This window comes from Chenopodium album, chromosome 20 (assembly GCF_948465745.1).
Source record: "Chenopodium album chromosome 20, dcCheAlbu1.1, whole genome shotgun sequence".
NCBI classification, from domain to species: domain Eukaryota; kingdom Viridiplantae; phylum Streptophyta; class Magnoliopsida; order Caryophyllales; family Amaranthaceae; genus Chenopodium; species Chenopodium album.
The window spans coordinates 5,758,056-5,901,243 of record NC_137853.1 but is presented as its reverse complement, the minus strand read 5'-3'; the positions used below and the strand labels follow the sequence as shown (position 1 = coordinate 5,901,243).

Here is a 143,188-nt window from a genome sequence, read left to right as displayed (position 1 = left end):
TACCTATGTTTTTATTTTTCTATGATTTTGATTTGATTAACCCCTCTTTTGTCTCTTGGATCTCTCAGTGAGTTAAAGGCATGATTTAGGTTAGTCAAAATGAATAACCATACAATCAAATGACTCTTGAATAATAGACTAAATGTAATTTGCTGATTTAATTTTCTTTAGGAAGGGAATGAGATAATAAGCTCGATTGTGAGTGTATTCAATGCTAATCCCAATGCTAATCTCACTATCAGTTCTGATCATCACAAACTTGAACTAAAGTATCTAACATTTCAAAATTAAACCAAGTCCAAATCAAACACATACAACGGTTAGTAAATCCGCTCAAAAGGTAAATATAGCACAAGCCGTCAATGACAATGTTAATTAAATATACTAAACAATATGCCTTAAAAACTATACAGTAGTCAGTTTCTAAATTTTTTCAAAGGTTATTACTTGGAAAAAAAGGTAAAAAGGTAATTATCAACGAGGCCACTTGTCTAAGAAGTGTTGTGCAACTAGTTATGCTCCATTCATTCAAAACTCAAAAGGGTGATTTTAAGTTGAGTATTAGTAAGGACCATTGAATAGCAAAGCAAGAGTGAGTTTGTGCATGAGCTGGATTTGGCATCAACTAAAAACTAAAGCACTCTATGTTGTAGTCATGCAATTTAGCAAATATCAATGTATGTATCCCTATCTACCAGCGAGAGGCCATTTTGTTAGGGGTGGTGGGAACCATCCCTCAAGCTTGGTTGAGGTTGTATTTCAAGTCATTTTCTATAAGATCCTTATATTGTGATTCTGATAAGGGCACCCTACGACCCATAAATAACCCATATCATCTTGAAATACACTTATCTTAATAATATAGTTAATCTAAATATTGTACGTTAACATGAGAGGATATTTTCACGCTAAATACATGTGAAATTAAAGAAAACAATTCTATAAACAATTCAACTTTTTTATTATACAGTACTGTACAATATAACCTTTTGTCAAGTATATACCTTGTAGTCTTGTACTTGAGTAAAATATTTATGGTACAATTACTAAATCATAAGAACATTTCAATAATTACTAAACATATATAAGAACATTTCACCTTTGTTACTCAGAAGAGTACTAAAACCCTAATCAAATCTAACTACATAGCAATCATTCTCGAATATTTCATCTAATTAAATTAGCTGCTTAATTGATTAAGTAACTATATACTTTATACTGAGTAAAATCTTCATATTCTCGTACAATTTATAAATTAGATAGATACGTATATATACAATAAGTTATTGTAAACCCGCTGTCTTGTACTCTGAGTATACCTAGACAAGAGGAAGACAACGGAAATGAGAAGTAGGACCACTAGTAATGTGTGATGACTCTAGAGAGGGCCCCCCCCTGCAGAACACATGCAGCAGCAAGGGCCTGCAAAATGGTTCTGCAACAGCAACACCACCACCTTGGTATGAGTTTGGAGTACGTAGTACAGCCCACAATATAGAGCTGCACCCAAGCCACCACCTGTTTGCTTCTCGACAAACTTCTCACGTCATTTTCTCCCTTGATAGTTGATATCCTAAATTTTAGTTTGCCTTCTTAATTTTCATAAGCTTTTTTTAAAATTGATTTCAAATTCCAAAATTATTTAAAAGTTAGTTATATTCAAAGGGTAGGTAGTAGTCAAATATTTTTCTGTCTAATTTTTGTTAGAGTACATGCAAATCTAACGTATCTATTTCATGACTTCATTCGAGCCAGCTAAGTGCAAGCTTGGCTAGCATATAAAATACTTGTAGTAAAACTACTCTTGAAGTAGGTAGGTGAGTCGAAAATTCGAAATCATTGATACAATCTTTGTACAATGGATTATATTGAATATTCCGTAGATGTTACTTCGTATTAGACACATGTAGTACTTATAACTGTCATTTATTTGCAGATTGTAGTTATGTATGTTGATTATAGATTTTAATTGACAAAAGTTAAGATAAAATTATAAGAAATATGATTGGTTTAAAGTTTTTTACACCTCAATTACTTTGTAATGACACTTATTAATAATGAAAAATAATTTAACCAATTTGAAAACACGTTTCGAAATAATCCAATTCATCCAAACAACAAAAATTCAAATAACGAACCCTAATAAAAGTATAGTTTAATGAGATCAATATCCTAGTTCTTACTTCAACGGAAGCACTTTTAATCCTCTCTTTTACGGGTTTAATTCAATAAATTCTCTGTTAAATACTGTTCTTGTCTTATAAAATAATAACAAATTCTTGTTGGTACATATAGTCCTTCAATTGTTATAATATTGTACCAACAGTTCTTTTATTATTCCAACACAAGATTTAAAAAATATCTGAAAGAATTTGTTCTTGTCCACAATTATTGATTTATAAGCCCTCGTTTAAATCACCTCTTGTATCAATGATTTCTCACATATTATCCAAAGGATGCTTTAGGCCCATTTTAAGCTTTGTCCTTGCTTAGGAAGTGAGCACGTGGCAAACGGGGATTGAAGAGTACTAGGTGGGTTGAAAAGGGAAAGGCTAGTAGAATCATAGAATGGACATAATGGTTCTTGCTAGATTGGATATGTAAATGTAAGGTTTAAAACTTTAAATTGTACCAATTCAGATCAATTTCGGCAAATTTTGGTTTATTGCACACTCAATTTTATTTTGTGAGTAGGATAAAATTTCAAATGAGACAATTATAAACAATAAAGAAAGTATTAATTCAATAAATAAAACTTCTTATTATATTTCTTTGCCATAATGCTTTCGATTTGCAACCCTAATAAGATGAGGAATATGTAAGTTTAAACAATAAGTGTTAGGACGGGGCTCACAAATGTGAATTCAACGATATAATTATGTGGTAATAATAGACTAGAAATAACAAAGAAGAATATTAAAGAGTACACGAAGAATTTACGTAAACCGAGAACTTTGCACTAGGAGTCTAGAACTTTGATCAATGTCATGATACAAGCTAAGGCTCTCAAGATCTTTCAACCTAAGCCTAAACATGAATATTCTCTAACCTCTCTTATATGAGAACCTCATTGAGCTATCTATTCCAAACAGCTTTATATGCTATTTATGTTAGGGTACTAACCGCGTGTTTTTGGAGATATAGCTACGCGACCATGTATAGCGCACTGCACGGTCATATATTGTAGTCACTTGTGACTTGTTGCAACAAAAGGGGTACATTGTCGTGTAACATAGCCTACACGATCTAATAGCCCGCTTCCAACCTTTGATAAGCTTCTGGCGCCTCAAACAATCATGTTATCTACAAATCCCACAATCGTTCATTCCATTTTCCAAATACATCCACGGTTAATGGTCAGTCTACCACACGATTATTAAACATATACGGTAACTTACAAGAACATATAACTATTTTGAAATCAACCGATGATTTCATATTGGTTTCCACTAAATGATGGTTGATTATTTGGAAAAGGCTAACAATGAACCAAAAAGGAAATGAATTGGAGTCCGTTTAAAGAAAATTACCAAATTACCGTTCATATCACAGTTTATCAGTAAACTAGTTATTCCCGAATATTTGAATATTAAATGAAGTGAAGTCTGATGATTAAATGAAATCACCTAGTAGCCCTTTTCTCTCACATATTATGAGTGAACTAGTTCTCCATTTAACCCGATTTGTTCCGTATGCCACTAGAAGTACTCAAAATTGAGTACACTCCGTAGCTAGGTACCCAAAACAATCAAGACATAAATCACATAACATAAGAGTGCAAGTGTAGGGCATAAATGGGAGCAAGCAAGCAAGGTCCCACAAATAAAGGGGTCATTTTCAGTTTACCTACCGACAACGATATTACGGGGTAATATGGAGGAAGTTATATGAGATTTTTCAATCTATCTATCCATTTTATTACAAGTATATATTTGTGCTTCAATTAAATAGTGTCCCCATTATTATTCTTATGATTTGATATCATATAATCTCATGCATCTTGCCTGGCATATTTACATACTCACATACATTTTGTGATTGTTCTTCATATCATATCTTCCTTCCTGCCCTCTAAAAGTACTACCCCAATTCAATTGACTACCTTAGCTTCCTACCGAATAATATCTCTTTCATTATTCTTGTAGGCCTACCTATTTTAGTGACATGAAATCAATCATAATGTTACATTTATTTTATTGGACATGCATGTTTGTTACTTGTCACTTTTAGTTACTAATTAAATTAAGTAATGAGTTTAAACACGATTTCAGGCCATTTCAGACATCATAAAACTAACATAGCTCAATCGGAGAAGATGTGCATCTTTTGAAATAACCCAACCCTCACATTGAATTACAATAATGTCTATAAGTTCAGGTAAGTTCGAATAAGTGAAAGTCAAATGAATATAACACACCATTAGGAGTTAAGAGAGATTCAAACAATGTGACGACTTATTGTTGACGAAGAGTGAATGATGATGGTCACTGATCACTGGTGAATATAAGGCGGCAAAGAAGACATGATCATGTTCCCCTCTCTATGGGATGAACTATGAACAAATTATTAGAGGTGCAAATATCCTTTATTTTTCCTCCTTGAATTCCTATCAATAATTATAGTGCAATTTAAATTACCAATTTCGGGAGGAAATCTATTATTAAAAAAAAAAATTAAAAAAAAAGTTGCTGAGATGAGGCTAAATAATTAAGGCAAAGGAAAAGCACGTTGTATTTCTCAGATTATCTGCAGGTGGAAATGTGACAGAAACCATTAAACATTCACTCAATTTGGAATTTGATTTTGAGTTATGTTCGTTGGAAATTGATAATATCAGAAAACCAACATTTTTTTGTTGGATTTTAATTTTGTAGTTATAATAATAATTATAATAAGTATGGAATAGTCCGTAATAATAATTGATATGAAAACATGATATGCAAGGAGCAAACATAAGAAGAAGAACCATGCTCGGACCATGCCTCTTTTGGTCCACTACTGTACACCTTTCTATCATTTTAACCATTTTCTACACAAATCTCTTATCTATATGTAAATAAAAATGATTATCTGTTTTGTTAATTGATAGTCCTATATATATTATGTTCAAGACTTTGGCTTGTCCACAATGTCTCAAGTGATGATTCCCTTAAGGGATCAGAGTATCAGACAAAGATTCATTACAACTTGACATTCTTTATACGTATATAGTACTCGTATACTAGCTAGTTTAATTGGTAAAATATTACTAAAATTCAAAAGAATAGGGTGAAAACCTAACCAACTTGAGTACTTCTGTGGCTCTCTTATATCCGATCCATACATCTTAAGGTATAGAAAAATAAGTTGTTGATACGTGATACATTTATAGTCTTGTCTCCAAATCTTGTAATCTATTAAAAGACGTTCCTAATCAAGGATACACGCCACGTGTCACCTCTCTCTTCCACCAAGAGCATGCCACATCACCCAATTAGAAATGTGAATGCCACGTGTCATTTGAAAAAAGTGTTTTGTCAAGAATCGAACTTGAGTCCATTGGAAAATAAATAAGAAGTCATACCAACTTAGCTATCTAATAATATGATTAACTTATTCTTCTTAAATATATTTAATGTAGACCATGAGAGTGTTTTTATTTGTACTTTTACATGTCAAAATTTTTGTAGACTAAATCTAAAATAAAAATATTTAACACTATTATGTACATACAGAATATTAAAAGTAAAGTTTTATCTACATAAAATATAATATGTAAAAACTATAATATATTAATTTTTAACGTATCGACCCGGGGCATCGCCCGGGCTACACACTAGTTTAAAGTTAAAACCATCTTATCATTAGAAGTTTAAGAAAAACTTTTAAATTGAGAGATATTCCCATTTCTCAATAAGCTCAAAAAGAAATGATTGTTCACAAGATCACCAGTTGGGTAAGTGACAAAAAAGTACAAAATGAGGAAGGGATACAAATTAAGCTTTGTAGTGCAATTTGGGAGTGAATGGACCAGACCAGCCCAGCCCAGCCCAGCCCACATTCACACAATAAGGCTAAGCCCTCAAGCCAATAAGTCTATTATAGACCCTGGTCCATCTAAAATAGGTGGACAATACAATACAAAACTCATTTTACGCGGCCCCAAACTTTCTATTTTTTCTCTTTCCGCTCTAACAAAACTGACAGAAGATTCAATTATGAACCTTTACTTTTACAATTGCTGAAAAACTTTTCTCTCCTCTGCAAATTTGAGAATTGCCATGGAATAAAAGCAAGAAACACATGTAGAAAGGTAAATAAAATTTCTGAACCTAAAATTTCTTTAAATTTCTTTGAATTTGCAATTAACCGTTAATTAAATTTCTTCATTAGTTAAATTTTTGCAATTTTTATATAATTTAAAAACAATTTTTCACATTTTTTTAGTACAAGTAGAGATGAAGATGAATTGTTGAAGCTAATCCGATCGATTTCAAGGCGTGCAGTGGTACATTGCGATTGTTCAGATATTTTTACTAAATGTTCAAAATTTGCGATGTTTAGATTTTTGTAAAAAAAGTTCAAATTTTAAAAATGTTCAGATTTTTTTACTAAATGTTCAAAAGTAAAGGCGTGATATATTGAGATTGTTCATTAATTTTTAATAATTGTTCAAAATTTTCGGTGTTTAGTTTGGATTTTTTTACTAAATGTTCAAAATTTGCAATCGTTTACCAAATTTTCAAAAGTATAGGCGTGGTGCATTGTAATGTTTTAGACATTTTTACTAGATGTTCAAAAATTTTGATGTTCAGTTCGGATTTTTTTTTTTACTAAATGTTCAATATTTGCAATCGTTCAGATTTTTTTACTAAATGTTCAAAAGTATAGGCGTGGTACATTGCGATTGTTCAGATACTTTATTAAATGTTCAAAATTTTTGATGTTCAATTCGGATTTTTTTACTAAATGTTTAAAATTTGCAATCGTTTAGATTTTTTTTTACTAAATGTTCAAAAGTATAAGCGTGGTACATTGCGATTGTTCATATATTTTTACTAAATGTTCAAAATTTTCAATGTTCAGTTCAGATATTTATTATTTTTTTTATTTATTTTATTTTTGGTACTAAATGTTCAAAATTTGCAATCGTTCAGTTTTTTTTTTACTAAATGTTCAAAAGTATAGACGTGGTACATGCGATTGTTCAGATATTTTTACTAAATGTTCAAAATTTTCGATGTTTAGTTCGGATTTTTTTACTAAATGTTCAAAATTTGCAGTTGTTCAGATTTTTTTTTACTAAATGATCAAAATGTGCGATGTCCAACTTTTTTTTTTTACTAAATTAATCGATCACATTAATGACACTAATAAAAAAATATCAATTAATAGATCATAATGGATTACGATTGAAATCGATCAGATTAGTTGCAACAAATTCAATTGATATTAAACAATTATTTCATCCACAAATTCATTACAAAATATAAAAATTAATTAATAAAATTCATAATAACTAACCTGGATAGACCAATTCAGGAATATCGATAATTTCCATCACGTTAAATGCAGAAAATAAGAACTAAAGAACAGAGTTGAGAGAAAATAGGAATTTGAAAAAAAAAGGGAATGAATTAAAATCGAGAAAGAAATAAAAAGAGATCAAATTTTGAACAAAAAGAGAGAGAGAGAGAGAGAGAGAGAGAGAGAGAGAGATTCTGTATAGAAGGAACAAAAAATTAAATTAACAAAAAAAAAAAAGGAAGAAGAATGTGTAGAGTTGAGTTGTGTTTTATTTGTATAGGAGTGTGTTTTAGGAGGTGATCCATCTAGAATAAATGGACCTGGGTTCACACAAGAATTTGTACCCTCAGGCTCTATTGTTGTGAATTTGTGATAGGCCTCAATCAAGTTCCATTTTTTTGGGTTTACATTGCACCACTATCCCAACATTTACATTCATGAATATGACACAATGCTTACTATGATAATGCAACTATTATGATATTATGATGTGCATTATGATCACAAATTCACAACCAAAGACGGAATCATATTATATAATTTTTTTATTTGAGATTTACAAATGGTCAAAAATAATATTTTATTTGAGATTTACCGATGGCCAAAAATCAAATTTGGACCATTGTATTTGTACGTTTGTACATATGTAACAAATAAGCATCGCATATTGTGATATTAGTATGACTTAACATCTACAAATCTATTATTATGTGACCGAAAGAGTACAATATAACAGATTGACATCAAGATTACTCATCTTCCCAAATCCCAGTTATCTATAGCAAAAAATTAACTTGTGTCAAAACCAAAATTACAATTCTCTGACCACTTGCAATAAAATTACACCAAATTAGTCTACTACACAATTGATGAACTCATTCATGTACGTACCAACATAAACAAATGTGACTGAATTTACAAAAGAAAATTAATAATTTAAAAAAACCCAAGTATTTCATTTTTTTTTAAAGTTTCTAATGTGATCATATGAGAAGCACAAGCAGCAAGAAAGAAGAGAGCAAGCCCAAGAAAGAAACAAAAGTGGTGCTAGGGGCAGAGTTGGAAGCATGATCAGGAGAAGAGGGAGCAAGAGCACGGTTAAAAACTTCGAGGAAGTGGCGGCCACGACCGGAGTAACCCTTGCCAGGGACGACGTGAACGTGTAGCTTCTGGCCGAGCTCGCAGTGAGTCCCAACGCTGCTGTAGAAGTAGTAGTCGCCGGTGACGTTGAGCTGGATCACGGTTGGACCTTTGTAAAACATGTTTATTACATTGTCATGCCCACAATTGTCATAGTCTGCCTTTGATACTTGTAGAACATTGTGTGCTCCCATTCTGTATGGAAATACTGCAATTTTCCCAAGGTCATTTCAATTTGGCTAACTATATATGAAGCTAAAAAAAAAAAGATTATGCATTAATTACACCAATCTATGCGTGTTTTACACAAGACATTATTATATAACATGTATTAAATGTATATATGCAATTCTTATGCATAAAAAACACATAGAGACAAATATAAAGTATCTCACATATTACACTATAAAATGTATCCACAATTATTTTTGACTAAAACCAAAGTTAAACATCCAATTAAGGTAGGAACGTAAAACAAATAGATGTGTAATGTGTTAATTAAGGAATATATCAATGAAAAAATTTAGGTCAACTTCCTTCCGCAAATTTACACCTTTTGTGAAGTTTTCCATACACATATTCACATTATATACCACTTATTATATTGAAAGGGATTGAGAGGCTAATAAAACCATACAATAGCAAGAAAAATCAATATCATAGGCATGTTTAAGAGGATTATAATTTATCATGATTATTGATAAAATAATATGATTAGTTCATTTGAATTTCGAAAGTAATTTAATTTATTAAAAGCGGTAACCTTAATTAATAATTTAATAAAGGCATAGAATTATGGACGAGATTTTTTTAATTCGGCATGTATTATATTGATCCGACCCAAACTCAACAAACACAAACGATTTGAAACTTTAAAAACTCACCTAATTTGTCACCAACCCCAAAGGTTCTAGGCTTAGCCCAATCTGCAAAGAAAGTTACATTAGGGGGTATTTCCCAACCATCAGTTCCTCCAACAACATGAATCAATGCGCTAGTAGATTGTAGCAAAACGCAGCACATTACAACCACCAACGGCAATGCGATGCGTATCATTGCCATCTTTTCTATCACCAAAATTTTAATCTCAACCTGTTCAAAAGCCTTTAACAGGTTGAACTTTTATACCAAATTTAAAAAATAAAATGGGTTTTAATTTGGAAGGTGAAGTTTTTGTTAAAATTGGGGTGGTTGTTATTCTATATAATTAACAAAAAATTAGGATTAAAAGGCATACATTTGATGTTATCTTAAATAAGCTTTTTACTAATATTAGTATAAACGCCTAATATAACTATATTTTAAAGTGTTAAAATCTAACAATATATAATTAAAGTGGAGTGATTAATTTGATGTTTTAATGCACTTGCAATGCATGCATGCACTCTAATTATAGAATGGTAATGAACCACCCCACATGAAATAGAAATTTCTTTAGCCATTATTTGGTAAGTTTTGTTAGTGGCTGGGATCATATTATGTCAATTTGCCAATTTGAATGTAAACATAGGTTTCCCAACGAAAAAAACCCAAACTTATTTAGTTACAAATAACATTACACTGCACCATGCACGCACACAATTAATAATTAAATAAATATGTTTATAAAGGTATTTCGTATGTCACATTTAGGCCATGTTCTCTTCACCTTAAAAAAATAATATTAAGTAAAAATAATTTCAGTTCAGTAAAAATAAGTTCAATTCAGTAAAATTAATTTCAGTTCAGTAAAAATAATTTCAGTTCAGTAAAATTCAGTTTTCTTAAAGAAGAATTATAATAGAAAATCAATAAAAATAATTTAAGTTCAGTAAAAATAATTTAAGTTCAGTAAAAATAATTTCAGTTCAGTAAAATTAAGTTCAGTTCAGTAAATATAAGTTCAATTCAGTAAAAATAATTTCATTTCAGCAAAATTAAGGTGAATCAAACAGGGCCTTAGTTTGAAACATCTAAAAATGGAAGTGATTGATAACTAGAGGGATCAATAAAGGATCATAAACCTAGATGCAATATTGTAATCTGCAATGAAAATTCCCAATATAGGAATAATAGTGTTTAACATAATCATTTTTAAATTATGAATAATTTTCCCGCACAATTTGGTTAGTATACAAGGAATAATTTCCTTCTCGAAAATTAATTATGTGGATAACGCGGATGAGATAATAAAATTCATCAATTATAGGAGTAATGTTTACTCTATAAGGGATTTAAGTTGGGAATTGTATGGATGAAGATATGTTAGATATCCCATGGATGAAGATATCCCTCTTGATATTCACAAATTTAAGTACGTACCATATTTGTTAATTCACATACAAACTTAATACATAATTACGGAGTACACATACACTTTACCATCTAAACGAATATCTAGAGCTATCAATTCGGGTATTCAAGTCGGGTTTAGGTCGGGTCAAATTAGGTCTCGGGTTAAATCAGGATCAGGTTATGTCGGGTCAATTTAGCTTCAGATCAGATTCAGGTCCGGTCAATTTCAGTTCAAGTTGTAACGGTTTGTTCACCTTTTCGGATATAAGTCGGGTTCAATTCGAGTTAAAATCAAACCGGGTTCAATTTCAGGTTCGCGTTGTGTTGCGTCGGGATTGAATGGGTTAACAAGATGGTACATTCGGGTTCGGGTTAGTGTTGAGTCGGGTTCTGGTTCAAGTTCAATTCTAATAAATATCAATGTGGCCAAGTGGAACTATATAATTACGCCTTCCATAATTTGATCAAGTATCATCAAGATTTTATTAAACCTATATATGAGTAATAGAGAACAAAAATTATATAAGTTAAACAAAATATTTTATTAAATCGAATTGAAGGTTTACAGAATTATAACAGTGTATAAGTTGAATAAAAGGTATATAAAATTTTATTAAACCTTCCATGACTCGGGATATGTTTTAATTGAGTCGGGTACTAGTTCAGGTTTGGATTGTTTTCGGGTCGAATTAAATCGGTTGACGGTTACTATCAGGTTTATGCAGGTTCGGGTTCAAGTCATAAAATATTGGATCAAATGGGTTTTCGGTTAAGATCAGGTCAAGTTCAAGTCATGTTACAAGTCACTAGTTTCACCCCATTTTTCGAGTACAGGCTGGGCTTAAATCTTTGTCCGTTAAGCTCGAGTTCTCGGGTCGGGTCAGTTTTTGACAGCTCTAGCTATAATCCACACTTTTTGAGGAAATTTAGATGTTTCGGGCCCCGGTGGCATGATGGGATGAAGAACGGTAGGTCATTGGGCTACCACCCCACCCAATCAAACAAAATTTGTAACTCAACAAACCCCTATTAAGTGTAGTGGTAAGTCAAGGTCGAACCCAAAGGAATGGAGGTCGAGTGTATATTGCCTAGGTCAAGCTATTCCGAAGTCAAATAAAGGGGTTTATGAAGGAAAAACTAGAGCTAGAGCTAAATGATGCAAGAATTTGTATGAAATCAATCTAAAAGACACCAGGACAATGGATCCACATGTTATTGTAATGGATAATGGTAATTTGGGAGGTCAAACCGATTAAGTCAAGTGATATGAAGGAAGATCAATCATGTATCCAAAAGAGCATACCAAGATAGTTCTCCTAGAGGTCTAACTAGCGTCAACTACGCTAAACACTACCTAGGAAACGTCACAAGGCACCTCAATCGTGAAATTGCGAGTTACTAATCAATGGTCCGTATCATAGCAAGCTCACAATGCAATCTAGTGCAATAATCAAAGATGGCCAAACTTCAATCAATCATACACATGCACATGAATTATCAACCAAATTTAATCATATCATCAACTCCATCAATTATCCCCAAATTACTCTAATCCATCACTCAAACATGCTTCACCATTTCCCTAGCTAGAAAACTACTCACTAGCCATGGAAATCAAGATCAAAACTACACTAATCATCAATTTCATCATCAACATATTTGAAATCAAAGATCAAATAAACAATCAATCAAAAATCAATAAAACTTCAATCAAACATCAAACAAACTTCAATCAATCAACAATAACATGGAAAACAAATGAAATCAACTAAAATCAAACTTGTATTGAAATCAAGAAGAAGATCCTTACAAAACTTTGATCTAAAGATCAATTACAATGAAGAATTCTTGAACAATCAACCAAAAACCATGAGTTTTTCTCTCTTCAATCCTTGAGTTTCTCTCTCTAAAATTCTAATAAAAAACTAACTATATGAATTCTAATGTAAAAACTTATCCAAAAATAGAAAGAAATAACTATATATACAAAGAGGAGGTCGGTATTGACGCCCAAAAATAGACCCATGTCGGTGCGGGCGCTTGGAGGAGAAAGAGTGGCGCGCACGGGAACACACCCTAAGTGCGCCCGCACATAGCTGGGTATAACTTCCTCTTCTCTTCGTCCTAGCTCAAGTGGTGCACACATCCTAGATGATGATGATGAAGGACAAGGTAGGCAGAAACTTTCTTGGAAATCTTGAAGAATATGAGCCATGAGAAAGGCATATACAAGGCCTTGAAGCATGCTCCTTGGATCCCCCTTTGACTTGAAACTTCTTGCACAAGCTTTAGGCATGAAAACAATGAAAGATCATGGAGAGGAAGCTCGGGAATTCTTGGACAATCAATCACAACCTACAAACAAATGATAAAAAGCAAGTAAAAGAGAAAAATAACAAGTAAACTAGAAAATGCATAAAATAGAGAAACTAACTACAAAAAGCATAAAATGAAGAAAACAAGAATAAAACTAAGGAAAACTAAAGAAAAGAGTAATAAAATGAAATAAAATTCATCCAAAAAGGGACCAAATGAGTGCTATAAATGTCACTCATCATGGCAAAAATTGTTGTGACCCTAGCTAGGGGATATATCTCGGGTCATATAATGCCGTTTGAAACCATATATGATCATAATATGTGGTCATAAACGTCCGTGGTAGGCTTGAGATTACGAAATCGGTGCAAGTTGCAAACGGGTAAATGACCGTTTCTAGACATATTGGACGGTTCCACAACTCCCGGAGGATATTAGGGACCATGGTGAACATCTCGGCAATTTTAATTTCCAGGCGAAAAAAGGTCATAAAATTACAAAATCGAAGGCTATAATCCATGCTTTTTGAGGAACTTTTGAGGTTTCGGGCCAGTGGCAAAAAGTGTTGAGACCCTAGGGGATATATCTCGGTGTCATATAATGCCGTTTGAAACCATATATAATCATTATATGTTGACATAAACGTCTGTGGTAGGCTTGAGTTTACGAAATCACTACAAGTTGTGAACGAGTAAAATGACCGTTTAAGGGCATATTGGATGGTTCCACCGACCCAATTGGACTCCCGGAAGTAATTGAAGACCATGGTAAACATCTCGGCAATTTTTTTTTCCGGGCCAAAAAAGGTAAAAAAATTACAAAATTGAAGGCTATAATCCACGCTTTTTGATGAAATTTTGAGGTTTCGGGGCCCGGTGGCGAAAAGCTTTGAAACCCTAAGGGTACATCTCGAGGTCATACAATTTTGTTTGAAACCATATATGATCATCATAGGTTGTCATAAACGTCCGTGGTAGGCTTGACTTTACGAAATCACTTCAAATTGTGAACGGGTAAAATGACCGTTTAGGGGCATATAAGACGGTTCCACAGACCCAATTGGACTCCTGAAGGGTATTAGTGACCATGGTAAACATCTCGACAATTTGTATTTCCTAACGAAAAATGAACAAAAAATTACAAAATTGAAGGCTATAATGATCCACGCTTTTTAAGGAAATTTTGAGGTTTTGAGGCCTGGTGGTGAAAAGTATTAAGACCCTAGGGTATATATCTCGGGGTCAAACAATGCTGTTTGAAACCATATATGATCATTAAATGTTGTCATAAACGTATGTGGTAGGCTTGAGTTTACGAAATCACTTCAAGTTGTGAACTGGTTAAATGACCGTTTAAGGGCATATTGGATGGTTACTGTAGACACCCATTTGTGTCTCCCCAAAACCAAACCCAGTGATGAATGCCTTTCACGTCGAACCATTATCGAATGAGGTAAAAGTGGTTGAAAGTTAAGTGTTGCGGTTTAGTTTTAATTAAAATTCTCTTCTCTCTGTTTTTGAAAATAACTCTATTTATTTGAAAATAGCCAAACCAGTTTAGTTTGGTCCATAATTAAAGTCCAATAATAGTGTAGTTGGATGGGGCTCGAAAAGACCTTTTCAACGATATATTATAAGCCCGATTCCGATGAATATTGAGGAAGTTATGGCCAAAATACTAAACTGGGCCTGGTTAATTATTTAAATACGGCCCAATGATCTAGAGGAGGGCCTAATGTTAATTATTATTCCTAAAATTGTTAGGATTAATTATAATTTTTTGGAAGTTTCTAGAAGATTCTTTTTAATTCTAATAATATTAGATTTAATAATTAATTATTTTAAATAGACTTTTATTTGGAGTAAAATATTATTTTATCTTAAAAATACGTATTTTATCTTCTGTACGGATTCCGTAGATCAAGTTGATTAAAGATCGGATTCCGCGTGAAGAAAACGCGCTAATACAGGTTGTCGCCAAACGACAAGTCTGTCGCCGCGCGACAGACCCTGTCGCGTCGCGACAGAGTCGATTCCTGGCGATAGCATGTAGTTTTATTCCTTATCAAATTCTATGATTTTCCGGACTATTTTCATTATAAATAGGGTCCTCGACCTCTGTTTTTCATCATCAATTCTCATCATCTCTCATCAATTCTTACTATCAATTCTCTCTATCAACTCTCATCAAGAATTACTTAATTCTTTCTTATTCTTTCTCTCTCTTTCTAAACCAACCTTTTTACAAAATACAATATTCTGCATTCACAAGACTTAGAATCTCTTAGCCAAGTTCGAAGTTGCCTTCGCCCTAGACGTGAATGGTTGATAATTTCTGAGGAAAGAGGTACGAGGCTTCAAAGTAAGTAGAATAGCTTACTCTCTATTTTATTAACAATGTAGAAAACATGCTTATTATTGTTTATGATTCCTAGTATCATGTTAGGATGTTATTTTATGCTTTCTAGAATCATGTTTAGGATGCCTTTGCTCTTTTCTAATATCATGTTATCATGTTAGTACCATGTTAGGTTTAAAGCTTTGATCTTTATCGTTTAGTGACATGCTAGGATTTGTTATTAATCTTGTTAGTATCATGCCTAGGATCTTGCTATTATTTTCAAGCTTTATTATGCCTTATCATGCTATTATCATCATTATTGTTTATGATTTATTATTATGTTGCTTGATATATTTTATTGTTATTGCTTGATCACACCTTTTATGCTTGTTAAAGGGAACTTGTACTTGAAATCACTCTTAATAAGATAATTATTAATTTGGTTTAGGCTAATGTGATTTTAATTCAAGTGATCGCCAATAATAGTTTTATTTGTGCATTAATATTCAACCAACATAGATAAACAGGGTAGGTTTAATATAATGTTTGTATGTTATTCGAAAAGCGCACATGAATACGAGCAGAACAAAGTAGAGGCCTATTTTATAGGGCGGGTCCTTTCTTTTGTAGATTGGATTCGTACCCTCATCCCCGGACCCTGTTTGGTTCAAGACCTTATGGAGTAGTTGATGGTCCTTTTGGATTGTGTTTTGGGTTTACAAGTTCCTAAAACTTGTTGGCGACTCTTTTTGCTCTTTTTCTTTCCCTTTGGAACGCCACCGTACTTTAGTGTATGATCACAGTGGGGTTCAAGTTTGGGGTTATCATAATGCTTGAAATATTCCCTACAGTTTTTGGCGACTCCACTGGGGAGGATTTCTATTTATATTCCTGAAATTTATTTAATTTTGGCAATTATTTAGAATGAGCGGATGAGACTCGAAAAATTCTAAGTATTTCATGTGCGTGATTTGATTAACATTATTGTCATATGCATTAAAAGGTCCTCATGGGAGCACCCCATGAGTCAATCCATAGGAATTTTACACGTAGGAAATTTGAGAAATATCTTTCATGACTAGAATCGAAAAGATGATGCGAAATCTGGAAAATTCGAAGAACACAAAAACTTGCCAAGGCATGTAGGAACTAGCGTCTAGAAAACAGGGCTTGTCTCCTGTAAAAAGTTTCTGTCGCTTGGCGACAGAAGCTTTTTTGTGGCGACAGTCCCTGTAGTCTGGCGCCAAGTTCTTCCAATACCGAGCCAGGGGTCTGCCTTCTTGCTTTGACCATTTCTAGCATTGTTGGCTTGATTTTGCTTATTGATTGAGTCCTTTTCTCACTTTTCTGAACCCATATATGTTCTACATATGGAAATAACCCTCTGGGGGTTCCTACTTCACATGCCCAATGGAATATCCCACTATCATGTGCAAAGTTCAGATTTGGGTACGTGCAAAGTTTGTGAATCCACCAAACCATGGAGTCGAGTTCGATTTCACCACGAACTCGCGGAATCCTGTCCATTCGCTCCAACCCTCCCGGTAGGCTTGTGTGCAATGCATATGGATTCATAACCATGGACCTTTTTTACTTAACCCATATCCTCGAACTTTAGAGAACTAGAGCCATGGTTAGGTTGCAAACTCATCATATTGTGACTATGTGAACTACTTGTGCACCCTTGCTTGTATATATTATATGTGTGTTAACCGTTTGTTTGACTTGTGTTAAAGACTAAGTAATTGACTAATGACTAAAAGGACTTTGTCTAATTAATTAATTTTGAATTAATTAAAAGCTAATAAATTAATCAATTCGACTTAATACGACTTTAGGCATGTCCATTTAGAGTAAAATTACTGGAAACAGTCCAGATTAATGTTCCAGCAATGGCACAGAAATTTGGACTGTGGCGCTGCAGTTTAGTGTCTGTCGCCTGGCGACAGGCTTTAAACAGTGGCGACAGTCCTGTTGTTTTAGCGACAGTCCAGTTCCCTTGCTCGAGTCATCACGACGAGTCTAATTCACAGTCTACTAATCGGTTTATCAATTTATTAATGGTTCAAATCACGTTTAAGTCTTTAATTGAGTTTAGGCACTTAAAGTCCAATGGTCATACACTAAGAGTCAAAGCATGTCACTCACACACACATAAAGCACACACATAACATGTTTGTCACATAATGACCATGTCTAGAGAATCTTGAATACGCGTTTTCCGTCATTTTTTTAGGAGGGTAAGTCGGATATTAATCCTCCAATTTTTTTTTAAAAAAAAAAAACAAAAAAAAACTTCATTAAAATTTCCCTTAAAATATATACCCCATTTTCGCCTATTCTTTTTAATTTTAAAACTTCATTAATATTTCCCTTAAAATATATACCCCATTTTTGCCTATTCTTTTTTTTTTTTTTTTAATTTTTAAACCATAAAGTCAAGTCAATTAGAGTCAAGTATTAAAACAAATATGGCTTAACTTACAGAGCGTGGACAAGAAAGGAAGGGAGTTTAATCAAGGACAACACTTTTGTTCAAGTCTTACTTTTTGACAAACCAATCGGTAGGAAAAGGAAAGCTAAGAAGGCAATGGCTAGTCAAGAAGAACTTAATGAGGTCAAGGGACAGGTAGCCAACTTGGCTGAGATGTTACAAAACCTATCGCTGCAAATAAGTAATCCTGAAAAACGGAAACAAATGGACCTAATCCAGGAAAGCTTGGGCAAGCTGTCCAACGACTTTAGATTCCAAGAGATTAGCTCCCAAGGGGTCTCGGTGGATAAGGACCTTCTCCCACAGAAGTTCAACCCTAATGACATCCCTAAATTTAAGGCTATGGATAACCCTTATTTTCATTTAAGAGCTTTTGAAACTGTAATGAACATTAAGGGGATAGATAGAAAAGCATTTCACTCTGTATTTTCATTATCTTTAGAAGCTGTATGTCAACAGTGGTACTTTTCACTTGATAAAGAAAAAACCTCTAGTTGGGAATCTATTGTAAGTGCTTTCATTGAAAGGTATAAATGCAATATACAAATTGAAACCGATCATAGAGAGCTAGAAATGCTAAAGCAAAAAGAAAATGAAGGTTTCACCTCCTTCTTTAATAAATGGAGGGAAACTACTGCAAAAATGGTTGAAGTACCTAGTGAGAAAGAATTTGTCAGGATGTTCATTAAGAACCTCCAAGAAAAATATTCTAAACACCTTAGGTACCAAAGCAATCTAAACACCTTTAAGGCTGTCTATGATATTGGAATTAATATTGAGGATGACCTCGCTAAACAAAAAGCTGTTAATAATAACTCAAATAGTGGCTGGAAAAATAAGAAGAACGACAATCCTTCTTCATCCAAATCCACCCACTCAAACAATGTTAGCACCTTTAATCTAAATGAAGTTTTGGCAATGAATAACAATCAAGGGCAAAAGAAACCATTTAGGAAGAATTATACTCCTATTGGTATGAGTTATGACACCGCATTTGACCGCTTACATGCAAAAGGTCTTATAACTCCCATTGGACCATTTGGGGACCCACCTGTCGAAAGGAGAACGGCTAGCTGGAACCCAAATGCACATTGCAAATATCATCAAGGTAGGGGTCATCTTACGGAAAATTGTTGGAGGCTAAAAGAAGCTATTCAAGACTTGATCGATAGTAACAAGCTCCCATTGCCCCCTGCAAGCAAGAAGCCAAGCATCAACACCGCACCGCTGTCAGATTCTTTGGCTATTTCCGACGAAGAAAATCAAGTGGACCCATCTAGCCTCATAGAGCCTATCGAGACCATTGAAGAAGAAATCTTCGAAGATGCTCTCGAATTCCATGGCCAAGAACCTGCAACTAAGCAAGAAGTTTTGGCGTTGACATCAATATTGTCAGAAATGTACAAGTTGCTATCACAAACCTTTGAGGCTATAAGAGAAAAAAATGAGTTACTTAAAAATAGACCTCCACCCAAGCAAAAGAAACCTTTTTCTCTCCAAGTGATTGACACTCCCAGGAGAAATAATAAAAGTTATACTCCAATTGGGACGTCGTACGCGTTCAAAATGCTCTCCGAGAATGGCAAAATTCAACCTCTCGAACCGAGACCATTTGAGTCATTAAAAAGGATGGACAAATACTATTGTTCATATCATCAATCAGGGGGACATACAATAGAGCACTGCTTCAAGTTCAAAGACTTGGTTCAACGTTTGATTGATGAAAAGAAATTGGTCCAACTTCCACAAGATGCCACAATTAATGGAGTATGGGACAGTGATGATGAGGACGTTTACCTTAAGGACATTGAAGAGACTCATCTATCAATAATATACCCAGTAAGTGACATTTGGGACGAGGAAGATTCGCCCATAGATGTCCTCACCAGGTCCGGGAGAGTACAACCTCCCATTTCAACACAACCTATACCTACTATCCAGCAAATTCCCGTGCCTATAATAGAAGACAACGATGTTGTCAAACAATTAAAAAAGACTAAGGTTGAAATGAATGTATGGAAGCTCTTAGCTACATCCCGGGAGCATAGGGTTGCAGTCATGGATGCTTTGGCTAAAGTAGGCATAGATTCGGACACCACTCCTAAGGGACTTGCTAACTTCCTCACGAGTGATCTCCCAAGTCCAATCAACTTGGTCACCTTTTCGGATAAGGATTTACCACCGGAAGGTGACAAACACAACAAAGCTCTAAATCTCACAGTGATATGCAAAAGGATGAACGTTCCTATGACTCTTGTGGATAATGGTTCAGCAATTAATGTGTGTCCACTTAGAACAGCAAGAATTTTAGGAATAAGAGATGAGGATTTATCCCCATCAACTCAAGGCATAAGAGCTTATTATAACTCACGCCGTCAAGCACTAGGGACAATTACCATGAATATAACGGCGGGTGCAATTGAGCATGCCACCACATTTCAAGTAGTGGATATCAAGGCATCCTTTAACTTGCTATTGGGACGCCCTTGGCTTCATGATTTAAAGGCCGTCCCTTCATCTCTTCATCAACAAGTAAAGGCCATAGTTGGAGGAATTCCAATTACCATTGATGCTTCATCCATGAGGATCAAAACGGTGGAAAATCCACTAATTAATGTGGAACATGATGAAAATGATGAAGATTTGTGGGGCTTTAGAGAAGAGGTCTCCTTAATAGAGGAAGACGAAAGGACCTCTCTTCATTACGACCTTCACTCAAACATGACAACTAATGCTATTCTAAGAAAGCAAGGACATTTTCCTGGAATGACTCTAGGAAAGAAGAAAAGAATAGCTAAACATATGGGACTACCTGGCCTCCCTAAATTGGATACTTTCGGACTTGGTTTTGAACCAACTCGCGAAGACCTTAAGTGGGCCCAGGAAAAATCAAGAGCACGAAGGAATGCTCGTGCACAAAAGAGGGAGATACCCATGAATCAATATCCTCTCACATTAAATGGACAATTTATAAGAGAAGGAGAGGATTATCCTTGTCATGAATTTCCTGAACCTTTCGTTGTAAATGGCATAAGACAACCCGGGTTCGAGATCTTTTTGGATTGTTGCTTCCTAGACGAGATCCCAACTCCAATTTATAAGGAGAAGACACCTCCTTGCTTTGACTTTAATGTCATGGGACTCCTCTTTGGAAGAGAAAGGAATGAGCCAAGATACGCGGAAGATGATTCTTCACTCATCCAAACGATTCTCCAAAGTGAAGGCTTTGATCCCTCGGAATTTATCACTCCAATAGAAGATCAAGAGCATGGGTGGCGCAAGACGGTGAAGATAATCACTACAAATGGAAGGAAGATTTCAGTTACTACAGGACAAGGACCAATATTCGAAGAATCGTCTGAGTCAGAGTCTGAGTTAGAGTCTTCCCCTATCGAGTCTTCCAAACCTTTAGTTGTAGCACCCTCGCCTTCTATTTCTACTCCTAGGATAGTTAACAATCAAGTCCCAACGGACATTTCCTTATTTGATGTAATGATTTCTGAATTCAATAATATGTCTTCTTCCCCGTATTCCTCTTGTTTTTCTTTATCTAAAGATGACGAGCATTGCTTAACTAATGATGAAAATGACAAAGAAATAATTAAAGCAATGGAAACACTTGAAAACAAGACACCAATAATTGAGGATACAGAAACGATTGATATCTCAAAAGATCCAACCATTAAAAGAGAAGTTAAAATCGGACTAACACTAAGTAAAGACGAAAGAACCGATTTAATTAATCTACTTAAAGAATTTATTGATGTATTCGCTTGGTCATACGAAGATATGCCAGGCATTAATAGAGAGATAGCTCAACACACAATACCATTAATTCCAGGAATGAAACCTGTAAAACAAAAGTTACGTCGAATGAAACCCGACGTAGCTCTTAAAATAAAAGAAGAAGTGCAAAAACAAATAACTGCAGGTTTTATCAGGGTATCTAAATACCCCGAATGGAACGCCAATGTCGTCCCGGTTCCGAAAAAAGATGGTAGAGTTCGAATGTGTGTCGACTATCGAGATTTAAATAAGGCAAGTCCAAAGGACGACTTCCCTTTACCACACATCGATATTCTGGTAGATAATACAGCAAATCATGCGCTTCTTTAGTTTATGGATGGGTGCGCAGGATACAATCAAATCCTCATGGCCGAAGAAGACATGGAAAAGACAACGTTCATAACACCTTGGGGTACTTATTGCTACACGGTAATGCCATTCGGGTTGAAAAACGCGGGTGCTACTTACCAACGAGCAGCAACCGCCCTACTCCATGACATGATGCATAAAGAAGTGGAGGTTTATGTGGATGACATGATCGTAAAATCAAAAGACCGCCAAGGACACCCAATAGCCTTAAAAAAGTTCTTTGAAAGGCTAAGAAAATACAACATGAGATTGAATCCCTCCAAATGTGCTTTCGGAGTTACCTCAGGAAAACTCTTGGGATATGTCATAAGCTCTAGAGGAATAGAGATAGACCCCACCAAAATCAAAGCAATCATGTCCATGCCACCGCCCAAAACCGAAAAGCAAATTCGAGGATTCATGGGCCGGTTGCAATACATAAGTAGGTTCATATCCAAGCTAACCACAATATGCGAACCAATATTCAAGAAGCTTAAGAAGAATGTACCAATTATATGGGACGATGAGTGTCAAAAAGTCTTTGAAAAGATCAAAGCCTATCTCTCGAATCCTCCCGTATTAGCTCCAGCACTCCCTGGAATACCTCTAAGGTTGTACTTAACCGTCACAAAGGAAACAATGGGAGCCATGCTTGCACAAGAGGTAGAAAGCAAAGAAAATGCTATTTACTACCTAAGTAAGAAAATGCTCGAGTATGAGACACGCTATACACCATTGGAAAAGTTGTGCCTCGCATTGGTATGGGCCACAACCAAATTAAGACATTACATGCTCGTGCATACCGTTTACGTAGTCTCACGAATGGACCCCCTTAAATATCTATTCGAAAGATCTATACTTAACGGGCGTATCTCAAGGTGGATAGTGAATTTGGCCCAATTCGATATAAGGTTTATGCCTCAAAAGGCAATTAAAGGATCAGTGGTCTCGGATTTTCTAGCAGATTTCCCAATAGAGGATTCGACACCCTTGGAAGAGAATGAATTCCCAGATGAGTCAAGAGAGCTACGTTTGGCCTGATTCCTTAAACAAAGGATACGTAGGCAACCCAGGCAGGGTGCGGCCACATTAATTTTTTCAAATTCTGTATCCCCGAGGTAAAAAATACATGTCTGCAAAATTTCAAGACTGGCGCCAAAAGATAGCCTCTGTCGCCAGACGACAATTTTGTCGCCAGGCGACAGAGCCAAATTGACAGCGACAGTAAATTAGATAATAGCGCCAGGTTTCTGCGAGTGTCTGGGCAAGTTTCGTATATTCTGGAAATTTATTCGACTTCCGTACTCGAATTAATTCTCCGAAAAATAAATATTGTAATTGTTTTCATTGCTTTAATTGAAGAGTTAATTAAAATAAACACTGAAATTTTATTAATTAATAAAAAAATTTCATTATTGATGAAATAAAAGCTGAAAAATTAACTAAAACAAATTAACTTTGTCTAATAAATCAAAGGAAAAACAATGCTCTATTCTTTTTTCTCTTTCTTGATTCTCTTCCAAATTTTTGTCTTCATTCTTTTCCTCTTGATCCATAACCTTTGCTAGGAGACATCCATTAGAAGATCTACATTCTATTTTAGTATAGATGGTTTCCCCCTCCGCTAAAACCCCATGTTTCTTCTCCACCCAAACTTTCTTTTTAGTAGAGTCAACCTTCCTTTTTCCTTTGTCTTTCTTAGAACTTTCCTTCCTCGGCATAATAGGAGTTTTGAATTCACTCCTTTCCCCTAGGCGTTCCTTAGCAGGGACCTTTTTGTCACCTAGACTTGAGATTTCTGGAATCTTCCATCAAGCCATTGTTTCACTTTGTTTGACAAACAAGGTGGATCCTTGTGGGTAACCACCTCCCATAAGGGCCTACCACTCCAATATTTGTCAAAGCGCTCAACATCTTGTGATACAGGAAATTCATAAAGACGGCGAAGATCTCCTGTAGGTATGGTTTGTGCGAGACCATATTGTCTCATAACTCTACAAGGAAAATAGAAGGTCAATCTCGACAAGCTCGGGAGACGACAGTATGCTTGGTTATTACAACCAACCATCGCCTCAATCTTCCACCAAGGGACGATCCAGCTTATGGTAAAATCACCGGCAGCAAACACCTTGCTCCATTCACGGCGACCTATCTTCAAAAATCGTTTCTTTCGCCGGACTATGCAATTTGGAATATATGTGTGTATATCATCAGGAAGATTAATAAGTTTTAACCTCTCCATGAGCCATATCTGTAAAATACACATTTGATTAGTATTACAGTGTAAAAATATTTTTTTCTTTGAAATTAAGAATAGTATTATTTTATACCTGTAATAAAATTGGAGAACGTCGAAAAGGTGCTCTTGGATTCTTTCTTAATGCATCCAACCATAGCATGGTCTCTCCAACAATTAGCGGCATTGGATTCCTCCCGGACTCAACTTGTTCTATAACAGATATAATCATTGTTTGGCCTTCATTATCCCTACCACTAACTAAAAGTAATTGGTTAAACATGCAAAAGAAGAAAGCCCTTCTCTAATGGACACGAAAATCAGGATTAGGATTGTCATAAAAATTATGTGCAAATTTTGTCAAATCAACTACATTGCCATGCACTATATTTTTTAAGGCCGTACCCCTTAGATCAAAAAAGCATTCAAAATCTTTATAATAATATTCGCTAACTCTAGGCATTACCGCAAGATCTGTGGAATAATAGCCTATAATGGCTCCAAATTCTTCCGGTAAAGGGCATATTTCATCATGGAAAAATCTAAAACAGTGAGTATTAATGTCCCAATAGTCTATGGCAGAGTAAATAAAATCCATGTCTAGACTCACCCCCTTTATTCCAAACATACCCCCCATGCGAAAAGTATCTAATGCTTTTTTCTCTTTAGAAGTTAAAAGACGACACCACTCATTCATGTATCCACAAAAAGTTCTTTTAGCTAAAGGCATGATTACTAGTTAATTAATTAATTAATAAACTGGTTAAATTATGCAGTAAACGGAGGATTCGGGGGCTATTTATAAGCTTTTTTCACGACAGAATCCAATTTCTGTAAGAAATAGGAAAGTGAGTCTGTCGCCAAGCGACAAAACTGTCGCGTGGCGACAAAGGCTATCGCGTGGCGACAGGTTTAATTACGTGGCGCCAGTATATTTCTTCGCGGCGACACATATTACGCGTAGGAAACCGTGTTTTTACTTGCTTGATTCGACTTTGACTTGACTTATTATTTTCCTTTCCCATCCATACACCCCTATTATTATTATTATTATTATTATTATTATTATTATTATTATTATTATTATTATTATTATTATTATTATTATTATTATTATTATTATTATTATTATTATTATTATTATTATTATTATTATATTAAGCTTAATTATTTTTAGGTTTATTTTTGGTAATTATACTTTTTTTTCCTTCATTTTTTCATTTCTTTTTTTTTGGGGAGAGAGTCGGTACCCTCCACTAATATTAAAAATGACGAAAATTTTGCGCAAAAATTACACTTTCTCACACACTCACATGCACAATACAAAACTAATAAATAATAAGTCATGTAAATAAAATGTTAATAAATAATAAGTGCATATATATACAAGTATCTAGTACATAAATCATGTGAATAAAATAGACAAAGTCCTACAAAAGTCAAAATAAATAAAACACAGGTACAACTACGGTGCCGGAGGTCGCAAGTCGCGAGGGACGCCAAATGTATCAAAGAATGTCCTACTCCGTGGAGTATGTCCATCATCGTCCCCTGAGCCACCAGGCGGCGCAAACTGCAACTCAGGGCCAGGCCACCTAACCTCACCCTGAAACCCGACAGAAAGAGGCTGGGGCTGCAAAGGCTGCTGCGACGACGAGCCAAACTCGTACGTCCCACCACCCATCCCACCTCGAATGGTCGGCCCAGTCGGAGCCTCCTCAGGTGATGACACCGAGTCCTCTACAGCAGCGGCCTCAGAACGACCACCTCGACCACCGGAAGTAGTCCGACGACGCCTTGAGTCGGACCTAGTAGTCTCTCTCCTAGGCTCGGGTCTCGACCGAGTGCGTGGAGAAGGAATAGGCTGCCCCTGCAAAAGTAAATCAAAGTTAGCAAGTGCAAATGAAAAAAAGAAGTCAAAAATGGTAAATGCAAAAATAATACCTCCTCAGCGTCGTTGCTACGACAGGTAGCACGGTTCCGCAAACTCACAAGCTGGCTGCAAAAGGCGTCTATGCACCTAGCCATAGCTGTCACCACCTCGCGAGAAAACTGCCAAAGTAATCAAGTCAGTAACAATTATTGAAGCAAACATAAAGATGATATATGAGAAGTTACTTACCCGAGTCTGGTGACGAGGAATAGACCGCTCCACAAACTGCTCTCCCTCTGGAGCCGGCGGAATAAGCTCCTCGATCGGCCCATACATGCCCTGGTAGCGTATGGACATCCTCGGAGGAATGAACTCCCTGGGGCCAGCCTGCTAAGAATAAAAGTTAGAAAAATACTTGGGGGCTACCTAAAGAAAGATAAACAAAAAATAAAAGCATACCGCTGCCTCCTCTGAAAGGACAGGAGCCGGCGCTAGCAACGGTAGTAGGTCTTCTTCATAGCTCTGCTCGAGGAGAACGTAGGATCTCCAAGGAGTACCCCGAGTAGGTCCGCCAGCACGATCCCGCTGCAAGGCATCGTGGAACATATGCCGAGGTGGAGGAGCAGGAACTACAAAAGTGTCTGAGGAATGCTGGATGGCTACCCTCTCCCCTAGGTAGACCACCGCGTCGTACGTCCCCAGAAAGTAACGACGCTCAGCTGTGTACTGCGCCGCCAGCGCAGAAATAGGAAAGGTAGCCCAAGGTCGATAGACCGGGCTAGGCTCCTGCAAAAATCACAAAATAAGGCACTAATGCTAAAAGATGATAAAAGCAAATATGAGTTATGGAAACCTACCGAGAGGATCATCTCTCGAAGGCGCAGCACCTCCGGTGGACCTCTGCGGCCTCCCCAACTGGCAGCAATGGGGAGCACGCGAGGAGAAGGCCTCGTAGGCGCAAGAGAAGGGAGGTACTCGTAGAACCAAATCTATATGAAAAGACAAAAATCAGTAAAGATTATGTTTCTAAATCTAGAGTTAAAACCTTAAAAAAAAAAAGGAAAGGAGATGTACCTCTACGACCCTCCAAAAGCTGGAAAGGGCTACCTCTCAAGACAAGGCCTTGTGACGACAGGAACGCCGCAAGCCCAGTAGAAAGTCCGCGTAGGCCATGCTGGCCCAGTCATACGTCCCGACCAAGTGAAGATCGCGAACGGCGGACAGGTAGTAAAGAAGTACTCTACTACCTCGATCAGGGGAGAACGTCCCTGATAGCAGAATCAGCACAAAGATGCGCACCCGCTGCTCTCGGGTGGTAGCATCATCCTCAAAAGCTGCAGCCAGCGTGCAGCGACGAATACATCGGGAACTCAGCTGTCCCGACTGAGCCTCAGCCTGGGCCCGAACAACGATCGGCCCCAACAACTCCTGAACCTCCGGCGAATAGACGGTGACACCGGCGTCAAAAGGAAGAGGAGTAGACTGGAACTCTAGCCCCGTAATGAGGCTGAAGTCAGCTGGAGTGACTGTCATCTCACCCCAGGGAAAATGAAAGGTGTTGGTGGTGTCTCAAAAGAACTCCACCAAAGCTCGAACGACGAGGTTACCCCCATCGTATGAAAACATGGCCCGGGTGGCCTGCAGGAGAGGAGTCAACCCACATGACTCCCAAAGACGACGAAGCCCCTCGTCGCGACTGATGAAGTTGTCGTACAAAGAAATGATGGTAGAATTACCCGAGCCGTGGCTACGGGTCCTCCCACTCGCAAGGCCTCGTCGGATTCGCTTCGACAAATGATGAACCGGCGCGTGAAACAGGGTGCGCTCGTCCCAATCCGGCATGAGACCCAGCCTGGAAGTAGAAGGCACGTCCTCGCCCTCACTGGTGGGCTCGTCCTCTCGACGCGTGTTTCTCGACCGAGAACCAGAACCACGTCGTCTAGCCATGCTAAAGTACATAAAAGTAATTAAATTTAAGGCTCTACAGTATCTAAGGGTCGCCTAGGCCGCATGATACTATGTTCGCAAAACAGAGTACGTAGTACTAAAACAGAGCAAAATTTCAATCAAGCATGGAAGCATTTTTTAAGCAAATAAACAATTTCTTGCAAACATATGATGAATATGGTGACAAATTGTACAAGCAAAAGCAGTAAAGATGCAAAGAACGACCCACATTGTTCTTCACGACCTTAAGAGGTCCAACAATGGTGAATCGTTCGTTTCTTCACCAAATTGAGTCAAACAAGTCTCAAAATACTCCCAAGGTAATGTACAAGCATAATTAAACAAGTTCAAGGCATAAAATTCAACGAACAAAGCAAATTAAGCAAAGTGAGTTTCGAAATTTTCGAAAATTCGTGAGCAAGAACGTGCAATTCATCAAAAACCGAGTAGAGTTTGAGCAAAACTTACATAGATCGGGAAAATAGATGAGAAAAGCTTCGATTTGCAACAAGTTTGAGCGAATTTGGTTGAGAAATGAGCAAGAACGAGTGAATCGAATTTTTTTTTCGTGAAGCAGAGCAGCAGCGGAAAGTGAAGAAGAAGACTGGTTTTAAAACCCCGATTCTGTCGCCAAACGATAGAATTGTCGCGAGGCGATTGGCCCTGTCGCGTGGCGACAGAGGCAAAACCTCGCGACAGGTGTTTCTGGCCAGCGCTGGAACGGCGACAGAATGCTGGGCCCCTCCTCATGACTTTGTAGGCCTATTTTTAGTAGTTTGGGTTCCTTGGTACGCCAGTTAGCCCCTTTAAGCAAATTGACATGATTTAGTCAGCTTGATTGCAGATGCATTAAGTGATCGACTTGATGAAAGATCGTCTCACTTAGCTTAAAGCGCCTAAGTATTGGCTCATAATAAGGCACCGAAATATTGGTTCAATAAATGCACCGAAATAATGGTTTACAAAGGCAAAATCACCAAAGTATTGGCACAAACAGACAAAATAACAATAATAACAATATATTAAGGGTCAATAAGTAGAATGATTCCTTGGCGATGTCCCGACATAGAGAGGAGTTGTCAAGTGGCGCAGCACGGCCGTGGCGAGGTAATGTCACAAATTTTGGAGATGGCGAAGCAAGGTCACCTTCGACGGTCCCTCAAGGTAAAGAAGAGATTGTCTACAGCGGCGATACACTGCCGTGGCGACGTACGGCCACAACCTGAAGATGACGACATACAGTTATTTTCGACGATGTTCTCGAAATACCGTGGAGGATTGTCACCAAGAATATTGAAGACGACGACGTATGGTTATCTTCAAATGATGACGTTCACAAAATACTGTGGAGGTTGTCACAAACAACAACAAAAGCAACAGCAAAATGGTTACGCTTAGAGACGTGTGCTCGACGGTGCAAGATACGCATTTCTTAACTCTTTTATCTGTTTAACTAAATGATTGTTTTGCAGGTATCGGCGTTATAAGAATGATTTGGAATCGCAGAACGTTTTGAATCATTCTCCGTCCCTATCGCTACTTTGACTTTTGTTTTCGAAACATAAGTTTCTCCAAACTCAGTCAAAGTGGGGGCTTCTGTAGACACCCATTTGTGTCTCCCCAAAACCAAACCCAGTGATGAATGCCTTTCACGTAGAACCATTATCGAATGAGGTGAAAGTGGTTGAAAGTCAAGTGTTGCGGTTTAGTTTTAATTAAAATTCTCTTCTCTCTGTTTTTGAAAATAACTCTATTTATTTGAAAATAGCCAAACCAGTTTAGTTTGGTCCATAATTAAAGTCCAATAATAGTGTGGTTGGATGGGGCTCGAAAAGACCTTTTCAACGATATATTATAAGCCCGATTCCGATGAATATTGAGGAAGTTATGGCCAAAATACTAAACTGGGCCCGGTTAATTATTTAAATATGGCCCAATGATCTAGAGGAGGGTCCAATGTTAATTATTATTCCTAAAATTGTTAGGATTAATTATAATTTTATGAAAATTTCTAGAAGATTCTTTTTAATTCTAATAATATTAGATTTAATAATTAATTATTTTAAATAGACTTTTATTTGAAGTAAAATATAATTTTATCTTAAAAATACGTATTTTATCTTCTGTACGGATTCCGTAGATCAAGTTGATTAAAGATCGGATTCCGCGTGAAGAAAACGCGTTAATACAGGTTGTCGCCAAACGACAAGTCTGTCGCCGCGCGACAGAGTCGATTCCTGGCGACAGCGTGTAGTTTTATTCCTTATCAAATTCTATGATTTTCCGGACTATTTTCATTATAAATAGGGTCCTCGACCTCTGTTTTTCATCATCAATTCTCATCATCTCTCATCAATTCTTACTATCAATTCTCTCTATCAACTCTCATCAAGAATTACTTAATTCTTTCTTATTCTTTCTCTCTCTTTCTAAACCAACCTTTTTACAAAATACAATATTCCGCATTCACAAGACTTAGAATCTCTTAGCCAAGTTCGAAGTTGCCTTCGCCCTAGACGTGAAAGGTTGATAATTTCTGAGGAAAGAGGTACGAGGCTTCAAAGTAAGTAGAATAACTTACTCTCTATTTTATTAACAATGTAGAAAGCATGCTTATTATTGTTTATGATTCCTAGTATCATGTTAGGATGTTATTTTATGCTTTCTAGAATCATGTTTAGGATGCCTTTGCTCTTTTCTAATATCATGTTATCATGTTAGTACCATGTTAGGTTTAAAGCTTTGATCTTTATCGTTTAGTGACATGCTAGGATTTGTTATTAATCTTGTTAGTATCATGCCTAGGATCTTGCTATTATTTTCAAGCTTTATTATGCCTTATCATGTTATTATAATCATTATTGTTTATGATTTATTATTATGTTGCTTGATATATTTTATTGTTATTGCTTGATCACACCTTTTATGCTTGTTAAAGGGAACTTGTACTTGAAATCACGCTTAATAAGATAATTATTAATTTGGTTTAGGCTAATGTGATTTTAATTCAAGTGATCGCCAATAATAGTCTTATTTGTGCATTAATATTCAACCAACATAGATAAACAGGGTAGGTTTAATATAATGTTTGTATGTTATTCGAAAAGCGCACATGAATACGAGCAGAACAAAGTAGAGGCCTATTTTATAGGGCGGGTCCTTTCTTTTGTAGATTGGATTCGTACCCTCATCCCCGGACCCTGTTTGGTTTAAGACCTTATGGAGTAGTTGATGGTCCTTTTGGATTGTGTTTTGGGTTTACAAGTTCCTAAAACTTGTTGGCGACTCTTTTTGCTCTTTTTCTTTCCCTTTGGAACGCCACCGTACTTTAGTGTATGATCACAGTGGGGTTCAAGTTTGGGGTTATCATAATGCTTGAAATATTCCCTACAGTTACCACCAACCCAATTGGACTCCCGGATAATATAAGGGACCATGGTAAATATCTTGACAATTTTTATTTCCAGGCTAAAAAAGGTCAAAAAAAATTACAAAATCGAATGTTATAATCCATGCTTTTTGAGGAAATTTTGAGGTTTCAGGGCCCGGTAGCGAAAAGACTTGAGACCCTAAATGATACATTTGGGGTCATATAATTCCGTTTCAAACCACATATGATCATTATATGTTGTCTGTAACGTCCGTGGCAGGCTTGGTTTTACAACTTCAAGTTGTGAACAGGTAAAATGACCATTTAATGGCATATTGGATGATTCCACCGACCTATTTGGACTCTTGGAGGATATTAGGGACCATGGTAAACATCTCGACAATTTTTCTTTTCAGGCGAAAAAAGGTCAAAAAATTACAAAATCGAAGGCTATAATCCACGCTTTTCTAGGAAATTTTGAGGTTTCGGGGCTTGGTGGCGAAAAGCCTTGAGACCATAAGGGATACATCTCGGGGACAAATAATTCCGTTAGAAAACACATATGATCATTATATGTTGTCTGTAACGTCCGTGATAGACTTGATTTTACAAAATCACTTCAAGTTGTGAACGGGTAAAATGACCGTTTAAAGGCATATTGGATAGTTCCACCGACCCAATTGGACTCTTAGAGGGTATTAGGGACCATGGTAAACATCTCGATAAATTTTTATTTCCGGGCGAAAAATGGTCAAAGTATTACAAAATCGAAGGCTATAATCCATGCTTTTTGAGGAATTTTAAGGTTTCAAGGCCCGGTGGCGATAAGCCTTGAAACTCTAAGGGATACATCTCGGGGTTACATAATTCCGTTTGAAACCACATATGATCATTATATGTTGTCTTTGTAGTCCGTAGTAGGCTTGATTTTACGAAATCACTTCAAGTTGTGAAAGGTTAAAATGACCGTTTAAGGGCATATTGGATGGTTTCCCCGACCTAATTAGACTCTTGGAGGGTATTAAAGACCATGGTAAACATCCCGACAATTTTTAATTCCCGGCGGAAAATGGTCAAAAAATTACAAAATCGAAGGCTATAATCCACGCTTTTTGAGGAAATTTTGAGGTTTCAGGGCCCGGTGGCGAAAAGGCTTGAGACCTTAAGGAATACATCTTGTGGTCATATAATTCCGTTTGAAACCACATATGATCATTATATGTTGTCTGTAACGTCCGTGGTAGGCTTGATTTTACGAAATCACTTCAAGTTGTGAACGGGTAAAATGACCGTTTAAGGGCAGATTGGATTGTTCCACCGACCCATTTTGACTCTTGGAGGGCATTAGGGACTATGGGAAACATCTCAGCAATTTTTATATCCGGGCGAAAAAAGGTCAAAAAATTTCAAAATCGAAGGCTATAATCCACGTTTTTCAAGGAAATTTTGAGGTTTCGGGGCCCGGTATGGCGAAAAGGCTTGAAACCCTAAGGGATACATCTCGGGGTTATATAATGTCGTTTGAAACCATATATGATCATGATATGTTGTCTGTAACGTCCGTAGTAGGCTTGATTTTACGAAATCACTTCTAGTTGTGAACAGGTAAAATGACCGTTTAAGGGCAGATTGGACTGTTCCAACGACCCATTTTGACTCTTGGAGGGCATTAGGGACTATGGGAAACATCTCGGCAATTTTTATATCCGGGCGAAAAAGGTCAAAAAATTACAAAATCGAAGACTATAATCAACGCTTTTCAAGGAAATTTTGAGTTTTCGGGGCCCGGTGGCGAAATGACTTGAAACCCTAAGGGATACATCTCGGGGTTATATAATGCCGTTTGAAACCATATATGATCATTATATGTTTTCTATAACGTCCGTGGTAGGCTTAATTTTATGAAATCAGTTCAAGTTGTGAACGAGTAAAATAACCGTCTAAGGGCATATTGGACGGTTCCACCGACCCATTTGGACTCTTTGAGGGTATTAGGGACCATGGTAAACATCTCAGCAATTTTTATTTCCGGGCGAAATATGGTCTAAAAATTACAAAATTGAAGGCTATAATCCACGCTTTTTGAGGAAATTTTGAAGATTCGGGGCACGGTGGCGAAAAGTCTTGAAACCCTAAAAGATACATCTCGAGGTCATATAATGTCGTTTGAAACCATATATGATCATTATATGTGCTCTGTAACGTCCATGGTAGGCTTGATTATATTTTACGAAATCACTTCAAGTTGTGAACGGGTAAAATGAACATTTAATGGCATTTTGGATGGCTCCACCGATCTATTTGGACTCTTAGAGGGTATTAGGGACCATGGTAAACAACTCGACTATTTTTATTTTCGAACGAAAAATGGTCAAAATACTACAAAAAAGAAGGCTATAATCCACGCTTTTAGAGGAAATTATAAGGTTTCGGGGCCCCGGTTGCGAAAAGCCTTGAGACCCTAAGTGATACATCTCGGGGTCATATAATCCCGTTTGAAACCACGTATGGTTATTATATGTTGTCTGTAACGTCCATAGTAGGCTTGATTTTACGAAATCACTTCAAGTTGTGAACGGGTAAAATCACCGTTTAAGGGCATATTGGATGGTTCCACTGACCCATTTGGACTCTTGGAGGGTATTAGGGATCATGGTAAACATCTCGACAATTTTTATTTCTTGGCGGAAAATGGTCAAAAAATTACAAAATCAAAGGCTATTATCCACGCTTTTTGAGGAAATTTTGAGGTTTCGGGCCTGGTGGCGAAAAGCCTTAAGATCATATATGATACATCTCAGGGTCATATAATTCCATTTCAAATCACATATAATCATTATATGTTGTCTGTAACGTCCGTAGTAGGCTTGATTTTACGAAATCACTTATGTGAATGGGTAAAATGATCGTTTAAGGGCATATTGGATGGTTCCACCGACCCATTTGGAATGTTGGAGGGTATTAAGGACCATGGTAAGCATATCGGCAATTTTTATTTCCGGGCGGAAAAATGTCGAAAAATTACAAAATCGAAGGCTATAATCCACGCTTTTCTAGGGAATTTTGAGGTTTCGGGGCACGGTGGCAAAAAGCGTAGAGACCTTAAGGGATACAACTCGGGGTTATATAATTCCGTTTGAAACCACATATGATCATTATATGTTGTCTGTAACGTCCGTAGTAGGCTTGATTTTATGAAATCACTTCAAGTTGTGAGTGGGTTAAATGACCGTTTAAGGGCATATTATTGGATGGTTCCACTGACCCTTTTGGACTCTTGGAGGGTATTAAGGACCATGGTAACATCTCGACAATTTTTATTTCCGGGCGAAAAATGGTCAAAAAATTACAAAATCAAAGGCTATAATCCACGTTTTTTGAGGAAATTTTGAGGTTTTAGGGTTCGGTGGCAAAAAGCCTTGAGACCCTAAGGGATACATCTCAGGGTCATATAATTCGTTTTAAGTCACATATGATCATTATATGTTGTCTTAATGTCCGTAGTAGGCTTGATTTTACGAAATCACTTCAAGTTGTGAACGGGTAAAATGACCGTTTAAGGGCATATTGGATGGTTCCACCAACCCATTTGGGCTCTTGGAGGTTATTAGGGACCATGGTAAACATCACAACAATTTTTATTTTTGGGCGAAAAAAGGTCGAAAAATTACAAAATCAAAGGCTATAATCCACGCTTTTCTAGGAAATTTTGAGGTTTCGGGGCACGGTGGCGAAAAGCCAAGAGACCCTAAGGGATACATCTCGGGGTTATATAATTCCGTTTGAAGCCACATATGATCATTATATGTTGTCTGTAACGTCCGTAGTAGCTTGATTTTACGAAATCACTTCGAGTTGTGAACGGGTAACATGAACGTTTAAGGGCATATTGGATGGTTCCACCGACCTATTTGGACTCTTGGAGGGTATTAGGGACCATGAAAAACATCTCGACAATTTTAATTTTCGGGCAAAAATGGTCAAAAATTACGAAATCAAAGGCTATAATCCACGTTTTTTGAGGAAAATTTGAGGTTTTAGGGCCCGGTGGCGAAAAGCCTTGAGACCCTAAAGGATACATCTCGGGGTCATATAATTCGTTTGAAACCACATCTGATCAATATATGTTGTCTGTAACGTCCGTAGTAAGCTTGATTTTATGAAATCACTTCAAGTTGTGAACTGGTAAAATGACCGTTTAAGGGCATATTGGATGGTTCCACCGACCCAATTGGACTCTTGGAGGGTATTAGGGACCATTGTAAACATCTCGGCAAATTTTTTTTCGAGCGAAAAAAGGTCAAAAAATTACAAAATCGAAGGCTATAATTCACGCTTTTCTAGGAAATTTTGAGGTTTCATGGCCCGGAGACGAAAAGCCTTGAGACCTTGAGGGATAAATTCCGGGGTTATATAATTCCATTTCGAAACACATATGATAATTATATATTGTCTGTAACGTCTGTGGTAGGCTTGATTTTGCGAAATCACTTAAAGTTGTGAACGAGTAAAATGACCGTTTAAGGGCATATTGGATGGTTCCACCGACCCAATTGGAATCTTGGAGGGTATTAGGGACCATGGTAAACATCTCGACAATTTTTATTTCCGGGCGAAAAAAAGGTCAAAGAATTACAAAATTGACCTTTGTATTCAAAATCTCTTTGTACAATGGTCAAAAAATTACAAAATTGATCATGGTACAACACCAACTAAACTAATGGCGCAAAAACCATTTCTACAAGGCTCTATTACATTCCACGGCCCACTAGAATACACGTAAACTAAAGCAAATAAATTCTTACACCAATGTTCTGCTCTTTGCCCACAGATTTGACATTTTTTGGGAGGAAAAAAACTTCAAATCCTTTATAATTCGTTACCTTAAACCCTAAATCACCAATTAATTTCCGCCAAATCCGTTGTTCTTCAAATTGGTGATCAATCAAGTTTGTATTTCCTTCTCATTCGATAATCTGCAAAAAAAATGGAAGCATCAAAAGCAGTTTGTGGGAAAGAAGCATTGGATCTTCTCAATTGCGTGGTTGATTCTAATTACGATGAAGAGAAATGTCGTAAATTTATGCAATCTCTTCGCCAATGTGTTCTCTCCAAGGTTTTCTCTCTCTCCTCTGTTTTTAATTTTAATTTTCTTACATTTCAATGGAAGTGCTGCATTCTGATTGTTTGTTGATTTTCGTATTATATTTTTTTTCAAGTAATTTTTCTTAAATTGTGATTATTAAGCATCTTAAGTTTTTGAAGATGAGGTGAGATTAGCTAAGTTAGAACCTTAGTTGTAGAATCCAATTATTGTTTTCAGCCTCAAATTCATGAAATTTAGAGGTGTTTGGGTTAAGATACTAAGAACAAAAAAAAAAACTAGTAGTGATTGATGGTGGACTAATGGTGGTAGAGAACGACGGATTGAACTATGTAAGACGTAATGTCGATAATGTATACCATATTTTGGAAATTGGTTATGGTGCTATGCTGAATCAAGTCCATTTTATAGTAAGAGATCAGTGTCCTGTTGTCCTGGAGGATCGGATGTTGTTAGATGTTAGAACTCGCGATGATGGTTTGTGTTTGATACACTCGGTTTCTTAGATGTTGCAAGTGCTAAGAAGACATTGGAGGCTCTGATTATTCTAATTTCTTTTGAGCATTGACTGTGGTTAGATGTTAGATATTGTTTTGGTAATGGTTCATGCTTGAAATTTGTGGTCTTTTAGATTATGCAAGAGCTTAACAAATATGAATACATTGGAGACTCTAATTGGCCTAATCTGTGCCATTACCTTGGGACCCCATAATAGATTGTATTTAAACTCGAGTGATTAAGAGATAATATCTAATGATGCTTATACGGCACCTTGACCTAGCCTCATGGGTTGTCGCTGCTTTTGGTTATTGGGACTTGTTTCAAATATTTGTTCTGTGAGACTAGACTATAATAGAAGGAGCTAAATTGCTGCTCAATTTTACACTCTCTAAGTTCCAAATTCTTTGGCAATGAACGTAAGCCCTGTAGAGCATTCATGGGAGTAAGTTACTAGAGCAACATTAGTGTCTTGGATAGTTTTTGGGGGCAAGTTTATTGTAACTATTGTTACTTAGAATGTACTACGTGCTGCTGCACCAGTATGTGGATGGTATGTGAACATTATTTGCTACCCAGTTTTACACTTTTACCACATTAGTCCAAATGTACATCGTGTACGTGTACCAAATTTGCATGTTCCAGTTGTGGTGTGCTGGGAATTAGTGAATTATACAATACCAGTGGTAATCTACTGAATCGCTGGTCTTTTGCAGTTTGAAAAAAATGAATTTCTTGTTATGCTTGGAAATGAGTAAATTGTATGAGGCAAGGCAAAGCATGTTGCACAGCTGCTCAGTTCTTGTCACGTGATATAAGTATATTACCCTACTTAAACCATCATGTCTTGTTATTATATGTGGAAAGATGTATTGAAAACTAATGCTTTGTCACTCTGTGTATGCTTACTTTGTTGGAACACTTTCTGTTTTAAGGGTTGCGTTATCGCAGCTTATTTGTATTTATTATTTTAAGTTGTATTTGACTATATCTATGTTTCTGGCCTATGGTATTGTCATGGTGCTGGTTGTTTGAGCAAATTTATGCAAGAGACTGATTAAGAATGGTGGAATATGGTTGATCTAGGTTTTTTGATTGAATAAAATTTGGCTGATTGCTGTATCTCCTCTCATAATATTAGACTTATAAGCCAATTTATTTTATGAGGGCAAACTGTTGATGCTTCTGCTGATGTTGTTGTTCAATGTTTCATTATAGAAAGTGAAGAAATTCTCGCTACATGACGAGAAGTCGCCAGAACTCCAGAAGTAGATCATGGCAGCAAAAGGCAAGCCTGAATTGGTTAGCAGGAATTAATGTTGTAACGAGTTTATGAAGGCAGCATGTGTAAACACCATTGTTGAGAATTTTGTAGATAGAATTAGTGTGGAAGGCTCGAGTTATAGAGGCTGGTTTCAATAGTTTTCTGGTCTTTCAAGCCATCAAACAGATATTTTCTTACAATTGTTACTGGCGAAATATAAACATGTCAATTGAATGGCATTTCCAATTCTTTGCTCTTTTTTCAGTTCCACAGTTCCAGACTTCTAATGAACCTTCTTAATATTACTAGAGAAGGAATGTTTATAGTCTATCCTTTGTTTTCTCCCCCTTTAATTTCTAGTCTATAGCACAGTTTATACGAACTCTGTAAGTATTGCAGATTTGCAGATGTGAGTAAATGAGGACAACTAACCAAAAGCATATTGATAAAACCAGGATTAAAGATTTTTGACCTTAACCTAAGCCACTCTTTGCATTGGCATTTGTATGAAGAATTAGCTAAGGCTTTAAATGATAGCACTCATGATGCACTAATTTAAGCCTCTTTCATTACCTGAAAAAAAGGACATTTTTTTAGCTAAAATGCACGAATAAGCAAGATTCTCAGTTCCTTTGTTCCATTAAGATTGTCTCCATATCCATTTTCGTGAGAGTTTTTTTGGTCAAACAAGACAATCTTAATGAGACAGAGGGAATATAGTATATACGGTATATATATGTCGAAAGTGACAAAACCAAATTGAACATTCACTATATTACTGTAGCTGATGATAAGGGGGGCAAACTCCTATCCATAGAATTAATAATCAGTTTAACATACTAAAATTTGCGAAAGACTAATAACTTCACAGCAAAGCCAAAAGTAATTATTCCCAGAGGAAAGCTCCCATAGCATACTTCCTCTTTTGTTCCAAAGTTCCAATCACCGGCAAACCATAAGAAGCAAGCAAGCAATCTAGCTTCCACTCTTCCATTTTCTCGTAGTCGCCTTTCTTATACCTGGGATAGTGCAGAGGCATCTGGAAATGATTACTGCTACAAGACTTCCTCTCCTTTCGTTCATCAACGAATTTTGAAACTTCATTGACTGATGGCTGAGCAGCCAAGTGTTTTCCAGCATTGCCGAAAACTCTCTCAAACATTGTAAGCATTGTGTTTATTTATATGAGATCTTAGGGAAAGATTTTATATTTTTATGTCATGAGCAACTTCAATGTTCTACCTTTTATAGGGGTGTTGGAGAAGGTAATGTGGTAAGTTTTCAGGGAACCAAGAATAAATAAACACTAGAAATGCATTATTAATTGAATAAATTGGAATCATTTTTAAAAGAATTAATATTAAATCAGTGAGATTTTGATAATAGAACCAAATTCCTGAACCATTGTTACCTTGAGCCACAAGCCCACACTTGCTTCTAGTTGGGATTTGTGTTATATGGCTTTGTGCAGTAAGCTATTCTCTGATATGCCGCATGAATATATTCTAATTTTACCAGACTGAGAAGAAGTCGCAGTAAGAGAATATTTGAACAAAAGAATACAAGTTTTATATTGTATTATACTTATAGGTGATTATAGCTTTAAAAGGTAATATTCAATGATAACTAAGCAAGATTACAAATGATTTACTATAAAATTTACTTACAATTCACAAGAGCTTTCCAAAAAATAATTCAAAGGCATGTTCATTTTCGTATATGACTAACCACATATTCCCTTGGTCTTGCAACCAGTGGTGAAAATCCCTACTCCTACCCGATTCTGTCTGGACTATTAACCAGTCCTTTCTCCTGCGGAACCCTTAAGTAGGCAGCACCACCAATTCCCAGAATAATCAGGAGATCAGCACCTCAGAGAGCATAAACCGGAATAATCAGGAAATTGTTCACTATCTTCTCAAACTATGATTCAAAATGCAGATGCAGAAAGGCATATTCTTTCGGCCAAATGAGGTCAGGAATTCACCCTTTCTATAGCAACTTCTTTCAGATTCGCATGCTCTGGTTTTGCATTAACAGGTAACTCCACAAGCACATTTGGAGGAGCGAAATACATGTGCAATGACATCATGCATATTATGATACCCAAGAAAAGCTGCAAAATTGCAATAGGGGAAAAAGCATATCATCAACCCTTTGAACAAGAAACGAACCAACTAGAAGTTTTAAGAGGTGTGTCCTCCATCATAAAAATAATGTCCTATTTTTCAATAAGATTTGAGCAAGTGGCAGACCCAGAGATATTGCAAATTTGCAATGGACATGCATTGTAAAGCACTCCACCTGTAAATGATACAAAATAATATATTTCGAACTATATACTGTTTTAGATGTTCAAAGAAAGTGATTATGATTATATTTCTTACAATAACTCACTTAGAATCAGTAATCTGGAGGAGGAATATAAATGAAATGTAATAAGATTTAACTATAGTAGGTCAGCTGGCAATTAATCATAAACAGAGGGAACTGAAACAATAACATGATAACTAGTTTGTTCTGCTGAACAGATCATATAATTGAACAAACAAACTTTAAGGCCTTGTTTGGTTCTGTGTAATTAAGCAATGAAATTTCCAATGCAAATTCAACTCCCTGCAGGCCTGCTCCATACAAGAGCTCTGATCATGTGATCTATATTAACAAGCTAATCTCTAGACACTCCCTCTATTTCTTTTTGTTCTTTCCATTTGGATTTGGCCACTATTTATAATTAAATCAAAGTGAATCTTCTAACTTTATCCAATCAATATATATATATAAGAAAAGCAATATTTATGCAGGGTATTGTTTGGTACTTTGGTTCATATCAATGATTATGTTAAGAATATCTAAATTTTATGATTTTTTAGTTATAAGTAATTAAAGATATTATTAATAAAATGTGCATTTGGCAAAAGGATATGGGAAGAGCATTTAGAGACCAGAGGGAGTATTTTCCATATCTAGGCAGCCATTAGGTGAACCAAATAATCGTTACAATAAATATAGATAATAGTACTGTAGCACAAATATTTGTCTTTTGGAAGTGGGCTAAGAAATTCATTATATCATTCCAATTCCCATGGGATGTTCATGTCAGGAAGCTATTTGAGCTCCAAGAAGATAGGTTCAAGCATACGTTATAACTTAATAAGGTATTGTTCTCCTAAGTTTATTTAAGTAAATATCAAAACATATAAGTTTAATAAACATATGTTTAGTTCAGCAAAATTAACTTGAGAAGCCAGAGTCTGCTTGTAAGGTATACTTCCTCCATTCTTATCTACTTTCCAATGCATGATATGGACTATACATATATATTATGTAAAATTTATATCCTCAAAGATAAATATTAAGAAAAATCTACAACCCCACATGCTTTTATCTTTTCTTATCATGGTCGAGGAGAGTCAATAGTGTAAAAGTCCAAATGTTGCAAATTCAAAAAAATGAAGTATAAAAATACTTCATCCATTTATTTATTTATTATTCTAAAATCTAGAGGATGCGCACATTTAAGGAAGCCAAGTGTTGGGGAGAAATAAATAAATAATCAAATTAAGATAATGTTGCAATTAATATGAAACTTTCGAAACAAGGAAATATTGCAATTAAATTAAAGAGTGAAGTATGCGATTCCTCCGTTCCATATAAAATGCAATAATTTCTTTTTATGAAAGCTTCATACCCATTGCAACATTTCCTTATTTGTATGTATTTTCTCTATATCTCTCTCTTTATCACATGAGTTTCCTTTACTTTCGCTCCGTCTCTCTCCCCATCACATGAGTTCTTCATTTCATTAATCTTTTTACTCTTTTAATCAAATGGGTAACTCAAGTTCAGCATATTGCAAGCAAGTAAATAGGGCCACAACCCACAGAAAAAGGAGAGTGAAATAGAAAAGGGGTTAGTTGACCCATGTGGTTATTTATTAAATAGAGTACAAAGAGTGAGAAAAGTAAGGGTGTGTTCTATTCACTTGATTATCACTTCCCCCCCCCCCCCCCCCCCTAACTTTATCTAGCTTAATAGAACTTATCTTGGTCGCAAATTGAACTTGGAAAGCCTTCAATAACCTTATTGGAGCTTATCTTATGTAATTATCCCTTGCTTGAGCTTATACTTGGAATTAAGGTGAACTTAGCAAGGCTAAGAAGAACAACTTGCTCACAAAAGAAGGGTATATATGTTATATCACATGTAAAAACTTTTCTCTTTTTAAATTTGGTGGCTAGTAATATGATATATTCGTATAGGAAAGTGATTATACTAAATAAACACGGAGGGGGTAAATGAGACAGAGGAGGAATTATTTTGATATGCACTTCCAAAACCATTTTAATCCAGATCACCCAACAATGAATTTTGAATATTTTCTTTGATTAAAGATATGCATGTAAGATTAAGTGTCTTGTTTTCCTAGAAAGAGCATGCAAATAATCAATTTGGGATAACCCAAAAATTGAGATATGTCATTTCAGGTGTATAGATTCAAACCATGAATCTATTAAAGAGTAATGCTGCAAGAAGAATGTCACATGTCAAAACTCCTCCCCTGCTCGGTTTTTTTATGGTGGGGTGTGGGGGGTGGGGGTGTGTCAGTCACTCCGTGTAACATAAAAGAATAATGATCGGGAAGAATAAGAGATAATTAGTGTGTGTATATGCAAAGACAAACCTGTAAAGTTGGCTTAAATTCAAACAGGTAAACAGACAAGAGCATTGTCAGCAGCATTGCCATTGAAGTTGCATATACCTGAAAAATATAATGAATTCCCATGAAACAGAAGATTACATGTGCTATAATAAGAACTTGCAATTAAGAAATCTATAATTCCAAACACAAGTATTTGTTAGTAGAAACTAAAATTGGACAACCTACCTCACAGGACCTTTGGTTTTAATTACTAGGTGTATTAAGAAAATATATTTACCTTCACAATGTTATCCGCATACTTCATTATCCATGAAACTAGTAGCCCTGAAGACCCTAAGTTTAGAACCACGAGCCAGGTTGCCATGCTATATCCATCAAAAAGACGTTGCCACCATGGCCCCTTTTCAAAACCACTTGTGAAATCATCCAAAACTAGGCGTGCCAAGTTAAAGATAGTGCCAAATCTGGAGAAGGAAAAAAATAAATGCATTACTGCCTGATATCAAACAAAGTTCACAAGAGAACTGACATAAGCACCACTGTCTCCTAACAAGGTTCAAGTTTGAGTAACAGTGCAACACCTGAAGAAAAAATAAATTGATTCCAACCTGCAGGCCTTTTTTTTATTTTCTTTTTTTTTATAAAAAAAATACTGGTGTTCATCCATTCAATCACTAATCAATAAAGAGGTTGCCTTTTCATTTACCTTTTTTTTTTTTTTTTTTTGAAGGTGAGGGGGTTAAGGTGCACAAGTAGCTAACAAGCAGAGATAATGCTGAGAGATTGTAATCAGAAAACAAAATAAAATTCAAAGACCTTTAAAAACATTTACATATTTACAAATACTAAAATAATTCTGTTCAAAGTACAGAGCAAATGTAATTTAATTGCTAATATGTGGTATTCCTCCCTCTTAAACAATCCTCGGGAGTTGGGATAGAGAAGAGCAAATCACCTAGCCTATAGCATATTCCTCAGTAAAATAAAGGTACTGCTCATAACTTCGAATAGATTATGCTTATATGTACAGTCAGGAAGAAACATAGGACACTATGGCTGAGTATAGATTTCAGAAACATCAACAGTACAAAAGGGGATTGTATTTCCAAATCAAAAGGAACTTAATTTACATGTCGCTATCACAACATTATTCAACCATAAAGTAGGAGCAAAATAGCATACAACCTACGGGGTGAGTGATTACCAAGTAAATGCTACTCGTGGTCTAAGTCAAATAACCAAACAACTCAGTATGCATGATAATACCATAAATGCAAGTCTAAGCACGTAACTCAAATAGCGATACCTACGTATAAAGTTGTACATTCTGCCAATACAGGCTGTCATTGTTTTTCTTCATGAGGAACTCAGTATAAACACCAGCTAATGCTGACAGGCAAGCTGACAAGATCCCAAACATATACCCTTGGATTGGTGCTGAGAGAAGTGAGTCACATGAGGACGCTCCACAGCCTTTGACCTATGATGCGAAGGAAAAAAGACAGATTACGTTATATTGGCAAGGTACAAATGAATTGCTACAGATCATTAACAGATAATCTCGTCAGCAAATTCCATGTTCTACCTTCTTCTCTTTGCTCTTTCATTTTAATTTTTTTCCCTAATTGGGGGTGATTGTGTGTGTGTGTGTGTGTGGGGGGGGGGGGGGGGGGGGGGGGGTCCATAATGAAAGCTGTGTTGAATTGTTGATTAAATTACTGTAGGCACAAAGCATGTCCCATGCCCCTGGTACTTTGGTAGAAAACCATCATTAATCTTGATAACTCTCTTTGATGCTGGCTTTAATGTAATAGTAGGCATTAACATGCACCTTCATAAAAAATAATTTCAGAACTGCACTTGGAAAAAAAGGAGCATATGGGTTTGGGTCTTTGGGAGTATCACCTGGCTTGTGGTTGTGCCAACAGCCAACAGAATTATTGCCATCCATTGCAAGTTTGTCAACTTTTTCTTTAAAAATAATCTGCATGACCAAAAATCTTCAGAACTAAATTCTAACTTATATTTAAACATGAGTCTACTACAAATTAAATCAAAAACTCAAAAGATTGTTATATATTAAATCAGCTTAAACAGAAGAGGATGTGAATCAAGAAGTTTTGAAAAGAGTGGAAGCACCTAAACAGTATCCCAGTCGTAACAATCTTGAGATTGCCCATGATCTGGTAAGTGGATGTATCCACATATGTGAGAGTAGCAAACTGAACATTGTTATGAATCAGATATATAACTGATGGTATTGGAAACAGCCGCACAGTTTTCCAATCAGTTGTCATCCTTACAGAAGGTGAAGTACGGACCTCCCTCCAAAGAAGTATGCTGGATACCACCAGCTAGCATTACCAACACAAAAGATGTATATAAGTCAATAGGAAGCAATGTTGAACTATGAAGTCACATAAGAAGCTCGGAATTCAAGTCTCCGAGGTACAAAGGAATAGATGGAAGCACCTTGAACACCTCAGCGAGAAACGGAACGGTTGCATAATCATACTTGTAACCACCATTACTCTGTGATAAAGTAGTTAAAATACCCTGCCACACATAAAGTAGAGGCTAAGCATAAGATACAGGTAATTGCTCATTTGCTAATATACAAATTTCAAATGATAATTCAAGTATTTAATTATCAGAAAACAATATTGTAGTTGGAAACTTGGTACTAAGGTTAAAAATTCTGATGAACTTAACCCCAGAATCCCAGAGAGGCCTTTTGCCACCATGTGGTGACCCAGGTTGATGAGTACATTCCCGCTTATTTGGATGGTATGGGGCATCATAGGTTGTTACAGGTGTTCCTGGGACCATCACTTAAGCTCAATTTCAAAAGAACGTTTGGAGGGACAAAAGTGTTCAGCAGTGATCACTAAACAAGTTCATGTTAAACTCCAGCAAGTGTCAACTTTAAAGGTATCCATTTATCCTTTTTCAAAAAAAAAAAAAATTAATTGCTAGAATGGGATAGCGTCCTAGTGTCCTTTGTAAATAAAGGTCTCCTCCTCTATATTTATTGGGCCTAAGTAAATTGGTGTTATTGTGACTGCTATGAGTATACATAGCTTTGGACTGAATTTAGAGATTAAATGCAAAAAAAAAGCAAGGCGGACGAGTCTGATTAATTATACACTGGCAAATACAGATAAATATACTTTCAAAAGGTGGATCTCTCCCAATTTAGCTTTGTTAAGCTAGTCCAAAACACTCAATCAACATTCAACATGCCTTCCCCCCTCCCTAATCTTCTCTACGTAGTATTTATAGAATTTCTTTCTTAACAAACTCCCTAACTTATTTCTCACCCATAACTAACTTATAAGGAGACTGCCTATAATGCCCGTCATCCTTACATCAGTTCATTTACCATCCTATAAATGGCCCTAGCCTCCATGAAAGAGAACTGAATAAACAAACAAATTCTCACAATATGAAGGCATTTTTTCGAGTTCTATATCCTCAATTTACTCTACAATTATCCTCCTACCTAAAACAAAGTAAACTTGCATTGCCTTTAGGTGTAACGAAGTAACAACTACAGAGCTTTTACAACCAATTTGCATATCAATGCTTAGGTGCTGCTTTCATCATCTCTATTCTCAAGAATTCAGAATCTAGTCATAGGGAATTTAAACTGATATGGAAGGATAAAATACCATTCTGTATGTAGAGGAAAAGATGTGAAAGCTGTATTATATCCATAAGCACATGGTCATAAAAACATGAAGTTAGAGCCATAAAAACCATAATAAACTCTTGGTAGATATAGGTCTCTTTAGGATGCTCCTTTGACCCAAGAATGAATGAATGAATGATTCCCCAAATAAATTTGCATTTTCTTTTCTTACATTTAAAAATTCATGGCATCTCTATCCACACAGAATAGAAAAACATGGCAGTAGAACAGAGTTAACATTGGATCACTGCTTCATCAATTGCATGTGTATTCAGCAATCAGAACAGTTTATATACATGTTCACAAGTCACGACTCACATTAAGAAATTCATCCTTCCTTAAATTGCTGTAAAAAACTATTTCCCAGTCCTCCATTAAACTACAATATATGGTTAAAATTAAAAATAAAATATATTCTGGAAAGTTCCTTCAGTCACCCCACATCTTATCCATCCGTTCAGAGGTTAAACTACTCCATACTTAAACTTTTTACTCCCTCTATGTGGTAACAATGGTCACATTGTCCCCCCTCTATAATTAAATAATTGCCCACACTCTCCTGATCATTGTTGGTGCATTCACACACTCTCCTGATCACTCTTAAAACCTAAATAGGGACATCTTAGAAAATATCCAATCATACACCAATGCTATTTTGAATAATACAACAACATTTTTCACACTCCCGATGATTTTTTCAATATACTAATCACTTTCCTTTTACATATGTTGTTTTAACTTCTACTTGCTTTTACTTACTTATATGAATATATTTTTTACCCTCCAATTTTCTGCGACATGGGAGTGATCTGACCCAATTTGCCTTTGCTCCTTAAATTGCCCAAAAGAAACATGGGTGGTCCTTTTTCTTATTCTCCTTGGTTACAGCACATATGAAATTAGTATACATGACTATTGTTTTTGGAAGGGGGGCAGCTGCACAAAAGTTCTTCACAGTTCAAACATGGATGAACAAACTTAATTCCAATAATTCTTTAGAATTATGCTTTATAACACTCAATCTCCTCAATTTGCACTAGGATTGAAGTTAAGTCAGGAAATCCAATCAAACAAGAAACAAACAGGTTCCTTAATTCATTATCCTCATTCAACCCTTCAAGTTGCATTTACAATAAACGGGTTCCTGCTCCATCCTCGTACTCAGTACACAATATTGGTCCACTGAATACTACTTCCTAAATTCTAATTCTCCTAAGAACTATAATCTGCAACACAAACACCCATGTCTTCCATTTTTGGGTGAAAATCCCGTTAATAATCAGAAGTAAAATAATGTGCCTAATTTAACAAATAGTTCGATCATATTAATCACACTAACAATCACAAGTAACTAAAATATCCAGAAATTGAAAATTAACAACAAATTGCATAATATATAAATAGAACAAAAAAATACACCCATCAAATTCAAATAAAAAACAATTGAAAATTAGAAGAAATAAAAAAGAAAAGAAAAAGATACGATTCAAGCAGACCTGAGAACTGGTGAGAATGGTGAGAAGAGCAGCTACGAAGTACCACTGCATTGAGATCTTCCCTTTTAATTCACCCTTTCTAACAATTTCTACAAGAAAAAGAAAATTTAAGGTTCTAAAATTAGGGGGAAAAGGAGGAAATTTCGCGGATCTTCATTGGGAAAAAATCATAGTGTAGTAGAGAAATTGAAACTCGGAAAATCAGCAGAATCTTAAGAATTGAACTGTAAGACGAACTCCGACGAAGATCGAAGAAAAAGGGTAAATTTCGACAGAAAAAATGGTATGATTGTGGGGTGGAGTGATGAGTGATTTTAGCCTGCAGTGTGAAAAACTGGAAATGTAAAGTGAAGAATGAAGCAACTATGATGTGAAGGAACTAAAGGAAGCGAGAGTGTGAATTTGTATTAATTACTCCCTCCATTTTTATTTACTGCTCCAATTCTCTATGCACCGTATTTTAATATGGAGGTATTAGAGTTGGTGGAACCGTGGAAGAATAAAAAAAATTGTAGAAGGCAAAAATATTGAAGTGAATTGGAGGAAAGAGAATATATGTTGGGCTCACCAGGTGAGAAAAATTAATCAAATATTGTAAAAGCTTTTCAAATAAGAAAATAAAACAAGTAATTAAAAACAGCAGCAAATGAAAAGTGGAGCAAGTATTTAAAAACGGAGGGAGTACTTCATAAAGCATGATGAGAATTTGTAATGTAAAGACGAAAATCATGTTAAGTTCACCTTAATTTACTTATTACATAAAGGTTAGGGTTTGTTTGTTTCATCTTAATTTTACCAATTCAAATAACATAATTTCAAACGAAATCAATTTATATAAAATAAGTTCAAACAAAATAAGTATGAAATTCAAAGAAAATAAGGACTTGTTCTCTTCAACTTATTTCAGGTACTTATTACTTATTCCTTAAAAAATTCAGATTAGATCAGACCAGACCAGAAACATTCAGATCAGATCAGATCAGATGAGAACTTTTAATTATCATTTACTTATTGCTAAATATCGTTAATTGCATATTAAAAAAAATTATGAAAATTTTATATTTGAAAAGTTCATAATGAGATGAATCTAACAAGATCCATTTTAGTAATGTTTTTCTTTATAGATTAGTATCAGAATGCGGTCAAAGTTTAGTCAAATTTTAGAATCAGATTAGATCAGACCAGATCAGCTCAGATCAGCCTTAATAAAATCAGACCAGATCTACTTGTTTCAGGTGAAGAGAACAAGTTCTAAATTCAAACAAATTAACATAAAATTTGATAATTTAAATTCAAACAAAATCAAATAAACCAAACAAAGTCTATGAAAACCTCGTAGTCAATATGACAATATGTATCTCTTGAAACAAAGTTTTACTTCATCTTTAAGTTTAATCTTGAGCAAATGCATCTATTAAGCTCACAATTTCCACATAAAAAACCCCAACACAAAATCCCGACAATTTTCAGCTCAAAAACTTTACCAAAGGAGAGACTAACAAATTTGAGCAAATTCCTAATTTCATTGGCAAGAGAAAAGTCGTGAAAGTCTTTTTTAAAAAAATTATAGCAATAAAAAAATGAAAGAGAAGTTTGAACTAGGAATTGGATAGAGAGATATGTTATCATATACTCCGTGTAGTTTAATTTACAACTATTGTGCAAACTCGTGTGATGCACAGACTAAAATATAAAACTCCTATTACGAATATATACTTGTATGTAAAATTAAACTTGAGTGCTATCTTAACAACAAATCAACAGTAGTCATGGACTATGCAAGTCAGTTGAAGCATCAAGAACAATTACACCACATAAATCAATGAGATTGCACCCTACAAAAATGAAGTTAGTTGTTACAGTGCTTGGAATTTGATGCTATATAACTATATAAGCATCGTTGTAGCAGTTTTTTTTTATAGCAATCTTGTGCATACGATTAACTTCCAAGCTCCTGCATGACTGCATACATAAATTAAAGTTTTAAGAAGACATACCCGTGAGCACACTTGCAAATATAGATAGGGTGTTATTTTTTTACATTCAAGATTCAACTCATGTGCATGTATTTTCACAATTGAAAAAAGTATTTAAAAACTTTAGGTACTCCTGTTTTTTGTTTTTCTTTTTCTTTTTATATTTACCCGCAACACTGTACTAACCGAGTAAAGGTAGGTAATGCACAAAAACTAAAAGAATAAAATAATATAGGATTAGTTGTCAATAAGCTACATATAGATAGCTAAAAGTAGAGAGAGTAGTATATAAGTATATTACTACGAGTAGTAGACTTGTAATAGAGATGGTTAAGGGTAATTCAATTTGATAATCTGATCTTTGGTGTGAACATCTTACTTCTTTAGTACAAAGTATGTTGCAATTAGTAGTACATTATAAATTTATAATGTCTTTGCGAATTACTAAGGGAGAAACTATACTAGATTACTAGTGGCATTCTAAATTTAAAAAAACTATACTAGTAAGAAAATTAAATGGAGAAACTATCACAAGTTACTTTCCAATATAACGATTTAAAAAAAAAAAAAAAAAAAAAAAAAAAAGCTAAACACAAGCTGCATCTATTTGCATTGAAAATCACTCTATAATAATCTATAGGAAGCATAAAAAAAATTCTACTAGTATATGTTTTTTCAAAGTGACACACTTTTCTTAAATCTTTTTAGGGTTTAATGAGAATCAAATCCAAGTCTCTCAATTGAAATTCAAGAAAATTAAAAAACCTACTTATCCAACATTCCAACCCCTTCTTCGTTAATAATACTAGAAGATTATTGACCTATTTATGACATGAAAAGGGGTAGGAAATCATAGGGAATTTGGATTAATTTTTATTTATTTTTTATTTTAAAAAATAATCTCAACCCTATATCTTCTAATTCATGTATCATAATCTCAAGACAGGAAATTATATCATCCATTTCTTTAAAGAGCATTTTCATACACTTATCCTAATCCCTTTTAACTTTAATTAATGTATATATGTGACTTTAAACTAGTCAACACAAACTACAACTTTTTACTTTTATATAATCCACTAATAGCTAAACTTTAGCTTATTACCTTGCACCAAAATACATAAATTTAGATGTTTAATCTTTCTAATCTAATACCAACTTTGAGTAATAATAATAGTTGATAGATACACAATACGAAGTATAATAAGAGTGCTTAGCAAAAAACGTTCACTTTTTGCTTCTTTGGTCACTTCACATTTAATTGGACACAAAAAGAAAAAAGACACACACTTTTATTTTTGATCACTCTTTTCCCCTCTTCCCCATTTCATCAAATAAACCAAGCATTCACGAGACACTTCTGAATTTCCTCCTTTGAATTCATCCTCTTTTTTCTCTCTCCTTTAATCTACTTCACTTGGATTACAAAACCGTGAACATCTCTTACAATCCATTTTCTTTTCTTTCTTTCTTTCTTGAATTTTCTATCGTTTCACTCGAAAATTCAATCCTGTTCAGTTCAATCCAGTCCATTCCAGTCTGGTTCAATTCATTTCAACTCGATATTGTGTATACCACCTTTTGCGACCATGAAATTGAATATCTTGCTATTGAATCAATACCTTTCTTTGTTTCTCCTTAATCTAAGCATTTTTCTATAGTACTCTTTCTAAACTTCCCCTGTTTTTTTCCTCTGTTTTTTCATTTTTGGTTAGTTTAACAAAAAAAAACAAAAATGATGGTTCAATATTATGGAATAACCCATTGGGTTTTTCTGTCTCGTATAAACTTTTAACCAATTTTGATATGCAACAAATCATAACCATAATTTCGAAAAGCCATGCATCTCAATCAGTTCATGAAGTTCTTAAAATCAATCCAAACTTACAGAAGAAAATTAAAATCCCAGTTGTGATTGTTGCACACCCTCTTCTAATTATTAACATAAAAAGTTTCTTACAATATTAATCTTTGTTTTGTCCTACAAAAAAGTTCATCAAAATCCGAGATGGAGAGCTCATCATGTTTTCCAACATCATTAAGCTGTCTAAATCTTCTTCGAAGGAGGAGGAAGTCACTAGCGATTCGCTCAATGGCGAAAGCACCAAGAAGAAACTGGGATATGGATGCAGAGAGCACAGAGAGGAAGCGATTCGATAGCTTGGAATCGTGGTCGATGATACTGGATTCAGAGAACATAGAAGCATTAGAATCAGCAAACCAAGAAGGTAAAGAAGAATGGACAGCAGATTTATCGCAGTTGTTTATAGGAAATAAATTTGCATCAGGAGCTCATAGTAGGATTTATAGAGGGATTTATAAGCAGAGAGCAGTTGCAGTAAAAATGGTGAGAATTCCAACACATAAAGATGAAGCAAGAGCTAAGCTTGAACATCAGTTTACTTCTGAAGTTTCCTTGCTTTCTGGCCTTTATCACCCCAATATAGTCCAGGTAATTAAATTTTTAGGCTTATATATCATGTTAATTATAGTATTTCTCATGTTTAAGAGGGGATAAAATAAAATTTTACCTCAGTTTTAGGAAAAGAGTGCACCTGAAATTTCATATGCTTACAATATAGGTAACACGGACACTTTTAAAAGAAGGTTTTATTTTATGTCTAACTTGTATGAATATGATTAGTATGTTTTGAATAGGATTCGGTCTTAAACCCGTATTTATAGTCAAAACATATACGATTTATGAACCTATATAAGGTTATTGCTTCTCCGCTAATATAATTTTTTATGACATACAAATAGAATAACCAAAGTTGGTTGGCGATAAGGCCGATGACGAGTGGTATCCAAGACATGAGATCAAATCTTGTTTATGTCATTTGTTTTTTGTGACTCTTTTTACACCAAAAATTACTAGACTCAGCACTCTATTAACTTAAACATTGTTGAACCATATTTTTTTTATGAAAAAAAAATTTGCTTTACCTTTTTTGGCATGGTTTTGATGATATTTAGGATGAACATAATAAGTAATATTTGTGTAACTGTAGAAACAAGTGATGTCCTATTGTCCTAAGGTCCCCTACCTAGTAAAATTCAGATGACTGGTCTCTAAACTAATAATATTTTTTTGTGTGTGTGGATTATTGCAGTTTATTGCTGCCTGTAAGAAACCACCAGTATACTGCATAATTACAGAATACATGTCTCAAGGGACTCTGAGGATGTACCTAAACAAGAAGGAGCCTTACTCCCTCTCAACAGAAACGATACTCCGATTAGCCCTCGACATTTCAAGAGGAATGGAGTACCTTCATTCACAAGGGGTAATCCACAGGGATCTCAAATCCAACAACCTACTCCTCAACGACGAGATGAGGGTGAAGGTGGCAGATTTTGGTACGTCGTGTTTGGAAACGCAGTGCCAAGAAACCAAAGGGAACATGGGAACGTATCGTTGGATGGCCCCGGAGATGATCAAGGAAAAGCCTTACACAAGGAAGGTAGACGTGTATAGCTTTGGAATTGTTCTTTGGGAGCTTACTACTGCTTTGCTTCCCTTCCAGGGTATGACCCCTGTTCAAGCTGCCTTTGCTGTTGCTGAAAAGGTTAGTTATTCTTAGAATTTTTTTTTGTTTGAATTTAGTCAGAATTTAGTCTCAATATTACAAAACTAGTTTAACATCACTAGAATGTCAAAAGTACATTGCACACTTAAAATACTACCTTTGTTTGAATTTATTATCTACATTACAAAACTAGTTTAACATGACAGCTTACTTTGGACTGACTAACTGATAGTTTGATAGAATGTAACTTCTAAGAGGATTATAGATTAACATACAATCGATTTGATCTGATGTTAAATTGTGTTATTGTATCGCCAGAACGCTCGGCCTCCTTTACCAGCTAGTTGTCAGCCTGCCTTGGCACATCTAATAAAGAGATGCTGGGCAGCAAACCCAAACAAAAGGCCAGATTTTAGTTACATAGTTGCGGCACTTGAGGAATATGATGAGTGTGTGAAGGAAGGCCTCCCTCTAGTGTCACGCCGTCGAATGGTGAGACGTAATGCGAATGCAATAGCTCATCGTTTCAAAGCCTGCATTACCTTGAATTCTCCCCCCTCCTCCTCTATACCTGTAAATGCATGACCTTTAAAAACAAATATCTAGAAGAAAAGAAAATTGGGAAAAGGGTCATTCATTCATCATTCATGATCTTGATTAATGCTCATTATTTTTTAGTTTGAATTACTAAAGTTTATGACCACTTGCCTAATTTAGTAGAGATTATTTACTTTTGCCAATCTATTAAAGTCAATTATGTGTACATATCTACTGCGACCTTCATTTATTGCTTAGGGTATACTCCTATCTCCAAGTCTTACTCTTACCAACGATGATTGTATTTGTTACTAATTTTCATTTGCTTCATTTTGTTGATCAATAACATTTTCTATCAAGATCGTCACTCTCTAATGTCCGCACCTCATTTTAGTGAATTACGGAGTACTTAATTTAGTACGAGTACCTGTGGAATTTACAAGTACCGTCACTAATATGGAATTGATGCCATAAGTCCCAACTATTGTCGAACTTCTAGAGTAATTAAAAAAAAAAAAAAAAAAAAACCTAACAAAATTGTGACAGGACAATATTTTATCAAATATTTTTTGGTAAAAAGAAAATAAAGACAATTATGTTGTGAAATGTGGCATCTTAAATCAATGTAACAATTTACCTTGGATGGGGACAATTTTGAGCAAATACCCCTAAAGTGCAATTGTTCCAAGATGATCAAAAGTTGAAACCAATGAAAGAAGACTAGTCATACTCATAATTGGGACTATTGGAATTAATTTTTCGTATTAGTACGGCTTCATTAGGTGATAAAGGGATACGGCTGTATATGAAAAGAGTGATAAATTGTTTGACGAATTGACGCATAGAAAAAAAAATGCAAATTACAAATGGTAGTAAGGTAGTTTGACATCACAATATACATGATTTCTTCATCCTAGAAATTTGTCCTTTGTATCTAGTTTAAACTCACCTATATAATTAGTGAAATACGGATTTCTATTTACTGTGTATATCTTGAACATGAAAAGAGGAGTTGCTACAGGCTTAAAAAAAAAAAAAAAAGAGGAGGAGTTGCTACACATCAAATATTAGCATGTCTGCTGATTACTAGAATTCCCAGGGGAAACCCTGAACAGTCGATCCCTTCTGTAGTTCGGTGCAGGAAATCAACCGGTTCAAGTGATCCTCTCTCAGCCAGAAATTTGGATCGATTACAGGCTTACAGCTAGACCTATAGTTGGTGATGGATGAAGCAAATTCATGGTTGCTGTACATTCTACATGCCATCGATACATGTATTAAGAAGCCAATTTTCCGATCCTATTGTGCCAACTGTAGATAAATGAGACTCGTGACTACCAAGAAAAACAAATTCCCATTTACAAATTAAGAAAACAACTATATACAGAAAGCATTCATATTTCATATACTTCAGGTTAGCACAGATATTCAAAATTGTGGAAATCAAATTTCCATGTTATCAGGAGATAACTCATACTAAAAGTTTACCTCTGGTCAAGCCTTCCAAATCCTTCAAAATATTCAGCCAATGTTAGATCAAGGTCCGCGCTCTTTAAACGTTCACGAGATTTAATTACGTCCCTTATTCACCATTTGATGAACCCTGACCATTAATGCACTCTTTGTATCTGAAAAGCACAACATTTTTTTTTCTAAGCATTGTTTCCATCAAAAAGAACATTTGTTTTCATGATTTGAAAACACATCATATGGGAAAATTTGCAAAGCATCTCAAAAGAAGAAAATAATAGTGAATATAGATTCAAACGCAGCATTTACCCATCATGAAAAAGCAGTCTGATTCGAAATCAAATGTACTCTTGAGCAATCGGGAGCATGATCAGTGAACTGCCAAAAAACAAAGAAAGGTTATTGCACTAATTCACACTACAGACAATTAAATCTAAGTTGCAGCAGTGAAGACTCCTTCCATTCCAGGAAAGTTTGCATCTTTTAGAAAAAAATGTTATATAGCAAAGACATACCATGAACTCAAGCTCAAGCATATAGTCTCTTCCATCTCTCTTCAACGCATGCATTTTATGAGTATACTTGAGAAACCCTTCAGCCCATAAACTTTTGCTACCAGCCGGTCCAGCCTTACCAATTGAGAAAGAATGTGATTTGGCTAGAGAATTAGTTTGACAACAATCCATCCCCATATCTGCTATACAATGCATTTGGGCAAAATGCAACATTGTCAAAGGCACACCCTTCATGACAAAAGAGCGCATAATCATATCAAGTCGCCTTCACAGCAACAGTCACCAGAGGACACCAATACAGAATAAGATGGAGCGCGGAGACATGCTAGATTCTCAATTGCTTTTATAGTTATGAATCCTTAAACCATCTCTAACACTTTTATGCATCCACTGGAGTTGGCAGCAACAAGCACATTAGATTTTCCTTTCCAGCACACACTGGAAACAAACTGCCCATTGCCATCATCAGTCTCTTTTCCAGATATTGGATCGACTGAGCCAAACTTGTGTGAGGTAATTGGCATAGGAAGAGATTTATAATAAGTATAGACCTAAGCAAGAGGAAAATGAGATGTCAGACAAGTACCAAAAGGTATGACATTTACAAACAAATAGTCAGAAAATTTTGAGGTTTCCTTGCAATTAAGTGCACAAGTGTTTGAAAATTTCATTCAGGTTTCTTTAGTCTTTCATCAGCCCCTGTATGGAGGGGGTGAATTACCAACAAAAAAAACTGGAAAGAAAAAAAAAAAAAAAAAAAAAAAAAAAAAGAAGAAAGAAAAAGAAATACCTCATTTGTTTCTGAACCACAAGCTATGTACCCTTCACCAACGGATAAGCCCACAAAATTCTGCAAAAATTCAGAGGTGAGACAGTAGTCAGAATTATCTGCTAAACCATCTAAATGACACAAGTTAATATGATCAAGCAACATATCAATTGAAATATAGGTTACCAACCTTCTCATTCTTATGCCCGCCAAGGGTTAAGCTGCAAGCATTGTTGGACAACCCAGCAGCACTAGATTTGCTAAGGTCCCAAAGCTTCAATGTGTTATCCGTTGATGCAGAAACAAGGGTCATAGAGTCAACAAACTTCACATAACTAACAGCTTTCTCATGACCAGCCAACACACACCATGGAGCATTAACATTACGGAGATCATAGCAATATATCTTGTAATCAGCAGACCCAAACGCCAGCAGATGGGATGAGTGAGCAGAAAACTGAACACAGCACACGTTTGCAATGTTCCGGATTGTTTGCAAAGAATTTTTCTGCCCAAATTTAAGAAAGGATGAGATATTGTGCATTTTTCCCATTACAAGGGCCATGATACATCACTTAACTACTACTCCCTCTATCCCCAAATTTAAGTCCCATTTAGAAAGTGAATAAAAAAAATAGATATTGATGGACATTTGTCTAATTATAGGTGAATACAAACAACAATAGTTGGGTTTGGTTGACAAAAAGTGAATAAAAAAATTCAGATAGTGGGGTTTTGTTAACTAAAAATGAAAAGAAACAGATAAATATGAAATGAAACTAATAGGTTTTTGTTCATCTGTTTTGTCTGAAAATATTTTCTCTGAACGTATTTTATTTTGTCTGAATTTATCTGACTAATTTTTTTTATCTGGTCTCAATTTATTTTTGAGCTTATTTTATCTTAAATTATTTTGTTCTGAAATAAGATAAAATAAGCAAGAATAAGATGAAGCAAACAGACTATTAATTAATAATAAGATTATTGGGTAAAATGAGACTTTTATTTGGAAACAAGGGGAGTAAATGGATTATGGCCAGGCATTTTATCAAGGAGATAATCATGAAAATAGCAAACAATTGTATGATAACTACAGAGAAAAGGATGTAGACTAGTTTGTAAATTACCTCATTTATGCTCCATAATTTTACAGAGCAATCATCACTTCCAGTAGCCAACTTCATAGGATCCAACAGAGAAAAATCAACAGACCATGCCCTTTTCTCATGTTCGGTATACTGAGAAAACTCTTGACCAGTGCTTGCATCCCACAACTGGTATTCATGATATAATAAGCAATAATAGGTCAACGTCACTAGTTGAAATTAGTTAAAATTGAAAACACACAAAACAAGAGATCTTTGCAGGTCAGCAATGACATATGACACAAGAAGTATTAATATCTTCCCAGATTGTAATCAATATTGCTGTGCCCATTACGGTATGAGCACATGAAAAATTGTTCACAATTTGTACTTTAATGAATCCAGAGTGAAAATATGTACTTCATAAAAAAAAATAAAAATAATCCCCGAAAGTAGTATAAACTATTAAGCAACGACCATTTACAGTATAATTCCTGCTTTTAACAGGTCTAATAAGATCAAGTGTACAAAGCCTCATCTTTAATCTTGACTAGTACTCATTGAATATAATGATGACCGATTTCAGAGGCCAATTTAAAAAACATGGACTCACAATAAATTCTTATTACATAACTATAACGGAAATAGGCAATAAACATTTTGAACAAACAGAAACATAACTTTACAAAATTAATTGATAAGTAATTCGGTAATAATCTCTCCATGCAACAGAATTGTGGAAATAAAATATAACCCAATCAAGAACAATAACATACAAGAAAGTGTCAAGCAACAAGGGAAAAAAAAAAGATGTAAGATGTACAAACCTTGACAATACCGTCGTAATCTGTTGAAGCCAAATAGTTTCTGATATAATTGTTCCAGCAGACACAACTGAGCTTTGATTTGTTTGACATCTCAATAACAGGATAATGAATGTCAACAGAATTGTCATAAATTGCCTGATAATCAAAAATCTTTATTTTCTTTGATACTCCAGCTGCGGCAAAGTAGTCCTCATCTCGGTCAAAACTCAGGGAGCAGACAACATTAGTAGAGTTAGTAATTATATCCCTATTTCTTAAAGTCCCACAAAGTTTGAGCTTGCTGTAACGAGCATACTTGCATAGACCATCAAAGAAAGCTCCTTGGTCATCCAAGGGTTCCTGTATTTCTTCATCATGTTGATCTGAATACCACTTCTCTCTACTTTTGAGAATTTCACTGTCTGCACGAACCACAGTATCATTAGCAGATTCATGGATTTGGGATCGTGCTGAAAAGTAAGCACTTTCCAGCTGAGAAACATTCTTCATGAACCTTGAGTCTCCTCCATCAAAAACAGTGGCAGAATGCCCGTCTCCATGGTATAGGAAACCTCTTTCTCTTGCATAGAGCAATCCGTCTCCTGAGCAAGTTGCAGTCGTGGATTTCTTCAACAGGTGCCTCTTCTCTAGTTCTTTGATATCTGAATCTATGCACCCAAGATCTTCAACCAATTTCGAGGCATGTTTTTGCTTCTGATCTTTCACAGACGAAAGAAAGTGCAATAACAGCTCAGATTCACCTTCATCTTGCTGAATAGATGACAATTTTTCATCCCCGCACAATGCTTGTACTTCACTCACGACTTCTGATTGTAAAATATCTCTATTCAACCACAGTAATTACTGAATTAGCATACCAAGATATAGAAATATCTAATAGCTCAAATCAGTCAAATGCTATCGAATTCAATGTAAGAATCACACATATATCTGATTGGCATACAGAATGGTGTCACTATCAATATGAATACTACAAATTAGGAATACTGATAACCAAGCTGTCATGTGACCTGCTCCAGTTTGGCTAGAATGGGCTTGTTACATAATTGTATTTTTCATAAAAACAAAACTATGAAGTTAACCAAATTCATGGATCATGACCAAATAATAACTATGTATTCTAAATTTATCTTAATTTTTTTAACTTTAGATACCATATTCGAAATTGTCAATATAATTAAGATGTAAAGCACAAAATAGTCTTGAGTCGGGCACGCAGAAGCACTTTTTAAAAGCTTGAACCAAGCCCAAAATTTTAAGCTCAACAAGCTTTAATGAAGGAAAATTCAAGGAACTACCATGTGGCAAGCATCCCCTTAGTGCCCTTACTATGTCCCTCTTCAGATTTTCCTTACCAACAAAGAAAACCAATTTTGATCATTGGGGTTCCAATGAGGCTGGCACAAAACTAGTCTCCATCCACATATTGTAGACTCTAGATGGCCCACTGCCTACTCTCTCAACACTCCCCCTTCTCATCCTTGATCCTTCTTCTCCACCTCTCCGTTTGGATATCAATCCCTTCAACTCAAGAGGCATTATCATTTTCGAGGGCAGCATTGATAAAAGAAACTAATTTTTCCTGACTCACTAGTCATATTCTCAAATACATTGTACTGTAAATACCAATTAACACTCATTTTGAATATCAAAACTATTTTTTACTGATGAAAAACTAATATTCACTGTTTAAAACTTGCTTATACGGATTAGAACTGATATTTACTGAATATAGAGTAACTTTTCTACAAGCTGAAATGAATAGGGCCTTAAAGAATAGCAAAGATCCCAATACAAAAATATTTCTTTAGCGTTAGGTGGAATATAAAATACCTGGCTGTAGGCCGAAGTGAAGGTTCAGGATGAAGTAGCCACAAACAAAACCCAGCTTCCTTTGGGTTTGCCGATAAAAAGTTGGGAGAAAGAATTCTATGACGCAGATCAGACATCGCCGTAGCTAGCACTATCCCCGAGTCAAAACTGCTAAGTAACTGGAACAAGGCAGAAACCAATCTCATTAGCCTATGTGCTTAATCCTGTTAAGAGTTAACACAGCTAAAACCATTAAAGAAGAATGTAGACAACAAATTAGAAATGATAGGTTGTTAAGAGCCAAAAACACTGCTAATTATGAAGTATAGGGGAATACATGGCCTGGCAAAGTAGCCATATACACGGTAATTCAAAACCCACATCACTGCAGCAAAAATCAGAGAATTTAAAGTGCAATCATGACGATTTGATATTTTAGAAGCCCTGTCATGCACCAAAAATAGAGATACAAAAAGAAACAGAGGCATGTCAACTTCCATTATATGCAATGTAAAACGTCGAATTATCTACACAATTTGTTGCCTTAGTAAGGCATGGAGTGTGTTATTGTATTCTAAAAAGGGTAAAAGCCTAATTTTACTAGATGAGTGAGCATGTCCAAGAGAATGCACCCCTGACACAGTTTAATTAGCATATAGACCTAAAGTAGAATGTCGCAAGGTTGCGCTTGGTCGGAAGACAACTAGTGATAGGCCTTAGAAGGTTATACAAATATTTAATTAAGACCATTTAACCATCATAAGACCACTTTGCAGGTGGGTATGGCCAAAAGGAGAGAGAAACAAGGATTGGGTCACATGCTTGTAAAAGTGGTCTTATACAAATGTTTCGCAAGATGAAAGATTATAAGACAGTCATATACAAATGTTTCTCAAGACGAAAGAAAATGGAAACTAGTTCACACACCTCAAAAAATAAGACCCCAAGACTGTAGATATTTGATGAGGTTGTGCAGCCCCTGCCACATAGCTCCTCAGGACTTCTATACCAATTTTCTTCTTGCTCATTTACAGAAAGTGCCGGCTGTGCTGAAGGTAGCAGATGTAGCCTGCTTGAGGTCTTAGATACTCCTGGACCAGCAAGATTGGCATCAATTTTATTTGTTATTGGTTTAGGGCCATATCCTAATTGAAACTGTGACTTCATCTTGAAAAAGTTTGCATTATCAATAGATTTCTGGTGCTTCACACCCAAGTAAGACTGGGCTGACATACCCAGCTCTAATGGTCTTTTCAGAGTCTGTGACTTCAGAACATCCTTACCAATCATATTCCCCTGCATTTCCTTCTGTGCACGTATGCACCCAAAATACTCGATCTTTCTGGATGGCAACAGCCTGAAAGAAGATGGGCGCAAATCTGCCAAGACCTTGCCATCCGAGTGAAGAGAATACACCAGCTCTAAAATCTGCTTAAAAGCATATAAACTATCAACTTTATGCGGTTTACTTTGCCTTGATCTCATCCACTCCCTAAAATTCATGCCATCATTCACAGATTCACGACCAGCAGAAGTAGCAGCTCCGCAATTAGATGGAAAAAGAGATTTTGGTCCCATATTAACAGGTGGATTGGAAATTAGTCCCATATTTACCGGCAGATTGGAGGCTGCTACGGGTGCAGCAGCAGCCGCCTTCGCAATTTTTTGGCCCCTGAATTCAACTGCAGCAGAAACTGGTCCTTTACATATGACCCCTTTACCCTTTAGAGTATTCCTAACAAAATATTCTGGACATTCAGAAGATCTGGATAGAATCTTCATTCTCATAGCCCCAGATGAAAAAGCATGCCGCAAAACTGCATCACTTTCATTTTGAGTTGTCTCATCAGGGCTAACATTGGCATTATGATTGATTTCTTGCCCAGGCAACACATTGGCAGGTCTTGAGTCTTTCCAAGCACCTGATGTTGAGAGGGATTTCTCCTTGGGGATTAAATGTTCATGTGGAGTTTCAGCTTCTGATCTGATCCCCGGCTGATATCCATGCTGCCATTCATTTAGAATTGTATCCATCATCTCACCCGCATTCGTTGTACCGAAGCCAGAGCTGTGATCTCCCAGGAATAGCTCCTGAACTCTGACCTCCCCACTTTCATGGTAACTTGTACATGGATCTCGAGGAATTTCCACTACATTCACATCACTATTGACATCGTTTCCACCTAACATATCCACAAATTGCTGGACTGCGCTCCTTCGGATATCCCCTTCCCTAAAAGTAACCCTCCTCCGTGGTTCCAATACATTACAGCTCTCCACCAAATTTTCACTTTCTTTACCTTGGGTTCGAATATCCTCTGCTCGACTCACAGGAGCCACATCCTCGGTATCCCCTTCATCCATAGTGGCTGAATACGTGCTATTCAATCCTCAATGCACCAAAAGCATCTACAATTTAAAAATAATAACAAATATAAGAGCATTGAGTTGAGCCACCATATTTAAACAAATTCACAAAGAAAAAAAAAAAAAATCTTGTAGCAAACCAAATTCAATCAACAGAAAGTCAGAAACTAAGACTTCCTTCAAAACCCCATTTAAACATATGCATCAGATCAAGACAAAACATTTTTAAAGCTAAAACTAAGAATTCGAGCCATCGTAAGAGCCATAATTACGAATTTGCCGAAAATATCCATGAACAAGTATAGTTAAACATAACATAACTAATTTAGCTGCATTCCTGCTCATTATCTACATTCTTGAATCAATATTTCTCACAAAACACATACTATCCATTATCCACCGACAATCAATTCATAGAAATCAAACTCAATCTATTTGAACTACTGGGGAAAGAGCAAAACTAAGTGCATGCACTAATTACACACCCAAAACAAAATAAACCCACAAATAAAATTAATTCAAAACAGAAAGAAAAAATAAAAGAAGTTAAATTGAACAAAATTAGAAAAATTCAAGAGAGACCCAGAATCAAAAATCAACATTAAAGACTCACCAGAATCAAGAATCAACACCAGAAACGAATTTGTGAAATGGGAATTACAATTATAGGTGGACCAAAAAAACCCTAAAAATTAATTAAAGAGAATTTTCTCCACACATTAATCTTTCCTAATATGGAAAGCTACAGATATATCTTGCGTTCAAATTTTCGCCCAGAAAACAAAGGCAATTTCGAGTACAATAATAAACAATAAATAATTTCAAAAAAAAAAAATATGTGGTTACCTCAAGCTCTGAAATTTCTGGGTCCTGACAAAATCATCATAATAATAATAAATATTTTATTAAAATTAATTTTTCAGGTATGGGTAGGAAGAAGGAGATTTGTGGTTGTAAAACATGCCAGAAATAGAATAATGAAGAAATGTTTTAGTTTGAGTGATCTTCGATTCCTCAACTCCTTTTTTTTTCTTCACAATGTGGAATTGTGGATGTTGGTTATTATGAGATCTTTAATTATATGCTCTTCCCCTCACTTTTATTATGCCTTATTGCCTTTGTTTTCTTAATTCAATAGGTATGCCACGTGTTTGACACGTGAACATGGATAAGATAAATGAAGTACTTGTAATTTTTAACTCTTGGTCTCTTACAGCTTGTTCTAATTGACTGAATTGAACTAAACTAAATTTATTGGAGCTGAGTTAAACTAAATTAAATATTTCATGAGTGAAGAAAATTATGAACTGAACTTATTGGAGCTGAACTGAACTAAACTAAACTGAAAATAATCTGAAGAGAACAGGCCCTTATTCTTTTGTCACATATATATATAGTTTTCGAACCAAGTTTCTTATATTACACAAATGCGTGTGTTTCTTATATTGTATTGATGATACGAATATGATTTTGTAGGATGTTGTTAAGGGTGACATGAGATAAAGGTAATTTCGCTAAATATGTAAGGGTGTTTTGTAAATTTCATTTACGAAGATATTGGTGAAGACAAATATTACATATAAAAATAAATAAATAAATAAATAAATAAATAAATAAATAAAGTCAAAAGGCTATTAATGTAATTATTTATAAGTTTTCATATACTTCGTATTTAAACAATTATGTACAAATATACATATATTACACTTAAGAATTTCGAATCTGGCTGAATTTATCTCAATATTTTTGTAATATGTATTTCTAAAATATCAATTGTCAACGACAACAATTATAAAAAGTCAAAATGAAACAACCTTAAACCAGAGAGAGTTATGATAGATGTAATAATGTGACTCATATCGAAGTTAAAATTTCAAACGACTTAGATGTTATGAAAATCTTCCTTAAAGATAGCTATGGAGAAAGGAAAAAAATGAACCTTTTTTGTACTTATTCATTTGGTGTTTTTAATGCTCAAAATTTAATTCCAACATCACCAAAACATAATTTTTTTTTTTTTTTATTTTAATAGGGCATCTTAAGGAAAACTCCAGCTAAAGTACTTTTTATAAGAAAATGGTGCAATTATTGTGACACTTTCACTATAAAGAGATGATACAACTATATAGAAATGGAAAAAAAAAATAACAATAAGTCTGGTATAAGGTAGAGTCTCGTTTATTTATTAAAAGATAGTCAATTTGAGGGTAACTTTAACAATTTTTATGATAATTTTAACCAATTTAAGGGTTTTTTTTTTTTTAATTTTGTAATGAGTGTGGTTGTATTTTAATGTGTATTTTCTAACATATACATTTTTATAATAAACTAATATGATAAATTTAATAAATAATAAGTGTTTGTTTAATAAACTGTTAAAAAATAGTAACTATTATAATATACAAAGATAATTTTGAATATTTTAAAGTAGCTTTAACCAGTATTACAACATATAAAAATTACTAAAAATGTCAATTGGTTATTGGTGTAGTGGTTATTCGGACTACGCTTGGTAGAGAGGATATGTGTTTGATTCCCCGTAGTAATAATTGGGAGAAGAGTGGAACCTAACCACCTAAAATTGATCCCAAATCCGGATTAGTCTAAAGGGTAAACCAGGTGAAATACCAAAAAAAAAAAAAAAAAAAAAAAAAAAAAAATCCTTTATTCAAGAATTTCATTTAAGATATCCTCCATACCCACTAACCCAAATCCACAATTTTGAAATCAAAATAGTACATCACCATCAGAAACTTTTTTTTAATTAACCTAAGCTAGTGAAAATGACACAAGTACACAATTATTTATTAAATTAAAGGACAAATTAAAGATGAAAAAAAGGAATCAATAAATAAAAATAAAAAAAATTAAAAGATGAGAAATGAGAGATAGCAATTGCATGAGAAGTGTTGGTGGCAAATAAGAACACAAATAGCGTATACAATGATCCCACCAACACTTGTTGTTGGCTCAAGGGTTTACTTGGTTGGTTGGTTAGGGATATAACTAAGTCAAAACTACATGGTCATCTACGGTCCACGTCAGTGGTTACCAAACAAATATTTGCGCACGTGATCATCACATGGCCATGCATGGCTTCCCTCCAATTTCTTTTGCTCATCACAATCTCTCTTTTTTTAGGAGTTGTTCATCACAATCTTTTGGTCAACAACTCCATGTCATTTAGTTTAAAGATTGTGCAGTTGCATTTTTATGTTTTTTGGGCGGTGAGAATCGATCTCATGATCTCCTAAATCGGGAGAGATGCTTTTATATTGAATCTTGTTAAATTTATTTTGACAAATATAGTTTAATTTAATTTTTTGTGGAAGTATTCTATAATTTCTAGTAGATGAGAAAATTAAAACATATAGAAGTACTTTTCTTCAAAAAAAAAATAAAATAAAGTGAAAACATTTATCTTTGTAGATGCATTTTGAAAATAATAAATAGTCACGTTGATCAATCTTTAAGGAACAAAGCAATTTGAATCCATTCTATGGGGTGTTCAGCTATACTGTTTTGGAAAAATCATTCATCTTCCTCTTCTCGCTTGCACAATCGAAGAGAGAATATAATATCACAACTTACAACACTGCCATTTTCAATTACACCATAGTCGGCTAGTCGCAGCACATTTTGCTTCCAACGTGGTGTTTCTACTTTCTAATACGGAGTATGTCACAACTTACAACAATCATATACACCAAGCTAAGTAATCTGACTTTCACGATTCCTAGAATTTAGAGCTAACTTGTCCCAACAATAGTGTAGTCAGAAATAAACAAGGAGTTCACGCAATCACGCCCACAATATAAGTTTCACTAGCAAATGACATTCAACTGGAACTATGTCAAAGGGTTGATGATTAGTTAATTACAATAAACACCCGAAAGGTGAATCCTACAGAATAACTAACTAACAATCACTTCGCTACACACAAGTCAGAAGTACACCTAACTGTCAGCTCGTTACATTCAATTACATAATCGATTAGTTGAACACTCCAAGAACGCCTCGGAAGAGTACTTACACAATTGTCTTCTGGCTGGTGATAATGGCAGGTGCAAAGCAAGGGTCTTTGCCATTCTTGTAGATATCAAACAGCTGCTTGTAGTTAGCCAATGCTATTTTTTTGCACTCATCTGCTCCTTTTGGATCAAACTTCTCTAGCTCAGCATGTGTTTTTATCAACCCACCTTGTGCATCAGTAAGAAACCTGGCCAGATTTATTCCACTAGACAAAAAAAATTGCAAAAATGAGACTATTTACCTCATTTACAATAGTTGCAAAACAAATACTTTATTGTAAAAACAATGGCAACAGAATGCAGTTTCATTGATAGGCATGTAGCCATGAAGTAGCATAAATGATTTGGCAGCCCTATTATAGAAAAACAAAGGCAATTTACTTGCCAAAAAAAAAAAAATCAATTCAAGGCATCTAATATATGCATTTTCTCCAACTGAAAAGCAGAAAGCAAAACTGTCCCATGTGATATTGTATAACTCAAGTTCTGTGACTCCTAGACAGTATATTCTCCTCTTGTGGATTCAGATATATTCCACCAACAATTTGTCAGAAAGACCATTTACTCATGCAAGGATAACTTATTAGGATATACAAATAGATGAAAATAAAATGGTGTAATCATAAAAAAAAAAAGCAGGGCTTCTTCTGTGTGACACCGACAAAAAAAAACTATGTGCTTGATTCCTGTTTTTTCACTAATGGCTTTTGCTAGTGTTTGTATAAAAGGAACAAGGGTAGCTAGTGTTAGGTGTGGGTTCTAACTTCTCTTTTGCACTTTAAGACTATTCGCATTAGCTATAGAGTCAATATCACATCATTTCTACGTTTATCATAGATTCATAGACACACGAAGGTAAAGCTTATGTAACCACAGCACCACAGAACAGCATGAAATATTTAAAAATCTACAGTACCACAGAACAGCATGAAAAATTTAATTTTAAAAATAAAATACCTGAGCTGATTTAGGTTTTCCAGTCTGTATAAAGCACAAAGTCCCTCCATGCAAAGTAAAGTATTCTTCTGCAGATCATCACGTAAATCTGCTGCATAATCCCAATTTTTATTTGAACTTCCTGATTCACCATGTACATCAGTGACCAAACTCTGCTACTTCTCATCTAATGACACCCCAACCTGCTGCTCACATAGTTTCAGGGTTGCCATGGTTTTCTTTGAAGGACTAATTGACTCCATATGAGTTCTAATGCCTAAGGGAGCTTCAGATGTTGAGAGCTTCCTTTTAAGTCCCTTTGGTGAAGTTAGTTCACCATCATCATCAGAACTACATAAGTCAACAACATACGTAGATACTGATGGAGATTTGTGTGCACATGCCCTAGAAGAAGCCGATTTCTCATCAGAAACTGACCAGATTCCCACGGGTGCTCCAGGCTTTGTGTTAGACTCAAAACTATTAGGCTGTCCCTCGACACGAGTTGCACTGATTTCTTTAGGGCCTAAAACAAAGGGAAAACATCATTTCAATGCCAAAAAAATTACACATAAATAAACAAGACATGAAAATTTGAAATTTGGGAGTACTTGGCATAGATGAGACAGTCTTTTCTTCAATGGGTGTTGTTTCATGACCAGATAGCGCTCCAGAAAGCCCTTCACATTTTGCTTCAAGACCGAAACTCTCCTGCTCTTGCATGACTTCAGTTGTGTCAACCAGTTGTGAACCTTTAAAAAAGAAACAAGATAAAAATCAAAGAAAGAAAGCATCTTTTCAATGAAAAAAGGACAAGCAAACTTGATAGGTGCACAAAAATCACTTCATTGCTAGCTGGTTAGGCATTAGACAAGCCTGCACAATATTAATTACCAAGTAATATACCCACTCTAGAATATGCAAAAAAAGGCATGCCAAAAGTTAAGGACAACAGGGATATTGGATTAAGTGGTCAGCCATATTGGACAGTGGTCCTTAACTTAATTCCACCCAACAGATCATGCACCATCAAGCAGAGAATAGGAGCTCATGTAGCAGAAAATTGAAGTTAGTTATGCAGACTTTGACATGTCAGCAATCACCTCAGCATCTAGTTCGGTTGTAATAATGTTTGGTAAGGCAATTCATTGTTGTATTGCTATTGAATAAGAGTGCTATATTACTATAAATAGCTAGTCTCAGCTTCTTATTCCATTCATTCAGACCATTGTTGTAAGATTCATTTTCATCATAAATAATGCTTTAGTGTATAGGCACTTGAGTTGACAAGGTTCAACAATGAAGAGAAAGTTCATATTGTATGTTATAACTTAATAATCTGCTCTAAATCAGTACTTGTTTTTTTTTTTTGGGTGAATCTAAATCAGTACTTGTAACACAGACTCACAGAGTGAGGAGATTCAGAGACAAGAAAATAGGTTGTAGTCACAGTAACAAGTAACAAATAGAATTCACAGGGCAACAAGCACACCGCACAATTACTTCCAGCTCCAACACAACCAACAATGTTTAGTTAATTCCAATAATCTTTTTAAGAGCAAGAGTTCCCAAGACAAATATACTACATCTAAAGCCTTAGCATGAAGAGAGTAATGATATGCTACGCGTAGTAACAACAGTGTAACGTCCAAAATACTAGTTACAAAAGGTGCTGACCTAAAAAGTAATCATCCTAATGAGGAAAGACTATGCTATATGAGTTAGCCAAACCAATAATTATACAAAGAGAATAGAGATCAACCCTTCAATCAATTATTACGTACATTATTGAAACATTTTTCAATAATCATGTTAGCCACAACAAAAGGTAGAATTACAAGAATTTTCCTATACTATAGATTGTTAGGTGTTCCTAAACAAGTAAGAACATGAAAGTACATGACTTGAAGTCTTGAACCCGCAACTTAAATTCTATTCACTAAAATCTATACCACTAAACAATGTCATATTGTCATAGTAATACATTACCCTTTCGAGATACAATGCAAAACAAAATAAATATATAATTAAAAAAAAAACACACACACACATTTGATCATGACATTTATGCATAGATCTTATTCATGCAATAATTCAAGGCATTGCCCGTGCCCAAAATCTATTGATATTACGACTTTCAATAAAACGACCGTGAAACCCTATCTACCAAAATAGGAGCAACACAATTTGATAAGTAATACGACACTCATTAGACTTGCAGTATCGAGATACTAATCCCGGCTTCACACTTCTCTTCACATGAGCAACTCAGATAACCCAACAACAACAGTACTAACTAATTTTTTTATTTTTTTTATTTTTTTTTGACGGGACTAACTAAATTATTAAATATGAGTATATAACAGCACATAATTTTTTCAGGAAACATATAAATATAACATCAAATAGTACATTAAAATCAACTCCCAGTCTCATACTACCTGAATCTGAACCAGAACCAGCGTCGTTCAAAACAGCAACAGCTCGCTCCAAATCCGACACCCTAGTCTCGAATGCTCGAAAACGCTCGGTTGCAGCCGCCATTACACTCCCCAAATCTCTCTCCAACTTAGTGTTCTTCACAGAAAACTTCAGCTTTTCTTCTCTCTCTTTCTCAACTTCTTTTACCTTCTTCTCCATTTCCTCCTCCAAAAATCTAATTCTCCCCTTCAAACCCTCACTTTCCAACCTACAAACCCTAAATTCCTCTTCAATTTTCACCTTCCTCTCCCCTAAACCCCCATTTTCATCACTCAATTCCTTGTTCTGCTTCTTCAACATCTTCACCTTGTTCGACAACTCCCTAATTTTCCCATCATCCTCATTTTTCAGCCTCTGAAGCTCCTGAATTCTCCCTCTGAGTCGATCACACTCAATGCCTGACTCTCTGAGTTTGTATTGTGAATCGCTGTTTGCGAGCAGCAACTCGCCATGATCCTTCTTGTACTGCTCCAATTGCTTCGTTAGTATGTTGATTTCCATCAATGCTCTGTTGAATTTCTGCGTAAGTTCATCTTTCTCACGCTTCAACCTCGATTCAACGAAGCTCAAAGCTTGTCTTGTTCTTTCATAGTCGTTTGATGAGAGAGGTAATCTTAGAGAAGAAATTGCCTCGAAAATTGGGGAATCCATGGAAGTTTAGCTAGGGATTTCTGTAAACCCTAGGAGAGAGAAAATGGAGGAATAATTGGGGAAATTGCAAGAGTAATTATGATGAAACTTCAGTGTGAGAGTATACTGTACGTCTGTAGTTCTGTACTGTAATACTGTAGTATGACTATAAGAGGGAGAAGAAGAGGAAAAGGCACGAATTCACGAGTGTACGAAACGCAGGTGTTTGCTCATGAAACGCAGATCATGTTTTTCCATATTTCATAGAGAAATATGATAATTTATTTGACGATTTTACCCTTATTTAATTTTTCTAAACTTGTTGGATTTGAGTAGATTTCCTCTTTAAAATATGATGATTAACGGACACATTTTTCTTGCATAATTTTTTTTTTTTTCTTAGGCCCTGTTTGATTCACCTTAATTTTGCTGAACTGAAATTATTTTTACTGAACTGAACTTAATTTTACTGAACTTAAATTATTTTTACTGAACTTAAATTATTTTTACAGAACTGAAATTATTTTTACTGATTTTCTATTATAGTTTTTCTTTAAGAAAACTGAATTTTACTGAACTGAACTTATTTTAACTGAACTGAAATTATTTTTATTGAACTGAAATTAATTTTACTGAACTGAACTTATTTTTACTGAATATTATTTTTTTAAGGTGAATCAAACAGGGCCTTAGTACTAGAGAGTACCTGTGCAAAATACACAGGATATATATATTTTATAGAAAGATATATTACAAAGATCTAATAACAAAAATATATTTTAAATATATGAAGTTTGTGGTATAGTAACTTACTCTTTATGTAGCTGGATACACCATGTCGCATGGAAGTTACTTTGTCAATGTTTTAGGGAATACTATGTCAATATTATAAGGGTTACCTGTTCAGCGTTAGTTGTTATCCCGGCTCGCCAGTGTTATAAGGGTTATGCGTTTTGTGTTATAGTGGTTAATCCGTCAATACTATAAGGGTTACTCTAGTGTGATTGGCTTCGCAAGAAAATCGTGCTCTCGCATAAAAGACATTATGTATATATTTTTTTGTTTCGATGATGTTGAATTAATAATAAGGTAGTTAACTGATTTTAAAAAATATAAATAAACAATTAGAATAATTTTTAAAAAGGAAAATAGTGGAACCTATGGTGGCGATATTATTAAAAAAAAAAGTGCAATTATTGTAATCTTGGTGTTTCTAAAAAGAATTTTTACCGTTTCTAAAAAGAAATTGGGTAATATAATAAAACACTACACAGGTAATTTTTTGGGGTAGTGTGTGTTATTAGGAAAAATAATAGTGGAAGTTCTTTTGGAGGGTTTTTTTTAAAAAAAAAATAGACAGGTGGAAGTAACTTGTAGGGCGAAAAAAAAAAAAGAAAAAAAAAAGAAAAAAGAGGAGTGAATAAGAATTGAGAGATTGGGTTTTGGAGTGATGTGGAGTAATTTGAATCTTAATGGCCTAAACATCCTTAAAACCTTAACCGAACAATTTTTATGGCACTCAACCGAAGAATACAATACAAATTTTATGAAATGTAACGTTAGAAAATAAATTTAAAGTATAGTGGTACCATGTGAAATCAAAACAAAAAGAAATTAGATACAAAAACCCAAAATAAAATGATACGAAGTATGTAATTAGTCCACATTTATATGAGAGTCTGTATTGTACACTTGGGATGAGCAAAATTTAATGACCAAATAACCTGGATGTATGATACACCCGGGTATTCTACTTTATCATACAAGTAACAAATTTAAAACCATTAATCAACACAATCCATGACTTCATGTTATTTCCAACATTATAAGAAAATTTTCTTCTTGTAATTAGGACTTGTTCGCATTTACTTAATTTCAGTTCAATAAAGTTCAGCTCCAATCAGTTCAGTTCAGTTCAGCTCTTAATTTCCCTCTCTCATAAAATATTCATTTCAGTTCAGTTCAACTCCAATCAGTTCAGTTCAGTTCAACTTCGATTAATTCAATTCAGTTCAGTTCAGGTGAGTTCAGTAAATGTGATTAGGCCCTTAGTCAAAGGTATTTTTTGCTTATTCTAATGATTAAATGAGGATGATTATTCATTTATTCCTCATGAACAAAAAATACCTTCGTGAACTTAGGTGCAAATAAAAATTTTCAGGAATTGGTGGAGGTTCAATTATCCTCTTTGATTTCAAAAGGATCCAATAAAAAAAAAAAAACCAGAGAGATAGAGTAGCATTTTCAATAATTAGAAGTTCTTAAACATATCTATAGAACATAGATACTACGTATATACCTGACCATTTTTACACATCCTGTAAATAAAAAATATACAAAGTTAAGACAATACAAGAGCAAGGCTAAGGTATACAAGAGACTAAACTGCAAGCCAACCAGCATATCGAAACTAAAACACAGGCTTTGCACAACAATAACAATAAGCCAGGGGCAAGCTAAGAATTATGACAGACTTATAAACACAAAATCAGCAACTTCAAAACTCTGAACCAGTCTCGAAGACAGCAACATGAGCTGAAATCTGCAGAAAAGACAGTAGAAAAGGAGCTAGAAGTCACTACTCTGAACTCAGGAGAAGATCGGGTCTAAAACACAAATCTTACAGAGTATTTGATACACAGAGGCTCACACTGAAGCCAGCAATAACTCTTATAACAGCATCCCCTCCTAAATCAGATTTTTAGCCAAATAGGCACTACCAACAAAGCTAACAAACCTGAACCCAATAAACCATCCTTGCTGGAAAGAATATTTCAAAAATAAAACAGCAGCCATTCTCAAGTAGCACAAACAACCAAAGATGATTAAGATCTTCATGTAAAAGGGTAACAGAAAGGTGGAAACATAAAAAGTCTAATAAGGGGCTGCAAGCTGATGATAGTGGAGAACAACAAACAATATAGCAGTTTATAATAAAAGGTCTGAGAGAAAGAAAAGAAAGGGAATACGAACCTGTAAATAATCATGAAACACATTCAAAGTTACGTTATGCACCATTTGTAGCAGTTGATGCAATAACATTAGCAATCATTTCTGGAGTCAAGCTAGGGTCCTTTCGGCGTAGACGTGCAAGAGCCAAAGCAACCACATCAAGAGTCATGGTTTCCTCATAAGTGTCAAAAATCTTTGAGGCCTGGCATTCAAGCTCTTCAGACCCGCTCTGCATCTCAGCAACTTGTGCAACATGAGCTTGCTTTTCTTTCACTAATTCATCTTCTTCAGAACTCATATCATTCTGCACATCAGCTGTTATGACACTTTTGATGGACTCCATGACGTCCTTAGGTATAATTAAAGAATTATCCGTTCCTTTCTCCTTGAGCTCCTTGTGGGAAACACCTCGTCCATGATCTGCTTGCAAGGCTTCCAATTGCCTCATTGCTTGCTATATCAAATAAAGATCCCTTGATTAAAAGAGTATCATCATATAATCACTAAAAAGATAATGAAAATACAAGCGTAACAGAATATATACAGTCTTTTTGAGTGTATCATCATCAGGTTGATCATTGGCTTCCCCTTCTTTCTGGCTTCGAGTTTTCGCAAACATCTTTCTTTTAGATGGTGCCACATCATCTTCCTGTAACTGAGATATGTCAGAAAAGAAAATTTTACAAGATATAAATCTAAATATCTTAAGAGGAAAGTGGAATGGCTTTCTCACCATCTGGTTACTAACCACGGCCAAAGGAACAGGGTTAGCTGTGCGCATTTTATCTTGTTCTTGGCGATTTCGAGAATTCTGCAAGCTTGTTTTCTATATAAAAAATAATAATAATAAAAAAAAAAATAAAAAAAAAATAAAAAAAAAAAGCCAGACGTTTTTAAGAAGGTATAGTTGAAAATAAAGTGGAGATTATTATTAACCAGACCGCATTCCTCATATACCTTTGCCTCGTTAGAATCCCAATATGCTAGAAGTGTTTTAAAGTGTGATTCAGGCACTCTTTTCGGACGATGCTTCAGTCTCTCTTCATAGCTGTCATACTTATAGTAATGGTTTCTTTTGACTCGGCATTTGAAAACCCTCCAAGATGAATCAAGCTTCCCCATTACCCAACCTTTTAATTTTGCTGGAAGGATGTACTTACTCTAAAAGTAAGGATGTTTTAGTGTCAGCAAAAGACAACAGTCACGCAAAGGGTAACTTCAAACTAAATGTTTAAATCATGCCACACAGAGGTTTCATCTCAGGGGTTTTTTTACTAATACAAATATTACGTAAAATGAAAACTTACATTTACAAATTTCCATATCTTCTCCTTGTTTGGAACTTTCTGCCAACTAATGTAAGTTAAAGGTGCCCACTTGTGATCATGGGCAATGGTTCCTAAAAATCTGGTGAGCTCAGATCTTTTAGGTCCAATAGGTTTTCCTTCATCGTTGCAACGAATAACAACGCGATCTTCCCATTTGCGAGCATAAACATTAGTTAGCTTTGATGGCCCTCGGCCCTTTCTATTTTGACCTACCATCCATAAATAAAAATATTATAAGATCAAGTGACGGATAAGTAATAATCGATTAAAGAGCTTTCCGATCTACAGTACAACACAATCTTCCAAATTGATACAAGATGCAGAAAATCTAAATTCTTCTGAGGATTGCAATTTGGATTAATCACTCTACAAAGAGGAAGTCCAGTACATTGTTTATCTTTTTGGGAAGAGCCAAAAAATGTAAGGGTGAAGGTTTTAAAATGATGAAAAGATCATTAGTTAATCATTAATACACATGCAAACAAGATCTGGAATTGGAACTTTTGGGTAGATCATCTACAAAAAAAGAAAATGAACAATTTAACAACAGCGTCTGAATGGGTATTCTAGAAAATCTGGAATCAGAACTTTTGGATGGATGCATTCAATAACAGGGAATATAAAAGGTTAAGCAAGCAACGAGGGTTGTTTTGAGATGTAACAAATTATTAGGAGTAAATATTTCAATAATATACGTACAAGAATTATGTTACTGTCTAGGAAAAGTGCTTTCAATGAAACATGGAAACCTCAAATTCTCAAAAATAAACAAGGCGTCTTTAAGTGACAAGGGGCTTAGATAGTCTTTAAGGGGACAAATGAAAACACAGACCTTCATTTTCTGAGAGAGTGGTCATCTCTTGGTTTTCCAATGGATCTTGTTCTGGTATATTTACTTCTACCTCTGGCTCTTGATCACCGTCAAAAGACTCGTCAACTGAGTCATGGTCATCATCAGGTACATAGTCTTGATCATGCTCACTACTGTCAGTGACTTTTTCCTTTCCTAAAGTATTCAATCTCATGGAATTTTCTTCTGTGTTCATTAACCTTTCATAATCTGTCATCATTGGTTCGGTCGATGCAATTTGAGCTTTCTCAAATGCTGAAGCTTTTCCACTCTTATACATTGTCCATTCCTTTGACCTATTTGTATAAGAGTGGAAAAGCTTCAGCATTTGAGGAAATCAATAAAATTTTAAAGACATATAAAACCAGTAATTACACATAAGCAGCATGTAAAATCCCTTTGGAAGTATTTACTAACATAAATGGTATAAATTACTAATGGAAATTTACAATTGCCAGATCAAAACAACAAAGATTTTATAAGTTATTAAATACGCTACTTAATATGCAGCTTCAGCGAAGTTACTGAATCCACTATGAAGAATTCTTCAGATCGTTCTTACTAAGCTTATATGCTAAGTGTGATTGACCAACTATGCAAACTAAGGCCCATACACAGGCCTTAGCAGTAATAAAAAGTAGGAGAGACTGAAAGTTCATTCAAAGGCTTTGAGTTCCATTCAGTAGTAACAAAACAAAGCTACAACATGTCAGCATTGACAATAGCTTATGATACAGAAATCTAGGAACTGATACTTTCAGAAATTTGCCTTGACGAATAGTATAAAGCAACCTGCTAAAATGCTTAAGTATGAATACTGGTCATTGTTTTCACCACCCTCCCCCACCCCCAAGGAAAAAAAAAAGATATGAAAAAAGAAAGATTGCACAACTTAAAGCAAAAAGTTCGATTGGAAAGGAAGCAAGCTAACCAATTTAATCTTATATAATAAAATGTTTATTTTGGGTGGTTGCTCCTATCATTACTGATGGACAAGTCTTTCTGGGGTTTTGGAATTTCTAAACACTAAAATACTACCCTCCCATATCCACACACAGATAGAAAGCATACATAGTAGACTGTAGTAGGCTGGATATCCTCTAGTTATCAAATTTTATCAATATTTAGCAAGTTATACAGTTTTATTCAACCTGTTTTTTTTCGAGCCGGCACCATCCTCCTTGTTAGAGAGCTTCCTTTTATGATCATTGCGCAAAGATAATAGTCTATCGTCATCAGAACTACTTATCTCAGCAACGGACGGAGATACTGATACTGATGGAAATTTGTGAACACATGGTGTAGAAGATGCTGAATTGTCTTCGGAAGTGGGTGTTTCAGAAACCGACCGGGTTCCAACAGGCTTAGTGGGTCTTGTGTCAGACCCAAAACTCCTTGGATTAACCTTGATATGAGCTGCACTAATCGTTTTCAGACCTGAGAGAAAGGGAAGCTATCATTTCAAAGCCAAGAAAATGAAACACAAATATTAATCAAGAGAGATGATGCCAACAGAAATTTGAGAATACTTGGCATTGATGAAGCCATCTTCTCTTTATTGACTGTTGTTTCATAACCAGATTGGGCTCCAACAAGCCCTTCACGTTCTTCTTCAAGCCCATAATTCTCCTGTTCTTGGCCTTCTTGCATGACTTGAGTTGTGTGCCTTGTGTCAACCAACTGTGGACCTAAAACAATAATTTTTTTTTAATTAAAAAAAAAATGAACAGAAAAGAGCAAGCGTCATTTAAATGAAAAAGGACAAAAAAAATGTTGACAAGCATATGAATCATGTCCTCATTAACTTAAACAGCCTTGGGTTTTTGGATCATAAATTCTCTCCTTCAATGGAGAGTGTTTGGTGTCCACAGGCAAACGACTCTGACTCCAAACACAATAGTAGCTACTAACTTCAAACCAAACACCCTTTTGCCCAAGTTTTCTTCCGGGTCAGTAGCCAGTAACAGCACTAACACAGTAGCACCTTTTTCAAAATATCCCTAAAATCCAGAGGTTCTATCCTATACTCACTCTCTATCATACTTCTCTACCCTCATCCAAAATCCACTGAAGTAAGCTTTAGCCTTGGGATCGTGAAAATTTCAAAATTATTTATACATATATAAAGCCCCTTTTCTGGAGCTTATAGTGCAGTGTCTGGTAAGTGGCAACTCAGTGACAGTACTCTCTCTGGTAGAGTTGCCAAGTCTCTACATCATAAATCTTACAAGTCAACTAGAGAACTATCTTTAGTGTTATAGACTTATGCCAAATCCTTAGTACATCATAATTTTTTCTAAGTTATTGATATTTCATCAACTTTCCAAGTCCTCTAGAACAATTCTGTCGACAGATAACAGTTGAGTATCCATGTGTGGAGACTTTCTACAACAGGATTGATACTTCCAAACCCAAAAGATAATTTCAAGGATAGGAATACGGAGAATTGGTGAACGACTACCAAAACTTGTCTACTTCTGGAAACAACTACCTTGTAAGTTATAGTTAATAATAAAAAGGAATAATGTAATCTAATAATCCCACCTTTAGTCGGTCTTCCATAAACAATCCCAACTTTTGAAATTCCAGAAACAATCTCACCTCTGATAGGGATCTTCCACTAACAATCCCTTAGACCTACAACCAGTTAAACAGATTAAAAAAAATTTCCCTTTTTTTTAAAAAACTTAAATCTCTTTTCCGACCACCAGTCACCGCCATGGCCACCCCAACCCTCACCCTTTACCGCCACCTCCACCCATTAGGCCACTATGAAACTCCAACCACGCCGGAAAACCATCACAACCCCCAAAACCCAAACCCCGCCCCAAAAACTCCACCCACAACCCCAAAAATCCCCACCAACCTTGAAAACTCAACCACTAGGGATGGCAATCTAGTCCGGATCCGACCCTACTCCCGCCCGATCCGAGGTAAAAAAATCCGCTCCGAGTCCGAGAAAAAAGTAATCTGAGTTCGACTCCGTTAAAATAATCCGACTCCGACTGTCGGAGTGGGATCCTACAAAAAATCCGAGAAAAAATCCGACTCCAACAAATGTCCGACTTTGACGGATTATCCGACTCTGACTCCAATAGATAGTAGATTTTTGTGTAGGTCATGGTGGCATTGGGCGTGGGTTGTAAAGGCCCAAATAGCCCAACATCTCAAAGTATATTGAATAATGAAAAAAAACTTGGAGTCGGATGTCGGATCGGAGTCGGGGGTCGGATATTGAAGTCGGAGTCGGAGTCGGATTTAACCTCCGATTTCCTGTCGGAGTCGGATTTAGCATAATCCGCTCCGAGTCCGACCCGTTGCCATCCCTATCAACCACCTCGCCCCGGATACACCACACCACTGACAGAACCGAAAACACCAGCCACAGCCTCAAAAAACTCCTTCCGGCCACGAAACCCACGCCTACAGCCCCACAAAACCCAAGAACCACCCCGACGAAATCCCACCCTCACGAAAATCTCAAAACTCAAGCCCCAGCCCCGAAAAACCTACCTAGTTTAGTCCTCAAAACTCAACCGCCAGCCCCAACGGAATCCCACACCCCTCTCTCCACCGCTCCCACTCCCCAGTTGCCGATTTCTGGTCGCGAGGATGCCTAGTTGGGTGTTCGAATTAGATCATCATTGAACTCCGGGATTGTGCGAAATTGATGGTCGTGGAAGGGGTGTGTGACTGGTGGTATTTTCAGACTTGAGGGTGGTGGTTGCAGGGGTTGCCGGGGAATGCAAGGGCGGGGATGGGGAGAGGAGTGCAGTGGCACGGCTGCGGGTTTTGTTTTTTTCTTTTTTAAAATTAGATTTGTTTTTTTTAACTATTAAAAATTAGACTAAACCTATTAAAATCTGACACATGCCTTATAACTTGAGAAAATCGGTTACCAAAACAATCCAACCGGTGAGGGATTGTTAATGGAAGATAGGGGCAAAAGGTGGGATTGTTTCTGGAATTTCAAAAGGTGGGATTGTTTGTGGAAGACTGACTAAAGGTGGGATTGTTTAGATTACATTTTTCCTAATAAAAACTACCTGTAGATAGAATTTATAGCGAATTAGCCGAATTTCATTAGTGAGGCACATTTCTGTCCACTAAATGAGCATAAAATGAAAATTTAACTCGATATGCAATTCCCTTCCCCATCTTTCTTCCTTTCAATCAATCAATTCGAATTTGAAAACCTTAGTTAATTTTGTGAGTACATAATTACATTCCTCTTGCTCTTTCTTTCTTTCATCTTATTCAATGAACTACTCGCGAGATCAACCAATTACAAACCTCAAGTTGAAAACATTAAGCTAAATTTGAGAAAACCAGGAAACTAATTTATATAGACAAAAGCCTTGTAGCTAAACAACATGATTTAGATAACATAACAGGAATCGATAAAAGATAATGACATAAGAACACCACATAATCATATAACTTCAGCAAGAACCAAGTGAAATTCTCATTTTTCAAAGAAGAAAAAAGCTTAAAAATTACCTGAACCAGAAGAAATTCGCTCCAATTCTAAGATGCGTCTCTCAAATGATCGAAATCGCTCATTTGTAGCAGTCATTACACTACTCAATTTCCTCTCTAACTTGTCATTCTTCACTGTAATCCTCGATTTTTCTGGATTTTTCTCCTCGTACTTTTTGATTTTTTTCATCAATTTCTCACAGAGCAACCTACAATCAACCAATTCTTCTTCAATTCTCGTCTTATTCACCTCTAAATCTCCTTTTTGCTTCTTCAAAACCTTAACCTCGTTCGATAAAACCCTAATTTTTCCCCCAAATTCGAGCTTTAACCTCTGAATTTCCACATTTGCTGCAGATATTCTCTCAGTTAGTTCTTCGCACTCGATCCTTGATTCAGGAAGTCTTTGCTGATCATCGTTGTTGAGGAGTAGCAATTCGCCATGATCCTTCTTCAATTGCTCCAATTCTTTGGTTAAATTTTTGTTTTCCTTCAAAGCATTGTTGAGTTTCATAGTCATTTCGGCATTCTCTCTCTTCAACCTCGACACTAGCGAGGAGTCCATGGAGATGGAGGTTTAGAAGGTTGAAGGAGGAATGAATTGCAGTAATAATACTGCTCAAATGAGTCAATTCCACGAAATATTTAATTGGCTTGTTTTATGTACGGAGTAATAAATTTTCAATCGGTTTATTTTGCACTGTAAACTCCATATCTCCCTCCATCCTTATTTTGTTTCTAATAAATTGACCACAATCTCCGGATATCGCCACTTCAAATATTCTTACTTGTATTACTCCAATCTCTAAAATTTGAGGTAAGAAATTGACCACAATCTCCGGATATCGCCACTTCAAATATTCTTACTTGTATTACTCCAATCTCTAAAATTTGAGGTAAGAAATTTGTTGAAACTTTAAGCTATTCGCCAAACACGGCCATTAGGATGGTATGAGCCAAACGTGCTCACAAGCTACTTGATGCTCAACTCGGTTAAAACTCAGTCAAAGCTTGGCTCGAGTAGAGTCAACTCAAGATCTTAACAAACCAAGCTTGACCTATCCTTAGCTCGGCTTGAAAGCTCATAATAAGCTCAAAATTTTTAAATATTGATATCATTTTCATAAAATAATTTGTAATTTAAAATTATCTATTGACAACTTGGCATTAGAGGTTATATCTTCATATTTGGGGCTTTAATGAGGGGATTCAATCACCCATTAAAATAGTTTAAAATTAGATCTAGCATTTGGTAATCAAGCCCCAACGAGTCAAGCAGTCAAGCTCATGTCTAGGGATTTTTAGCTCAAGCCAAGCTCAATTTCTCAAGCTCAACGAGCTTGAGCCGAGCAGACACTCATGAGCATGGGCTCAGCTCGGTAACACCCCTAGTAAGAATTAAACAAGGAGTGTAAACTATAAAGTATGTTTTATGTTCACAACCAAATGAGCATTGAGCAATTACTACTTCCTCGGTGCATAAGCTTCCACGGTAAATGACTCAAAGGAGTAGATGATTACAAAATCACAATAGAGTATCCCAACTTGTACGTTAATTCATTACATCCATAAATCCTTTCACATCAGTCAACACATGACACCGTAGAGTAGGCATTCGAGAGAACATTAAAGTGGTTCTTCATCCTATTGCAGCATCATGCATGCACAGCCATAACTTTTAGTTAGTTTAAATTAACTAGTTTGGAGAATTAAGTATATATACATTTAAGTCTTCCAGATATTGAAGATGGCGAATTCCTCGCATTTGTATACACAGTACAGAATTCCAACCATAAATCGAAGGGTACAAAGCACTGAAGTCAGGAGTGGATTACCTGCATCATGTAGTCAACATTATAAAAAATCTTACTAGATGAATAGAGTTATAACCTCGAGGCTCAAATGAAACATGGAAGACAAGAAGAGGCGAAGTAGAGAATAATGTCAAAAAGTAGATAGACTTTACTTACACGATTCTCTTAAGATAATATACTGTCAGGTGCAAAGAAAGGATCTTTCCCATTTTTGTACATCTCAAACAGCTGCATAGAGTGAGCCAATGCAATCCTTTTGCAATCATCTTCTGCTTTCGGATCAAACTCCTTCAAATCAGCAAGTGTTTTTTTCAACCCCTTTTTTGCATTTCCATCAGTAAGAAACTTGGCCAAAGTTGTTTCCCTAGGCATATAACTATGAAATGTCAAAATTGTCTACATTCAAATTTATCGCAATTGCAGAACAAATACTCCATCAAAGCATGAAATCAAATTTTAAGAGAATCTGTCACAGGATATAACATTTGCCAAACATGACTCCCACTGTAAAGCAGTTCGTAAGAGTGCCCCGTGAAGTGATTAGGCATCCAAAATAATAGAAGGTACAAAAATGACTAATCAATTATGGGGAACTAAAATATGCATATTCTCCCACTGGAAGCAGAAAGCATCTTCTCCTCTTATAGTTCAGATATAATCGTCAGTATAGATTTCCAAAAAAAATTGACAAATAAAGTAATGAACCCAAGATCATTGTATTAGCAAGGTTACCTCATCAATCATCAGATATAGAAAACAGGTTGCACAAAAGTTTGTATCAAAGAAGATATGCATAACATAAAATGCCCCATGACAAGCAGTGGCATGATATCAGTTACTGCATCTACAAAAAGATTACTCTTTAGTTAGAAAGACCTCAGTTGCAAATAAATCATAACATGAGCTGCTGCTATAAATTAGAGATGAAGCTGGTGTGATTTATAGAAGTTTACTTGGAAAAATAAACAAAAAAACACTAAAGAACTTCAGTTGTATGACGCCGGTTATACACTTGTAATGTGAAAATTATGGGTAGTGTCAAGTTGGCTTCTACCTTTTCCTTTTGTCCTTACACTGTTACTACAAGAGAAGAAGATATACAGTAGCGGCCTAGCAGGTAACAAAATCATTTTTACTTCCAAGTTAAGGCCGCATTATTCATGGAAACACTAAGATAAAGCTCCAAATGACCATGTCTTCAATAATTATAGCTAAATTCTACAGAGCGGCATGAAGATAGATTAAAATATATATATTTCTTAATACCTGAAAGAATTAGGCATCTGCTGGCTATATAAAGCACAAACTGCCTTCATGCAAAGTTCAGTATCCTTCTGCAAATCATCCAGTAAATCTTCATATTCCCAATTTTTCTTTGAGATTTTAGATCCACCATGAAAAGCCACCTCAATCTTCTGCTCACACTGTTTCAGCCTATATTTGATGGAACTTCCACCATCCTCCTCCCTCTTGGTAGAAATTACAGCTGATGATAGCTTCCTTTTAGTTCCCTTTGACAATGGCAGTTCACCATCATCATCAGAACAAGTTAAATCAACAACAGAAGGAGATGCAGATTGAGATTTGTGGATGCATGGCATAGCAGAAGCCAAATTCTCCTCAGCATCGAGTGTTTCAGCAACTGTCTGGGTATCCACATGCCCTGCAGGCCTTGTGTCCGACTCACAACTCTCTGACTGTCCCAGTATATCTGTTTGTCTGATTGCTTTTGGACCTAAAAGAAAGAGCAAACACAAACTTTAGTGCCAAGGAAAAGAAACACAACTTGATAAACAAGACAGATAAAGCCTACAAAAAATTGATAATACTTCGGCAACTAGGCATTGATGCAGCAATCTTTTCTTCGGTGTGTGGTACTTCACGACTCTCCTGCTCTTGCTCTTGATCTTGATCTTGAAGGACTGTATCAATCAGTTGTGAACCTTTTCACAAAAAAAAAAAAAAAAAAAAAAAAAAAAAAAAAAAAAATCCCTTCAGTGACAACTGGGCAAGTCAATTTAATAGGTTTGCAATTATAACTTCTTTGGTAGCTGCTTAAGCATTGGACAAGCCTGCACAATAATTATTCAATACAAAGTACACAAATTTCTATTTGGAATTCCACTTAGGAAAACAATACACTCACTAGGAATTCCACTTAGGAAAACAATACACTCACTATTAATAATACAGTATGCTGTATACAGTATGTCGGTATGACATATGACATGCAAGAAAGGAATGCCAAAATTTATTATTCAATGGGAAGCTGGATTAACTGGGTTGACCACATTGAAGTGATTAAAACTGGTTTTAAATTATACAAAGTTTCAGCAGAAAGTAGGCTATGGTCACAATAACAATCATGAATCTCCATAGCACCCACAGGCACAAGTAATTCCAGTGCCAACTTAACCAACGATGATTAGTACCATCGCTTGTATACTTTCCAATAACATTCTGAGAAACAGGGAAAGGGATTTTCCTTTAACATCCCTAGTCCAAGTCTAGGATGCTAACCTATTGAGTGAGCTTAATGAGGAAACATTATGCTAACGAGCCAAACAAAATAATCTTATAAGGAAAAGAGGTCAACATTTGCGTGAAAACTACATCCGTTTCTGTAACACTTTTCAATAATTATGTAAACTTATTTTCAATTTATCACGCAATGAAAGGAAAAAATGCAACAATGCAGGAAACAGAGATGATCAATCCCATTTTTCATTCAATAATTAATGAGAACCAGTTTCAAACCATACCAAAACATTAGCAGCTCAACCCTATAATCAAGGGATGCCTGAAGCCATACCATGGACAGTCTTCACCATAAACAAACGCACCAAAACAGAACAACAGCGGTAAAATAATTAATCAAAACATATTGCAAACATGAACACCACATTAGTCAATTGTAGAATTATTTAGGATAACCACATAACTCAAATTCAAGCAATGGTAAGTCGTGCTACACACGGGTGGGTGCTATACTAGTACAAACACGAAACACCTAAACAACTACCTGAATCAGAATCATCATCTGCCGCAACTCGCTCCAATGCCGAAACCCGCTTCTCAAACGACCTAAATCGCTCATTTGCAGCAGTCATTACACTACTCAATCTTCTCTCTAACCTCGCTTTCTCCATCTCAAACCTCGAATTCTCTTCCCTTTCTCTCTCTTCCAACTTCACCACTTCCTCCATTAAACCCTGACACTGCACCTTACAACTCATCAATTCTTCTTCCAAATCCTTCTTCCTCCCCTCTAAACACCCATTTTCTTCACTCAAATGCATGTTTTGCTTCTTCAACATCCCCACCTCATTGTTCAACCTCTGGACCTCGTGCTCCGCCTCAGCATTTCTCGTCTTAAATCGCATTAACTCGTTGCTTGACTCACTGTTAGCGAGCAGCAACTCGCCATGATCCTTCTTGTAGTGCTCCAATTCCTTTGTCAGAATGCTGCAATCTTTGAGTGAGTTTTCGAGTTTCAGAGTGAGATCAGCTTGTTGGCTATTGAAACTTTTTTCGATGAAGCTCAGGTGTGTCTTCGTTCTTTCGTAGTCGTATTGTGAGAGAGAGTCTTTAATGGAGTCAATTATGGCTGAAATTGAGAACTCCATAGAAATTTGAAGGAAGGTTATTACAGGTAACTTATGGAACCCTAGGAGAGAGAAAATTGGCGGAAAAAAAATTTGCGAAGGGAAATTCAGTAATTGAATGAGCAGAGTGCTGTGATCAGCGGATCACTTTTGGTCAGAAGTTTATGGTCAATTGACCAGATTGGTAAATACAAGTAAAAAATACCTCTAGCGACAACTTGGGAAAAAACTTACTCGGGTGACAATTTGGTAAAAAAAGCTAACTACATACGACAATTTGGTAAGAATAATAAACTCCGGCGACATTTAGAACAAAAAAATATATTTTTCCGACAAACTCTTTAAAAATCCTAATTTAATTTGTTTTTGTGTTTTAAAACTTTTTTTTTTTCATTTAAAATTTTGAATTTATATGTCACCCCTTTTTATTTTCAACCTCTTTTTAAAAAAAATTCATTAATAAGGGGTATGAATCTTAAGTGAAAATTGATAATTAACATTTTTTTCTTCAAATTGTTATTTCCATAAAAAAGATTGGTAAAAAAAAAAAGAAAAACGAACTAAATTAAGCATTCACGGGTAATTTATCATAAATTTTTGTATTTTTTGGGTTTATTGTCGCCTAAGATTATTTTATTTATCAAATGTCGCTTAAGGTTAGCTTTTTTTACCAAATTGTCGCCGGAGTAAGTTTTTTTACCAAATTGTCGCAAAGGGTCTTTTTTATTTACCAATCTGGTTGATTGGCCGAAGTTTATTATACGGATGGGTAGGAGAAACGGAAAGGCATCAAATGCATGACGAAATGAAACGCAGACGGATACTCGTGAAACGCACGTCTAAAACTTTATTCATAAGCTCACAGGATGACATTAAAAAAATTATCTAAGGTGTTATTTGGTTGACTAAAAACATATGAGAAGTTGAAATTCTTAGAAATTAAACTTCTTTTGTGTTGTTTGATTGACAAACTTATAAGAAGTAGAAATTTATAGGAAGTTTCACTTCTCATAAAATAGAGGAATCCAATTATTAAGGGAGATTTATGTAAGTGGAACTTTCCATGAGAATTTCCACTTTTCATGGTTAACCTCAGACAATTTGTTGTTTTCTATAATTTTTTATTTATTTATTTTTATTTATTATTATTTCTTTTTTTGAAACACTTTAAGAGATAGAATCAGAAATGAGGTTATTCGCAAGAAAGTAGGTGTGGCGGGCATTGTAGATAAATTAAGGGAAAATCGTCTGCGTTGGTTTGGACATGTAAGACGGAGACCCGAGGGTGCACCGGTGCGAAGAGTGGAAGAGTGGGACCATGGAGGGATTAAACGAGGAAGAGGGAGACCAAAGATGACTTGGTTGGAAGGAGTGAGGAAGGATATGAAGTGCATGGATTTACGTGAGGATGAAGTTTTGGATCGTAAGGGATGGAGGAGAAAGATTTATGTTAATGACTACACGGAATAATCAAATTTGGTTCATGTTAGCCGACCCCACTTTTGGGATTAAGGCTTTGATTGATTGATTGATTGATTGATTGATTTCTTTTTTTGACATATGAATATAAATTTTTAAGGAGAACCAAACTAGCCCTAATTTAAGTGACTTATTTAAGTTTATTATCATTAGTTGTTTATAAAATGACAAACTTAGATCTTTCAAAATAACAAAATGACAAACTTGTAAATAAATGCACCAAAATTTCAGTGTTTCTAGTTAAATTCGCCATAAACCCCTTACTAGTGTTACCTATTTTTGCCTTAAAGTATGCAAATTTTGCCTCTAGAAAAATATATAATTGCCTCTATATGCACACGATGCTTGCGCATACATAAGAGTAACAATGTTTTTTTGTAATATATTGATAAAAGTATAAAATGGACACTTGATTATAGTATAAATAGACATGTAGTTAATGTTTTAAAGATTTTAATAAAAAAAAAAGTAATCAAATAGGGTATATCGTAATTTTATTAAAATGACTCGTACAAAATTGGTCATCATTCAATTACAACTAATATTAATGCTACACTACTACATATATAATTTATTAAGGCGTTCGGGTAGATGTGCAAGATAAAAAGAGTGCTGACATATTCACTTCTCGTGTAAAATTGGAGCTTTTCTTAAAAAGCATCGGAACATAGTGTCATCTATAATCTATAATATATTATTAAAACTCAAAGGGATAACCAGGTACGGTAGTCTTAAACATTTTAGAGGCCATGTTTTAACCCTAAAAGTTGGGCAATTAGTTAGGAATTCCATTATATGGGAAAATTAAATAGGAAGGCTACACATATAAAGAGTTTTAGGGTGATGACTCCGATGAGTGATCAAATATAAGGTGACACATAATGCTCATGTGGCGTCAAATCAAATGAAAAGAACAGTGGCACATGACGATAGCATGTTATCCTTTGGGCTGGTTAAGGGCCTGTGCAAATAGACCCTTAGCACAGGGCCCCGGAATCTCAAGGGCCCATTTCTACTGGAAGCCCAATTATGTTATAAAAAACATTTAATAATATACCAATTAGTATTATGTGCACCATGATGCACCTAGAACGTCTATACTTTTGAACATTTAGTAAAAAAAAAATTGAATATTTTACAAAAAAACGAACATTTACTAAAAAAATATGAACATATCGCAAAAACTGAACATAAGCATGCAATTTTTATGTTCATATTTTAAAAGGAAATGTTCATTTTGAATACAGTAAATGTTCAGTTTATTTTACAAAACTATTGAATTATTACGAGTCAAACCAACTTCTTTCAAAATTTGTCTGACACGTAATAATTCGAAATTTGCAATTGTTCAGATTTTTTTTACTAAATGTTCAAAATTTGTTGTTGTTCATATTTTATTTACAAAATGTTCAAAATTATAGGCGTGGTGCATTGCGATTGTTCAAATTTTATACTAAATGTTCAAAATTTGTAATATTCAGATATTTTTACTAGATGTTCAAAATTTACAGTAGTTCAGATTTTTTTACTAATATTCAAAAGTATAGGCGTAGTGCACCATGGTGCATCTTAAAATTTGCGATAATATACTTCATACAATAAGTTTAATTATATTCAACAAATCAACAATACTACTAAGTATTGTTGAATATGAGTGCAAAGTACTAACCTTCAAATATACTTCATACAATATCTATATCTATATCTATATCTATCTATACTTTAGTATTTAAAAACTCAAACCAACATGTGTCCTCATCCTATTACACTTCTCCATCTTCTTTTCCAAGCCAATGTGCCACATGTCATCTTATATGTTTAATTTTTTTTATTACAATATCTTTCTTCACTCTTTCATTAAACCCTTCACCTTCATCTCCCCTCTTCAATTCAACCTTTTCTTTTTTAATTTTAGTTCCCCTCACCTTCTTTTTTACAAAGCTTCATTTTGAATCAAAGTCTAAAAAGATAAATTTTTTTTGATCATGGTTTTTGTTACACATTACACCCAACTAATTTATTGATATTTCCTCACTCATCTCTCAATACAATTATCTATGAACAACCCGTGCATTGCACGGGACAGAAGGCTAGTTAATAATTTAATAGTGATCCGAGGTATCACTTGGCCCAATAGCTGGTTAAAGCTGAAAACGCGCGACTAAAACTTTTATATTGAGTGAAATACTACGTACTGTACTTCGTATTTCATTACTCCCACTACCCACCGTCCCCCCTACTACTGTCACTGATGCTTCTGCCGTTCTGCTTCTTTCCGCGAGAATCCCTAACATCGCTTGAAAAAAAATCAAATTCCCCAAATTTGTGCGCTGAATCTCTTCAATCTCTCTCAATATTAATCTCGAATGTTTGCTTGAAGAACCCAAACATTGAATTCGTTGCCCTTCAAATTTGCTTAATTCTTCAAGTCTATATGTGAATTTCAATCGATCCATACAATTTGCTCAATATCCTAGGTAATTTTTTTAGTTTTGCTGAATTCCCCTTTTAATTTTTACCTGCTTCACTATAATCCATACAATTTAACGAATGTTTTGGGTTTTGTCAATTTCCCATTATTATATGTTTGATCATTTCGTCAATTTCGATTCTATATTGGGTGTTTTCTTTTCTTTTAAATCTTTTAGTTTTAGGTTTGTGATTTGATGTTATATGGGTAAAACTGTTTGAATCTTTTTGGTTTGATGTTTTAAAGTCTTTTGTAGTGATTCCCATTGAATTGTAAAGAACATTATCAATGTAAGCAGCTATAATATACCTGTACAAAATCTGTTCATATAATTCAATTAGGGTGTCTATAAAGTTGTATCCAAGGTCTAAGGCTTTGTTGTTGGGGTGGGGGTTTTTGATGACAGAAAAACTGAATATTGTTGATGTATTTAGTCCTTTAAACAGGCTACCGATATGTGAGCAAAACGTATAAAACAATGATAAGAAATTGCATAAAATCCTATAGTGATGACTCTGTGATTGTGGCGGGGGTTGAAGGGTTGATCTTGGATGATTGATGTTGTTCTATTGGATGAATTATTGTTATAATGTGATTTCGTTAGAAATTTGGCTCCCTCTCAATTGTTGCATTTGGCAAACTCATGTCAATTTAATTGCTTTTACTTAGTGGAATACTAAATCTGTACTGGTTTTGGCGACCTTTTTAAAGGGACTAAGTGCAAATAATTGAATAATCGGTATTAACTTTTACTATTCGAATACATTGTTGAATTGGCTCCACTGTATTTCGCAAAAGAATTGATTAGTTGAGCTCCATGATGATGGGTTGTGTTTTGGCTCTATACAGAAAAATCAGGGTGCCTAACTTTGTGTGCCTAGAACTCTAGATCCACTATACATATCTATAATCTATTTTCTTGCTACATTGGTATTATGAGATCCCATCTCATCAAATTGTGTTTCCTTGTCTGTTCCATTGTGAGTTGAAGCCAAGCAGCGATTATGGGTTCATACAAGGAGTCGGACCCGTCTTTGGGGTTCCTCACAAAGAAAGAGGCAGGAGTAAAGCTATCTCAACCCACCAGTGTCAAGAACAAGAGTCCTGCTTCTATTCAAATCACTGCCGAACAAATCCTGCGTGAAGCTTGTGAACACCAAGAATCTGAAATCCATCCACCTAAGCAAAAGATAACTGATTTAGCTGAGCTTGCTGACTATCGTCTTCGGAAACGCAAGGAATTTGAAGATTTGATTTGTAGGGCGCGGTGGAATGTTAATGTGTGGGTCAAGTATGCCAAATGGGAGGAGTCACAGAAGGACTTTGAACGTGCTCGTTCGGTTTGGGAGCGTGCTTTGGAGTTTGATTATAGGAATCATTCCTTATGGTTGAGATATGCAGACATGGAAATGAAAAATAAGTTCATGAATCATGCGCGAAATGTGTGGGATCGTGCCATCTCTTTGCTCCCAAGAGTAGATCAACTGTGGCTCAAATACATCCATATGGAGGAGATGCTTGGCAATGTCGCCGGTGCTAGGCAGGTTTTTGAGAGATGGATGCAGTGGCAACCTGATCAGCAAGGATGGTGCTCCTACATTAAGTTTGAGTTGCGTTATAATGAGATTGACCAAGCCAGGGGAATATTTGAGAGATTTGTGCAATGCCATCCAAAGGTTGATGCATGGATTCGTTACGCAAATTTTGAAATGAAATATGGGGAAGTTGCTCAAGCTAGGAGTTGTTATGAGAGAGCTATCGACAAGTTGGCTGATGATGAAGAAGCGGAGAAGCTGTTTGTAGCTTTTGCTGAGTTTGAGGAAAGGTGCAAGGAGATAGAGCGTGCTAGATGTATCTATAAATCTGCATTGGACCATGTACCTAAAGGACGGGCTGAGGAGGTTTATAAGAAGTTTGTTGCGTTTGAGACGCAGTATGGGGACAAGGATGGTGTTGATGATGCTATTTTGAGAAAGAAGAGGTTTCAATATGAGGATGAAGTTAGAAAGAACTCCCTTAACTATGACGCTTGGTTTGATTACATTCGGCTTGAAGAGAGAGTAGGTGTCAAAGGCAGAGTAAGAGAAATTTATAAGAGGACAATAGCCAATGTTCCTCCAGCTGAGGAGAAGCGCTATTGGCAGCGTTACATTTACCTTTGGTAGGTATTGATGATTTGATGATGTTTTTTTATTGCTGTTATGTATATACATCTGATCAGTTAGAAAGAAAAAATGAGTTCTGACCAACTTCTGCACTTTTTAGGATCAATTATGCTTTATATGAAGAACTTGATGCAGAAGATATGGAGCGAACAAGAGATGTATACAGGTAAGTTATCAGACTTCTACATTGACAATAATGCTTGCAATCTCAAATGGATATAGGATATCTCATGCACCTATGCAAATATCACATATCACTGGCCTAATTTAGTTGCAGATACAATTCTTTTAGATAAGGAAGAATTGACAAATGAATTTGTTTAGTTTATGATGAAGTATGTTGGTCATGTATAGTATGATAGCATCATATAACAGACTACTTTCCCCCCTTAGGATGACAATGCACTAACCTCAAATAAGTCATGATACAACCATATAGCAGACAACTTTTTCAAATGAAGTACAATACGAGAATACATCTCCTGTAAAAATCTTTCTTTAAGCAGTGATCCAAGAAATAAGAATGGTGCGACCTATTTAACACACTCTATGGTCTTTAACCGGAATACTGTTCTACCAGCACCTCTGCTAAAATAAATTTTAAGAGCTGAAATGAAGCTGCGGGCCTGCGGTCCTACCTTTACACCATGACTTCAGAACCCTCAGCATTTTGAATCAATCATTCTCATTGAACTGAAGGAAAAAACACTTTCACACGGAACAAATATTCTCCTATATCAAGCTGACGTATTCTTATGTCCCACTGTCCAAATGTTTGCTTTATCCTGCTGATGATGAACCACCAAAATTTTCAGGATGGAATTACTTTAATGTTCATCTCAACAATTTTATAATTCTGAAAGAATTTGAAGAATTACCCGGCCTTGAGAATTATTCAATTATTTTATGTCATGAAGCATGAACTAATTCTAAAACAACACTCTTACCAAAGATGAGTGATGGCAGTACACTGTATGAAAAGAGAAACAAATAAATACAGTGGCTAAAGTCAAGTTGTGATCGAGTCAAAGGAAAGTAGTTTTTGTAGGCTGCATGTATTGAATATAAATAAATCATAGTGCTTGTTATGTTGCCATTTCAATTTTTGCATGAAAGCTTGCATTCTTGTATAGATACAATCATCCAAACATTCCTTTTCTCCCTTCCTACTTGTTTTCAAATGTCAATATATGTCAGTAGACTCAGTACATGCAATGTGGTGGAAAATGATCTTCCAACCCTTAACCCTCTCGATTTGATTTTTCAAGCACATGTATCTGAGTTTATTTTGTATTCTTTTTAATAACTTATGAGTGTCTTTGGTACCAACTATTGTCCTTGCTTTCAGGGGATGCCTTAAGTTGATTCCTCATGACAAATTCTCATTTGCTAAGATCTGGCTTTTGGCAGCTCAATTTGAGATTCGGCAGTTTAATCTCAATGGTGCACGCCAGGTATTGGGAAATGCCATTGGGAAGGCTCCTAAGGATAAGGTAACAATCCATGTCTAATTACATTAGCACAACTATCATATCTGTTTGGTCATGCTCTAACATATCTGTTTTTTTTTTTTTTTTTTTTTTTTTTTTTTTTTTTTTTTTCCATACAGATTTTGAAAAAATAAATTGAAATAGAATTGCAATTGGGAAACATTGATCAAGCTCTAACAGTAATTTTTTTTTTTCTTTCAGATTTTCAAAAAGTACATTGAAATAGAATTGCAATTGGGAAACATCAATAGGTGCAGGAAGCTATATGAGAAATATTTGGACTGGTCGCCTGGGAATTGCTATGCATGGACCAAGTATGCTGAGTTGGAACGTTCTTTGTGCGAAACAGAAAGAGCTAGGGCTATCTATGAGCTTGCCATAGCACAACCTGCATTGGATAAGCCGGAATTGTTGTGGAAGGTAACTGATTTCGGTCTTTCTTTTGGAATATTTCAATGGGAAAAAACATGCACTACATAGTTGATAGGCCAAAGGCCATATTGCTGTTTGAATTGTTCAAATTTGTTTTGGAATTGTTAAAAAGGCTGGAGCTACTTTTCTGTTAGGTTTTTTTTTTTTTTTTTTTTTTTTGTTTTGTTCCTGTATTTTATTTTTATTTATTTTTTTCCCTGCTCCGTTCCTGGATGCTGTTTGGATTCAGTTTTGTTCTCTTTGGACACGCGTTTATACCCTATCTCTTCAGAAGTAGGTGATTTGTATGTTTTATTTTGGAATTATATCAGTCAGATGTTCAGACCTGACAAATTGTAAACCAGTGTGTCATGATGCGTTGGGTCATGTTAAATCATTTGGACATAAATTTCTGAATTTTTAATAACACTTTGCATACATGACAGGCATATATTGATTTTGAGATAACAGAAGGAGAATTTGATAATACAAGAGCATTGTATGAGAGATTGCTTGACAGAACAAAGCATTTGAAGGTGTGGATCAGCTATGCAAACTTTGAAGCATCTGCTGGTGTGGACAATGAGGAATCAGACATGCCAAAGTATGAGCCCCAAGAACTATTACATGAAAAGAGGAGATTGTGTGTTCAGCGTGCCAGACGTAAGCAATTTATGTCCTCTCAGTCAGATGTTTATCTAATCTATATAGTATGTTATATATAAGAGAGTTAGAGAATCAGTACAATCCCTTAGTGTATTTTTGCTTTTCCTTTTAAGAGAATCAGTTGCTTTTCAATCTTATTGAAACTTGATTCTGTATAAAAGACAAAAACTAATTGTGCCTTTTTAAAAGAGGAGGAATTATAGGTAGTTTAGACTTGTAGCCACTGCCCACTGGTATACAGTTAAAAGCTATTTAAATTTTCCTGCCATTCTGGAATGCTATACAAATTGCATCATAGTTTATATTGGAGCTGTATTATAGGCATTGGGGTAATGTTATGCTACAGTAGTGGTAAAGAAATTTTAGCTTTAAATAGCATCCCACATTGTAAAATTTTAATGCTGTGATATGCTTAGAAATGTTTATTTGTGGCTTTCTGCTGTAGTGTAGTATAGAATTGCTGATAATTTTTTTTCTTCATATTATGTTCCATGTATCAGGGGTTTTTGAAAAAGCTCTGAGTCATTTTAGGATTTCTGCTCCTGAGCTAAAAGAAGAGAGAGCCATGCTGTTGGACGAGTGGCTGAAGATGGAGAAAATTTTTGGTGAGCTTGGCGATGTTGGTTCAGTTCTAGCCAAGATGCCTAAGAAACTCAAGAGGCGGCGGTCTCTAATGACAGAGGATGGTGCAGCTGGGTATGTGAAACAATTTTTTACTATCACTTGTGTTCTCAATACTTTCATGTTATGATTGGGATTAAGACCTTGAACTTATCATATCTACATTTTCCATTTTTTTTGATTGTGTGATACATTTGGTTTTTTTTTGGTGTTATTAATCTTAAACTATATAAATTTGACAGATTCGAGGAGTATTTCGACTACATGTTTCCAGAAGAGTCACAGACAACTAATTTGAAGATCTTGGAAGCAGCATACAATTGGAAGAAGCAAAAAGCTATGGCTGATACGAAGTAGCAGGTCCTTTTTTAAATGTAAATATGCAGTTACATCCTTTTGTATACAGAAAACTGAAAACTTTCAGCGAATAAAAATTGGCCTTTCAATGACAACAATTCTTTCATTAGTATTGCATCAAATTTTACTTTTGAGAGTGATAGCCAAAAAAAATTTCAGGGTACTAGATTCTAGCACATACATCACCTGTACACCGCAATTTTGTTAGAAACTCACGCTTTCACTAGCTGCTAACATCTTTTTTCGGCTTCCCCTTGTGCTCATACGAGAGTTGATAGGAAAAACGTGAGTTATGGACAGAAAAATCATTTTACTGTGATAAGAAAAAACCATGTAGCAAATTTAAATACAAAATTACTTTTACAAGTTATGCTTATGAAGTCTAATTAGCAAAGTTTGTACTTGCATCACTTAATATATGAAATAATTATGTTAATTGCTGGTATTGAGATGCAGAAAGTAAAGTAACGAATTTGACCCTATCGGCTGCACAGCCGAATTAACTGATTTTCCTTGTTATTTCGCGGGCTTTTAAACTGTCAAGTGGCATATCTCCATAATTTACTTCAAAATAAAAGGGCATTTTTGTCATCTCAAATTAACAACTTTGATTTTCCAGTAATGGCAGACCACTCGCCAAGTGTGAGTATTTGTGAAAAAAATATCTAATTAATTTTTGTTTTTCTTTGAAAGCTAATTAATCTTTGTTTTGAGGAGAGAATTTTATTAATTCAGAATTTTTAATTACTCCACAATTAGTATTCCTTATTTTCTTAATACATACGGAGTACTTGGTAATAATAATACAGAGTTGTCAGCATGATCCATTTTATTTACGCTAATTACAATTTTATTAATAATATAAATATTTTTTTATTTTAAATTGTTGTCCTTTTGAAAGGTTTAAATTTGGGTGGATACTTTTATTTTCAAATCTATTTGCGGATTCTCCTCATATAATCTCCTTTATTTTCCTTTCTGTTATTTTTGGCATTTGCAATTTTGATCGTTAGTGTAATATTATTCTGAATCTAATGAAAGCTTAAGGTTCTGAATCTAATGGTGTTGGGATCACGTTCATCAAACAATTTCAGACAAATTGGGTAAGAGAATCATGCAATTTTAATTCTTTTTCTTGTAGTTAGATCACATTGTGTTCTGAAATAGTATTTTTGTTTTGTTGTGGTTTGGTTTGGTTTTTTCCTCCCACATGCATGCATATGGTTGTTTTCCCAGGTATTTTAATGTATGTAATTGTGTATTATTTGAAATGTAATTGGTTTGGCAGACTTCCATTGCGTTTGATCTCGAATTCAAATCTCATCCACCCCTATCCCTTCTGACCCCTTTTCATCCCATAGGTACTCTCTTGAGTCTCGAGACAGGGTGTTGTGATGCCCAACGTGCACCTTAGAATAAAAAACTTCGTACCTCGTATGTTGTTCATATACGATATAACCCTTTATGGCAGGTATACAAGGCTAAAATGTTGACCAGAAATTACAATTTTTCCTAAATAATAAACTTATTTTTCTTTGTTAATAGGGTGGTATTGGTGATCCCAAATCTATGAATATTGTTCAAAATATTTGTTGATGTATGAGGGACTTGTGGATTTTAACTTTGAGATTTGTGAATAGTGCAAAATTCCAACACCACATCCGAGAAGTCACCTTTCTATGCCTTTCTTGTCAAAAACCCTATAAAATCGGAGAAAATACATAAATGCCACCGCGCTTGATTGAGGCCTTTTGCACAAGTTAATCAATTTGTGAATCAAGTAGATAATACAATAGTTCTTTTGTTTCATTCACATTCTATGATTAGTAGTTGAAAAGTTGAAACCCATCTGTAATTCATGTGGTTTGCTGTTAAAATCTATTTTGTGGGTCCTTCAACTAAAAAAATTCTGACTTTTTCTTGTTCTTCCCTATTTTACATGAGATTTTCTGGTTGAGTACATATGTCTTGTTGATAAAGATGGTTTATTTTGAGGGTCATTCTAAAAGTTTAGTCTTCTTTTTGTTCATTTGAGTAGTAGTTGTGTTGGAATAAAGCTCTCTTGGTTTCTTCTAACTGTCTTTAAGTGGTGTTAGGCTTAGTTTTGGTAGATGTCACTTTTATTTGATAATGAATAATAATTCCAATTAATTACTTGACCTATAAATCAATTAATAGGAATTACGTTGAAAATTTGTACATATGCTGTCACATTAGATGTGCTTTGTTTGTTTGACCTGCTCCATAGTTTGTTCTATCTGAATTCTTGGAACTCCTTTTTAATTTGTTATCCCCTTTTGGAGATAATTTTTTTTTAAAAAAAAATTTCGCCTTTTCTCATAATTTATCAGTTCGTATATGCGTTTTGGAGACAAGGGATTTAATAATGATACTTAATTGATTTAGTTGGGAAACAATGTTACAAGCTAAAATATTTCGGTAGGATATAATACTTGTTAAGTATACTAATTAACAATGTCAGTGGAAAATGGCAACTGTTTCTTATATAGTACTGTAAGTGATATGTCCAACTACATGAAGTGTGTTTCCTATAGATTGTGTTTTATATATCTACAATTATAAGGAATTGAGATAATGTATCATGTTTGTTACTATTTACACTCTAGTAAAACCTCTGCTGGAACATTAGTATACTCTTTTCTGACTGTCAATTCTCAATTTTTTTCACTAGTAATGTTTACGATTTTATGTTCAGATGCTGCCAATAAGTTTTATTGGAGCGCCTCTAGAAATGACAAAGCGCCACTGGAAGGATTTCATGCAGGTTTTGTATGAGAACCATTTTGATTCTAGAAAAGATGAAGAGCTGGAGAAGTCTAAAACAGGTGATGAACTCTCTCTGGCAGAATGTAATTTAATGGAGTTACATTTTAACAATCTTGTTCTGACTTCTGAGATCTTAGGAAATTTATTGAAGTTTAAGGCGACTTGTTAGCTCATACTTTGTATATATTTATGCTGTTATGTGATTGTATTTGCAACACTTACGTAAATCACTAAAATGTGAACCATTTTATTGTGCAAAATCTTCATGAAGAAACAAGATTTACTAGTTTGAAGAAGTTTTCTTTTGGTTTTATTAGTTCATCAGTGGTGTATATAATATAAAGTAGGAGTAAGCTGTTGCAGACTAGCTCAAGTAAAAGTAAACAGACATCTGACTGATTATTGTTGAGAGATGGCTGTGAATACAAAGTGTGAAATTTGATTAGTGCCTTAAGCTGAATAGTCCTTTAAGCATATAAAATGACCCGACTTTTAGAGCCAGTGTTCGTGAACAAGGAGGACAAAAAAAAATGTTATAAGGACTTTATTGTGGAAGAGTATGTTATTCACACAAGTTAGACAGTCCTGTCACCTTAGAGGCTTGGGATGATATTCATTATTCATAAACCTTACAAAGATCTACTCATAGCATCAGTTGTACTTTGTATGTTTGAGCATATCGTGTTCCATCTCATGTAGAATGTGCTGCAACTACTTGGAATTAACATGAATTTTCTCTATTGTAGATGTAGAAAACAAACTGCCAAAGATTATAAAGCTGGTAAAAGAGCGACGTCAGAACAGGAGAAACCGAAATGCAGAAGTGCTCTTGAGAAAAGAATCAGAACTTATTGGTCTGATTGAGGATTTCCACAAACAGTATCAATTTGTTTATGGCCAGTATGATGATCTCAGAGGGCAGTTATCTGAAACTGTCAATGGAGCAAAAGAAGATGAGGGGTACTTTACAGCTACTTCCAGTTCAGACTCAGAGGCAGAGCTAGAGAAGGATGTGAAGGCAAATGGTCACACCCACCTGAACCGAGAGAAGAAGTCCTTTTACTCTGAATTCGTAGAAGCAATGAACAAAGCACAGGAAAATGAGAAAGTTGTGAAAGAATTGAAAGAGAAGCTTGGCGAAAAGGGAAGAGAAATTTCAATCCTTGCTCGGAAGCAGAAGCTTTGTCAGAGGGAAATTTCAGGCTTGATGAGTGAACTAGAGTCAGAGCTCTCATCTTTCAATCTTAAGCTAAATGGGATGTGCATTGAAAAGAAAGCATTAGAACAGCGAGTGGAGAACAAAGAACTGCAAAAACAGGTTTCAAAACTTGAAAAGATTGCGAAAGAGAGGGATGAAGAGATATCTAAATTGGTGAAAAATGGAGTTGAGGGTGCTGTTGAAACTGAGGTTTCCAAAATAAAGGGGTTGATAGTACAGGTGAACCAGCTGAAACTAAATGTGGATTGTTTGTTTAATGCACAGAAAAGTGATTCAGAAAAACAAAAGTTGACTCACAGTAATAGCAACGGATTTGCTATGCATGAGAACTTGCTGGATCAGGTGAACAAAATGAAGCGTGATTTGGGGCTCATGAGAAAGAAGAACACAGAACTAGAGTCAAATATCAAGAAGAAAGCCCAAGAAAATTCAGAATTTTTGTCAAAGATAGATGACCTCAAGAAGGAACTAACAGAAAAGGCTCAAGAATTTCAGATATTGCAGAAGGAGAAAGAGGATTCACTAATAAGAGCGAAAAACTTAGAATTAGAGGCACAACATTCAAGCAACCTCATAAGTGAAAAAGAGAAGCTAATTGCGAAAAAAGAGCAAGAAAAGTTTCAGTTAACACAGGAAATAGAGGTACTGCAAGGAAAAATGGTTAAGATGGAGAATCTGTTGAAAGAAAGAGAGGATCATTCACTCCACAAGGGACTTGAGAATGGAGAGGATGATAAATCTGCTCAGATCATGGCCTCAATGGCTCCGTTTAACCACATCGAACAGGAGTTGGAATTGAAGAATGATTCTGAAGTACAGATTAAGATAAAGAACAATGATATCAGTAAGCTAACAGATGAAAAGGAGTCACTTAAAGAGAGAATATTAGAACTAGAGAAGAGGTTGAAAGATAGAGGAGACGAGTTCTCAACTTTGGAGAATGACATGTCTACTCATATAGTAGCCTTGAATAAAGAAGTAAGCCATCTGCAGCATGAAAAGGATACAGGAAGGAAGCTTGATAAGCAGCTAAGGTTGCGCGACCAAGAGATTAGTGAGTTAGAAGATGAGAAAGAAAGCCTACAAGCGAAGATTTTAGAGCTCGAAATAACATTGACAGATAAAGAAGACCAAATTGCTGATCTTCAGAGAAAAATTCAAGCGGGGGAGAATGAGATAAATTGTTTGCAGGGAGAATTGTCTGATGAAAGGAAAAAGTTTTCTGAAAGACCAAATCAACTTGAAAATCAAAACGACGAACTAAATTTTAAGATTTCTGATCAGCAATCTATGTTAAAACAACAAGAAGATACCATTAACAAATTAAGAGAGAACTGTAGATTAATGGAAGGGCGATTCCTGCAGGCTGCTTACAGGAAGATGGATGAAGTGGCAGAAGAATTTAGGAAGAATTTCGAGGATAAGCTTCGTATGTTAACACGGAGGATAAGAGTGGCCGAGCAACTGCACGCTGAGACCAAAGAGAGCTGCAAGAAGATGCAAGAGCATTGTCAGCAACAACATCCAGGTTTTCTGGACAAAAGACTTGCTCATCAAGTAATATCAGCGCGCAAATCTGAGTTACAGTCCTTACAGGCGACAGTTGTTCAAGCAGTGAATGAAATGATGAAGGATATGGAGTGTTTTATAAGCAACTTTGAGAGCAAGGAAGGGAGTTTCATACAAAGATTGTCTAGCGTGTCTAATGAGATTCAGGTTGCAAAGAATTGGGTTCGTTTAACAATGAATGAAATAAAACCATGTAAAAATAACGAGCTAGTAGTAGCCTCGCCATTTGCATTTACAACGGATGACAAAGAACAAGATAAATTAATGACAGAGAAGGTAAAGATGTTAGAGGCAAAGGTGAATAAGGAGAAAGGTGATAAGTTAAGGCTAATGAAAGGGATGTATGAGATGCAGAAGAAGGTGGCGGATTTGGAGAACGCGATTGTAGAGAAGGATGAAGGGTTATTGAGACTAGGAAATGAGAAAGTAGAGGCCATAAGACAGTTATGTATGTGGATTGATTATAGACAAAGTCGATTTGATCAGCTCACGAAAATGATGTTAGTGAAGAATACTAAAAGTTAAGGAAGAGCTTAAAAATGCATGATTTCTTGCAATTACTTCCTTTAATTCCAGATCAGCTCACCAAAGCGTATTTTGTTTATCATGAAGATAAAGTAAGGCTCCGATCCCTCATTTTTTAGCCACTACATGAATTTGTACAACTATTTTTTTTTTAAAACTGATTTACTGTGGAATTTCATACCACAAACTTCCCTTATTTTTGGATTAGGGGATTAGTGTATTCTATTAGAAAACTTTATGTATAATAGTAAGATGTATAATTATGTTGTGATACATTGAATTCTGCTAAATATTGCAATTAATCTTTCCTTTTCCTATCATTATTGAATATCTAGTGGATGCAACTCCATGTCCCACCTAAGACAAAATACTTGTATATGGTACACTCAATAAGGGCATGTTCACATTTACTTAATTTCAGTTCAGTTGAGTTCAGCTCCAATCAGTTCAGTTTAGCTCCAATCAGTTCAGTTCAGCTCTTAATTTCCCTCTCTCATAAAATATTCATTTCAGCTCAGTTCAGTTCAGCTCCAATCAGTTCAGTTCAGCTCTAATCAATTCAGTTCAGTTCAGCTCAGTTCAGTAAATGTGAACAGACCCTAAATCAATAATACTTTGATGCTGGAAAATCTAATTTAATTTTTTTTTTAATGGTAAGGAGAAGAACCCTGACCGAACCTCAACCCTCACGGTTTTTTTGGTCCGATATTTGCGGGCCAGACACTTTGAGAGTGAAGGGGGAAGGGTAAGGAATCCCCACCCTCGAAGGGCCTCTAATTTAATTATTTATACTTGAAACTTTGATTATACGTAGTATATACTTCTTATTCTTTAAGGCCAAATATACCGTTTTTGAAGGAAATACCGAGATTTGAAGTAATAAGAAATTATCATTACATTCATCTAGTCCATATTATTTCCTTACATTCATCTAGTCCATAGGAGTATATATATGGTCCTACATTTATATATAGGAGTTTTGAGGAATATACCTCTTTTATTAAATATCTACTCATAAATCTTAGAGAAAAATTTATAACTTTTATTTGAGAGAATTATTCCTCTTTTATTCGACAAGTATATCCAAATTTTAGAGAACAAATATAATTAGAAAGGTTAGAACGAAAATGTAAAGTTGTCGACATAACCTCACAATCATAGTAAAGACAGGGCATGCTAAAAAGATGATATAATCATTACCAAACAACGCGCGGGAAAGTTGCCCACCTGGCATCATCAAACCTCAATAATTCAAATTCACTTTTTTGTAACCCGAACAAGGAGGAGGAGAGTTAGGTCCACAAACAAGGCTTTGGAGCTTCCATACTAAAACCAATTGGTAATAGTAGGAGAAACTCCTCTACTTTATAAAGTGGAACCACCTCTCCTCTTTCTTCAATGTGGGACACTCACAAGTGATACACATTGGGTTCCAACGGTTAAGTATTGACGCATAGCACCTATATGTTTTAGAAATATATAGGATGACAAAATATACCACTACAGCCTAATAAGTGATAGGTGGTAGGTTTATAATCAACGACATAAGATAACAAAAAGTACCACCACATGTATAATAGTACAGAAAAAGTACTATTAATACAATTTATACCTTAATGGTACATTATAATACACAAAAATGTACCACTGTAGAAAAATATCAAATGAAAAAATATAATAAAAACCCCATACTGCCCTCCTATATGCATGCTAAACATATAGGTGTTATGCGCCTAGATGCACTCGGTTCCAACAAAAGATAAATTTACATGGGGTTTGTAAAAAAATAGAGAGAGAAAGTAATAAAATAACATGGAAAATCAAATTTTTATATGGGGAAGCTAATTTTGCACAAATATTGTAGCAAATTGGTGGGTGTTTTAATGCAAATGGGTCATTCTTTTAGGGACAAAGTTTTGGCCAAATGGGTCGTTCTTTTTGGGACGGAGGGAGTACTACGTATTAGTACCTCTAGTTTCATACGTATTAGTAAAATTTATGAAAATTTGATAGTATTAAAATGCAAATTGTAACAAATCTAAAAATATTTTCACATAATAATTCTTCTTTGTATATACTACGTATATAGGAGTAGTAATTACAAAATAATCAAACTTTTTATATGTTTGACCATATGAATAGTAAAAGGAAGAACGAAGGGAATAATAATTTAATAGTTTTATTTTCCTAACTTTTCACCACAGTATTTGAAAACCACAGTTCCTTACATTTTGTGCATTTAATCATGTGCATTTGCACGAATACACTCTATTGTACTGTAAATTAGGAGATAAATCTCGAATTCTCAAAATTTTTTTGGATTTTTGGTTATAGTTTGTTTGTTTGTTTGTTTTGTTTTTATTTTTTTTTATTTTTATGAGTAAAGAAAATTTAATTTTATAAAGGTAAAATAGTAGAGAGATTGTTATGAACACCCGGGTGTATCGTACACCCCATGAGTGTTTTGTTCTCATTATGATGTTTATTTATTTATTTATTTTTTGACATATTTTTGATGTTTAATTTTCATTTAATCCTCAAATGAAAAACAAAACGGCGCACTAGGTGTATATAACAAATCCTAAAAATAGTACTTCGCATATGTCAGCACAAAAAAGGTAAATATGTTTTATATAGAACACATAAATTGTGCAAGTAATATTTATTTTTTCGAAGGGAAATTGTCCGAGTAGATATACATCAATTTATTGATCCTTCAAAAATGGGTTACTATTAAATGTCTTAATTATGAGTAAAGGGTTCAGTCTATGAGTCTATCACTGACTTCCTCCGTTTTCTTTTACTTGCAACACACCTTTTAAGCACGCAGTTTTAGGAGATGATTAGTGAGGGTAAATGAGCGATTTTATCAATATAATTTTTACACGAAAATTAGAATAGGGTTAAGTATCATTTGTAAAAATTATAATAAAAAATTTGTCCGTTTACATTACATAAACCCGACCTCAAAACACGTGCCACAAGGCTGTGTTGCAAGTAAAAGAAAACGGAGGAAGTAATATTTTAGAAGGCTACTCTATCACCTCAAGATGAAGCATAGAAATTAGTTTGTACGCAAAAATGAATCGTATTAATTATACTCGACCTTAATACTCAGTTTACAAACATATCGATTTTATTTTTTTTTTGGAAAAAAAAAAGAATTTTCAATTATTCAATTAGATCACACTTAAGGGAGATGGAGGGACTAAGGGCTTGTTCACATTTATTGAACTGAGCTGAACTTAGCTGAAATAAATATTTTATGAGAGAAGGAAATTAGGAGCTGAACTAAACTAATTAGAGCTGAATTGAACTGAACTGAAATTAAGCTGAAGTGAACATGCCCTAATCATCCCTCAACTCCTCACTCCTCATACTAATCACACATAATCTGAAATCCCTATCACTCATTTGAAATAGGAATGTAAAACTTTTTTTTTTTTTAATTACGAGTAACAACTTAGGGCCTGTTCACATACTGAACTGAGCTGAACTGAACTGAATTGATTGGAGCTGAACTGAATTGAACTAACTGAACTGATTGGAGCTGAACTGAAGTGAACTCAGTTAAAATGAATATTTTATGAGAGAAGAAAATTAGGAACTGAACTAAGCTGAACTGATTGGAGCTGAGCTGATCTGAACTGAAATTAAGTAAATGTGAACAGGCCTTTACAAGTACTTCCTTATCTATCATTCATGTCATCAGTTATCATTCATGTCATCAGTTATAAGTATTGAATATTATCAAAATTGTTTATGAGCAGTTTTTATACTTTTTAAAAAGACATATTTTTTAAATTATGCGGACATGGACAGTAAATTGAGAAATTTTGTAAGAAAGGGGCATTATTGAGGAATTATGATAACTTTGGTCATTTATTACGGATTCGCACTTATATTATGAAACGAAGGGTGTAATACTAGTTACTCCCTCCGCCTACAATTATGTGTAGTAAAAGGGTATTATTTATGAGATATAAAATATTTCTTTCTTGCATATAATTGTGGACGGAGGGAGTATTGTTTTAAATTTTTGTTTTGTTTTTTTTTTGAAAAAAAAAAATTCAACATCAAATTTTTGGAAAATACCGAACATAGCTCTCTCCGTCTTTCGCCAGCCTTGCCTGAAAACCATGTTCTCCATGGCTCCATGCTGCTTGCCAGCCAATAAACAACAAAAATCATGCATGTAATACCAAATATTTCTCAGGGGTACTTTTGTCAGAAAGGTACCTCTTTTAAGATTCCATCCATTTTCCAAATTAACAAAAATAAAAATTAAAAAAAAATAGAAAATATATTTGGTTTTTTTTGAAACTCCAAATGATGTGCTAGTCATTTTATAGTCTAATTTTACTTTTTTTTTTTTTAGACTCCAAATCAGACAAATCTTCTTTGCCAAATTTCAATTTCATCACTTTCTCTCTCCTCCCTCCTTTTCTCTCTCTTTCTCTGTCCTGGTGGTTCAACTTCTACTGCAAAAGAAGAGCAGAGTTTTTGAACTTCTTTTCATTTTTTCAGGTAATCTTCAATTATCTGGAGTTTAATCAGTTAATTAATTTTAATTTTAGGTTTAGTTTTACTTCAATCAGATGATTTTCTGCTGAAATTCCGATTGATCTTCGCTGTTTACGCTACTTTTATGTTAATCTGATACGCTTCAAATATCTGGAATATTTATCGAAAAAATTATCGATTTCAGCTTTAGTTTAACTATAATCACATGATTTGTGTTAAATTCCGATTGATTTATGTTGTTTAAGCTAAATTTAATTGTTCTAGCAAGCGCTTCAAAATTCTGCAAAATTTACCGATTTCAGCTTTAATTTTACTATAAATCACATGATTTTATGTTAAAATCCGATTGAATTTCGTTGATTGATCAAATGATTTGAACTACTTTAATTTACTTTTTTTCGATCTTTTAAAGTTGTTGAAAACTTTTTGATGAGCGTTTTTCCTTACTTTTATTTTTCTGCTGACTGAAGTTGCTATACTTAGGTGTAAAGTTGTTATTGATTTTTTTTTCCTTCCTTTTTCTAGATTAATCTGATTTCTGCTTTCTGGAATCCTGATTCATGTTTTTCTTTGACATCCTAGAAATTTTGAGCGAAATTCTGACGGTTACTACAATAATTCAACTGGAAAGTTCTGGATTTACAGGTATAAACTCAACTATTTCCGGAAGTTTATTTGAATTTCTTAAATCAAGTTAAATTAATTTATTCAAAACTTCAATGTTTTTTGTATATAGATTACTCTTATCTGATAAGTTATGAAGTGTTTTCTGGATTTTAATATTTTACTTATTTTTTCCATGTTAATACTACTAATATTTAGAAGCTCAGATTATAATTTAATTTAATTTAATTTTATTATTATTTTTTTTTAAAAAAAGAGCCTAGTGTGAAGTCTTCTAGAGAAGCACAGTAAATTGAGGTTTATGTCTAACTGAATTGACTGCTATTAGACTATTAATTCTACTCGTAGCAGATTTTACATTTACTCCCTTTGTCCGGATGACGGATTTTGTTGTCACGAGCATAGTCCAATTACGCTATCAACATGACTATTAATTTTACGCTATCAACATGACTATTAATTTGGTTATGGAGTCGGTGAGTATTGGATAATTGTTTCCTTTTTGTTCGCATTAGAAAAGTATAGAAAATCTCATGTGAAGTATGTTTGGGTTTATGTATGGCACCGATCTCGAATACTGCGTAGGGAGACAGTAGACAATTACAAAAAAGAACAACTCACTTTTGTCATGCTCAAGCTGTTTTATTGAGTACTAAAAAATCATAGTACTCCGTATTTTTATTGATTGATTTGGCTGCTTGTGTTACGTTACGTGGCAACACATGATGTTTGTCAAATTAAGTACACCAGTCAAATATTTTGATTACAATATATAGAGAATTTGAACAAATTGAAGGTAACTTAGGATCCCTTCTGAATATTTTAAGTTGGACTATGATAGCCAGATCATTTGGAGACTATGTTTGTTTATATACGTGTCTTTTAGGAGTCGCCGATGCATCTGCTGGTTTTTTTAGATTTGATTTTTATAATCTATATATCGCAACCTATTGCACCATAAGATGCATAGTTGCATACCCTTAAATATATGGGTAAGACCATAAGATATATAATCTATATATCGCAACCTATTGCACCATAAGATGCTTACCCTTAAATATACGGGTAAGACCGTAAGACCGTAAGATGTAGATTTCTCCCTTGGATAAACTGAATTTGAACTCGTTTTATTCATTTATTTGTTTATTATTTACGTAGTATTTTTTTTGGGTAATGAACTCCATCTTATTGATGTAGTTACTAATACGGAGTATAAGTTAGGATTTTGCCCAATAAAAAAGTTACACATTTGATTCTTAATTTAATTAGAGAGCTAATATATGGTTCTACAATCATACAATGATACAAGAACTAAGGATTGATTAGTTGGATAAGTTACTATTTATTGGTTTGATGAAATTAAAATTACATATACATGCAGAAGTAAATTTTAAAGTGAGGGTTTTGACCCTCATTAATTTGTTTAGTTTTTAGTCTTTAAACCAACTCAAGATAAGGTGTGTTAATACCTAAGTGCAAGTTTATTTTACTTAAGGTTGGTTAGTATTTAAATATATCCCTTAGATATATGATAAATTCCAGTGGGTGATAAGGTGGAGTTTCTGTTAGATGGTAGAATTTACAGAAAGCATACAAGCTGTAATTCAAACTCTACCTGTCTTTTTCAAAGCTAAACCTAAATTTTCTATTTGCAGCTGAGAGTAACAAAACTTCCTATTTGTTTAACCCAGGTTATGATTCTTTCCTGTCTTGAGCTTCATTCAGATGCATAGAGGTTGAGGAAATTTAAGGTGAGAAGCTAGTCAAAATGACGAAGAAGAATCACCGCATGAGAAATTCAATAAAGACCTTTTTTGAAAAGCATACTGATCCAGAACAACATGAGAAGCTTCAAGAAATTAAAAAAGGTATGCTCCTTTACCATGAAAATCTATCTTAAAACTTATTCCTCTGATTTCCCCATGTTTTCCAGTGCTCTATGTGTCATCTGTAAATGAGTCTGCCCAATTTGGGTTTTAGTGCTTGTTGATTCCATGTTGAAGGCACTGCTGATTGGAAAATCTGATAATGTCTTAATTTCTATCATTGAAAAAAGTCATATTCACTAATGTGTCTTATTGTAAGTCGATGCATCCAGCAGCATGAAAAAGTTCTTGCTGCCTCTCATTAGCGACTATGATAATTTAGTCCTCTTGTTAAGGCTTAACTAAGTTGAGCTAAGACAGATCATTAGTTGTTCCCTTAGTTAAAAAAGAAAAACAATTAAGAAAATTTACTCCAACTGTAAATGTCTTATGTAACGAGTTTCCTATATGTTTGTAGACATGGAGGAGAAGAAGAAAAGATTACTGAACCTTGTGAAGAGCAACGAAGAAGAAAGTGATGAATCAAAAAAAGCACCTCTTGCTGAACTCATTGAGGATTTTCACAAACAGTACGAATCACTCTTTTCTCAATATGATCATCTCACTGGTAAATTGAAAGAGAAAGTTAGCAAGCCACAGCAAAAGCAAGAGAAGTTCTCTTCCTCTGAGTCAGACTCTGACTCTGACTCAGACCATTCATCCAAGGGAAAAGACATCAAAAATGGAGAGGTAGAAGATGAAAATAAAGCCACTGATGGAATCCAGCAAGAGCTTGAAGCAGCAAAACTCGAAGTTGCAGATCTCAAGAATGAGCTGGCAACAACATGCGATGAGAAAATCGCTCTTGAATCAGAGTACAAGGCATTACTGACAAAGCAACAAGATTCGGACAAAATTGTGGAAGATTTGAAGGTAGAGGTTCAAAGATTGGATTCTGAGAAATCAGAACTTCTGGCAGAAAAAGAAGAGCTAGAGTCAAAATTGGAGAACTCTGTTAAGACAGAAGCTGAACTGAGTCAAAAGATTGAAGAACTGAAACATGATAGAGATAACCTTGCCACTGAGAAAGAAGATTTTATCAAAATGCTTAAAGAAGAGAACCAAAGTGTAGAAAGTTTGAAAGGCGAGGTCAATCAGCTGCAAAGTGAGAAAAAAAGCATTGAGATTGAATTAGAGACAGCTGCCCAGGAATTGTCTAGGATAAAACCAGAATTAGAGTCATGGAAGCAGGAAGCAGCAAACTTGAAGGAGAACATGAAAGTTGCTGAAGAGGAAAACACGGCTCTTTCTTTGAATATGTCACTAATGACTGATGAACTCAAACGGGCACTGGATACCATGGAGGAGCTGAAAGCAGAGTATACCACCTCAAATGATAAGTTGGCTGAGAGGGAACAAGATTTCTTATCTCTAAGGGAGATGCACGATGCCCATACCACAGGAGCTTCAGAACAAATTAAGGCTTTGGAAGAACAGACAAACAGTTTGAAGCTCGAACTGGAATTGTTAAAACAAGAAAACGAAAACTTGAAGGGATCAATGAACACTGCTGAAGAAGAAAAGAATTCTCTCTCTCACAAAATTTCACAATTGACTGATGAGCTCAAACAGGCAGAAGATGCTCTGGATGAGCTGAAAGCAGAGTCTAACAGCTCAAAAGAAAAATTGTTTGAGCAGGAAAGAGAATTTTCATCCCTAAGGGAGATACATGATGTACATAAAACTGGAGCTTCAGAACAAATAAAGGCACTGGAGGAAGAGACGAACAGTTTGAAACTCACATTAGAGAATTTGATTAGTGAGAACAGAGAGAAAGAAGAGCAGTTTGAGAGTAAATCAGCAGAAGCCAGACAGTTGGGTGAAGAGGTAGCTGAGTTAAGGGAGCAGATTTCACAAATGGAGACGATGTCAAAGGAAAGAGAAGAGCATATATTATCTCTCCAGGAGAAACTTGAGGTTATGGAGAATGAGTCAAATTCCAGAATTGAAGCCCTGACAGCCCAAGTCAACAACTTTACACAAGAAATTGAAATGTTATCTGCTGAGAAAAGTCAACTATCAGAACAGATGGCTGGAAGAAGTGACGAAGCATCTGTTCAAATCAAGGAATTACAGGACCATATCAGCTCATTGGAGAATGAAATGAAAACCTTACAGGTTCAGGAAAGGGAGATGAAGTTAGATCTTGAGAGAAAAGACGAGGATATTGCAGAGTATCGGATACAGATAGAAGGTTTGCATGAGAAATTAACTAGCAGCGACGCACTTCTGAAACAATTTTATGAAGAAAAGGAAACTCTGGAAGCCAAGTTAATGGATCGAGAGCTGGAGGTGGAAACGCTAAACAGCCACAAAACAGGACTAGAAGAGAAAACTAAATCAAGCGACAGTGAGGCTACTCAACTACGAGAGGAGATCACAAGGTTGCAAGATAGGATTCAGGAGCTTGAGACTTCATTACAGGAGAGGGCTGACGAGTCATCTACAATGCAGAGAAGGCTTGAAGACGAAGAGAATGAAGCATCTTCCAAGATTACAGCCTTAATGACGGAGATCAGCAATTTGAAGCAAGAATCAGAAGCAGCTCAAACCATTCAAAGCCAGTTGGAGGCACAGATTGAGAAGGAGAAACAGGAATATCTTGAGGGTCTAAATCTTCTAGAAACTGAGAATGTTGATCTGAAAACCAAAATAGATGATCATCTCAGGACCATACAAGAATTAGAGGATGACTTGATCAATAGAAAAGAGCAGTGTGAACGACTTGAAACTCGTCTTCAAGAGAATGAGGCGGAACTCCAAGAGGCAAAAAGGACAATCTGGGAACTGAAGGAGGATTTGAGCATGAGTAGTGAATCAAAAGATCAGAAGATTTTGGAGTTTGAGATATTAGTTGAAGAATTGAAAAGAGATCTAGAGGTGGCTACAGATGAAGAAAAGACTGCTTGGGAGAAAACCAGGAATATTGAAGTTCAGCTACGCCTAGCAAACCAAAAGCTCAGGGTCACAGAACAACTACTGAGTGAAAACGAAGAGAGCTTCAAGATTGCAGAGATGAAATATCAACAAGAGTGCAAAGAGCTAGAAGACAAATTCACTCGGCTCTCTCAAGTACTTACTGCTAATAATGAAGCTTATCGTGGAATGATAATGAATATTTCAGAGAATGTGAACATTTCATTAGCTGGAATGGAAGCAGTCATGAGTAAATTTGAGGAGGATCACCAGAGGTTCTCTAACAATATCTTCAGCATGTCCGAAGAGGTTCAAATTTTGAAGCAATGTGCAATGGGGAAGAATGTTGAGGGAGAGCAGTTGAAAGAACAGCTGGGCAATCTAAATGAGCAATTGAAGAATGAGAGAGAACAGGTACTAATGATGACAGAGAAGATTGGTAAGTTGGAAGTTGAGGTTGACAACAATAAAGGCGAAAAAGAAAAGTTGGTTTCTGCAGTACACGAGCTGAAGAAGGCAACAGGAGAGATGAATGTGGCATTGAAAGAGAAAGATGATCGACTATCAACCCTTGGGGAGGAAAAACGTCAAGCCATTAGGCAGCTATGCTTGTGGTGCGATACTTTGTACACCCAATATGATGAGCTCAAGAAGATTGTCCCGAAGTCCACTCCACAAAGAAGGTAAAGGTAGATATAGAATGTTTTGGGTTTATTTCTTCCTTTTTCGGGAGTCATGCATTTAATTTTGGCTTTCAAGGATTGTTATTATTGTTTCATTGTCTTCGGTGGGGGGCCGATTGTGTCATGGGTGTAAAATAGAGTGTATATCCTTATGTCTGTCTGTCAAGTATAGAATTTTTGGTGTGTTTCCTTCGATCCAGATATTTGGGGACTAGATTTTTTCTTTACCTGGTATCAAAATAAATGTCATGTTTTTTTTTTTGGGGTCAACTGTCATCTCGGAATACTACTTTCTTTTAGTTTTCTCCCAGAACATTCCAATCCTCATCTGAGCTTCATCAGTTTTGTCAAGACCACATTTTTTTCGGTGATCGCCAAATATATTAGTCTTGTTAACAGCACTGCGGTGTGATTAATTGTACAGAAATATTGCATATGAAGATATCAAATAATTTATATGCAGCTCACAAATCACTAATTTTACAAATGCTGAATTTGGTTTCTCATAGTAGAAAGTCCATTAATGCCAATCTGTACCATTATTAGATTCAGCAAAAATAAAAAAAATTATGGGCAACAATACAGTAAATGGGCATTGGTAATATAGATCGATCTATAAAATTATTGATGAAAGCGTTTTCAAGGGTTTTATCAATCTCCTAGGAAATCTAGGATAATACAAGCTATTCTTTATTAGGAATACCAAATAAATAAAAAGGGCAAAATCAAAAGGGAACTTAAGATGATCACTTGATGCAGATACCAGCATCTGCAACCATTACTACGGCTTTCGAAAATAATCATGAACCGCGAAAGAATTATTCCCTCATAATTTACCTTCACTGTGTGCACCCAAACCCTAATGCAGAAATTAAAAGTTCCAACTTTCAACCGTTTCAGTCTGAAATTCTCATTTCCACCCCAAGTAAATCTTTCACAACTTCATATGTGACAAATGCAATTGAAATGGATGGAACAACCTGATGCATTTACAATTTCCAAAGTAAGATAATGACCAAAACAAAAACTAAAATTTCGAGCGTGGAGAAAAAAACAGGGAAAAGAACTTGCCTTTACAGAATTTGGAACTAAACCCTTGTACAAGGCTCGAAAACCCTCGTATCGAACTGTCTTCCTGAAGGCATCAACCATACCTGTATACTCGATTGCAATCTTTTTCCCATCGCCAGTGACAACTGTAGATGCATCTTTCCAGCCGACCATCTGCATTCTTCGGCGTACAACGTCAAGAGGATAAGCAACAGTCTGGCCAATAGTCCCAGCAACAGCACCACATGCAAGCCTAGTTGTTACACCCAACTCATTGTCTTGAACAAGCCCAAATGTTTTTTCTTTGATCAGCCAATCTTTCAGAGATTCGTATACAGCAAAATTGAGACCGACATATGGAACCTGCAGATAACAAGTATAATTAACAAGTATTAAGGCAAATGACAAATAATAGTTTAAAATATTCTCATCCTTAACTTTTCCCTTCTCTTTGTTACAAAGCCAATTAGTCTTTACACACATGATGTACAATGCTATTATACCAAAAAACAACTAATAAGTGGCAATTGATAAGCACAAAACCAAAACCAATGAAAAATCCACATTCTAAGCCGAGGTTGGTCATACATTAACAAAGGAAGACTAATAATGTCTGCACACTCTCGCATAAGACATATAACTCTAAAAGCCAACATATGTAACGACAAGTTATAAGGCCGAGTTACAACTTATAAGTAACGACAAGTTTTAAGAGGATACTCCTCAGGATATTGGATATAGTTAAATGCTCAGTAAACAGGTCTATTATATTTAAGAAAGAGGAAAATATTTCATTTTAATACTTTATTCCAGTTCATGTCCGAGCAACTAATAAAATCTCAAGCCCATAGTAGATGTCATATTATAAAATTGAATAACTAAGAAACCAGTATTTGCACATTCAGACTTCAGCAACAAAGCTACATCACTCCATACATAATGCCTTGATGAATTAAAGATATTGTGATTGGGATCGTAGCAAAAACTGGAAAATAAAAAAAAAAAATTGTTCTTCCAGGAAAGACTGCACATTGTGAATTTGTGATCAAACCCATAGGTTGTAGATACTAGACAATCCGTCTAATGTATCAGACTTTATCTGGACATAACAATCAGATTCCAACTGAGTACTCCCTCCCCCTCAACCATAACTAATAGTCGCATGCACTTCTTCTGGGAAAAATTCTTATATTTTTTAATTAATAATAACATACAGTGTGTGATAGGCTTTTCCAAAATTATGTTATTAAAAGTGAGTAATTGGGAAAGTACAAATGGCCCAACTATTAATTGTGTCATATCTAAAATGGGGTGTAATAGACTGATTTTACTAATTACAGATATTGTATAACTGAGATGAAAATAAGAAGAAAGCTTGATATAAGATAATCTGATAATGGCAAACTGGTTATAAGGGGTTAATAGCATTAGGCTATCAATTTAGGCTACAACTTTCACAAAAGTGACTTGAGGTCACAACTCTTAAAAATTTTCAATCCAATTTCTTCCTGCTTTCTCTTTTCTCCCCTCTCTCTATTTATACTAAGGCTAAAGACTATTAACCTAATGATACTAGATTCCCAAATTGCCCCCTCCTAAGGTTAGTCTATTCTATGGGGGATAAGAGCAATGTCACCATTAGTTTTGGATGGAATGAGTGTCTATTCAGTGTTATATCTCAACTCATGATTATTGAATAAACGTACCACAAAGACCATATACAAAAATACCGGTTTTCCAATTTCCCCCTACAGATGCATGCAGTTAATATCAATGCATACCAGAGAGTGATAAAATATATATGTACATACTCCCTCTGTTCCAGATTAGATTGAACAATTTACATGTTAATCTGTCCTATAAATTTCAGCCCTTCCTTTAAGAGTGGTTCCAACAATTATTTACTATTTCGTAGTTTGTAATTTACATCCCTTCTTTTGAACCCACTTAAAATAACAATAAAACCCTACCGACTCCCATCAAATCTACAGTTCTATTCAAAGAATAATTGATAGCCTAACGACAACTGTTAAGTGTTTGAATTGCAGTTGGACAGAGGGAGTACATATCGAAAAATCGATTTTGGAGCCCAAGAGCAAGTACAATATATTAGAATGCACATCAAAAACTATCTACACAAGATAGCTTCCAACAATCACCCAATCTGATTACTATATAACATACATGTACAGATGTACTATCTATTGCTTTTCTTATCACAAGTCGCCTACAGTCATGATGAATTCAATATGCAACCACAGCCCCTAATATTAATGCCATTTTCAACTGTCATCCCTAGCTATTGAGGTCTACAAAAACTTGTCGGCCGATTTTCGATGGGAGAAACAATAATCAAAATTTTTAGTAATTTTAAATTTAATATTAGTTCACCATTCACATACTACTTACCACACCAATAACAGAAGGGAGCCACCCTTTGTATAAGGCCCGGAAACCCTCTTCACGAAGAACAGTTGTGAGAGCATGATATATTCCCCTATACTGCTGAGGAGATTTAGCAGTCTGCGAAAGAAACAAGAGGGTATAAATAGGTAACCAAAAAGAGTACTTATTGATATTGGTTGGTATAGAAAGCTAAATTCATACCTGAACAGTCAACCGGCCTCGTACCATATCCATTGGATAAGTTGCTGACATGGCAATGATTCCAGCACATGCTCCCGCTCCAAGACGTAAAACAGGAGTCAGTTCAGCATTCTCTGCAAAATACAATGTAAAGATAAATTTGAATGTCGCCCACAGAGCAACTCATCATCATACAATCTGTTGATAGTCAATTCAATGCATCTTGAAACAACAAGGCACTTGTATTAGTCAATCAAGCAATAAATCATTTCATCAAACCTGAAAATATTAGGATGCTTCTGTCCAAGATAAATTTAATACACTAATCAAGCAAAACTGGAAAGGTATATTCAAGATTTCAAACCTAGAGGCACATTCCTAGTACATAATTCTTATTATATCTACTAACTTTTCTTCATCTTTCCACCGCTCTACCTTTTAATGAGTGCCCAATCTCAGTTTGATTAGGTTTGATTTGAATGCTCATGAACAAGCTTGGGTTTTTGTTTATTGGTGTACACATTTTGTAAATTGAAGTTACACGTACATAAAAATTACTGAATATAAAATTAGTCACTACACATGTATCTTTTTGAGTAGAAATTGATTCACAGCTATGGCTGTAACCTGCATGACATATTTGGGATACTAAACAAACACACAGAACATATTTACCAAAAACAAAAAGAGAGATTTACTAACTACCAAGGACACAAGAGATGATGGGAGTTAAGAAACGTGAAAGTTGCCCAAAAGTAAAAAGTCAGCATCATAAAAACCCTAAGTGCTTTCTCACAGTTCCACCAGCCACCCCTTCCTTTGTCCATTGCTCACTCTCATTATTGCATCGGTGCCTCGGCGGCAAGGCCCTCAGCAGCAGCTAGGGGAAATCAACTACAAGCCATAATGCACTACTACACTACTTACAGGTGTGCATTACGTAACTGCAGTAGTGCCATTGCAGGGCCGTAGGTTAAAGGTTTCACTCTACACTGGAAATGATTAGACAACAATATCCACAGATATTTAGCCACTTACACAACTAGACACCACCTCCTCTGACTGCCTGACATGTATTTGTTTACGAGTCATAAACCTTACAAGTAGAGCATCAGACATACTCTCCTCAAAAGATCCCCCCCCCCCCCCCCCCCCCAAAAAAAAAAAAAAAAAATAACCAGGCAGGCAGCCACAGGTCATAAAGATATGTTTATGAGAGTCGTATCAAAATAACCATGTTGGATAAGATTAAGCTGTGTACTTGGACATTCCTAATTCCATTGGACCAGCAAAAACCCTTCTAGTGCTTCCATGTAATAACCTGAGTGTGTTAACCTTACGGAATGTGTTTTTGCTAGATGTAGATTTGCTTAAATCTAAGCTACCAATCCCTCCACCCCACTTTAACAGGAAACACTTTATTAGAGGCCATAGTTAAGAAAATTACCTGAAAACCTAAAATTATCCTTGATACTACAGATCAAATTCAAACAAATGTAAGAAAATGTTGGAAAATATCATAATTTAACCTTATATATATGGAAGGTGGCCAATTACGCTGGGATATCCCAGCCTAACAGAGGATATAAAAACTTAAAAATAAGGGAGTGAATATTAATTGTGCTAGCTAAAACGAATTTTAACTAAAATTCAAATTTCAGCTCTACTCAAACTCCAATTCCAGTCAAGCCTCTATTAGGTTTCTTGAGCTTGGCTCATTTGCACACTCCTAAATTTACAATGTTAAAAGGCTCTCTAATTCTCATCAAGGATATCAACCTGGAAAACATTAAAAGGTGTCTTGAACAAGGGTTACTACATTTGAAAAGCAGTCGGCTTTGACTGCTCCTTCTACTTCTCTCCCTTTCTCATAAATCTATGACTTTATCTATGAAATCCTGTAAAAGGAAAAAGAGTAGCAGCTGCCAAGAAAATTCACAAGATCCAATCAACTCTAGGTAAGGCTGTCTATGAGCAGAATGGAAGCTACATGCAACAGAATTTGCTGTTGCTCATACCATTTCCAGTTTGCTGCTGATAAAGCCACAGAATTCCCCTGTTTGATGAAAAAAGCCATCAGTAGATTCAAAGAAACTATCTTCAGAAAACCATGACATAAAAGTATTTGATACAAAAGTTTTTGGGCTCAACATGTTTCAGTTACTTTCTAACTAAAGTGAGAGTCTACAATAACTTTTCTTCAAAGATAAGTCTTAAGTTAAATGATCTTTCTCCGTAAATTAACACTAATATTATGTAACTAATTTATAGGTTCAGATATAGCCACTCAGTCAAGAACTCAAGATACTAGGTCACCAGCAGAAACACTTTGATTCTAAAATTTTGACGCACGGAATATAGTTAAAAGCCAAATTGAATTTTATAAAAAAGAAAAAATATATGAATTTGAAGTAACATTGAGGTCTTATGCACACAGTTAGCCAGTTAGGTCACAAAACGTACTTGGATGCCTGCTCATAACTAAAGAACTTGACTGCTGAATTTGGAACAATACGAGCACAGTTAGTTCCATTGCCTTTGAACAGCCCACGAAATCCTTCAGTCTGCCAGATATATTTTAAACCCTGAACTGTTCCATTGTATTTGATGCTGTGAGGATTTTGAACCTGAGAACAACAGAACCAGCACACTATCAGAAAGGAAATAACTTAAGCTAAATATACTTTAGGCAAGATATTGGCAATAACACCGTTAAATTTAAGAACTGGCTGTGTCACTCTGATGGGATATTCATCAAGATAAATGCTACCAACAAAAATACTAATTACAGTACCACATCTGAAAAAAAAATCACATGCTGACTTTAGTGTTCAATGCAGAAAAACTATCAGTCCTCACATTGTTTTAAACTTCTAATAGATCTTCCATTGATAAGCATCACATACAAGAAAAAACGAATTGTTCACTTCTGATCTCAGAACTGATATAACATCTTTCTACGTGGAAAAAACCCATTCTGTTGTTACCCAAGCTCCAATTATATACTTTGGAAAGGCATGGATTTATATGGAATAAAAGAAAGACACAAGAAAGCAAGAAAGTTCCTTTATATCTTTTTCATGGATATCTGAGGCTTGCAAATTGCAATTAACTTTTCCTGCTTTTAAAAAGATAATTCTTTGGCATAAATATAATAATAACAACTCAACAAGTTTCCATCCATCATCTTCTGATTAATACACTGCAGCTAAAGAGGACTTGATAAGAGCAGAGAGATTGAATACAAACCAGGGGGAAAAAACATACAGAGAGTCAGAGAGGTAAGAAGTTCGTAGAGTAAAATGAAGGTGATAGTGCGGTGTACGGAGTGCATACGTATCTCGACTACATAACATAGCACTGACTAGAGAAGTTAAAAGACGATGCTATATTTTGTGTGTTCTACCTCCTATAATTTTTTAATAACCGCAGCAAAACAAAATACAAGATTACATATACAAAATGCTATGGGTCAAGTGGCAGCAGTGTCATTTGTAAACTCACCTGCAGCAAAATTTTCAAACGTTCTAGAGGAGCAACTGCTGTTCGTGATCTGCGATCAAATTGACAAAAGTTAGCTAATGATTAATACGGAATTTGGACATTTTAAAAACATTCATCAATTTTCATTTCACAGTCAGATCATTCATTCATTGAACATTCTTCAATTTTCTTTTTGCCTCATTTTCTCTCAGTCATTTCGTCGAACACTTAACGTGCAACTTATAGCAATCAATCATTCAATTCCAAAACCAAATTTCGATAACACGAACTAATAATACATCAATTCGTCAAACACTTATCATTAATCTCTTATCATTTCGTCAAACATTTAACGTGCAACTTATAGCAATCAATCATTTAATTCAACAACCAAATTTCAATAACACAAACTAATAACACATCAGTTCTACAAACACATAACACTAAACAGTAATCACACACTAATCAATAATCACACTCATTTCGTCAAACATTTAGCGCGCAAATTATAGCAATCAATCATTCAACTCCACAACCAAATTCCAATAACACGAACAAATAATTCATCAATTCCACAAATACACAACACTAAACAATAATCACACACTTACAAAAAAAACACCTGAAAACATCAAATATTCCGATCATCTCCAATTCAAACGCCACAAAAAAAAAAAAAAAAAAAAAAAAAAAAAAAAAAAGCGAGAGAAAAAACATACACTCCACCAGCGATTCCACCAGCAGCGAGAGATTTGGAAATGCTAAGAAGAGCATGACGAGGAGACTTAACGCCTTCAGTAGCAGCCTTAGCTTCTCCAGCCAAATTGACGAATGTCGAAACAGCAGCAGCTTCGCCTCGTTGCTTAACATCTTCCGACGCCATTTTTGCTTTCTCCTAAACTGCGAAAATCAACGATGATTCTGAAATTGAAACCCTAGGATACGATAATCGGAGGAATTTTTCAGGCGGAAGAAATGAACATGGAGTTTTCAGGTGGTGGAGAGAAGAAAGAGGAGAGAGAAAGTTTTCTGATTATCAGAGAGAAGAAAAGTGAAGAAAGCGGAAAATGGAGAAAGGAGGAATATAAATATATATGAAGGTGGTTTTACGGTTGCCGGGTGCCGGCGCTAGTTAGCCCCGAGGAAGATTTTAAGGCTTGCTAGGGTAAGTTCCGTAACAAAGACTGCGGTCTGTACGATGTTTGTTCTTTTTTAGGAAAAAATAAATAAATAAATGTACATCATTATTTTGTTGGATAATAAATTACGGAGTAATAATCACCTATTTCCTCCGTCTTCGAAAGAACGACACTTTTAGACTGATTTCGTGGGTTATAAAAAAGTTAAATAAAGAGAAGTAAAATACTTCCTCCGTTTTCTTTTACTTGCAACACTTACCTAAAAAGGAAATGTCACAATACTTGCAACACACTATAAAAGGAAAGTTACTTTAGGGAAATACTATACTATTTCCTTTATTTAAAGCACATGGCCCATTAAATTACACTCCTAACAACCACTCATCCCATTTTAAAGTGTATTATATCATGTGAACCCCACATTTCTTAAATACCGTGAAAAAGTGTGTGTTGCATCTAAAAGAAAACGGAGGAAGTATAAATTTACATGGGGTTTGTAAAAAAAGTAGAAACTAGAAAGAGAAAGTAATATTTCGTCCGTGTTTTTTAAGTGACACAGTTTGACCGACACAGAGTTTTAGAAGATTTTATTGACTTTAATAAAATAAGATGTTAGTAGGGTAGGTTGGAGGAGTGAGGAATGATAAAGTCCCTGTTTGGTAGTAAGCTTATTGGGGGTATATTAGCTTATTTGACTAATTTTAGTTGATTGACTAGTCAAACAAGCTAATACAAGTGTTTGGTTGTAAGCTTATTGAAAGGGCTTATTCCATTAAATAAGCTCTTTTCGAAAAAGCTCATTTTAGGAGCTTTTTCAATTAGCTTATTCATTAATTATTGTGAAATGACACTTATAACCTCATTTAATTAAAAATCCTATCTAAACTACCTACCCCACAATTAGCTTATTCGTCATTTCACATACTCAATCACCTTTAAGCTAACAGCTATTTATCAAACACTTTTATATAATCAGTTAATACAATAAGTTAGTCAAATCAGTTAATAACATCAGCTAGTCAAAATCAGCTAACTCAATCAGCTTCAGCTTTCAGCTTTCAGCTTTCTCCCAAACGGGGCCAAAGTAAAAGAATGTGAGAGGAAGTGGAGACCTTGAAAGGAGTGAGAAATGATAAAGTAAGAGATAGTGTGGTAAAGATATATCACGGAGTATTAAAATGTAAGGTATTTTTAAAAGAGGAAGTGTGTCACTTAAAAAAACGCGGTCGGAAATGGAAAGTGCGTCACTTAAAAAAACACGGAGGGAGTAAAGTATATGGAAAAACAAAATTTTACATGAAGAAGCTAATTATGCACAAATATTGTTGCAAATTGGTGGGTACTTTAATGTAAATTGGTCGATCATTTTGGGACTAAAATTAGGCCAAAAGGGCCGAACTTTTGGGGATAGAGGGAGTAGATAATACTCGAGTTAGGATATGTTCTCTTCAACTTATTTCAGGTATTTATTACTTATTCCTTAATAAATTTAAATCATACTAAAAACATACAGATCAAATCAGATCAGAACTTTTAATCATCATTTACTTAATGCTAAATATCTTTAATTGCGTATTACAAAAAATTATAAAAATTGCATATTTGAAAAGTCCATTAATGAGATGAATATTTTTTTTTGACCCATAATGAGATGAATATACCAATATCCATTTTGATAATGCTTTTCTTTATAGATTAGTATTAAAATGCGGTCAAAATTTAGTCAAATTATTAAATTAGAATAGACCATATCAAATAATAAAATGCAGATCCGACCAGAACATACCTTGTTTAAACCATATCAGATCTCCTTGTTTTAGGTGAAGTGAACAAGTCCTTATGCTCGGGTTTTAAAACTATTGATAATTAAATTATAGAAATTTCTAGAGAAATATAAAGTATGATACAATAGTAATTTATTATTGAACAGTAATATAATGCCAATTACTCCGTATAGTAATTGTCTTCAATAAAAAAAAATATAATAATAAAGAAATAAATATAATGTATTTTTATAGGCAAACTAATGATTTTTTCAAAAGATTAATCTCTTATTTCATGATTTTTTTTTATATGTTTTTTTTTTTATTATAGAAACAACTTGTACATTGTACTAAACTCAAATAAATGAACTTGAATAAATCTCATTATTAAAACATATATAAGTGGGTGTACGTTAATTTTATAATATTAGGAAAAATTACTTTATATAATCCAACCTTTGTCAATCTCATTCTCTCAAAATAAACCAACCTTTGGATTATTTTTCCAGAATAATCTAAGCTTTTACGGTTTTACCTCCATCTTTCCATATCAACCTAACAAATCACCAAACCGGTACAACCAATTACCTTGCCTACATGTCATTTTCTTATTGGTTTTTTAAAAAAAAAATCCACCCCCACATCTTTCTTTCTCCTCTCTCTTTCTCCATGACCACCTCCCTAGCCACCATGTACTCCCAGGCCACCACCAACACCAATTCGTTCCTTTCTCTCTCCCCTCCTTCCATGGCTAACTTCCATTATTACCACCATCTTCCTCAATTACCATCTACCTACCTCACACTAGTAGAAAAACATTTATTTGCAGCGGTTAAAAACTATTCACATTCTGTGTTTTGGAGGGGCAGCAAATGAATGGATTAATTTGTTGCGGTCGTTGTTGGGGAAATTGGTTTGCCGGGTCACAAAAATGACACGAAAATTCGACAAATTACCACTTCAAGGCCTGAAATAGCTTCCCAAAGTAATATTTCGACCCTTATATACACACCAGGTATCACGAAATTACTAGAAGATACAACGGAGACAATCACAACAGTGTTTAGTATGTTTGTGATCTAATATAATCAAATATTTGGTAATTTTATGATGATGATAAATTGGGAATTTGCGACTGGTTTTTCAAGAAAAGAATAAATTGACTTTCTTGAATTAATCATCCTACATCATATGTTTAATACTACTTCCGTTTTTATATAATTGACACGTTTTGACTTTAGCACTATTCACACACCTCCCTTTGACCGTGTTTTGTGCTTTATACTTAATGAAAAATATAGTTAGTGGGATCTTGTTAGATTCGTCACGCTATATACTTTCAAAATATCAACTTTTTATAATTTTTGCTTATCGATAATTAAAGATATTAATGATTGAATAAGTGCATTAACAAACGTAACCAAAGAAACGTGTCAATTAAAAAGAAACGGAGGAAGTAACATATATATATATATATATAGAACCAAACAAAACAAGCCAACTATCACGAAGAAAACCAACACAACCGTCAAAATTCAACCCACACCAGACCCGCTCCCTACCGGGCCGCGGCTGCCCGATCATACGGATTTAGGTGTCGTACCTAGATCCCTCTGACGCCCAACCGGGTGGCGGTGGCACTACCGGGCGGTGAAACCAAAGAATCCAGAAAAGTCGTCTCTCGCAGTTCGAAATCGGGCATCAGGCTTCTTAGTTGGAGTTTGTTCGCGCACCCGGTTGGGTGGCGAAGCAGCTTCACGAGTTCACCCTCGCGCCCGGTCGGGCGAGCACCACCCAGACCGAGCAGCAAAATAATATAGAGTTCCTTTTTATTAGTTTATTCCCTCTATACCGAGTTACCTTCCTCTTAACCGAGTTTACTTGCTTCTAATACTTGTTTAGTTGATTGACCATTGATGAACTTAACTATTGAACTATATATGTCATAATTTGTGTTTTTAATAACAAAAAGAAAAACTATAAAACATATCTTAATATATATCTTTAATACCATTCACAATTATTGTAATACATGTAATATGCCGGGGTATCGCCTGGGCCTAAAAACTAGTTATATAATTATATATATACGTAACAAAACATATTTTGTCTAATTAATAAATAAGATATTCAAAATCTCCAAAAGTCTCAAAAATCTAACACATCCATGTTTCATTTGAAGCTAGCTAATATGCCAAGGGAGCATTGGGGTAGTGGAGAAATACAAATTAAAGTGTTGGTATAGTGGTATATATTAATAATCCATTAACAAGAGAATAGTTGGTGAAGCACGTCAAAAAAAACCATGCATGACGCTAACACATCTAATAATCCAAATGCATGATTTGATTTAAGCGGCTAGTCAATCACTAATAATACCATTTTCTCCCAATAATTAGACTTATCAAATCATTAACATTTCCAACCTGCAACCGACCATAAAACTAAACTCGAATAGTCGAATAATACAATTATAGTGTACACATGCAACGGTCCAAACATTACATCTAGAGATGGCAATGGATCGGATTCGGATCGGGTGGAGCTTCACCCGCATCCATCCATTACTCTAATCGCTCCATCCACATCCATCCATCATCCGCTTCACCCATCATCCATATCCATCCGTCCATCATCCGCGGATGAAACGGGTGGAGCGGATGACTAACGGATGAGTATTAAAGTTGAAAAAAACTCACATAAACTTTAATTTTCGGTTATTTGTATAATAGTTTTATTAATTTTATTAATTAAAAAGGAAACAATAAGTCAATAACAATATAAAATTAATTTGCAACAAAAAAAACATATAATTTTCTTGCACATTTCATATTTAATTATTAAATTTCTTAGATTAAAAAATTAATATATGTTAAACGGATGGGTGGATTGTTAACGGGTGAAAAAAATATCATCCATATCCGATCCGATCCACCATCCGCTTCATCCGTCACCCGCTTCTCATCCATTTAATTCGGGTTTTCGTCCATTTATTTATTGCGGGTGGAGCGGGTTAGTGGATATCCACTTAATATTGCCATCCCTAATTACATCACAGCATCAACATATTACATATATAACAAAAAGTTAGAGATAAAGCTCTTCAATTTCTAAAATAAGAGAGAAAATTCAAAAAAGAAAACATGAAGGAAGAATTAATTGAAAGATTATCATTAACATCTTTATCAAAAGCATCTCCAATGATATGGGATTGTGGAAGTCCTCTTTATGATTCATATGAATTAGCTTCTTTTTCTCATATCATTGAAAGAAATATGATGGTTTTGCCATCATCATCATCAAGATCATCGTCGTCGTCAACATGTTCGTCGTTATGGTCATCATCAACATGTAGTATGTTAAGATCCGAAGGGTCTAGCGGCTTTGAATGTTTGAAGAGGAAGGTGGAGTGGGAAGAAGAATTGAGTAAGAAGGCTAATAAGAAAATTAAGGTTAGTGGGTGTTTTCGCCTTAATTATCGTAAATTTTGGAAGAAGTAATAATTTTAAATATGAGTTTAATAATAATAAAAATTGTATATGGAACTATAAATACGAGATTTGGGTAAGTTTGAATTAAAGTTTAGCCAAACAAATTGCTCAAAATTACGAAGGAGGGAAGGAAGGGTATGTATTTGCAAGTGACAAAGCAAGAACTTGTAGATAGCTAGATATGCGTTGATGTATCTCCCTCTATTTATGGATCTATTTCATGTTACATTATTATTACACGATTGATGATATTATTATTGTCCTTTTAATGTTGCTTTTAACCCTATTGATTGATTTTATTGGTACGTATATGAGCAATTGATTGATTTTATAGTTTAACTATACATAGTTTTTTTTAACCGTATAGTGTATGATTTTAACAAGCTTAACAAACAAGTATTTTTTTTTTTTTTGTTGCGATATAGATTATATTATAGGACATAGTAGATATGTAATAGTGCGGAAGGTGGAAGAGTTTTTTGCCACTAAAGTATCGTCTATTGTTTGGAAGCTAAAGGAGAGATCATATTAAAAGTTAGCAGTAGTGGTTCGTTAATCATTTCATTTTTCAAACAAGAGGTTTTGTAGTCTTGAAGGATCAAACTTTGAGTTTCCTATTTTTTTTCATTCCAAGGATCAAACTAATTAATACTGTACGAATGAAGTACAATTAATACATGTCATACCTACTGTGTAGAATAACTACTAGGTCTACTACTATATATTGATTCAACTTCCAAGTCTTGTTAGCAGTGTTATTGCCTCCAAAAAAAAAAAAATAAAAAAATCGCAATAAGGTCATGATCCATTAAGAGGTTGTTGGCTCCGTGTGGTATGTAGACATGACTCACATGAGTGCATGACCCATGCCAATCTCTCAATTAAATCACGCCAAAATGAATTTTGAGTTTATGGAAGTCTTGTTTGTTTAGGTCCTTTTTCCCAAAGCTTCTTAATTTTGGCGGACATTGATCTCTATTTATATTAATCTGAATATGGTTTCAAAAGAAAGGAGAAAAAAAAAGTCAAACATAATATTAATCAGCTTGGTTGTTTTCACCACAACTATTAAGAACGCGACTTATTAATGCCACCATCATCTTCATATGATATGATAGAGAAAAATGAAGACAATAAAGTGTCAAAATAGAAGAGATATCGTCATAATTAGATTGAACGGCTTGTCTTTCTTCAACATATCACAATATACTAGTATGTGATGATCAACGCAACGGTAGAACCCTAGTCAACTAGCTCCCTGATTTTGAGCCACTTTCCTTTTTAGTTTTTATAATGCTTACTGTTAAACTGACCATTTCGTGTTTTTTTTTTTTTTTTATTTTTATTATTATTATTTTTATTTATTTAAAATTTAAAGTTCCTAATCTTCTTAATTAAATTCACATTTACTTAATTTTAGTTCAGTTCAGCTCCAATTAGTTCATTTCAATTCATCAGTTCAGCTCCAATCAGTTCAATTCAGCTCCTAATTTCCTTCTCTCATAGAATATTTACTTCAGCTCAATTCAGTTCAGTTCAGCTCCAATCAGTTCAGTTCAGCTTAGTTCAGTAAATGTGGACATGCCCTAATTTAAATACCTATTGATCCCAATATATAGAAAACAATAAAAGGGAAAATTGACTTGATTGATAATCTCAAAATAGTTGTGTCGCGGAAATGAATCTATTGCATTAGAAGCGAAATACGTCACCATCAATATAAGTTTCAATAATGTTAACAACATCCTCTGTAATCTGTGTACCCGAACTCAAAGATGAAATTGTGCAGTTTTTTATACATGAATTTTTTGATTACGTAATTAATGATATTTAGCAATAAGTTGACTACTGATCAAACTCGCCTATTCCTCTAACATTTATATAAGTTGAGTATTTTGTAATAAATAAATGAACATTAAATGTATGTTCTGATTGAGTTTGATTTAAATATTTATATTTTGATCTGATTTTGACAAGATAAAAACAAGTATCTCAAATAAATTGAAAAGAGAAAAACAAATTTTAACACAAAAACGAAATCACTAATGATCAAACTCGTTTAACTATTCCTCTACCACTACTAGTTCAACAACTAAAGTATTGAACTAGCTCAAACTCAATCTAGAGACTTGAGTTCTTGACCCATTCTAAGCTTGTTTTGACTTTTTAATGTGGTTAAACTTGTACTTATAATTGATCAACTCAAACTTGTACCATACATTTCGACATTTAGTCAAACTATACCTCTGTACATAACAACCACAGAATATCTCCCAACACTCCAAAACAAACGTGGCAACTGGCAAGATGACATGTATGACGCATTACCTTTTCACTTTTAGATTTCGTCTTTTATTTTCTTTTAAAAGTTGAAACGCGTCGTTTAGTGCATTACAACGTAAAAACCTAGTCGTTTGATATGACAGTTAATATTGTCAGGAATTCAGTTGACGAATTCCTTTCTTCTTCCCTCCAAAATTTTCATTGGGTAGGTTGAAGACTTCTTCAGCTTCACCAAATTTTAAAGCAAGATATAAAAGGGGAAGAAAAAATAATTCACAAATATAAAAAATTCGAGGGTTCTGGAATTTTTTGTGATTATTTTTTTTTTCTTCCCCAAATCTTGCTAAATTTCTGGGTAAGTCTTCCATAAACCCTTTCCACATTACAGATCAGCTAAAACTATTTTAAAATTACTATTCAATTTGAAAGTCAATTGCTGAAAAATTGGGTCATTCAACTCTTTTTAAATCATGGGAGAGTTGAGATTTTGAGTAATTTGTGAATTTTTGATTGGATTACTATTTAGTAGCTGTTGCTGTTGTTGCTGTTGTTGATTTTTCGGAAAAAAATTGCTTGGAATAAAATCTGTTAATGTCGGGAATTCGATTAGTTCGATGCCCGAAATGCGATCAGGTATTGCCGGAGCCTCCTGTGTTTACTGTCTACCAATGTGGTGGTTGCGGAACTATGCTTAAAGGTAAATTGCAGTTCTTTAATCTGATATTAATTATTGCACACAATGTGTTTGTTAATATGTCTGAATGAGTTTTTTTGTTTTCGGGTTATTTTTGTTGATGTAATGAAATGAACAGCTAAGAAGAAGTCATCTGGAAGTGAGAACTTGGTCAGTTCTGATACAATTTTTGATAAGGGGGCAGAAGGGGTCAAGGATAGTGGAGGGTTGATTGAAAAGGGTAGTTTTGATATGGGTAGTAGATCACCGTTAAGATCCGAGTTTGGGGAAGGTGATGGAGGCAAGTTACCACTGGAAGGGAGTGATTTGACTGAAATTCAAGGGGGTTTACCCAAATCACCTTTGAGGGATAGATTTTTAAATGATCTTAGTTCTTCGCCGGTGAGGTCAAGGACTGTTAGTCCGTCCTCAATGAGGGGGAGGGGGAGGGGTTCAGGTGATCAAGATTTTGATGGGTTTGGAATTTCACCTGCTAGGTCGAGATATGTTAGCAAGTCACCTGTGAGGGAGCAAGGGGGTAGGTCCCCGATGAGTGTGAGAACGAGAAATTTTAGCAGGTCGCCCATGAGGGGGGCAGATGCTGTAGATAGATCACCTGCAAGGACAATGGATGGAGACATTGTTAATTCGCCATTGAGGGGAGATAGTGTCTCTGAAGTTGATGAGTATATTGAGAAAGAACACGAGGGGACAAGAATTGAGAGTGATGGGTCAGAGGAACGGGAGAGGAGTGACAAGATGACTCCCAAAACTTCATTTAACACATGGCTTCCTGATGATAATCATCCCAGAGAGTCTAATGATAACAAATCAGGTAGGAGAAGAACAAAGTGGAGAGACCTAATTGGTGATGAGGCTGATCGGATCAGTGAAGGGAAGGAATCAGTCTATGCTGATGAACATCAGATGACTCCAGAAAGATTAATTGATGGTCCCATTCTTGGAAGTGGTTCTATTAAGGGAAGAATATGCAGAGATTCGATATTCAGGGATGAATATGTCGGAGGGCATGAAAGACCCAGGGCTGCTGTAGACCATAGGTACATTGGAAGTGATGGGGATCGGGTGATTTACAGAACTGTAAGGGAAGTTGAAAGCGGGAGGAGTTCAGCTTCTTCAAGTATAGTTGATGGACCTTCAAGTTATCATATGGACTCCTTTCATGGTCATGGGCACTCAAGGCACAGCTTTGAAAGTCGGAGAGAAGCGGCTCATATTCACTATATGGATCGCCATGAGTTCAGTCAGAAATTCCAGGATTCTATGCAGCAATATCCATCAAAACAACCGAGGGAATTTGATGATAAACTGTTTTCTTCTCCTGGGTTATATAATAATGCTGATGATTATTCAGAAGAAAAGCATACGATTTTCAGACAGGGATCCAAACAGCAGTTTGCGCCAGATAGACACATGCCAATGCCTTCGTTTTCCGATCATGGACCTGGTCTTGCTCATGATATGGAAAACTCATATAATTACCCCCCTTTATATGATGATCCATTTGCAGGCCAAACGAAAAGGAATCATTTTCCCAAGCATCAACAGTTAGCATGTCGAACAAGGATGGGCTATGTTCCAGGGAAGTCCTTGGACTTCGATCAGGATTCTCTTAGATCATATTACAGTGAGTCACATAATCACCATCCTGCATGTTCTTGCTCTCTCTGTCATAGAATGCCTCTCAATCCAGCTGCACATCCAACATCCAGCCATAGTATGAATCTCCAAAGACGTGTTCCACGGACTTATGATCCTAGAATGGCACATACTGGTCCTCGAGAACGACCATCCCACCTTGCTCCTCATCCTAGGAGAGTTCTGGTAACTGGACAGAACAAACGGATTTGCCTCCCCATTGCTGGTGGTGCCCCCTTTGTATTATGCCACAAATGCTTTGAGTTGCTCAAATTACCCGGGAAGTTCACAACAAAGAATAATAAAGAGTATAGATTGCAATGTGGGGCCTGCTCTTCTATTATGTCATTTGATCTTCAAAATAGTTCTATTGGTGCTCTTTCTTCACAGAAGAATCCAGATCTTGTTAATGCTACTAGTAGCTCTGGTAAAGTGCTGAACGAGTCAGGTCGTAGACACCACCGTGACAGTGTTGCTGCCACTAGTACAGATTTCAAATCTTATGATTTTGATGCAATAGGGAACAGATTCCAGTATACGGAATCCGAAGCCACTGAAGCCACAAGAGGACAGAGAATGGTTTCAAATTTTAATGAATATACTCGAGGTTTTTCTCCATCATCTCATTCTTCTAAGGAAGAGCTCATTACAGATAGTGCAAGTGTGCAAAGCAGCCTACCAACTTCTTCAGAGACGGCTGTAAAGATTCGTCCTCCCCCAGGTTCACCTTTGCGGGAACATCTTGATTACTCAGGCCAACACCACAAAGCTGAGGCAGATATTGCAAATACTAGTACTGGGGAAGATAAGCATGTTCTTGAAAAAAATGTATCTCAAGATAGCTCTGTGGGAAATACTGCGGTTGCTTTAGAGACTGAAGATCATTCCCATGAGTCATCAACTAGTTTATCTGATTCTGGGGATGCTCCAACAGAATGCAGAGATGAAAACAAAAAGTCCTTTAAATCTCCTTTCTGGAGACCCTTTTCACCAAGACCTGGTTCTGTCTCCCCTGAAAAAGATGAGGTGTTTGTCAATGGTCAGCGGGTACCACTTCATGTAATAAAAAAGGCAGAGAAGCTTGCTGGACCTATTGAACCAGGAAATTACTGGTAATTGTTGCAATACCTTTTAGCTGCCATTTTTTTAACAAAATAAATATATGCGGCACAACTTTGATTTGACAAGTTAGATGATATAATTTCACAAGGCAGCAAAATGATCTTAAGTTGCTCAGTCAGTTGTTTTTTTTTGTAAAACATCCCTCATTTTTTTAATTGATTTTTTTTTTTTTTTTTTTATTTTTTATTGTAGGTACGATCCTAAAGCTGGTTTTTGGGGTGTAATGGACCATCATTGCCTTGGGATAATTCCGGTGAGTTATAGTGCAAAAGAATTTCTTTCACTTCCATTTGGTTTCATCTATTTTATTGCCTATCGTCTTTATAAGATGTTACATAGTAGTAATTGTAGGAAGTGGCATTCTTATTTGTCTTGCAGCCATCTATTCCAGAATTTAGTTTTCCCATGCCAGCAAATTGTTCTAGAGGGAAAACTGCTGTTTATGTAAATGGCAGAGAGCTTCAGAAAAGAGATCTTGATTTACTTTCAAGTCGAGGACTTCCAACTATGAGGGACAAGAGATATATTATTGATATATCCGGAAAAGTCCTGGAGGAGCAGAGCAAAGACTTCATTGCTAACCTTGGAAAACTTGCTCCCACGTGAGTGTCTCTGATTCTTTTGTTAGTTCACTTATTTGATGCATTTAATCACCACATGTCAGCTTTCTTCCATTCATGAGAAACTTCATGTACATTTTGGGAACGTACATTGTTTTATTTTGGTGGTAGATTAGTTGTCTAATTATTAGTGTCTACACAGAACCATCTATAACAATTTTACAAATGAGAGTTACTATGCTATTAAAAATGATTTCATATACTATGAGATTAAAAATCAATTATTTCAATATTACCCCTGAAATGAGGCAGCACATTCACATCTTAGGAATGACTTTTATTTTCAGCCATTCCCTCAAAACAATAGAAAGAATAGGAATTAGCATTTTTTGAACAAAATCTCTGGTTAGTGGCATGATTAACTAGCCAAAGTATATAAGTTATTTTTTTTTTTAGATTAAATCTATGATTCTCTACCTCTTAGTTTGAATTTGTATGCTCATGACAAAAATAATTTTCGGTGAAACTTGAATTCGCATATGCATTTTAAATAGTTCTACTGTGTGTATTTTGATCAATGGATTGGGCACTCTTGAGCCTATTACTTTCATTATTGGCTATAAAGTTAGCTTTGAGTATGTTTATTGCTACCTGAAAGCGATCTTGTATACATTTGGTTGTACACAAATTCAATAGATTTAAGTTACTTGAACAAACCATTTATTAACTACATCTTCATCGTGCTGTCTCAACATAATTTAGCATTCACGATGTTCTGAGACTAGTGTCCTCTGGCAGCCAAAATTCAAATGAACATAGAGAAAATGAATTCCTTCTTATGCAGCGAAAGGTCTATTTGTCTAACTTGTTAGTCAACCCACAGGGAGTGAACTATCCTATAAGTTCTAAATGAGCAAATTGTAGCTTGACTTGATTAAGTGCAATATAACCTTAGATACTGATTGTTAATGTCAAAATTACTCACTCTACCTTATTTTTTCATTCAGAGTTGAGAAGAAAAAGCGGGGATTTGGTATTCGCGTTCCTGAGGAATTCAATGATTAATATTTTTGGGGGCTGCTATCCTAAATTGGATAAAACCTGAAACTGACAGAGGTTGAAAGATTGACAGTGTGCCATTTGGCAACGTGATCTGTGAAAACTTTCCATGTTTTTGTGCATATTATTAATTTTCTCATTATTTTTTTGTTAAATTCATGAAATAAAATCCATTCTTTTTAAGGTTACTGTTGTCAAAATGGTTGTTCAGAGAGTGTTTTTTTTTTTTTTTTTTTTTGCAAGTCTGTAAAGTAATGTGGAGTGTTTTTTTTGCAGATTTCTGGAATTTTGAGATGCTTTATCAGTGGTTTATCTGTAAAGATTAGTAGAAAATAAATCTGTTGGATATTAACAATCTATTGTATATAAATCTAATGTCAATTGTTATATAACAGATCTGATTAAAAGTTAATTAAATCTACTACCTCTGTTTCTTAATGTTCCTTCAATTTAACTTTTTACATGACTTTCATTTCTTTCTTTCTTTCTTTCTTTTTTTTTTTTTTTTTTGTTTTTTTAAATATCTTTTATCAATGTTAATTGTTGATTTTGTTATTGTTCTAGTGCCTGTCTAGTGGAGCATCATGCACAATCTAATGAGAGGGTACATAACTAAGTTAGAGATATGGAATACGAAGTATGTTACTAACTGTTATGTAGTCCAATCAAGTTTACTGAATTCTCTCAAACTTTTGCCAAAGGTTCTATGATAAGAGTTATGCATTTATTTGCGAAATTCAAAGCCCATCTTTACTTCAATAACAAAATTTTGCTGACTGAAAATGGAGTTTCAATTGCTAGCAAAGATATAGTCCAGATGAATGGTCCCTGCCACAGATGGGGTACAACCGTACAAGAAGCTCAACACTGATGGGAGCCGGAAGGGTTCGAACCTGGCTGATGGTGTTGTTATTCAAAATGATGATGAGTCTTGGCTTGTGGGGTTCTCTATGAAGTTTCACTCTGTTTCCCCGGAAGCTGCAGAGCTACTTACAATAAGATAGGACCTGATTACTGCTACAAAGTTTAATATCCTGATATCTTGAGCTAGAAACTGATGCAGATGCTCTGAAAAAATTGATCCAGAATGTGAGCTGGGAATGATTATCCAAGATATTGTGTGTTTGCTTAGGGAAGATTGGATAGTTATCATTCTTCAAAGCCAAAAGAGCTGCCAACGCTGTCGCTCACAATTTGGCTGAGTGTAGTTTACAATTGACTTGATGAAATTGAGTTTCACTTCTTCACTCCCCTTGGCTGCTGCCTAGGAGTGCTTGGGTTGAAAACCACATCAGTCTTGAACTGATTGATGGCCCTAAGGCCATTATAATATATACTTGTATCACAATAAAATTGATTACTTAACAAATAAAATTTGAACAAGAAAGAATGATTTATTTTGTTCAATCTCAAGAAATCATAATAACCATTACCATTACCATGAAATTTAAACAAAATCAAATTACTTGTTATGAATAAGGAGACTCTAACCAAATAAGTGGTGTGAGTTTGCCGAGATATGATGAGCGACAATTGTAAAAATAATCCTCAAACTTGCCATTGGTTAAATTGTAAAGACATCCACCATGTCGTCCCGGTGTTTGGCAAGGAGTAGATCTCGGACTATCATCGGTATAGTAAATGCAATTAGGCTTAAAACCATGAGATGACTCAACGGAAAAGGAAGAATTTAAACCTAAGAAAATTGTTCTATTTCCCAAACTTGACACTTCATTGAGCTCTCCAGCCATAACATTCAATTCAAATACCTCAAATCTTATAGTTTGAAATCGGAATATATGCCGCCTTTTGGAGGTAATTTCTTGACGAGTGACTTGACGTATAACCAACAATTTGCCTGATGATTCAACCAAATAATGAAACCATGGTGTTTCATTATCATCATATGTCAACATGTTTGGGACATGTCCATCAATCACAGCCACCACATGAAAATGAGGATTGCCTTTGGCAGTCTCAAACTTTACAAACATACCAAATATGTTAACGCCATAAAATTCTCCTTGGTAAAAAGTTAAATCGGTGCAATAAAAACTAAGGAAAAGTTGAGTATGGTAGGGGTAATCAGGCAATATTGGTCCCAGTGGAACAAGATGAGGATCCCTAACATGAATCCACCCATGACCATCACCGGAACAGGCACCGGCACCGCGATTATTCCTCCAGAAAACCAGATTTGATGCAAGATTGTTAGTGCCGGCACTGAAAGACACTGAAAGGAAGACAACAAAATCACTACTAGTTGAGGGATCGGCTGACAATATGAACCTATTAAGGATTGTTCTATGCCAATCAAAGTCTCTGAAATCTAGGTGGTTAGTATTCCATAACTTAAGTATTGGTAGCTCTATAATGGCACCAGAATAGGGGTTCAAAATACTAACTTCCTTTGTTTTCGAGAGCACAAGAAGCCACCCACGAGAAGATAACATTGGTTTTTTGTGATTCAACTCAGCTGGCAGGCTAATAAGGCGAACCATGCGCTTAGAGAAGCTGTATAAGCGATGGCTCATCGAGGACTGTTTCTGTGGTAGCATTAGCCACGGAAGTGTATGCATTGATTTTGTAGCATTGGCATATCCTCGTAAACTAGCCTCTTTTCCAGCTGATCTCCAATTTGAACAAATTTTTAGTAACGTCTCATAGTCTTCATAGAATTCCACATGCTCTACAATTTTAGTCACAATATCTTTTGGCATATTACCCCAGTCTCTCATGTTTCTTTGTTTGGCTTTGGATTTAACAAAGATTATGAGGATCAAGATTTAAGGGATTTTATAGAAAATTAAAAGTGATAAGATAATTGTTTATAAATTATATATCACATGCTTAGTATTGCCGGAGTCATCTCTATCTATCTCCTTAAGTTAGACTGTTGGAGTCATCAGTCATGTACTGCCTGGGATATATACGAGTACAGTTAGGATCATAATTAATTTATAATAGTGTGACCACGATATATATACAATATATTTTCAAAATATTATCAAATTGAATTTTTCTATCATTTGGCATATCACAATCCGAGTAAAAGGATAGGAGCATTATCAAAGAAAATCATACTTCCTCTGTTTTTTTTTTACTTGCAACACTTCACTTTTCATGTTTGTCGATGTATTATTTCAATTGTTTATATCTTTAATGAGCAATATGTAAAAATTATAAATGTTAGATATTAAAATAGTATAAAACGAGACGAATCTAACAAGATCACACATGACTATATTTTTTCTTAGCTATAAATCGTTAGAGCTAGTCAAAGTGGAGTACATGAATAGTGTAAAAGTCAAACTGTTGCAAGTATAAGAAAATGGAGGAAGTATCATATAAGAACATAATTTAGTGACAGTAAGCTGTTATAGTGGCACAGTAATAGAACACCAGCTGCACTCCAATTATAGCTGGTTACTAACAGTGTTTTCCTTGAATTTCGGTTTCTAGCAAAGTGAAGTACGCCATCCTATTATAACTTGTCAGTATAATATACAAGTATATATGCTGGCAACAAATTCATCTTTCCTTGTTGGGCATCTAACTAGTATCCAGTGACCAGTGACTATTGCCTAATTGTCAGCTCAGCCTTGAGATGCAATACCATTGATAAATAACTGGCGCCATAATCGAGGTCCATGTTTTACCAAACAAGTTTCTGCGAAATTGTAGTACCCTTGATATTAGGAAGTAAACTCATCAGCAGCTTTGGTATGCGCGTTCCTGAGGAAAGTTTCTGCCAAAATTACTCACTCTACCTTATTTTTTCATTCAGAGTTGAGAAGAAAAAGCGGGGATTTGGTATGCGCGTTCCTGAGGAATTCAATGATTAATATTTTTGGGGGCTGCTATCCTGAATTGGATAACAGCTATTCTTGGTCTCTACCTACTTGAGACCAAGTTGGTCTCAAGTAAGGGTATTATGGTCATTTCAAGCAAAAGCTGTCCTCCTTCTTGTACTTTAAAAAAAAAAAAAAGAATAGAAGCAGACGTGGGCCCCCACTTTCCGTAAAGGTGTTTACCTTTCACCTTTGCACAGTAAAAAGAGGAGAGAGAAAACATTTCTCATTGAATTTGGTCTTTGAATTTGAAAGAGAGGAAGAGAGGAATTCAAGGGGTCTCATTTTTCCTTTCAAGGCGTTCAAATTTTGGCAAAATTTTAAAGAAGTGAAGGAACAAAAAGGGTTTCTGGGGTGAAGATTACGACGAGCGAAGTAGGATTTGCGATCGAATTGTTTGTTTTGGTAAGACCTCCGTAATTTTTTGGCGATTATTTACTTAGGGTTTTATGATTTTCATGCTTGTTTTGCTTAAAGTTCTCACATTTTAGTAGGTATATGTATTTGTGTTGTTGAATTTATAAATTTTGCAGTGATGGTGTTGAAATTTGCTTAAAGTTGTCATCTTTTGTATGGTATTGTGTATGTGAGAGTGTGAGGTGTTGAAATTTGCTTCAAGTTGTCATCTTTTGTATGGTTTCATGTTGTGTTGGAGTTGGAGATGAATTCGGTTTTAAGAGTTGATATTTTGTTATGGTATTTTTGTGAGAAAGAGTAACTGTTTCATGTTTTAGAAATAACTCTGTTTTGTTATTTTGGTGATGATTTAGTAAGATGGTGATGATTAAGTAGGATGTGTGATAGTTGTTGATTATGCGTGAGTAATTGGCTTGTCGTTGGTATTGTGTGAATACCATTATGTGTTAGGCTGGTATTGGTGTAACTTTTGGTAGTGATAATACCATCATGTGCTAGGTTAGGTTTGTATTTGTTAATACCCTCAGGGCCTTGTCGTTGGTATTGTGGTAATACCATTATGTGTTAGGCTGGTATTGGTTTAACTTTTGGTAGTGATAATACCATCATGTGCTAGGTAGGTTAGTATTTGTTTAGCTTTTGGTAGTGATAATACCATCATGTGCTAGGCTAGGTATTAAGCTAGATGGAGTCAATTTAAATTTTAAACTAGTGATTCTATATTGAATATCTATAATACTCCATGATATATTGATACATGCATACATATATACATGTAGCTAAACTATGGGAGGTGGGACTAAATTAAATGGGAGTGATGATCATGGAATATATTGAGTGCATGTTGAACTAGGTTTTTTTTTTTGGGTATTTTAATTGTTTTGGAAATGTTAGGGTGGTTTGAGAAGGAGCATTAAACACCAAGCCTATGGTAAATTTTGGTAGTGATAATACCATCATGTGCTAGGTAGGTTAGTATTTGTTTAGCTTTTGGTAGTGGTAATACCCTCAGGGCCTTGATTGGTATATTTGCCTGTTCCAGTAACAATTTTTGTTGTCTTTCCTTTGTATTGTATCTATATTATCTTGCTAAATTCTTGTAAGTGGTTGTGTACATGGTAGTTGTTATGACTGTATACATGTGATGGGGGGTGGGTGGTAGTTGTTATAAACGAGCAAAGTAAATTCATTTATGTAATGAAGTGTGTTTTTCGTTTGTTGTAGTCATGGTGTCGGAGAGGTCTCGTGACTCAATAAGCTGCAGACGTAATTGGGGGGTGAGTGTTATGAGTGTTATGCATTAGATTGACTCATTTAGTATGTATTTGTGTGTAAATATATGTTTTGATTTTGCAGGGTAGCTTGAGAGAAATCATGAAAAGGTACCTGCTGCTGCGGCGTCTAGCAAACAAAGAGAGAAGGGGAAACTGAAAGCTGTAGTGGAGGATGTAGTGGTGGAGGAGGTAGATGATGAAGACACCGAGGATGGAAGTGGAAGTGGTGATGGGTCTTCTGAGGATGATGATTATGTCCAAGAGGAAGAAGATGAAGATGATGACCAAGAAGATGAGCAGGACCACTTACCAATTGCCGGGCGTAAGAAGCGTAAAGTACCGGAGGAGCAAGTACCTGAGGAGCAACATGGTAATCATCGTAGAACTGAGGAGCAACAGAAGAAGGTTATTAGAACGTTGAAGCGTACGTCAAGAGCGAAAAGGCAATATGTAGAGAGACAGTCACCAGTAGTAGAGAGACAGTATGTTGAGAGGGGTGGACCAGTAGTTGAAAGACAGTATGTTGAGAGGTCGGCTGCACCATTAGGGAGGAATTATGTGGAGAGGGGTGAGAGGCAGTTTGTGGAGAGAGGTGCACCAGAGAGGCAGTTTGTGGAGAGAGGTGCACCAGAGAGGCAGTTTGTGGAGAGGCCAGCAGTACAGAGGCAATATTTGGAGCGGGCGGCTGCACCATTGAAGAGGCAATATGTGGAGAGGCGGAGGTTTGTAGAAGAAGAACCTCATGAGGTATGCTCTCGTGGTGTTGATATAATATTTTATAATATCTTTATGATTATGATTTTTTGTGCCAAAAAGAATACTTTGTTCGGGGAATATATTGGAAAAACCTTGTTATATTGGGGAATGTGGGGAATATGGGAAAGACCTATAATAAATACAACCTTAATAAAAAATGATTATGCTTATGCTTTTGTACAAAAAAGAATAATTTGGGGAATGTTGGTAGTTTTGTTTTAATGACTAAACAAAGTGGTATGAAATCTAATAGACAGTTATTATTACACACTTTTTTTTGGGACCACTAATTACTATAAAAAGTGTACACGTTCTTTTCATATATAATCAGTACTAAAAAGAGCAACTGCACACTCATTTTTCGATTTCAATTTGCAAATATAAGTAAAATCATATAGAACACCAATAAAATAATTTTTGTGTAATTTTATAAAAGTTGTAACTTTTACCAAAAGTAAAAAGAGGGCTGACCTGTATTTTCATTTTATAATGTTATACATGATACCTTGGTTTAACAGCTATATTGGTTATGTCAATTGTGTAGCTGGATCTAGAACCGGGACCGTCGGTGGGTGAGAAGGTGAAGAAGAGTGGGCTTGTGGTCAGTACGCAACTGAGGAAGTGCGGGAAGGTAAATTAGAGCATGTGAAATTATTAGTTATTAAGTGTTTGTCTGTATTGCTAGAGCATGAATTTATTACTCGAAGTATATGCTGGTTAATATTGTTTTTGTTTGATTTTGGATGCAGCCTGTAAATTACAATTGCCGCGTATCTGCATTTTCTGACCTGATTACTGTGTTGAACATTGACCGGGAAAAAATTGAGCTTGTGGAGAGGTGTGGGTTTGGTGGAATGTTGAAGCTTAAAGTTAAAAAACTTGATCGTAGGTTTTGTTACTGGCTCATGACTAGAGTTGATCATGAGAGGAGCTTATTTCTAGGAGTTGATGGAAAGGAGTTGCCGTTGGGACCGGAGCAATGGCGGTGTATCTTTGATCTGCCACGGGGTTCAAGTCCAGTGCCTGAAACGGTTGAGGATCCAGTGATGCGAAGTACAGTAGACGACATATGTAGGCATTTTGTAGAGGTGAATCCTAGTGGGCGAGAGTTTATTTCCACTCAGAAGGCGTATGACTGTTTAGGGTTGATGCCAATTGGGAATGATGAAGAAAAGGACCATTTTATGAGGGAATTTTTAATAGTTTTGCTGGGGTGTATTTTATGTCCTACGACTAATGGACAGAGCATGAATACTAGTCTGTTGCCTGCTGTTAGTGTAGGTGCTGCTGCCAGTCAGTATGACTGGTGTATGTATGTACACAGTAGGTTGATGGGATCATTGCATGACTTTCACAAGAGGTTTGACCCTAAAGGGTTTGCTGCTGGTGGTGGTGGATGTGTATTATTTCTGATGGTGAGTAGCTGAACTGATAAATTTGGTAGTCTTATTTTGTGATTTGTATGTCTTGTTTATTTACTTATGTGTATCATTTAATTGATATATGTTTAGATTTTTTATCTGGATCATCTTGCATTGCCTCCACTAAGCTGGGGAAGTTTCCCCAGAATTGATGTGTGGACGGAGAAGAAAATAAGTGCGGCTATTCATGCTGACTTGTTGCCATCTCTTGATTACGGAAAATTGAAAGTAAGTAAGTCTAAGTTAGTTTTTTTTTATTTTGTCCAAGTGAGGTTGTTGATGATTTTTTTTTGTTTGATGTCTGTGATGTCTGTTAGCTTGTTGACGTGGCTTACGAGGAAAGCCATCCGTGGGAGCCTAGGGACTCCGTGAATTCATTACAAGTGAGGGTCGCAAATGAGGTATTTAAGTAAATGTTCACATTTGTTGGTGTTAAATTATGTAGAAATGTATGCTGCATCCCTTGTCAAAACATATTGGTTAATATTTAGGTTTGACTTTTTATCAATACAAAGTTTTGACTTTTCTTAGTGTTTTTATCAATACAAAGTTTTGACTTTTCTGGGACCTATAGTCCCTGTTCCTGATCTGGCAAGCCTTTTCTTTCTAATATCTTTAGCATTTTGTGAATTCTTCATGCATGACATTGATATTCTGATTTCTGCCATGATATTCTGATTTCTGCCACAGTTGTGTTATAATTTTTCTGCCATGACATTAGTTCATTTTTATTGGTGCATAATTCAGTAATGAATTGAAATTTCATTAGTGCTACTCTTAAGCTTTTGTTATGGAAATGTACCAATCTTTTCACTTTTTTCTTTCTTCCCTTTTTCCTCTTTCTTTTCTATTTTTCCTTTTTTTTGGTTGGTTGGTAAATGAAAGGTGTCCTTTTCAACTATTTCTTCCGTTTTCGGTTGCATACTTCAGCAATGAATTTTGATTTCATTAGTGCTATGCTCTCACTTTTGTGGAACATGTCAAATGTGTTAACTAAAAACAAACAAACTGGTGATACAATATATAGTTTTTATTATGTCTTTCCTCGCTCATAATGTTACTCTTTTCACCTTATGAAAAGAATTTGCACAAAAAATATGGAGTACAAAGCATAAGTTTATTTAACACTTTGTACATAAAGTTAATTTTTAATAAAATAGAACTATTAGTAACAAATATACTAGCAACTTAATGTAAAAAATATATGTCTGTAAACTTAATTTTAATGTTGCAAAAATAATTAGTTAGGCCTTAAGTTCAAATACCTTTCTTTCTTCATGTATATGTGGTACACACTAAATTTGGGAGGTTTACTTAAATTTTAAAGCACATAATTAACTGCATACATAGTACTACATACTCCCTCCCATAAAGTGATTGACAAGTACTTTTTATTATGTGTTATCTGTGTAATTCTTTGGTTTTTGATGTAGGTGGTGGAAATGTTGAAGCCTTACTTTGTGAAATTGGAGACTATGGTGAATGCTAGCAGGGGGTTTGTGAGGAATGCCCTTAAGGAGAGGTCACCTATTATTAGGTCTCCTGTTATGGATGTCTTCAGTTCGAAGTCGGAGTCTATACAGGATCCTGTTTGGTTGACTGAACTGAACAAGGGTAAGCTTGAAGAAACGTATAGGCAGTTGCAGGAGGTGGTTGGTATGACTGTAAATGACCCGGTACAACATGTCGTTCAACAAGTAACCTCAGCAGTGGCAGGGGGGATGGGTATGGTTGGTGATCAGGCTGCTGAGGGTATGGTTGTTGGTGATAATCAGGGTATGTTAAGGAGTACGGATCAGGAGGGGCACAAAGGAATAGATGGTGCCGAGGAGAAGAATGAGGAGAAGAACGAGGAGAGGAATGAGGAGAAGAATGAGGAGAAGAATGGTA

General features: G+C 35.3%; 12 protein-coding genes and 1 pseudogene across 16 annotated transcripts; 5 read left to right on the top strand and 8 right to left on the bottom strand.

Annotated features, from left to right (window-relative positions):
* Positions 1–8,489: 8,489 nt before the first annotated feature.
* LOC145596678 (umecyanin pseudogene) lies at positions 8,490–9,708 on the bottom strand (annotated as a pseudogene).
* A 30,315-nt stretch (positions 9,709–40,023) lies between these two features.
* LOC145598138 (CMP-sialic acid transporter 1-like) lies at positions 40,024–48,705 on the bottom strand. The gene is made up of 8 exons (XM_081654448.1): positions 48,347–48,705; positions 45,632–45,715; positions 45,299–45,513; positions 45,065–45,143; positions 44,470–44,639; positions 43,437–43,623; positions 43,181–43,258; positions 40,024–40,612 (listed from the first exon to the last, which is right to left on the bottom strand). Exons 1-8 carry the CDS (start codon positions 48,395–48,397, stop codon positions 40,472–40,474), a joined length of 1,005 nt encoding a protein of 334 aa, XP_081510574.1. The 5' UTR covers positions 48,398–48,705; the 3' UTR covers positions 40,024–40,471.
* A 3,485-nt stretch (positions 48,706–52,190) lies between these two features.
* Positions 52,191–54,682, top strand: LOC145599032 (serine/threonine/tyrosine-protein kinase HT1-like). The gene is made up of 3 exons (XM_081655447.1): positions 52,191–52,774; positions 53,436–53,891; positions 54,171–54,682. Exons 1-3 carry the CDS (start codon positions 52,331–52,333, stop codon positions 54,435–54,437), a joined length of 1,167 nt encoding a protein of 388 aa, XP_081511573.1. The 5' UTR covers positions 52,191–52,330; the 3' UTR covers positions 54,438–54,682.
* A 545-nt stretch (positions 54,683–55,227) lies between these two features.
* Positions 55,228–64,313, bottom strand: LOC145599031 (protein SPA1-RELATED 2-like). Of its 2 annotated transcripts, none has more exons than XM_081655445.1 (11): positions 64,081–64,313; positions 61,795–63,276; positions 60,889–61,046; positions 59,056–59,878; positions 58,271–58,417; positions 57,334–57,651; positions 57,165–57,224; positions 56,375–56,925; positions 56,169–56,237; positions 55,878–56,017; positions 55,228–55,700 (listed from the first exon to the last, which is right to left on the bottom strand). In XM_081655445.1, the coding sequence occupies exons 2-8, from the start codon at positions 63,229–63,231 to the stop codon at positions 56,734–56,736; spliced, it is 3,135 nt and encodes a 1,044-aa protein (XP_081511571.1). In that variant the 5' UTR covers positions 63,232–63,276; positions 64,081–64,313; the 3' UTR covers positions 55,228–55,700; positions 55,878–56,017; positions 56,169–56,237; positions 56,375–56,733. The 2 variants fall into 2 exon arrangements, with proteins under 2 accessions (XP_081511571.1, XP_081511572.1); XM_081655446.1 differs by lacking the exon at positions 64,081–64,313 and adding an exon at positions 63,848–64,036.
* A 2,766-nt stretch (positions 64,314–67,079) lies between these two features.
* Positions 67,080–71,428, bottom strand: LOC145599270 (uncharacterized). The gene is made up of 4 exons (XM_081655670.1): positions 70,643–71,428; positions 68,813–68,953; positions 68,223–68,727; positions 67,080–67,471 (listed from the first exon to the last, which is right to left on the bottom strand). Exons 1-3 carry the CDS (start codon positions 71,331–71,333, stop codon positions 68,378–68,380), a joined length of 1,182 nt encoding a protein of 393 aa, XP_081511796.1. The 5' UTR covers positions 71,334–71,428; the 3' UTR covers positions 67,080–67,471; positions 68,223–68,377.
* Positions 71,429–73,541: 2,113 nt separating this feature from the next.
* Positions 73,542–81,635, bottom strand: LOC145598087 (uncharacterized). Its single transcript, XM_081654387.1, has 10 exons — positions 80,943–81,635; positions 77,972–78,130; positions 77,594–77,879; positions 76,425–76,738; positions 75,572–75,801; positions 75,222–75,425; positions 74,998–75,090; positions 74,809–74,913; positions 74,286–74,718; positions 73,542–73,854 (listed from the first exon to the last, which is right to left on the bottom strand). The coding sequence occupies exons 1-9, from the start codon at positions 81,484–81,486 to the stop codon at positions 74,320–74,322; spliced, it is 2,334 nt and encodes a 777-aa protein (XP_081510513.1). The 5' UTR covers positions 81,487–81,635; the 3' UTR covers positions 73,542–73,854; positions 74,286–74,319.
* Positions 81,636–82,454: 819 nt separating this feature from the next.
* On the bottom strand, positions 82,455–86,451 carry LOC145598445 (uncharacterized). 3 transcript variants are annotated; one of them, XM_081654797.1, is made up of 5 exons: positions 85,758–86,451; positions 84,565–84,678; positions 84,002–84,470; positions 82,892–83,111; positions 82,455–82,756 (listed from the first exon to the last, which is right to left on the bottom strand). In XM_081654797.1, the coding sequence occupies exons 1-4, from the start codon at positions 86,359–86,361 to the stop codon at positions 82,901–82,903; spliced, it is 1,398 nt and encodes a 465-aa protein (XP_081510923.1). In that variant the 5' UTR covers positions 86,362–86,451; the 3' UTR covers positions 82,455–82,756; positions 82,892–82,900. The 3 variants fall into 3 exon arrangements, 2 of the variants coding, with proteins under 2 accessions (XP_081510923.1, XP_081510924.1); XM_081654798.1 differs by having other exon boundaries at positions 82,892–83,099; XR_014103558.1 differs by lacking the exon at positions 82,455–82,756 and adding an exon at positions 83,468–83,579 and having other exon boundaries at positions 83,075–83,099.
* A 3,576-nt stretch (positions 86,452–90,027) lies between these two features.
* LOC145597558 (uncharacterized) lies at positions 90,028–96,098 on the top strand. Its single transcript, XM_081653750.1, has 8 exons — positions 90,028–90,296; positions 91,281–92,450; positions 92,555–92,620; positions 93,803–93,947; positions 94,146–94,364; positions 94,802–95,018; positions 95,522–95,717; positions 95,885–96,098. Exons 2-8 carry the CDS (start codon positions 91,294–91,296, stop codon positions 95,997–95,999), a joined length of 2,115 nt encoding a protein of 704 aa, XP_081509876.1. The 5' UTR covers positions 90,028–90,296; positions 91,281–91,293; the 3' UTR covers positions 96,000–96,098.
* A 2,653-nt stretch (positions 96,099–98,751) lies between these two features.
* On the top strand, positions 98,752–102,099 carry LOC145596677 (uncharacterized). The gene is made up of 2 exons (XM_081652897.1): positions 98,752–98,869; positions 99,533–102,099. The coding sequence occupies exons 1-2, from the start codon at positions 98,752–98,754 to the stop codon at positions 102,097–102,099; spliced, it is 2,685 nt and encodes an 894-aa protein (XP_081509023.1).
* A 4,390-nt stretch (positions 102,100–106,489) lies between these two features.
* Positions 106,490–112,980, top strand: LOC145598228 (uncharacterized). Of its 2 annotated transcripts, none has more exons than XM_081654561.1 (4): positions 106,490–106,626; positions 107,206–107,268; positions 108,973–109,115; positions 109,531–112,980. In XM_081654561.1, the coding sequence occupies exons 3-4, from the start codon at positions 109,016–109,018 to the stop codon at positions 112,713–112,715; spliced, it is 3,285 nt and encodes a 1,094-aa protein (XP_081510687.1). In that variant the 5' UTR covers positions 106,490–106,626; positions 107,206–107,268; positions 108,973–109,015; the 3' UTR covers positions 112,716–112,980. The 2 variants fall into 2 exon arrangements, with proteins under 2 accessions (XP_081510687.1, XP_081510686.1); XM_081654560.1 differs by having other exon boundaries at positions 108,939–109,115.
* A 322-nt stretch (positions 112,981–113,302) lies between these two features.
* LOC145598229 (mitochondrial adenine nucleotide transporter ADNT1-like) lies at positions 113,303–121,029 on the bottom strand. Its single transcript, XM_081654562.1, has 8 exons — positions 120,550–121,029; positions 119,852–119,900; positions 118,811–118,974; positions 118,366–118,403; positions 116,369–116,481; positions 116,171–116,284; positions 113,783–114,124; positions 113,303–113,691 (listed from the first exon to the last, which is right to left on the bottom strand). Exons 1-8 carry the CDS (start codon positions 120,711–120,713, stop codon positions 113,608–113,610), a joined length of 1,068 nt encoding a protein of 355 aa, XP_081510688.1. The 5' UTR covers positions 120,714–121,029; the 3' UTR covers positions 113,303–113,607.
* Positions 121,030–128,733: 7,704 nt separating this feature from the next.
* Positions 128,734–134,162, top strand: LOC145598521 (uncharacterized). Its single transcript, XM_081654885.1, has 5 exons — positions 128,734–129,203; positions 129,319–131,950; positions 132,153–132,213; positions 132,339–132,562; positions 133,528–134,162. The coding sequence occupies exons 1-5, from the start codon at positions 129,098–129,100 to the stop codon at positions 133,583–133,585; spliced, it is 3,081 nt and encodes a 1,026-aa protein (XP_081511011.1). The 5' UTR covers positions 128,734–129,097; the 3' UTR covers positions 133,586–134,162.
* An 886-nt stretch (positions 134,163–135,048) lies between these two features.
* On the bottom strand, positions 135,049–136,317 carry LOC145596676 (uncharacterized). The gene has a single exon (XM_081652896.1). The coding sequence runs from the start codon at positions 136,315–136,317 to the stop codon at positions 135,049–135,051; it is 1,269 nt and encodes a 422-aa protein (XP_081509022.1).
* Between the last annotated feature and the right edge of the window lie 6,871 nt (positions 136,318–143,188).

Excerpts from the sequence above, each read along its gene's own strand:
- LOC145598138 (XM_081654448.1), bottom strand. The coding sequence starts at position 48,397 with ATGCAGTGGTACTTCGTAGCTGCTCTTCTCACCATTCTCACCAGTTCT. Across the intron at positions 45,716-48,346 it reads CCATTCTCACCAGTTCTCAG|GGTATTTTAACTACTTTATC; the intron begins GTCTGCTTGAAT and ends TATGTGTGGCAG. Across the intron at positions 45,144-45,298 it reads ACGACTGGGATACTGTTTAG|ATTATTTTTAAAGAAAAAGT; the intron begins GTGCTTCCACTC and ends TTGGTCATGCAG.
- LOC145599032 (XM_081655447.1), top strand. The coding sequence starts at position 52,331 with ATGGAGAGCTCATCATGTTTTCCAACATCATTAAGCTGTCTAAATCTT. Across the intron at positions 52,775-53,435 it reads ATCACCCCAATATAGTCCAG|TTTATTGCTGCCTGTAAGAA; the intron begins GTAATTAAATTT and ends GGATTATTGCAG. Across the intron at positions 53,892-54,170 it reads CCTTTGCTGTTGCTGAAAAG|AACGCTCGGCCTCCTTTACC; the intron begins GTTAGTTATTCT and ends TTGTATCGCCAG.
- LOC145599031 (XM_081655445.1), bottom strand. The coding sequence starts at position 63,231 with ATGGATGAAGGGGATACCGAGGATGTGGCTCCTGTGAGTCGAGCAGAG. Across the intron at positions 58,418-59,055 it reads ATTACGACGGTATTGTCAAG|TTGTGGGATGCAAGCACTGG; the intron begins GTTTGTACATCT and ends CATGAATACCAG. Across the intron at positions 56,926-57,164 it reads GTGGTTCAGAAACAAATGAG|GTCTATACTTATTATAAATC; the intron begins GTATTTCTTTTT and ends CCTCTTGCTTAG.
- LOC145599270 (XM_081655670.1), bottom strand. The coding sequence starts at position 71,333 with ATGGATTCCCCAATTTTCGAGGCAATTTCTTCTCTAAGATTACCTCTC. Across the intron at positions 68,954-70,642 it reads TGGTTCTGGTTCAGATTCAG|GTTCACAACTGGTTGACACA; the intron begins GTAGTATGAGAC and ends TCTTTTTTAAAG. Across the intron at positions 68,728-68,812 it reads GACTGTCTCATCTATGCCAA|GCCCTAAAGAAATCAGTGCA; the intron begins GTACTCCCAAAT and ends CCTTTGTTTTAG.
- LOC145598087 (XM_081654387.1), bottom strand. The coding sequence starts at position 81,486 with ATGGACTCCTCGCTAGTGTCGAGGTTGAAGAGAGAGAATGCCGAAATG. Across the intron at positions 75,802-76,424 it reads CACTCTCTCAGAAAATGAAG|GTCAAAATAGAAAGGGCCGA; the intron begins GTCTGTGTTTTC and ends TATGGATGGTAG. Across the intron at positions 74,719-74,808 it reads ATGATACACTCAAAAAGACT|CAAGCAATGAGGCAATTGGA; the intron begins GTATATATTCTG and ends TATTTGATATAG.
- LOC145598445 (XM_081654797.1), bottom strand. The coding sequence starts at position 86,361 with ATGGAGTTCTCAATTTCAGCCATAATTGACTCCATTAAAGACTCTCTC. Across the intron at positions 84,679-85,757 it reads AGATGATGATTCTGATTCAG|GTTCACAACTGATTGATACA; the intron begins GTAGTTGTTTAG and ends TTTTGTGAAAAG. Across the intron at positions 83,112-84,001 it reads CAGATGCCTAATTCTTTCAG|TTATATGCCTAGGGAAACAA; the intron begins GTATTAAGAAAT and ends GACATTTCATAG.
- LOC145597558 (XM_081653750.1), top strand. The coding sequence starts at position 91,294 with ATGGGTTCATACAAGGAGTCGGACCCGTCTTTGGGGTTCCTCACAAAG. Across the intron at positions 92,451-92,554 it reads CAGCGTTACATTTACCTTTG|GATCAATTATGCTTTATATG; the intron begins GTAGGTATTGAT and ends TGCACTTTTTAG. Across the intron at positions 95,019-95,521 it reads GTGTGTTCAGCGTGCCAGAC|GGGTTTTTGAAAAAGCTCTG; the intron begins GTAAGCAATTTA and ends TCCATGTATCAG.
- LOC145596677 (XM_081652897.1), top strand. The coding sequence starts at position 98,752 with ATGACAAAGCGCCACTGGAAGGATTTCATGCAGGTTTTGTATGAGAAC. Across the intron at positions 98,870-99,532 it reads TGAACTCTCTCTGGCAGAAT|ATGTAGAAAACAAACTGCCA; the intron begins GTAATTTAATGG and ends TCTCTATTGTAG.
- LOC145598228 (XM_081654561.1), top strand. The coding sequence starts at position 109,016 with ATGACGAAGAAGAATCACCGCATGAGAAATTCAATAAAGACCTTTTTT. Across the intron at positions 109,116-109,530 it reads GCTTCAAGAAATTAAAAAAG|ACATGGAGGAGAAGAAGAAA; the intron begins GTATGCTCCTTT and ends ATATGTTTGTAG.
- LOC145598229 (XM_081654562.1), bottom strand. The coding sequence starts at position 120,713 with ATGGCGTCGGAAGATGTTAAGCAACGAGGCGAAGCTGCTGCTGTTTCG. Across the intron at positions 119,901-120,549 it reads GGTGGAATCGCTGGTGGAGT|ATCACGAACAGCAGTTGCTC; the intron begins GTATGTTTTTTC and ends ATTTGATCGCAG. Across the intron at positions 116,482-118,365 it reads TCAGCAGCAAACTGGAAATG|AGAATGCTGAACTGACTCCT; the intron begins GTATGAGCAACA and ends TGTATTTTGCAG.
- LOC145598521 (XM_081654885.1), top strand. The coding sequence starts at position 129,098 with ATGTCGGGAATTCGATTAGTTCGATGCCCGAAATGCGATCAGGTATTG. Across the intron at positions 131,951-132,152 it reads ATTGAACCAGGAAATTACTG|GTACGATCCTAAAGCTGGTT; the intron begins GTAATTGTTGCA and ends TTTTTATTGTAG. Across the intron at positions 132,214-132,338 it reads ATTGCCTTGGGATAATTCCG|CCATCTATTCCAGAATTTAG; the intron begins GTGAGTTATAGT and ends TTTGTCTTGCAG.
- LOC145596676 (XM_081652896.1), bottom strand. The coding sequence starts at position 136,317 with ATGAGAGACTGGGGTAATATGCCAAAAGATATTGTGACTAAAATTGTA.